We start from the raw sequence: 144179 nt of genomic DNA on the forward strand, positions 1-144179 counted from the left end.
AATATGGGAGTCTGAGTCCTCCTTGGGCCCATGGAAACCTGCTCTGAGAGTCATGGTTACAGTAGCTAAACAACTTATCCTTAATTACTGGATCTCAAAATCAGCACCTACACTAATGGAATGGAAAATTGTGCTGCTGGAGGTAATTTATGCGGAGAGACGTATGGCTATCTTTAACATCGAAAGAGGGGTACGGATTTTTTCCAAAAAATGGGAACCATACATACAATGTTTACCGGTCCAGATTCGGAATAACATATGGAAAGTCTTTGATCACACGGAATGGTTTATGCTAAGAAATATCACTTAAAATGCCCCTATTGTTGCTATTTATATGTAGCTCTCTGTGAATGCCCCCAGACAAGGTATCTCTCACCTTCTGTCAGTGATTCCCCCTCTATTTCACCTTTCTTTCTTCTTCTGTTTCTTTTATCATTTTATTCTAACTCTCCCCCTTTTTCTAATATAATTCTGCATTGATGTAGATTATATTGACGCAACGATTGACTGATATACCGAAGTTGATGTGATAATTGGTTAACTCAAAATTCAATCGCTGCTTACACTGGCTCTATAAGTTGCATAGTTTGAGTGACATTGATTGTATATTTACTTGCATTTCTATACGGTGTACTATATCGATTTTTTTATACAGTATTTGTAATTTTGTAAGTTTCTACATTATATTATATTCAAGTACTTTGTTTCTTTGTACTTTGACATAATTTCAATCTATATTTGTACTATTTTCCAAAAAAGTTTGAAAAGATTAACAGTAGTTTGTATATTGTTTGTTCCAAGAAACAGACTAGTCGTTTATCAGATAATTTTATTTTCTTTAATTCTTGGATTGTGCAATGTATAATTGTTTTATTGCTGTTCAATAAAAAGATATTTAAAAAAAAAAAAAAAAAAGGTGGTTTTCTCTCAAACGGGTCAGAACTTCTTTAACATGTTCTTGATGTTTAGCCACAGGGTGAAAAAATCAGTATGTCATCCAGATAGACAACAACCGAAACATATAACAGATCCCGGAAAATCTCATTAACGAAACTTTGAAAGACAGCAGGGGCGTTACACAATCCAAAAGGCATTACTAAATACTCAAAATGTCCATCTCTGGTATTAAAAGCGGTCTTCCATTCATCGCCAGCTCGGATACGAATGAGGTTGTAAGCCCCTCTCAGATCTAATTTAGAAAAAATTACAGAGCCCTTGACCCTATCAAACAACTCAGTAATCAGGGGAAGAGGGTATCGATTCTTTACAGTAATGTCATTAAGGCCTTGGTAATTGATACATGGTCTTAGACCACCGTCCTTCTTGCCAACGAAGAAAAACCCAGCTCCGGCAGGTGAAGTAGAGGGGTGAATGAACCCCTTTGCCAGGTTGTCCCGGATGTACTCGGTCATGGCTTGAGTCTCAGGCAAGGACAGTGGATAGGTACGACCACGAGGTGGTATCTTATCAGGTATCAATTCAATTGGACAGTCCCATTCCCTATGAGGGGGTAAGATATTTGCTTGTTGCTCAGAGAACACGTCGGCGAACATCTGATATTCCTTGTGAATGGCAGAAGAAACTAATGGAACTGTCTTTCTAACAGGTCAAATTTTTGGAAGACAGGATTTCTGACAGTCCATACCCCATGGCAGAATTTGAATAGAACTCCAATCAATCCTGGGATTATGTTGACGTAACCAGGGTAGACCAAGAACCACTTCTTGAGAGGCCTCTGATATCACCAGGAATTTTAAGGACTCAGAATGAAGTGCTCCAATTCGGACCAATACTGGTTGAGTCTCTTTGGTGACTATCCCGTTAGTTAGAGGGCGTCCATCTATAGAGGTCAGAGAGATGGCATGGTTGAGAGACAAACAAGGAATCTGAAATTTATCTATGAAACTAGACGTTATGAAATTTCTGGCTGCTCCCGAGTCAAGCAGAGCAGTAGCAAAGACAGGTTTGGGTTTAAGATCAAAGGCTAGGGTAATCGTGAAATCTTTAATTTTTGGAGACGGGTTCATAACTCCTAACTTGATGTCTCCAGGGTCAGTTAGGATTTGGCATTTCCCCGTTTACGGGGGCAGGAGATCATCAGGTGACCAGACTCTCCGCAGTACAGACAGAGGTTCTTTTGCATTCTTCTCTGACGTTCTTCTTTAGAGAGGTGTGTATGATTCACCTGCATAGGCTCCTCTTCAGTAGGAGAAGGAATGGGTCGGGTAGAAATGGAGGGGGTAAATGACCTTTGCCGGTCAGTTCTGTTTTTTTCAGCCTGACGTTCCCTGAAGCATAGGTCAACTTTGATACACAACGAAATCATGTCGTTCAGATTAGTAGGAAGCTCTCGAGTGACTAGATCATCCTTTAGTCGGTCTGACAACCCATGCCAGAAGGCCGAGGTGAGGGCTTCCTCATTCCATTTGAGCTCTGATGCTAAAATTTGAAATTGCACGGCATATTGACTGACAGGACGGACCCCTTGTCTCAGTGTCATGATGTTTGATGATGCTGATACAGTACGCCCAGGTTCATCGAAAATCCTCCTGAAGGATGACACAAAGCCTGCGCAATTATCCAGCAGCGGATCTGAGCGCTCCCAGAGTGGGGAAGCCCATTCCAAGGCCTGGCCGGATAACAGAGAGACTATATAAGCCACTTTAGTTCTTGCAGTTAGAAAGTTGTCAGGCTGCAGGGTAAAATGTATGTCACACTGATTTAGGAATCCTCGGCAGAGTTTAGGATTGCCGTCAAATTTACTTGGTAAAGGAAGATGTAAGCGGGGAGATGATCTGCCTCCTGTATTCCCAGACGCTGATGCGGATGTAGATGCTGGTACTTCAGGGGTAGAAAAGGAAGTTTGCCATCTGATGCTGCATGTTTTCCAGATTTTCTAAACGACCAGAAATGCAGCGGAACAAATCCACTCCTGACTCCTGATCCGTGGCCGGCTCCATGGGGCCAGTGCAAACTGTTATGTTCTGGGTTGTTTGTGGACCCGGGGTGGTAGCAGGAGCGATCACAGAAGCAGATTTGAAAATAAAACTAGGATTTTTAATAAGTGCTTGCGTTGACATATAATGTGGCAGTAAATAAAAGTCCAGGAATATATAAATGTGCACAAGAGTTCTGTGGTGGGAGCAAAAGGGTTAATGTCCAAGTAGAAACAATTAGAGCTGTCCAGGTGTGCAGGTAGTGAAACTGAAAATAATCAAGCCAGGTTTGCAGGTAGTGAACTGAAAATAATCAAGCCAGGTTTGCAGGTAGTGAACTGAAGCGCAGGATGTCAGCAGGCTCAGGCACTCAGGTATGGGCAAGGGTGATGGAGGAAGCGGGGTAGTCCAGTGGGAGCTAGGAGCTGACAGGCAGACTGGCAGGCAGCAAATTCACAGGAACAGGAAAGCACAGAGAACTCCCTCTAAGCTAGGCTGAGATACACGTTGCACTGGCAAAGAAGGAAGGCACTGACCCTTCCTAAATACCCCATGCCGTGCTGTTACTGGCCGGAGGGAACATGTGACTCACCAGGATTGGCCAGCCGCATCACATGGCCAGAAGGCAAGATGGTGGCGCCTATGCCAAACGGAACGGAGACGCCACCAGGCCTCACCAGCGCAGAGTGACAACAGGGCCGCACAACAACGCGCGCAGCCAAAGCCCCCCGCCAGACACCAGCTCCACCACCAGACAGCCCACGCCACAACGACCTCACAGGTAACACCCTCCTAGCGCCATGCTGAAATACCCTGGCCGTGACATGGCATTGACGATAGCTGAGACTTCAGCCATGAAAGTTGTTAAACTCTCGTGAGTAAGTCTTGCAGTACCTACTTGTAGGAATATGGAATCAAGGATTCTGCATCTTATGCCAATCATCCTTTCCCAGGTACCTCCCATATGTGAAGAATGAGGTGGGTTGAAAGTCCATGTACAACTTTGCTCACTGAGGTATCTCTCCACACCTTTAGTGTCAATGTTTGAGCGAATTTGTAGTTCTTTGGTTGTGTAAATATTTTGACAGTGATGCCAACTTTTACATTCAGTCACTCTTAGAGATGTGGCACATTTAAATGAACGGGCTATATGAGTTAGGCAGGTCATTGCTCTAAGAAGTGATTTCCAAGTAGAGATCTTTGGAATCTGTGTGGCTCAAGTTGGCAATGTGAGATCATGGTATGGATCGTAGTCACTTGTAGATGGATTTCCACATCTGTATCTACTAGCTCAAATGTGTAACCTACAAGATTGTTCCCATCTGTTTCGTACAAAAACTCTGGTCCTCTGAGCCATGAAGTGTCTTTAAGGAGACTAACTGAGATGGCTCTTGTAGCATGATCTGCAGGATTGTGAGCAGTAGACACATAGTGCCACTATTTTGGATTAGTGGATCTCCTGATCCGTAGTACGCGGTTGCTGACGTAAACATGGAATCGTCTGGTCTCATTGCAGATGTATCCTAACACTACTTTAATCGTGCGCTCTCAGAACAGCGAGGGGCTGCTAATTTGATTGACAGAATGTACCGTTTGTGGGTGGTAACAGGGGAAGGTGCTTGAAAACAGGGGAGTGGAGATCCAAACGCAGGCGTGCCAAACGGTAAAAAGGGCATTTAATAGGAGTGCATAATTAGTAAAGGAGCGTCATCGACCACGTCACTTGGTTGTCTTTTAGCCTGAACTGCTCGCAGTGATAGCGGTAAGAAAAACCTACCACAAGCACTGCGAGCAGTTCAGATGCCTTTCGATGTACCCGATTAATCTAATAAATACCGGAAATGACGTGTGTTGCGAACGGCAAAGGGGCGTCTTTACAAAATAGCGAGCGCATTTTTCGTTCGCTCGCTCAGACATAGAGGCGTCAACAAACCGCAAAGAGCGAGCGCTCAATTTAAATAGCCGGCCCCTTTTTTGGAACGACCGTCCGCAAATAGTGTCCGGATCTAAATCAGGCTTTAAATCCCTTAAGTCACTGGTATGATCTTGAGAAGGGAAGGCTTCCATCACTCTTTTTGCTGTTGGAAGCTATTTTCTGAAGCCTGAGATTAGAGCAGGCAAGCATTTCCTGAGCTCTCTTGAGGAGGCTGATTGCTGTTTCATGCGTTGGCATAGAATTTAAACAGTCATCTACATAGAAATCTTTTTCCACAAGTTGTCTAACATCAGAACCATACTCTAGCTCGCCCTCTTGAGCTGAACATCTGAGTCCGTAGATGGCAACTGCAGGGGAAGGGCTGTTACCAAAGATGTGTACCCTCATGCGGTACTCTGCAGTATCTTTAGAGGGGTCGTTGTCTCTGAACCAAAGGAATCTTAGGAAATTCCTGTCACTTTCCCTCACGAGGAAGCAATGAAACATTTGTTGAATGTCAGCTGTGAAGGCAATAAAATCCTTATGGAAATGTATGAGTACTCCAAGGAGTTTGTTGTTAAGGTCTGGTCCTGTCAGGAGAACATCATTTAAGGAGATGCCTTCGAACTTGGCACTGGAATCAAACACAACTCTGACCTGGTTTCTTTGGGTGGTATACTCCAAACATTGGTAAGTACCAGCATTCATCTGTGTCTTTAAGAATGGGAGTTATCTCAGCATGACCATTCTCAAATATTTTGTCCATGAAAGAGAAGAAGTGATCTTTCATTTCTGGTTTCCTATGAAAGTTGCATTTTATTGAAGAGAAGCATTTAAGTACTTGTTCTCTGTTGTTAGGTAGGCGCCATCTGTGTGTTTTAAAGGGTAGAGGTGCAACCCAGCTGTTGGCATCATCTTTGACTAGTCCCTTTTTCATTATTTCCAGGAATAGATTGTCCTCTATGGACATTGCCACTTGGTCATCCCTTTTTGTTCTTTGGAAGACTGTGCACCCCAAATGTTCTTGGTAGCTGTCACAGATGTGGCTGTCACTAAGAGAGTCTATGACAGTGCAGTGAGGTAGTTCCTTTATGAGGAAGTGATTGCGACATGGTTGAAATAGAGAAGGGCGCCCATTTTCTAAAGTACAGGTAAGCATGCTGTTGACAGTAACTGCACCTTTCCGAGACATACTTCTCCTATTATGACCCATCCTAGGTCTAATCTTTGAGCATAAGGAGCATTGTGTGGACCGTTAATCTGACTTCTGACTTTGTGGAATAGTAAGATATCTATCCCAATAAGTAGAATTATCTGGGCTAGTGGGTCCAGTTCTGGTATCAGATGTGCTATACGTTTCAAATGTGCATGATGGATAGCTGCGTCTGGTGCAGGGATTTCAGACCTATTATCAGGGATCTCATTGCATTCAGTGATAGTGGGTAAGGGAAGGCATGTCTTTCCATCTATGGACTCGACTTGATAGCCGATTGCTCTTCTCCCCATTGTCTCGAAACTCCCTGCACAAGTCCTTAAGGAGTATGGAGTGCTGGGTCCTTTGATATTAAAGGTCTCAAAGAATGTTGATCTAGCTAGAGACTTGTTGCTTTGATCATCTAGGATTGCATAAAGTCTGATAGCTTTTTCTGGCAGGCCGTTGGGGTAGACTCTGACTAAACAGATTTTAGAACAAGATCTGCCGCTAATAGTGTCTTTGCAGACTTCAGTACATTGTGAAGTTATCTCTGGTATGACTGCAGTAGTGTCTCTTTGCTCCACACTGAGCTCCCCGCCATGCTCTGTGTCACCATAATTGTGTTGTAAAGTCAATGGGGAAGGTCCAGGGTGTAGAGCTGTGTTGTGTTCTGTGCTGTGACATTCTATGCAGTTAGCACTAACCTTACAATCCTTGGCAAGGTGGGTTGTAGAAGAGCAACACTTGTAGCAGATACAGTTTTCTCTTAGGAATGCTTTGCGGTTCTCCATGGACTTTTCTCTGAAGGCTCTGCATTTCAGGAGAGGATGCTGTTTGTTATGCAGAGGAAACTGCTTGGCAGGATTTTTATCTCTGTTCTCTTGGCGAGTAGAATGTGTAGACCTATGGGAAGAATCTGTATAATGCACATTAGTCTTGTGAACTGCAACTGACATTTTGCAGGAGTTGGGTAGAATAGGGGAAGAGCTAGTCAGGGTATAGGCAAAACTAGGATCATTCCTGGTCTTAGCTTGTTGGTGCATGAAGTCCACAAAAACAGAGAATGGTGGAAATGGCATGTTGTGCCGCTGCTCATATTTGGAACCATGGATGAGCCATTGCTCCTGCAGATTGTAAGGTATCTTTTGCATTATAGGGTTAATGCCTCTGGCTGTGTCGAGGAAGGCAAGTCCTGGTAAGGCTCCCTCACACTTGGCTACTTGAAGCTCCATTAGTAGGTCACTTAATTCTCTCAGTCTCTGATAGCTTTTGTTAGGTAACCTAGGGAAATCATCAATTCTTTCTATTCTATTATCTCTGGTGAGCCATAGCACTCATTTAATCTAGCCCAGATCATTTTAAGGCCATTCTCAGTGTGGTTAATATTGATCACTTTTAAACTTCTAGCATGTTCAGCGGATTCATTCCAAAGCCATTTAATTAAAAAGTCTATCTCTTCGCTATGTGAAAGGCCTAACCCTCTGATTACATTTTGGAAAGAAGATTGCTAGGCTCTGAAGCTCTCAGGGCGATCATTGGACTTTGAGAGTCCTTTTGTGACCAGCTCACGGCGAGCAAGAAACTTGGCGAAGTCTAATGTGTCTTGATTGGCTCTAGGAGATGCTGTTTGTGCATTAACATGGTGGGTAAAAGGTGCGTGGTCATACCTGTTAGGATTGTATGGTTCCTGTTGGCTTGTACCATACCACTTTTGTGTACAGGTAGTTGTGTCTTTAGCTGCATACACACACAACAATTTTGTTACCAACGATTTTCTGTCAGATTATTGGTGGGTACACACTGGGTGATTAAAGTGGACGACTGAACGATAACGATATCTTTATCGTTCAGTCATCCACTTTATCGTCCATTTTTATCACAGAAACAATGAACGATAACGAAGACGCGCGTTCCCGCGAGTCGTTCATCATCATCGTTCATCAGGTTAACATGCAGCCCAACCTGACGATGTCGTCAGGCTGCTGAATGTTGGGGAATGGGGGAAGAGAGCCCGGCGCTGAAAGATATCGTTAATGATGTCGTTCAGCGGGTGTGCTCAATGTCATGAATGACATTGAGCACACGCTCTCGGGGATACACTAGACGATATCGCTCAGGGAGCATATCGTCTAGTGTGTACGCACCATATCTGTCAGATTATCTGTCAGATTTTTTAAAGTGTAATGAACGATTTTTTTGAACTACAAACGATTTTTGCATATTCCCTTAATGAAAATCGTTGAGTTGACAAGTCTGACTGAACTACAAACGTGAACGCGCATGAACAATTATCGTTCATCGTTTAACGATAATCGTTCAAAAAATAGTTGGGTGTGTATGCAGCTTTTGTTGTAGTTTGCAGATTCAGACACCTGGTATGGGGGAAAGTTGTCCCTCATGGGTTCCCTGTGTCTAGAATTCTCTTGTTTGCAAATTTGCAGTTCACTGGTGACTAGTGGGGCGCTGCATAGCGTGTTTGGCTTGTTTCACTGATGAAGTCTGAATGCATGCTTTGTACTGATTGAGGTTTGCTACTCATTTTGGATGCTTGATTGACATATTGTGTTGTGCGTTGCAATGAATTCTGCGAACCAAGCTCTGCGTCAAGCACATTGATCCTCCTTATATCAGGGAGTTCTACAGACTCTAAGAATTCTGCTTCAGCTATAGCAGCTGCTGCCTCCTTCTCTGCAGTGAGCTTCTCACTAATTGCTTCTAGGCGGTTTTTCTCCATATCTCTTTCTGCATCCAGACGTGATCTCTCCATATCTTTTTCTGCTTCTAGACGTGATTTTTCTATTTTCAAATCTCTTGTTCAGCAAAGGTGGCCCACACTTTTGCAGCTTTCACTTTTGCATGTGCCATTATGGCTGCATTGCTGACAGATAAAGATTTGGAGGAACTAGAAACTTGGGACCTTGTTTTGTATGAAGATGTCGTTTTCTGTGACATTATGAAGGAATGGAAATGCTTGACTGTGTAGAGGCTGTTGTATTGCAATGTGCAGGTAACTGAGCTGACACTGTAGCAGGTCTCTGAGTAGTCAGGGTGTTAGGCTGTTTAACTGTGCAGAGACTGTTGTCTTGCCATATGCAGGTGGCTGTACTGATAGTGTGAAATTCCTGTGTAGTCAATGGCGGTACACCTATTGCTGAGCTGCCATGGTTAGACTGTATAGAAACTCTTGTGCTGTCATTTGCAGATAGCTCTGGTTGGCAGTGTAACAGCTCTGAGAGTCAGTATGTGTCCCACTTGCTGACAGAAAATGTTGCTGACGAAGTCAGATATATGCATCACACGCTGGGAGCCCGATGTTTTACTGTTCTGCCCCACACTATGTGTCTGACAAATTTGGAGCAGACAGCATAACCAATACTCTATCTTCCAATAATCCAGTCAGATGTGGTCTGAAGAACGGAATTTATTATTCAATAGAGGAACTTGTATGAATGTACACAGATACGTGCGTATGAACGAGTGTGAGCATGGTAAAACATCGGATGCTATACCAGGGTTGAGCATATGAGATGTCTGCCTGGGACCATGTGAAAATAAGAAATGGCTGCTTACAGCTCCTTTAGCCCAGAATGCATTGCTAGACTGCTAAGGCATGTTGAGAAGGACAAAATAGATCAGATTTGAGCTGCTACTGTCCTGACCACTAGGTGGGGCTGCTAATATGAATTAATGTAACATAAACCCTATGCTGAAGGCATGACCCTGCCAATCATAATGGGTATTATACTATGCAACAAGCACCTATTAGTATCATCATATTCACCAGCTCAGCAGGAAAGTGTCTGTGGAAACTATTTTAAAATATGACAACAATCCAGGCTGCCTCCTTATTCTGGGTGCTGCACCTGCTTAGTATCTGAAAGCTTTTTATTTTTCTTCATATCTTGGGCATGCTTTCAGCACCACAAGGTTAAGACCCACATGTCTTCACTGCCAGCAATATTACAGGGGCTGTTGCAGGAAGCAATGTTAGCCATTTAATGGATTGTAACCCAGGTGCCTTATGTACAACTACAGTCCTCCAGAACGCAAAAAATGTTTGTAGTTTGGAGTGTACAACAACTTTGCATGCAGCGCAGCAGTATCAGCAGCACAGGATGGGATAGGTGTGTCTGTGTGTTCCATCTCTGTAGCAGTTCCCTGTGTGTCCTTAGGGTGGCACTGTGCAGTGGCAGCGCTCACATCTAGCAGTACTGTGTCATCATTCCCTGTGATCGCACCAGGAAGTGTCTCCCGGCAGCAGCTGCCGCAGGAAGCAGAGAGCACAGAGCAGCTGCAAGGACTGAGGCTGAGCTGCAGGGACTGAACAATTGGGAGGCCGCATCCCACAGAGGGGAGCAGAGATGGAGCACATCAGGACCACCAAGGTAATGTAGTCAGTACAGGGCTACCCTATAGCAGCATCTCTGTAGGGGCAGAGCTAAGTCATGTATGAGCTATTTCTGCATAGCAGCATTGTACATGTCTTGCTTTGTAGTTAATAAATATAACCAGTGGCGGACTAAGTAGTGTGCACACCATCCTTGGCCAGCTAAGATGGAGACTGATCTGAATTGTTACACAGGATTCTTGCAGCATACAGACTGTCATTGTGTCTATTGCACAAGAGTTGTTGTCAGTGCTATTACCTGCTATCCACTGGCAATGTCCTGTAACCAAGTGTCATTTTACAAGCCCTGCCCTGTGCATGCACACTAGCTGCAATACAGGGCTGCTCTCAGAGGTTCTCTTCATAGGAAGTAGGATATTCACATTGTGATGCTGTATTATTATGCAGGTAACCTGTGGCTCTCCAACTGTTGTGGAACTACAAGTCTCAGGGTGTCCTTGTGTTGTTACCTCTTTTGTGACATTAACCACGTATGTTGTCATCACTTTCAGAAGACACTTTATTTTAAGGCATCAGGCAACCCGCGAGCCTTCAGCTGTTGTGAAACTACAAGTCCCTGCCAGTCTTTAGAAACTTGTACAGTAGCTAAAGAGCCTCTGGTTGCCAAAGTTTGGAATAATACATTTAAAATGTAAAAAAAAATAATAATAATCACAAAATAAGGAGGGTACTCTATTAGCTGAGGTGGCGGCTTTGCTGGCTTTCCAGTTGTTTCTCTGGTAACAGCATTGCAGATTTTTGCTCGCACATCATGGAGTTGCACAGGGAAATCTGCGATGCTGGGTTACTGTAATTGGCGGCGGTTTTTTCAGAGTTACACATCACAACCACACATCACCACAACTGAATACCCCTCTGCTTAATGTCACAGGAAGTGATAAAATATTTATATGACTTTTTCATATAATTGTGATTTATCTATAGTTTCCAAGTCACAGGGGATATATTTACTAAAGTGCTGGTTTTTACAAGTGGAGATGTTGCCCATAGCAACCAACTAGATTATACTTAACATTTATCTAGCACCTTCTAGAATATAAAAGCTAAAATCTGATTGGTTGCTATGGGCAACATCTCCACTTCTAAAAACCCACAATTTAGTAAATATACCCAACAAGGTTTGTTTTGGGACAGGACAATGGCATCGCGGTTAGTGTTGCTGACTCACAGGGCTGGAGTTGTGCATTTGATTCCTGAATAAGGCCTAATCTGTGTGGAATGTTTATGTTCTTCCTGTGTTAAGGAGGAATTCAGTTGCTTTTTTGCGGCCGCAGTTCCCGGTTAAAAGTGACGAGAGCTATTCGATTGTTTTTGGGCGCCCATCACTGTTACAAATTTCTTTGCCGCATCTGGCAGTGCATGTACTCCTGCGACAGATCCCTACATTTAACCTCTTCCTTCACAGGGGATGAACAGGGAAATGTCTCCTTCCCAGGGGAGGAACCCAGATATTGTTTTCATGAACTAAGAAATATCTCACAGTGTATGGCCACAATATCTGATGGCTTTCAGATTGTTAGATAAAATCTGTCAGTCAGATTTTAAAATTGCCAAGGCACACCATCCGGCGATACGGCGTGCACAAACTATGGAAAAACATACATATTGGCCCCCACTACAGTGGCCTCCGCAGAATAAACAAAAAGCATCACATTGCTCCCCACAGAGAAAAAATTGGTCCCACTAAAATAAAAAAACCTTGGCTGGTCCTCCAAGAGAAATATCATGCACATTGATCAACAAAAATAAAACTTGTGCCTCTCATACTGCAGAGCTGTCAGCAGCGAGCGGGCAGGCAGATGGGCGGATGTCCAGGCAGGTGGGCGGTAGAGACGAGGGCTGGCGGAGCGGGCAGTCAACGTGGCGTGCGTAACCTGTGATGTCACGCCGCCTCGTCTAGGCAGGTGACGGCCCGGGCTTGTCTGAGCCTCCCAGAGGAGCTCAGCGTCCGCCTGGGCAGCAGTACGGTATAATGTGCACGAGGGCTCTGACCGTCGCCGCGGCACACTTCACAACCACCCAGTGTGTCACGGCACAGCGGTTGAAAACCGCTGCTGCATTACACTATTACAAACGACAAAAGACACTTGGATTTCCTCGTGCGCAGTAAGGGTTTCCTGGACTTTTTGCACATGCGCAGTAGCAAAAAATCACTCAACTGCTGGAACATGAGCGCTGCGTCCATCTCTGAATCAAGTCCTTAGTCACCTATGCTTATGCATGGACATCCTTAAAACCTGAACTGTTAGGATGCCTTGAGAACCGAGTTTGGAAACTCACTGCCTTAGGTGATCGCTGAGCTTTAATTGAATCTTCTGTAGAGATGCAATTACCTCATTCACTATTTCATTCCATAAATATGAACTGAATGCTTAATTACCCCAAACCCCTGTATTGTTTTCTTTTTGCTGTTCATATATGTAGAATGCTGTGCTTCCAGTGGTACTATATACATAAATATATACATACATGCATAAAATAGTCTGTATTCTGGTTATCTAAAAATAAAAGTTAATATGGCCTACTGCTGAATAAGCTGCTTTCAACCTCAGAGAGGAAGTGGTAACAAGTGATCTACATCAAAGTGTATGTTAACACAGTGACAAATTAAAGCAAATATATACTTTATAAATGTACAACACTTCCATTAGGCCAGGGCTTGACAAATCCCAGGGGCCAGGTTGCCATGGCTACCAGATTTTGCTGCCTGGCAACCAGATTTTACAGTGAGGGAGGAAGCAGATCCTCATCAGCTCCCGCGGAGATTCGTGCCTATAGTATTGCTGCATTCATTTCATGCAGAGTAGCGAGTGTGTGCGCTGAGTGTCGTCTGCGGTGACTGCTATGCCTGTGTCCGTCCCATCCTGCGCTGACTCCTCCTGTCCCTCCCATCCTGCACTGACTCCTCCTCTCAATCCCAGCCTGCGCTGACTACTCCTCTCCATCCTGGCCTGCTCTGACCCATGCTGTCTGTCTCAGTCTAAGCTGATCCTCCTGTACATCCCGGCTGTCTACTGTCTCCTATCTGGCTGCATAGAGCTCTCTGGTAATAGGGTCTCTGCATGGCCAGGGATTGCGGAGCAGCTTCAGAGGGATAGCGGTGTCACCACGAGGGGAAGGGGGTTCTGGTGTACTTTCTGGAACCACTGTTTTCTATGAAATGTGGTCCGTTATTACTGGAGGGTGGAGCAGGGGAGCTGTGCAGAGCAGTGAGGGGGCCTCCATGTTACTACTGTATATCCATTCAACTGCAACCGTTTTGTGGACTAGTATAGTGTGTATAACAGTTGCATAACACACACAGCTGTGCTCCTCAATCACTCCTGTAATTTTTTACAGGAGGACAGTGATCTGGCTCCTACACTTTCATCCTGGCTCCTAGATTTTAGAAAAAATTGTCAAGTCCTGTCCTAAGAATGTCTATGTTCACAATGTCGACATTGGAACTGTCACCACATGAAATGTCGACATGCTGAGGATGCCTAAGGTTAGGGATAGGCTGGGGTTGTGGGGGGAAAGGTAGGCTGAAGTTTTGCTGAGAAACCTTGCATCGGCCCTGACAATACACTGTCTATAGCGGTGAGGTCAATGGCTGGAGAGGCATACATTGAGATGGGTCTGAGTGCTGGGAGCCTCTCTCACCCCCTACTCATTTTAACTCTCCTCTCACTACACTAAGCTTCAGTGTCCATTGATTCTCCTACCTTCATCTCTGAGTCTTCTCGTTTCTAGTGACTGAGCTCCGATCTCTAAACACTGCAGTCCATTTTCTGGCCACATGACACATCCAAGGTGTCCATCAGTGCTCAAGGCATGTCTCCCATACTTAGAGGCATGCCTCTATTAGCTCTCTTTCTGTGCAGCTTACTGGTGTGGTCCCACCCCCAGCTCTGCAAGCATTGTCTAACTATACAGAAGCGAGGCTGAGCTGTTGCTGCCTCACCTCTCCCTGCAGTCCCAGAAAGCTAAACAAAGCTGGTCAGTGTTAACTATAAAAATTATTACAATAAACAAAAGATATTTATAAGTTATAAATATCTTCTTTGTATTATTCTAATAATTTTTATATCAAATCTCAGGAGTATGACTGCCTACCCTGAGTGCACGTCCCTGGTCTATAGGTGTGTGTGCATATATAAATCTATATAATAGATATATATACCTTAAAGCATATAGATTCTATGGGGGAAATGTATCAAACCTAAAGAGTGGAGAAATGGACATGTGGGGAAGTTACCATAGCAACCAATTGGCTTCCAACTAGAATTTAGCAAGTCAATTCTATAAAATGATAGAAGCGGATTGGTTGCTATGGGTATCTTCACTTGTCCACTTTTCCTCCTTAGCTTGTACAACAGAGTTTGTTTTCAAAATAACTGATTTTATACTGTACATCTCACTGGCTTCAGTGTTTTTACACCTTTTTGTCAGATGTTACTATGGTATACTGAAGTACAATTACAAGCATTTCATAAGTGTCAAAGGCTTTTATTGACAATTACATTAAGTTTATGCAAAGAGTCAATATTTGCAGTGTTGTCCCTTCTTTTTCAAGACCTCTGCAATTCGCCCTGGCATGCTGTCAATCAACTTCTGGGCCACATACTGACTGATGGCCGCCCATTCTTGCCTAATCAACGTGTGGAGCTTGTCAGAATCTGTGGGTTTTTGTTTGTCCACCCGCCTATTGAGGATTAACCACAAGTTCTCAATAGGATTAAGGTCTGTGGAGTTTCCTGGCCATGGACCCAAAATTTTGATGTTTTGTTCCCCGAGCCACTTAGTTATCACTTTTGCCTTATAGCAAGGTGCTGGAAAAGGCATTGTTCGTCACCAAACTGTTCTTGGATGGTTGGGATAAGTTGCTCTTGGAGGATGTTTTGGTACCATTCTTTAGTCAATTGTGAGTGAGCCCACTCCCTTGTCTGAGAAGCAACCCCACACATGAATGGTCTCGGGATGCTTTACTGTTGGCATCTGGTATCTGTGCATGTCTGCATTTGACTACTGGGGAAGATGGTGGCGGTATTCGAGGCGATTCCTTATGGACTTTTCCATTACAGACCGTTTTCAACTAGACCTTGTCTCCCAATGATCAGGATCCCATCTTTTTCTTCACCTGCGCGTGAGGTTATGTCCCAGAACTCGGATATTCCTTCACTGGTGGCTGAACTCAGCGCTCCTCTTGGAGGCCAAGAGATTCGGAATTTGGGAAGGACTCTCCTGACCACAGACGCGAGTCTGAGAGGATGAGGGGGCTGCGATTCAGGAACACCACTTCCAAGGTCGTTGGACCTCTCAGGAAGCGAGTCTGCCAATAAACATCTTGGAATTCGGGCAGTTTTTTATACTCTTCAGCTAGCACAATCTCCTGTGGTTGAGCTCAGCAGTCCGAGTTCAGTCGGACTACGCCTCGGCAGTGGCGTGCATAAATCGATAGGGCGGCACCAGAAGTCGGGAGGCAATGAAAGAAGTAAGCCGCATCCCGATCTGGGCAGAAGAGTTCGCAGTGGCGATTTCAGCAATCTTGATACCAGACGTCAACTTTTGGGAGGAAGATTATCTCAACTGACAGGTCGTACATCCAGCAGAATAGGCGCTCCATCCTCAGGTGTTTCATCAACTTGTCCTCAGGATGGGTCATCCACAAGTCGACCTCATGGCGTCCAGACAAAATCATCTCTTACCTTTTGTACTGCTTTCGGATAGGAGACCCCGAGGCAGTGGGAGTGGAAGCACTTTCAACAACGTGGAAGTTCCGATTTGTCTATCTGTTCCCACCTTTTCCCCTTCTCCCTCGGACTCTACAGCGCATCATACGGGAGAGGTGCAAGGTTCTCTTAGTGGCTCCTGATTGGCCTCGCAGAGCTTGGTATTCCAACATATGTCTTCTGTTGATCGATCCTTGGCCTCTTCCTCTGAGAGGAGATCTTTGGCACCAGGGTCTGTTAGTCTATCCAGACGTAAAGCTGCTACGTTTGACTGGGTGGCTGTTGAAAGGGCCATCTTACGTCGGAAAGGGATCCCATCTAGGGTAATCCCTACTATGCTTAGAGCTTGGAACTAAGTTACTTCATAGCACTACCATAGTATGCACTACTGCTGTTCATCCATAAAGAAGCCCCTATAAGCTTTTATTACACACATCCGTGTAAAACCGCCCATACACTGTGCGATATACATCTTACCACATATCGGGCGGTCCCCACACACGGGCGACCACCCGATATGCTGCCCCCCCCGCATAAAGCTGCATGGGATCATAGTGTTCACTCTAGCTCCGGCGGCAAGCAGGGCGCCGGAGCCAGAGAGGGCACCTTTGTGCGCGCACCTTCGCCCGAAAAGGGGGCGTGGTCATTGAAAAGGGGGCGTGTCTATAAGACATGTCACTCATGCAGCGTGCCCGGCTCTTACGGACACGCCGGACAGCCCCCAAGCGTTGCTGACGGGGAGAATAGATGCCGGGCGCATGTAGTGTGCCTCTCGACCTACCAAGTCTTCACCTGCCGGAGCCTACTTCTCACTGCAGGCTTGCCTGCAAACACCGACCACACTGTTTCCACCCCAGTGGTCTGAGACCACTCTTCTTATATTTTGTAGAATATATTTTGTGTATTAATAATAAATATGCATGTGATTTCACATTATATATGTATACATCTTATTCATGTTTATTTCCGTGTTATAGCAGTATTTTGTAGTGTACTTGTTCTCAATCTTCTCGTGTATCAGGATATTGATGGATTTCAGGTTGCTGTGGATAATGGGTACAATATCGTCATAGGTAATTCATGCCACGTCCAATCTGTTCAGTTAAGTAGGACATGAGCTGGGACCTTTATCCCAGCTAGGGCCAGGTGTAATGGGTCACCTCTGATATACTCCAATACCACAAAGTATTGTCTAGTGCCCAATGATATTGTGAGTTGAATAATCAATATGTTGGGTAGGTGTAGTAATTACAGGTGCTGGCTGTTATGATCCTTTGGGTGATGGTGTGCTGCCTTGATATGAAGAGTTGAGAACCTAGTGCAAGAGAGCGCTCCTAGAGGTGACCATGGGAAAGACCAGATCCCGGCACAGCGTTACAGGAGCGAGACCGGTCACCCGGACAGGAACATGAAGACTCCAGACTGGGCAACAAGACGGGACCCAGTCCGTGGTTATTATCTAATTTATTTTGAGAGATGGGTACCTCAAGTGGAGCAGCACACCTGGTTACAAAGAAGCACACTCAGTGCGCGGGTACCCCATTATTTATACTCCAATACCATTATGCAGTGCCCCCTGTAGTTGTGCCCATTATGCAGTGCCCCAGTAGTTGTGCCCCTTATGCTATGCCCCCTGTAGTTGTGCCCCTTATGCTATGCCCCATGTAGCGCTCTCTCGCTCTCTCTCGTCTGATTCAGAGATGAACGCCAATGCGATTGCAGCATTGGAATACAGCTGCGATATTATGTTAACGATTCCATAGAGCAGATCTGGCAGCTCTCCTAACATGCAGAGCTGCGTATGGGATCGCAACCACTAGTTTATGCACGCCCATGTAACGGCGTTCAGACGGTCAGTCACGCTGGAGTTTTTATGACCACTCCCTGCTAGCACCCCCAAAAGCTGACAGCCTGTCGCTCGCTTTGCATTGGATTCCTCTGTGCGTCCGTAATCACAGTGCGATCGCTGTGCACGCAGAGTGCGGGACTTCTACGCATTCGCAATGACGAACGATTGCTCAATCTGCCTACATAATCGCCATTGCGTTCATCTTTGAATCAGGCCCATTGTTTGGTAATACTAAGCATTAAATCCAGCGTCAAGAATCACTGAAAATCGGCGCTTATGACAAATCGCTCTTCATTAAATTTCCCCCACGAATGTAGCATTTTACCTTGGCAGAGAAAGCAATAGGGCAGCTTGTATTTAGCAATAAATGGAATTATATATGTGCACTTTAGCTAATCGCTATATATTTCTAACAATAATTTTGTATAAAAGTTGAAATGATCTGTAATTGGTCATGCAGGCCAGACCTGTTCAATAAATTCTTGGGTTTGTGTTATCTGATAACTATAGTCCAATGTAAAGCACACCATAGTGTTGGCTCAGTACTAACAAAAAGGTTAATAAAAATTAATATTTAGAAATTTCCCTCAGTTCCTATTACTAACTGATAACATCCTGGCGGATCCCTCTTTGTGAGCAAAGCTGTCAAACATAAAAAATGTGCATATTAAACTTACAATGCGCCATGTAAGAAATCGCTGAGGACCTCCCATCTCCACTACAACTATATGTAGAGTGCAAGGACATGGTCGTCCTTTTCAAAGGAAGTGCCATGTATTGTGCAATGTGTTGGTATATGGAATATGTAAGACAGCAGGGTTAGCCAGCCCCAGTAGGAGGTAGAATGCTTTTATGGATAATAGAAACATACCATATATTGACTTTCAGTCCCACTTTCTATTGAGGCGATATCAAAGTTGATGCTATTATAAATATAAAGGGGGTGATTCAGTAGTTTCTGGATAGTGTAGCTCCCATCTAAAGTGACCGGGAACTATTTAGTTTCTTTGCGTGACCAGCCCCGAGACTGTACTTGGATTTATGTTTGCACCCTCCTGAGGTGCCAGCAGAAATCCACGGAAATTAGGTCTTTGGGGCTGGACGCACCTAAACTGCAATGCATCCAGCCCTTAGCACGGGAGAAGTCGCTTGATGCAGTGAATTCCGTATATTAGGGCACGCAAATGCGGCCATCACGACCAGCATGGGGCTGGCCGCGCAGACAATTGAATAACTCCAGTGCAGTTTAAATGGCAGCGCTGAACAACTAAATCACCCTCAATGATTTATAGTAATTTGACATCATTTAAAGTCGTTACAGCTCATCTGTATGGATTCCTACCTATACCTTCTAAAATTGTCGCAATTTAGCGTAATGAGTCGCACATGAAATAAATGCTTTCAGACTTTGAGTGTGTTTCCAAAGCACAAAAAGTTATTATTCAATATAAATCAGATGGTTACACGCTGTGATCTAAATACAATTAGTGCAGATAAATCATACAGACGCAAGGTACTGTTGTTACATACGCACGCACTCTGGTCCCAGATACCGGCATCAATATAGAAACCTCCGTCAACAGCAAGGCAAGAAGACTGGCATCCAAGTTTAGAGAGCCCACATATATACTCTTACAGGGATAGGCAATACAATAGAACAGTTTGGCATGATTCCATTGGTTCTTCTTCCTGGTTCTTCTGTTACAGTATAGTTCATAGGTCAATTCGAATGGACACAAACCAGCCTCCAATAGCCCTTTGTGTCCTTTTTCCCGCTGCGTACTAAATCTAAGCTGGTTACATTACAGAGTACATTTTAATATTTAGCTCTCTGTAGTCCATAGTTTGCAGACACATGTTGCGATCTTCTCACCGATGGTACCAGAATCTGCAAAGACACTGGATCAGTACAAAACCAAACAGGGTCTGCTTACCATGTACTAAACCTTAGATATCAAATAACCTTTATTACACAACATCAATAATCACTGAATAAACCTTGAATATTTAACACTTTAATGCTAGGGAACCTTTTTTGTAAGTGTGCAGTGTGTAAGTATTGGGGTTTTGGGAAAAGATGCTAGTTAGCGCTGTGCGACTACGTGTTTTGTGGAGTACATCGTGGTACGTGTTTTGCAGGGTTGATCATTTCATATGTTTTAGTGACTGTCTGTATTTATAGGATGAGGACTTTTAACTTCTTTCTATTGCGTGGGAATCGCACAACGCTAAATAATAGCATCGCCGTATGTACTTATAATGGGCGAGATTCACTAAAATGGTGCTAGGCGGCCAGTCGCAATGTGGCGTCTCATTGCCATTCGCAAAATGGCGTCGCGCAGATTTAATTTTAAACCGATCCTGTCTCAGCCAATTATCCGGCTTCGACATCTGATACCGAAATGCGTCTCGTACACTAGGTTTAGTTATAGGGCTTAACCAAATGCCATTTTGTATGTGGAAATGTTTACCATACTCCACTATCCTATGTCTCTCTAGTAATGTTCGCTGTTCAATACAAAAAAAGTTAAAGAAAACACTTAAATCTAGCTATTTAAGTTGAAACAGGCAACATTGTATTGTTTATTTTTAACTGTAACCACCACAACTCTGAACTCCCGAGTTTACGGTTTACTCTTCGTGGGCGGTGGTGACAGGCGAACCACATAGAACTGGCTGATTGTACCATGGGCAAGTTTCATGCCCCCAAACCCCAATAGCCTCTGGTTCATCAGAGAGAGCATCTTGCTCTCATCAGTGCTAGTGAAAACAAAACTTAGCTCAGGGGTAGTTTTACTGAGTGTAAACCCAGCAGCTGGAGGGCAGCTTATTGTCCACCCCTGGTGTAGACCTAAATACAAAAAAGGCCAAATTGAGGAATACATGACTGACCTTACCAAGATATGTTTATTTAAAAGATGTGGAAATACCAGTTCAGAAAATAGTGGATAGACAATTAATAAGTCCTGTATAATGTTTCTATAATCTATACAGTAACTATAGGATGTGGGATGACTCTGGCACAAACTTCCGTTACTTGTTATCCAGCCTCAGACACACACATTGCTTGGTGCACTCGGCACAGTGTGTTAGCTTATTGCATCTGTTTGTACGTCTATATACAGTAACTTTATCTGCTGTTTGCCAGTACTTCCGCTTCACACACAGACTGTCTCTTGCTTTGCTGCAATCCATGATGAAGCTTCTCTTTGTTGTCAGAGAATGGATATAGATAGTCCTGATTAATCTGCACTGACATCGTGTCCTCTTGTAGTGTGAGGCGCATAATTCCAGAACAGTGTGATGAACCAGCTATAATGCACTGTACAATGATTGGCTTACCTTTTATCAGGGATATGTTCACATGGTCACCAGTTACCATGTCAACATTCATAATATTGACACTAGAACGGTGACATGGTTCAACATATCGAAGGTACGTTTTCGACATTCTCAATGTCGACACAGTGTCAACAGTTTCGACATGTGAAATGTCGACATTCTCAGAATGCCAACGGTTAAGGGCCGCCTGGCTGGTGAGGGTTAAGCTACAGAGGAGGGTGGGGGGTAGTAGAGCATTCGGTTAGGCATGAGAGGTTGGGGTTACAGACGGGCAACGCCAGGACCCGGAAGATGACGCTGGAGACGTCGCTGCCACCGGGACCAGGTAAGACATCACAGGACCACCAGGGATGGTTTTTTGAAAGACTATCATGACAACTTGTCGGTCACTGTTGACATGAATTTCTACCATGTTGGCAGGATGCATTACGACATAACTGGTGACCAAACATACCACACCCGTTTATCATTATGTTTAGTTATTACAAGAGTCCACCTATCCTCTTTATTTTCCGTTTCTCTCCACCCTTTTTAGAGTACCTTTTATTTATTTATATATATATATATATATATATATATATATATATCTTTTTTTTTTTAGACACTATCCCAATCTACCTTATAACTGCTGTACAGTACTGACCACTATTGCTGTAAATGTAATGATGACTCCAGCATTTCCCTGGTTGCCTTATGCTGTAGTGATGTCACAGGTTTCTAGTGAATTAGTAGGCTGTATTGTCATGTATGTTGGCTCGTTCTACAAAATTGGCGTCTCCATGGTATGTTGGTGATGGATGCAAGTACTGGTCAGGTTTATTGCTTAAGTCAGTCTGTTGTCATTGAAGTATTGAGCCATCTGTCCTTCCTAAATTGTTTAGGTTTGATTTCTGGACACTGACCTAGTAGCATTTTCCAGCTCTTTTTTTGATGAAACAATATACTCTTGGACAGCAAGGATGAATGCAACATTTAATTTAACCGCAATTGCAGCAGCTTCAGGGCCTGATTCAGACCCGCTCGCAAGTGGGTCGATGGTGGCCCAGTGCGCATGCGCACGACGGAGCCGGCTCCGTCGTGTTCATGCGCGAGACCCGGATAGCGATGGGCAAGCCGTCGCTCCGGGTCTCGTACCAAAGGGGGCGTGCTGTCGATGTTGAGAACGCCTACCGTCTGGGGCCGGCCCCACTGACATCACAAGTGCTCTGTTAGAGCCGAAAGCACTCTAGGGCTTGCGGCAACGAGACCCTACCACAAGGGTCTCGTCGCAAGCCCGATGGTCTTGACCATCGTGACCATCTTCCTGGCCGCTCGCTATAGCTGTGGGTGGTCACCCACAGCTATGCGAGCGGCCAGGAGGCCGCTCTAAAAAAGCAGAAGGCCGGCCCTGATTCAGAGCGAGCGCTCTGTTAGAGCGTCCGGCTCTGAATCAGGCCCTCAGTTTGATATTGAAGATATATGCATATTTTCTCTGTAATAATTATAAAGGGTTAATGAAAGTTGATCATCAACGGGAGTACACCCAACCATTTCTAACTATTTGGTAATTGGGCGGCAAAGTGTCACCGTCTTCGGAAGCCTAGAATGCCTGATTCAGAGATGGGCGGTAATGCGATGGCAGCTGCGATTACATACACAACGCAGCAGCGAAAATATAATAATTTTAGCAAAGATCACCTGAGCATAAAGACGCCCACTGCTGCCTTCTTACCTGTGTAAAAATCGGTGGCCATCTTGGCCTTGAGGCAGGTCTGACCTGCCGCAGCCTTGGGTGCGCCTCTGACTCGCAGAGCTGTGTATGAAATAGCAGTGGCTACTTTATGTACGCCCATGTATCGGGGTTTAAACTGATATGCACGCCTGCGGTTTTCTGACCACTCCCCATTATCACCCCACAAACACTGACAACCTGTCAGTCACTTCATGATGGGATCCACTGTGCTCCCGCAATCGCAATGCGACTGCTGCGCACGCGCAGTGTGGCTTATGGGCAATGGCAAATAATCGCTCGATCTGCGTGAAAATTGCTTTAGCGTCCATCTCTATTTCAGGCCCTTAGACCTCGCCCCGTCTCCTCAATTCGTGGAGTACTTCAGGGAGAAGCCATGCTACTGGGACACCATTACCCGGAAATTAGCAGCACAGATAAGCGTAGAAGTATGTTCTTGGATGGTCGGCATGAAATGTTTTCCAATCAAAAGATGGAGGTGTTGTCAGGAAGGAGGGTTGCAGAGCAACGTACAGTGGCTATACTCGATTATTCCAACCCGTATCCCTGCACAGCAAGGGTTAGGTCAGAGTGACACAAATCAACATAATGGGTTATCTTATACTCTATATGGGGAAACTGTATTTTCCTGGCAGAGCTTTTCACTGTAAACCTGCTTAATAGGCACAAAGGTTGCTATAGAAATATTTCTAGATTGTAAGCTCTACCTTCTGCTCACATCTGTGCCTACTTCATCAACTGTATATGTATTTGTTCTAATCTTATCTATTGTATTACTGGCTATCTGACAACGCAGATTGGTGCATAACAAATAACTGATGATGCTGATACTAGGTGGGAAAATTTAGATTCAATTTCTATTTCTTCTTCCTCCAGCTGGGCGACATCTCTTGACCATGGGGTGTAGTGAGGGATAAAGAGCTGGTACTTCATAGGTTAACTTTTTTTTAGGAGATATAGGCTTCTTCCCTCCATTCCCTTTAAGAGTAGGTAAGCACTAGGTTAGCTGGTGTATATTTTTCTTTTTTACAGTTTGGTGTGACACAGATGGACCTGTCCAGGATCTTGAGGTACTCGGAAGTCCCATGTTGGGCCAGGGGATTAGAAAAGGACTCCTTTAGGCTGGAAAGATTGTTCTCTTTGCTAAAGAAGTTGTCGTCTTTATCCGAGCCAAAGATACATAAGCGACAGCTTATGGAGCACTTGGCTGGGTTTTCCGAGTCTAAGGTTTCCTCGGAAGTGGAAGATGATCAGGATGGTTCTAATTTTGAGGGTCCAGTATCCTTCATAGATAAAGGACCAGCTGTTCAGGGAATGTATAACCTGGTCAAATCAGTTCGACAAGTTTGGACCGTAGGATATCGATAACCAAGATTTCCTCTGAGTATTAATGATAACCTAAGATCTGAGTTATTCACTTCATCTTGACAATTGTCAGAATTGATAGTTGAACCATGACTTAATCCAGATAGTAGTTTCAGATCCCAAACAGGTTTTTTTTTAACAATGTGATAGCCTACAGAGAACATTCACTAAGGGGGGACTTAATGTAGCTCATTTATCTAAGGCCATGCCTTTACCGATTCCCGGGTTTCGGCCTATTAATAGAGGGCTCAGGGCCTGATTCAGAGATTGACGCTAATGCGATCGTAGTTGCGATTCCGCACGGAACACAGCTGCGAAAATATGCTAACGGCCTGCCACAGATTTGGCTGCTCTCCCGACACGCAGAGCAATAAGTTACCAAACGACAGACAGAAATGTCTGGCCTTAGATCAAGCAATGATCCCTCTTCTGGATTAGGGAGCTGTTGTCCCAGGACCAGAAAGTCAAAGAGATGTGGGATTTTTATTCCAATCTGTTTTTAGTCCAAAAACCTGATGGGAGTTACAGACCCATTTTTAAGATACATGTATTGCATCTCAAATTAATCCGTGCAGTCTCCTGGTGTGTCTTAGTTGCATCGCATTACTTTTAAGATGCATTTTCAGGTAAAAAAGATGCTAAGCGCAAGCCGAGTCGCATGGAACCGGCATGCCGAGACGGGCTGTTTGGCGTGACTGCAGCAGTCGTGTATGAGGACACACCTGTACATGGGGAAAAAGTGAAAAGATTCACCTGTAACATCAGTGTAATAAGATGGCCACTGCTCCTGTGCTCTGTGGGAAAGATGCATAAATCTCTTTATTTATAATGAGGTCTAGTCGCCTACACATTAAAGACTCCTGTGGTTATTTATGTTGTATTGCTCAGATAATTGCTGACTTACTACCGCCGCATGGGTTATTCTCTGTTCATCTCAGTCTGCATGAAGCTCAGAAATAGGAGCCCTCATCTAGCCAGCAATAAATAATTCTAAGTATTAATGAGTGTGAGAACATCCCAAACTTTGCTTTCACTACTAGATTTGGCTGATGCAATGTATTAATAATGATTTTAAATAAACATAATTTGTTTTCTTTCCTGCTTGTTTTACATGTTTCTCTTCAAACTTAATGACACTTGTGCACCTCCTTTGTGGAAATATAATTTTGCTGTAAAGTTTTAAGTAGTAACCTAAGTTCTGCTCATATTCACTACGAACACCCCGGTTCCAGCAGCACTCACACACACTCCCCCTAACCTGCATTCACTACCAACACCCCCAGCAACTCACAATTACACTCTCCTCCCTATGCATTCACTTCCAACACTCCAGCAGCACCCAGAGATATACCAATCCACCTGCATTCACTGCCAACACCCCAGCAGCACCAAGACACACCCTCTCCCCTACATTCACTGGCAACTCTCAGCAGCACCCAGACACACAGCTCTCCCCAATTAACTACCATCACATCAGCATGCAAACAATACCTGTTGCTGATCAGGATCTTTCGTTCTTGCTATTTGCTGCTCCCACATCAACAGCAGAGTAGGCAGGACCCATGTGTGTGAGGGAAGAACCAACAAAGGAGCCAGGGGCCATGTAATCTACGCTCTCCCCTGCCCCTTTTCTGTACGTTGGTGCTGTTTCCTTTCTGGAGATTCATCCCTAGAGACTGGACTACAGGGTAGGGCCCCTGGGAGAGGTAGGACCGTGGAGTAATGGAAGAAGTCAGTGCCCCCACTTCAGGGCTAGTGCCTGGAGGTGACCGCCTTCTATTGTTTCCTGTATTTCCGCCCCTGCGCTCAACACATTGTACTGAGAAGCTAGATTCCATTCATATGCTAATTCAGAATGATCTCCGCAAATATCTGACAGACGCTTCCATTTTGTTGGGAGACTTTGAATTTCTTTGCATTTTTAACTGTGGACACACATTCGGACTGAGGGCCTGATTTAGAGCTGGACGCTCTTTCAGAGCGCTCGCTCTGAATCGGTGCCCTCCCTCTCTTTTTTTAGAGCGGCCTTCTGGCTGCTGGCATAGCTGTGGGTGACCACTCACAGCTATAGTGAGCGTCCAAAATGATGGACCATCGCGACCATCGGGCTTGCGACGAGACCCGTGTGGTAGGGTCTCGTTGCCGCAAGCCCTGGAGTGCTTTTGGCTCTATCATTTGTGATGTCAGTGGGGCCGGCCCCAGACGTTAGGCGTTCCCATGGGAACGCCTCCGTCTGGGCAGCAACGCCCCCGGCACGCCCACCAAAGGGGGCGTGCTGTCACTCAACATCGACATCACGCCCCCTTTGTAGCGAGACCCATAGCGACGGCTTGCCCGTCGCTATGCGGGTCTCGCGCATGCGCACGACGGAGCCGGCTCCCTCGTGCGCATGCGCACTTGGCCAACATTGACCCGCTTGTGAGCGGGTCTGAATCAGGCCCAGAGTCAGAGGCAGTTGTTTTGCCACAAATAGCGAATTTTACCAAACTGTGTACACTCAGAAGCTACTTTGTGCGGTTTTGCAAATCTCTGAAATGGGTGTATCTCGGAGCAACGTTCGGGCACAAGAGATCTGATTCATGAAGAGTATTGTGGGTGTGTTGCACGTCCAGTGAAGACTCCGGTTTCTGGTGGATCTCTTGCACCCAGCATGGAGTGGTGCAAGTGCAGATACTAATGATATTGTTGCAGCTCTGGACAGAAAAACACTGGGCGGAGCGACTTCCCGCTTCTACGGATTCTCGCATTAGCCCTACGGATACTCTCCGCTGCTTCCCGCAATAACAGCAACTTTTCATCTGACACAGAATCGGCCCCATTATGTTATAATGCAGGTAAAATCCGTGCAGGGTTGGGGATAAGCATGTTTTTGTTTTGTTTTTTGGATCAAATGCCTTTTTTTGTACTATTTATGCACGTCCTTGCCTGTAAATTTGGAAACATTTTGCACGTACTTCTTTTATTCGTTATAGCGGGACTTGACAAATTTTTCTAAAATCTAGGTGCCAGGATGAAAGTGTAGGAGCCAGACCACTGTCCCCCCCCCCAAAAAAAAATTACAGGAGTGAGTGAGGAGCACAGCGCTGTGTGTTATACAACTGTTATACACACTATACTATACAAAATGTTCACAGTAGAATGGATACAGTAAAATGGAGGCTCCCTCACTGCTCTGCACAGCTCCCTGCTCCACCCTCCAGCAGGGCCGTCTCTTCCATTGGGCTTTTTGGGCAGCTGCCCAAGGGCCCGCCAGCCCCCCTGCAGCTGCGGCCAGTTTGTGTTTTTTTTTTTTTTTAATCACAGTGCTCCGATCCACCAGATGCCTACCCCCCCCCGGCACTTCGATTTGCACAAACAGACCTGGAACTTGCTGAGAGAAGTTTGCCTATGTCTGTAGTCAATACCGTCAGCGGCTGTACAGCGGGGGAGTGGCTTGAACACTGCAAGTGCATGGCTGCAGAAGTCACACAGCCACACACTCCGGAGCCCTGCAGTGCCGCCCGCCTAGTCCACCTACCCTGTATAACGCCGCGTCCAATCTGAAGTTCTGCTGCTCTCAGGGCCGGACGGCCCTTGACTGCTGCTGCTCCTGGGTTGCTGCTGGATGGAACTCCGGTCCCTGCTCCCCACCTCTTCTCCGCTCCCTCTGTTCTTCTCCTCCCGATTCCCGACCTCCTCACTTGATTGATGCTGCTCCTGGCTCTCACAGGGTTGCGGGTGGGCAGAACTCCAGTCCCTGCTCTCCCCCTCCTCTCCTCTCGACTGCTGATACGTCCCTGGGAAGGACATTGGTGACAGCAGCTGCAACGGATCAACAGCACTGCAGGAAGCACGGTCAGTAATAGAGAAAGGCCAGGGCATTGTAGAGGCATGTCATGGGTGGCCAGAGGAGGCTGGCTGTGCCTTTCAGACTACATCACACTGGGCAATGGTTTACATCACACTGGGCCAGTTTCCTGTGGAGGCCTAAATTATGTGTGTGTGTGTTTCCTGTGGGGGCCTATGTGTGTGTGTTGCCTGTGGGGGCCTACTGTGTGTGTGTGTGTGTGTGTGTTTCCTGTGGGGGCCTATGTGTGTGTGTGTTGCCTGTGGGGGCCTACTGTGTGTGTGTTGCCTGTGGGGGCCTAGTGTGTGTGTGTGTGTGTGTGTTTCATGTGGGGGCCTATGTGTGTGTGTTTTTCATACCCCCACTTAAAAATTTCCACTTCGACCACTGTGTGTGTGTGTATATATAATATATACCTACCTATACAAGTGCCCAGCCTGTCCCTGAAGGAGAACAGAACACTGCTCAAAACTGATATTAGTAGAGGGACAGTTAGTCAAGATTTAGAAAAGAAAAGGGGTTGGGGGCATGGTTCTGCATAGCATATGGGGGGTGATTCAGAGACGGACGCAGTTACAGTAGCGTCTGCGACTTTTGTCACAGCTGCTACTGCGTATCTATTTTAATGCCGCGGCCAATGGGCAATCTATTGAGACACCCACCAGCAGCAACGTGAATCTGCCGATATGTGAACAATAATGCACTATCAGCGGACCAACGGCCTCGCCAACAGATTTTGCACCTGCCTATAATCAGCGCAACTGCCTCTATAGATCCAGTCACCAACACGTCCCCGTCTGTTAGCCACCCTCCCAGTTACCACTCAGAAAAGCCTACCGAAATTGCATGGATCTCCATGCAATTTCATTGATACGTATGCGCAGTGATCCCTGAATACACACACAGAGGGAAAACAAAGAATGCTTTCGCACGATACTCTTCCTGCGTCCGACCGTCACCCCCATAGTGTGCAGATACAATATAATTGGTGGGAACCCCACATTTTGGTAGATAGAACTAATTTACTTTAATAAAGGTATATATTTTTTTTATATTGAAACTGATTTTGTTGAAAGTACTACTAAATCTAAAGGTTTAATTTTATTGACCATTTCAATTTTTCCCCGTGAATGGATGGGTAGGTGCCCCAGTGCATTGCTTTGCCCAGGGCCCACACTGCTGTTAAGACAGCCCTGCCCTCCAGTAATAACGGACCTCATTTCACATAAAATCATGGTGTTAGAAGGTACAACAAAAACCCCCCCTCGTGGTCACACCATAGATCCTACTACGTAGAGCTTTATGCAGCCGGAGATAGGAGACAGTAGACAGCCGGGACGTATATGAGGATCTGCATAGACTGGGACAGACACAGGGATCAGAGCAGGCCAGGATGGAGAGGAATAGTCAGTGCAGGCCGGGATGGACAAAGGCACAGCAGTCACCGCAGGCGACACTCAGCACATGCACTCCTGTGCATGATATGGACACCGCAATACTATAGGCACGAATCTCTGCCGGAGCTGATGAGGATCTGCTTCCTCCCTCACTGCAAAATCTAGTGGCCAGGCAGCAAAATCTGGTAGCCATGGCAACCTGGCCCCTGGGATTTGTCGAGGCCTGGCGCAGAGAGACGGAATGCACGAAGGAGGGGGCCGTGCAAGTTCTGGCCGAGCACTATAAGGGTGTTCACTCCAATGCGTCCCATGCAGACTACAACAAAGTTGAAATGTCTGCCAGGGGGTGTCATCACTTCGGAGTGCCCAGTCCGTTGTGCAAAATACGCACTTGCACGGCGGTGGACGCATGTGGAGATGTAGACGACTCTGCAAGATAAACAAAATGCTTCATTTTTTGGGGGGAGCATTTTACATCTGCTTTTAATTGCAAAATGGCATTCAACCCTACCTGACCCCATAAACCGTAATGCTTTTATGTATGCATTCACAATTCAATATCTTTTATACATGCGCCTGTGCCATAATACGAAGCTATCCTGGTCAAGTCAAACACATGTGGAAACACATATAAGTCTTAACCACATCTCATTGTGTTAACCATGCATCCATTGAGATGTATTTACATTTTCTACTGTGTTGACATCGGTCAAGAAATGTAGTCGGAACAGTTCTAAATAATATGCAGCAGCGCAAATTACACGCACATAAAGCCGTGAATGTGCACCATCTAATTTTTCACAATTATTTTTATTTTACATGCGCTTCATAATTGCTTATCAAAGTACACCATTCTCTGGTAAGGGGTTAAGTAAGGATATTTCCATGATTCTTCTGGATCCAAGGCCCTATATGGTGCTGGGCCCTGTGACTGTTCTGTGCAGAGGTCGATGGGGGGGGGGTGGTGGGTCATGTACAGTATTTGTTTCTGGTATGAGACATGTAAATGTCCGTGTTTTTACAAGTCATAATACGAGGAAAGCCAGTGACGTGTGTTTTTTATTGTTTGTTCTTGAAGGTGGAGCAGGTGAAGTTATTGGATCGTTTCAGTCCTAACAACAGGTTCTCGTCAGGAACTCTGTACCTCACAGCCACCCACTTAATGTTCATAGATTCACAGAGAGAAATCTGGGTATGTAACTCTGTATAACTCTGCTCTGCTTAGGCGAAATCAATATCCTCCTCTCTTCTGCTGTAGAAAACTGAACCAGCAATAAAGCACCATTGCAGTTTTACTTCACATAGCCCATTTGCTATCCACATTGCATAGCAAAAGTGCCAGCAACATTGCGCAATCCCCATTCCCTCTCTTCAGGCAACCTTGATGCTATAAGTGCCTCCTAAAAACTGATGTGTAGCTTATCTGCACAATGTCATGACGCCCATTCTCACTCTGGGGTAGATTTATCAAACCTTGGACATGGATAAAGTACCCAACAATCAGCTCCTAACAGTCATTTTTTCAAACCGTCTGTATGACGGGAGCTGGTTGGTTTTATACTTTCTCCAAGATTAGATTCATCTCCCCGTCTGAGCATTACCAAATCCTTATATGTTCTGTAATTATTTCCCACCTTGTCTACTGCAACCTGGCAGGTTGGCAGGACCACAGAGACTGCTGCAAATATATAGGCGCTCTTCTGGCTCCTGCCAGCAGACCACACCATACTAGCGCTAGCATGCAGTAGCCAGTGCGGCTGCTATTTCATTTATAACAAACATAAGAAAAAAAATCTATTTAATAAAAAGTAATATAAGATTCACTTGCGTAGAATAAAAAAAATATATCCATCCAAAAATTAGAACATTGATACATGGGATAACCTATTCCTTGCCAATGGAATTATATATTCCTTACTATAAATTCTAAGGCTAAGTAAAGAAGAGAAAAAAGTGGAAAAGAGCGCTGAATACAGCAATAATATTTATTGACAATTTAATAGTATATGAAAATTATTAATATATAAAATCTCCAATATAGATAATTATGTACATATCTAACAATTGCCGGCCAGCAAAATTTAGATCATAATTGAATAATTCAGCACACATATATTATCCACACAAAAAATACAATTGTATAAATGTAGCACATAAAAATTAAATTATATAAAAAATCTCCCTTATGAGGAATACTGAGCAATGGTTGGATTTAAAAGTCTCTCTTGTTATAGAAAATAATATAGCTTTACCAGGATTGACACCAATAAGATTGTATCAAGTATCAACAAAAGTTGCAAAAAACTATGTAGCCCAATAAGGATTCCTTTTCATTCTAAAAACCCTTAAGGCAGAGCTGTAGAATCCTGCAATTCTAATCAGGTGTAGATTCCTTTTGATAACGCTTGTTCTTTGTTTTAATTAGTTCAACTGCTTCACCTGTAATTAGCTCAAGGCAGCTTGTTGATTTTTATATAGTGTTTATAATGCTGCTGCCCTTTAGATTGATAAAAATACCTTATTCTTTATAAAAATGTTCAGTAATCCTGTTATTAAGGTATATTCAGCTACTTAGCTGTAATTATTTCCATGAGAGATATATTCAGCTATTTCGCTGTACTTATTTCCATGAGACACTGTTCCTCACTTCTCCTGTAATTTTGCAGTATTTAACAATTATCCCCCATGGCCATATGTTTAAAGAGGGAGAAAGATTACCAGGGTGATAAGCCCATAAGTGTGAATGGTTCACCTGACGGTCTGCCCGCTGCCAGAGTCTGTGACTGTATCGCTCGTCTCTAGGGACAGCCCTGCACTCGTTCCCTCCGAGCGTGTATTCAGCAGACAGAAGTCCTCTGTTCGACGTCACCTGGTCGTCTGGCGTTGAGCCTGTAATAGCGCTCAGGGCTAAATAGCTCGTCTCCAAAGATTAGCTGTCTGTATGGCACACAGACGGTGAATGTGCATCCGTATTAGCCAGCACTGTTCAAAAAACGCGTTTCTCTGCCTCTAGCTTCAGCGGTTTCATCAGTCAGCATGTCTCCGTTTTGTGCAGGACCCTCCTTTTATTTGTCAGTCAGAATATGCACATGTGTAGCTTCCTTCATTAATCAGGACTTACTCGCATCCCCATAGGTTTTAGCATGTACTTTGAATATGTCAATACATAGCCAGATTTTTCGTAGTCTGTTATAATGAGACTGTGATCTTTAATCCAGTATACAATATGTTATTATATATATAGTACAATTCTTGAGGATTCATTAGAAAAAACTTGATACATTGCAAAAAATAGAAATAAAGTAATAAAATAAAATAAAAATATATCTAAAAATATTTTAAATAATAAATAGTGCAAATAAAAACATATTAATATGTTTTTATTTGCACTGTATTATATTATAAGTATTTATTATTTAAAATATTTGTATATATATTTTTATTTTATTGACTGATTGAGGAAGCCGCTGAAGCTAGAGGCGGAGAAACGCGTTTTTTGAGTGCAGGGCTGTCCCTAGAGATGAGCGATACAGTCACAGACTCTGGCAGCGGGCAGACCGTCAGGTGAACCATTTACACTTATGGGCTTATCACCCTGGTAATACTGGAAATAATAATGGAAATAATTACAGCGAAATAGCTGAATATATCTCTCATGGAAATAATTACAGCTAAGTAGCTGAATATACCTTATTAACAGGATTACTGAACATTTTTATAAAGAATAAGGTATTTTTATCAATCTAAAGGGCAGCAGCATTATAAACACTATATAAAAATCAACAAGCTGCCTTGAGCTAATTACAGGTGAAGCAGTTGAACTAATTAAAACAAAGAACAAGCGTTATCAAAAGGAATCTACACCTGATTAGAATTGCAGGATTCTACAGCTCTGCCTTAAGGGTTTTTAGAATGAAAAGGAATCCTTATTGGGCTACATAGTTTTTTGCAACTTTTGTTGATACTTGATACAATCTTATTGGTGTCAATCCTGGTAAAGCTATATTATTTTCTATAACAAGAGAGACTTTTAAATCCAACCATTGCTCAGTATTCCTCATAAGGGAGATTTTTTTATATAATTTTATTTTTATGTGCTACATTTATACAATTGTATTTTTTTGTGTGGATAATATATGTGTGCTGAATTATTCAATTATGATCTAAATTTTGCTGGCTGGCAATTGTTATATATGTACATAATTATCTATATTGGAGATTTTATATATTAATAATTTTCATATACTATTAAATTGTCACTAAATATTATTGCTGTATTCAGCGCTCTTTTCCTCTTTTTTCTATTCTCTGGTTTATGATAGGAGATGTTTGAGTAGATCTCCAATGTAAAGAGCTGCAGAATCAGTAATATAATCCTTTTTAAATCCATATAGGATTAGCGCCAGGTGTTTTCTACTTTCTTTCTATAAGTAAAGAAGAGTCACAGTATAATGTATGCCCTACCATAATTTATAGGGATATTATAAGTCACAAGGGAGTCAGTGGATAATATATATGCAGTACCATTCATTATATGGATATTAGAGGTCACAATTAAGTTAATAGATAATAATCGCCTTAGCATAAACTACAAGGATATTATAAATCACATGGAGTTCTGCACCATATAAAGAAATTTAGAGGTGTCATGGAATATTTGTAATTTACAGTAGGGGGTGCTTTATTTCTTAAATGGCCACTGATATAAATACTGTATATAATTTACAGAAATGTATACATATTAGCATCACTTGTGTATTCTATAATGGAAACAAAATAGCCCATATATATAAAGAAATGGATAGTTGAAAACCGTAGACATATACACCAGGCAGAGTTTTTGTCGTTCCTCACTTTAAAACGTGTTTTTGTTGATAATAGATTTTACACCATCACATTGCGGCTGTGGAGAAACTTGCCCTCACTACCACTGGCTGCCCGCTGGTGATACAATGCAAGAACTTCCGTGTGGTCCATTTTGTGGTCCCCAGGGAGAGAGATTGTCACGACATCTACAACTCTCTGCTCCAACTTTCAAAGCCAGGTGAGGAGTCTTTAATGAGTAAGTCTATACAGTGAAGCATTTGGCACAAATTTGGATACAGGAATCGGATCTCTTATACAGCAATCTAGTAACCATAAAGTTCTAAAAACATAAATAAAAGAAGCTAATTTCTGCTGCTTAGTGAGGAGGTCATACATGTAGATCTAATCACTGGCAACCATATCCAAAGGCACTGTGAGGAGCACTGCTAAACCATTTATTTGGGAGGAGAATGGCCAGACGTTTTTCAAAATATATTTGAGTACATCCTTATCTGACAAGCCTGAAGTCCCAAGCATTATAAATGAGTAATTCCATGCCTCTACTTTGAAAGCCATATATCATCAATAGTCTGAAAAATATTATCGAGTCAAATATAAAATACAAGAGTATTGTGTAAGGTAATACGCTACATTTTGAATAAAGTTGTTTTACATGCAAGGTCACAACTTCCTGCGGATGCTGTGGCCAAAGAGGGGATGAGCGCCGATAAATTCCCATGAATAAATAACCTCCTTCTCACAGTATGAACCAGCAAAGCAATTGTATCAAAGCTGGGGTGACTCCAGGACTCTACTTCACTACCAGCCAATCACAAGTGTTTTCCCACTTTGACCAAGTTTGATTGGCTGGCAGTGAATGGGTTCTCCCATCCGTCTTATAAACAATTGACTCTCCCCCCTAGAGTGGGTGTGATTTTTTATATATAATATATTATATAAACTAACGTAACCTATATTTTGGAAATGGTGTATATGTATTATTAGTTACACTGCTGTAGAGGCACCAGCCCAACCAACCTGGAAACAAACGAGGGGGAAGAAAAGGAAAGGGGGGTTATAGGAATGGGAAGAGAAAGTTGGTGTCTCTCTCTATTGCATGGAAAATCAGAGACAAACTGTCATAACCTATATGAGTAATTGGCTAGAACCAAACAAACAACACTAATATTGTGTGAGGAAGATAGAAAGGGTTGAAAGGAAGCAAGAAATCATAGGCTTTGCTAGAGTAATATACTGGTGCACGCCAATTAACAGATGGTGTCAAGTGCTTTACAAAGGGGAGCATACCAAAGTGAGAGTCGCATGACCTATGACAGTTGGCCTACCAAACACCAGGTAGATGATTTGAAAATCATACTAATATTGAGAGAGATTTTATGTAAGGTTCCCGTTCTTTATACAAGCGCTCAGCTACCTTCTCAATATCTAGGACAGTAAATTAACTGTTGATACACAGCGCGTGGAAATTGGAACTGTTCAGTATTCTTTTATAAGACAATCCCCACTGTCTCCGAGCTGCTGCAAAATTCAAGTGCACGGCAAGGGATGTAAAGTAAGGCGCAGTGCTGCATCTCTTCTATACTGCAATGGGAATACGTTCTGACCAGCTCCTTCCATCTGCCTACAGATGTCGCCAAACCTATGTATCATGGTGGAAATCTAGGTGCATGGGTACAAATTCTGGGGCACAGTGAATCCATAACTGCATTTGCTTTTCGTTAAAGACCTGCAGTGACTGTACTAACTAGGGCAAGTATGTCAGACAAACATGGTTGATTGACGCTCAGAATGAAAGTATGTGTCTGCCTAGCTGTGCGAAGGACTAGAATAATGTCCGACTGATCACATTTATATTTCTCCCTGCAAGTGAGATACGATGATCTCTACGCGTTTTCCTACAACCCTAAACAAAAGGAGGCAGAGCGAGTCCTTGGCTGGCATTGCATCGGCATGAAGGAAGAGTATCAGCGAATGGGGGTCCCTAATTCTCACTGGCAGCTCTCCGATGTGAACAGAGATTACAAGGTGTGTCCCTCATATTGGTGATGCCACCCTTCTGCAAATCAGTTCAAAATCCATAAAATTATTTGCAATTTGTGTGTTATAGAAAAGAGCTACTAGTAACATGCACATTCACAAGTATACGTTTCAGAAGCATAAGATTTTGAGTCTGGTGGAGGTTTTTTTTTTTCCTATTCCAGATAATAAGGTCATTGCAGCCTTTGTGCCAGCAGAGGATAAAAAGGTTGAATCTAGTGTCAATAATATTAACTCCAGTTATCACATGGAAACATTTTTATACATCTTTCTGGATTTTTCATCTCATTTCTTAGTGGATGAGTTCATATTTGTAAGTTAAGTAGCCCTTAAATTCACTTATAATCTCACATTGCCTTTTAAAAAGGGAAGTCATTTTCATTTGTACTTTTACATTTATTTACTTTACACAAATGACTCCTGATGATTAGAAGAACATGCATTTCCAGATACGCCTCTGGTTAAGTTGTTCTCCCCTTAATACATGTATTTGTGAGTGTGGCAGCATGCTATACATATAACCCATGTACTTTTAGTTCTGTTTATATGCTATGTAAATATTACACTTGCAATATGAATGCAGCCTGCCATAGGTTTATGGTGACTTGCAATATCTTTAATATGGTTCTGTTTTAGTTATTTAAGCCCAGATGTCTTAACTAGTGATATTCTCTTTATCACTCATTACTAATCTTTAAATGGTGCTTCAACCAATCAGCTCCTTACTTTCATTCGTTTGAAAAATGACACTTAGGAGTTGATTGGTTGGAGCACAAATTAAGATTAGTAATGAGTGATAAAATCTGGGCCATAGAGGGATATCCTTGGAGATACAGTGGATACGTTTCCCAAAGCAACCAATCGGCTGCAAACACATTCTTTAAAATGACGGTTAGAAGCTGATTGGTTGCTTTGGACAACCACTCCTCCACATTATCTTTCTCCCAACAGCTAAAAGAAGCTACCTGTGTCATCTCTATAACAATGGAGTAGCAAACCATTGAATATGTACAGCTGATACATACATGTTCCTGTATGCCTGTGCAATAAAGGCATTCTAGCCCAACAAGGATAGTCATTAAAGGAGATGCTGCAAACAAAGTGATGTACTCAGTCGGGCGTACCATGGCTGTGCAAGCACTTTGCAGGAAATAAGATATATTTTATTGTACTATATTCTGTATTTTAGGTATGTGAGACTTATCCAAGAGAGCTGTATGTACCATTTACAGCCAGCAAGCCAATCATTGTTGGAAGCTCAAAGTTCAGAAGTAAAGGAAGGTTCCCAGTGCTGTCCTATTATCACAAGGAGACACAGGTACTTAGTTATTCTACTATTATACAGGTGCATTGTATTCCGGCAGCGCAGTATAAGCCTGGAGTGTACAGCTGTAAGATCAGAGTATGTGCTGTAACCGCATCCAATAATGAGATCCCTACTTCTCCCTCACAACGTGTTGTGCCTATATATACTCCCGTGTAACTATATATACTCTTCTAATTCACGTACTCACAGAGCTTGCCGAATCCGAGCCACATCATTGTCCTGCTATTGTTAAACATTACAATACAGCACGTTGATTACTTTCTGTGCAAACCATCCAGCTGTAATTACTACAACGTCGTGTTTCCTGAACACGTCACTTGTCTGGGGCCCACGTTTTGTTGCCGCATAGTCTGAATTTGAAGTAGATTCATAGAAACATAGAATTTGATGGCAGATAAGAACCACTTGACCCATCTAGTCTGCCCCATTTTTAAACCTATTGTTACCTCAACCCTTATTGATCCTTACTTCTTCTGAAGGATATCCTAATGTCTATCCCATGCATGTTTAAATTGCTCTACTGTCTTAGCCTCTACCACCTCTGATGATAGGCTATTTCACTTGTCCACTACACTTTCTGTGAAGTAATTTTTCCTCACATTTCCCCTGAACCTACCACCCTCCAGTTTCAGAACATGTCCTCTTGTTCTAATACTTCTCTTTCTTTGAAGAATGTCTCCTTCCTTTACCTTGTTAAAACCCTTTATATATTTGAATGTTTCTATCATGTCCCCCTTTCCCTTCTCTGCTCCAAACTATACATAGTAAGATCTTTTAGTCTTTCCTGGTAGGTTTTGTGGTGTAGACCTTGCACCATTTTAGTTGCCCTTCTTTGTACAGTCTCTATTGTATTAATATCCTTCTGGAGATATGGCCTCCAGAACTGAACACAGTATTTGAGATGAGAACGTACCAATGACCTATACAGTGGTATTATCACTTCTTTCTTTCTGCTACTGATTCCTCTCCCTATGCAACCAAGCATCTAACTTGCCTTCCTCATTGCTTTGTTACACTGTTTGCTTGCCTTTAAGTCACCTGAAATAGTGACTCCTAGATCCCTTTCCTCTTCAGTAGTTTCCAGTATAGTGCCATTAATACTATATTTAGCCTTTGGATTTTTGAGACCCAAGTGCATGATCTTGCATTTTTTGGCATTAAACCGTAGTTGCCACATTCTTGACCATTCCTCTAGTCTACCTAGATCATCAATCATTTGTTATAGCCCTCCTGGTGTGTCTACCCTGTTGTATACCTTTGTGTCATCTGCAAAAAGGCATAGTTTCCCTTCAATACTATTTGCAATGTCACAAATAAAGATATTAAAAAGCACTGGTCCAAGTACAGATCCCTGAGGTACTCCACTGGTAACAGTTCCCTCTTGAGACTGCACTCCATTTACTACAACTCTGTTTCCTATCCTGCAGCCATGATCTTATCCATTCAACTATCTTTGTATCCAATCCCATGCTTTCCAGTTTATTTAACAGTCTGCGATGTGGAACAGTGTCAAAAGTCTTACTAAGATTAGATAAGCTATATCTATGGCCCCCCCTTTATCTATTTCCTTAGTCACCCAGTCAAAAAAGTCAATAAGATTTGTATGACATGATCCCCCCCCAGTAAATCCTTGCTGTTTGGGGTCCTGCAAATTGCTGGATAATCTATGACTCTTTCTTTTAAGAGTGTTTCCATCAATTTCCCTACTACTGATGTAAGGCTCACTGGTCGGTAGTTGCTTGCCTCTTCCATGCTTCCACTTTTGTGCAGTGGGACAATGTTTGCTTTTTTCCAGTCCCCTGGAATTACTCCAGTAGCTAGTGACTGGTTGAATAATTCTGTTAATGGTGTTACCAGCACCCTTTTTAAGCTCATGTAGTATCCTTGGATGTAGATCTGGCCCCATTGATTTATCTACTTTCAGTTTTGAGAGTTCTGTTAGGATCTTCTCCTCTGTAAATGTGCTTGTTCCTACCTCATGTTTCTGATCACGCCTGCAACATAACTGTGGCCCCTTTCCCTCTCTCTCAGTAGTGAATACTGAACAAAAATAATTATTAAGATGATCAGCTATTACATTGTCTCCCTCAACAAGACTCCCTCTTTCTGTCTTTAGTCTTTGTATTCCACCTTTTGTTTTTCTCCTTTCGCTTATATATTTAAAAAAAGTTTTGCCCCCTTTACTCACTGACTGTGCCATTTTCTCCTCAGCTTTTGCCTTTGCACATCTGATTACTTTCTTAGCCTCCTTCTGTTTTACAAGATACACCTCTTTGTCTTCATTACTTTGCGTCTGCTTGTATTTCCTAAAGGCCATCTTTTTTGCATTCACAATACTTGCTACCTCTTTTATAAACCACACTGGCTTCCTTTTCCTTGTGGATTTGATACAAAGGTCTGTTGCCTTTAATATAGCACTTTTTAAATTTTCCCACCTCTCCTGCACTCCTTTCAAGTTTCTCCACATCTTCCCATCCCTGCAAACTCAGCCTAAAATCTAACACCTTTGTTTTTGTATGTGCTGAGTCAGTATCTGTCTTTATTCTGAACCATACTGCTTGATGATCACTGGATCCCAGGTTTTCACCCACTTTTACATCAGATATTCTGTCTCCATTTATAAGTATTAAGTCTAATATTGCGTCTTTCCGAGTCGGCTCCCTCACCAATTACTGGAGGGAGGCTCCCTGCAATGAATTCAGGATGTCCCTACTTCTAGTGGAACTTGCCATAGACACCTCCCAGTTTATATCAGGTAGATTAATATCTCCCATGATTATAACCTCTCCTTTTAATGCCATTTTAGTGATGTCCTGCAAAAGTTTATTGTCCAGTTCCTCTTCCTGACCTGGTGGTCTGTAGATCACACTAATACGAACAATCACTTTCTCCCCTGTTTCTATACTCACCCAAAGGGACTCAGTTTTTTCTTGAATACTATGTATTAACGTAGTATTTATGCTTTCCTTGACATACTGTACACTGCTACTCCTCCTCCAATTCTTCCCATTCTGTCCTTCCTAAATAAAGTATATCCCTGTATAGCTATGTCCCAGTCATGATTTTCATTGCACCATGACTCCGCAATAGCCACAATATCCAGATCATCCCTTGTCATTATTGCAATTAGTTCGGGGATTTTATTTCCTAAGCTCCTAGCATTTGCACACATTGCTCTTATAGTTTTATTTGTTTGCTTATTTCTCCTGTTCCTAGGTATGTTCATCTCTCTGCCTATGTTGGATATATTTGGCGCACATCCACAAAGTACTGAGTGCTATCAAAATAAATATTCCAAAATATTTCCACAAATTGCTGGAAATAGAAAACAAAAAATATAACATTTAAAAGGAAAAAGTTTCAAGCTCAAATTTAGGTGTTACATTTCTTCAAAGGTGTCGCTGCTGAGGTAATTTTCCCCCATCCCTGGACTCCAACATCTTTCAGTGGTGCAGGGGTTAATCATAGTAGTCAAGAGCCAAAGGTTCTATTATTGGGCACACTTGAATTAAATAAGTGATCAATCCTTTTAAAATAAAACGTTTAATTTGCATAAATAAAATTGGAGTATATTAAAACACAATGTGATGTGTTTGTTATTCCTACTTTTAAGCTATGTGACTGTTAAAATATGGGTTAGTCTGACCTATTACATGCCTTTATCTCTACTCCAACCGTCTGGGTGTAATAAAGTATAAATAGAGACAGGTGTTGCGCTAACTTAACCATACATATATAAACGGGTGTAGTATGTAATACCGCCGGCCGCATGGTTTAAATACCGACAGCGGAAGCCCGGCAGGGATGAAGATTCCAATCGCTAATAAGGCAAGTATAACTAACCCTATTTTCCCCCCTAACCCTCCCTTAGGGGTGCCTAACCCTAACCGCCCCCCCAAGTGCCTTACCCTAACCACCCTGTCCCCGCAGCCTAAACCTAAGTGTCCCGGAGGGGTGCCTAACCTTAATCTCCCCCCGGGAGTGCCTAACCCTAACCCCCCCTTTCCCTAGCCTAAACCTAACCCTCCCAGGGGGGTGCCTAACCCTAAGTTCCCCCGGGAGCCCTGAAGCCTAAGAGGCTGTCCGCGCCCGGCTTACCTTCGTTTGGTATGCCGGGCGTCGGGCTCCCAGCGTAGGTCTAATGACAGGCGTCGGGTTTTTGACGCCTGTCATTAGTACCTTGCTGGGATTTGACAGTCGGGCAGCCGTCGGTCTGCATTTAGACCATCGGCTTCCTGACTACATCCCATATAAACATGTTAATGCTGGGTATGGCAGAATAAAAATGATCAAGACGCCAAAAACAGTTTTATAAATAAACAAAACATCAGTTACCCGATACATTTATTTACTATTAGTCACAGTATTATCACGGTATGACACATTGTTGCGGAGTGCTGTGTTTATATATTTTTATTGTGTTTTAGTTTATTTAATATAAAGCATTTATAAAACTGTTTTTGGCGTCTTGATCATTTTTGTTCCGCCATACAAAGCATTATCATGTTTATATACATATGGTTAAATTAGCGCAACACCTGTCTTTTTTTTTTTTATTGTTTGGTAACAGGCTCACTGGTGTTTTGCAGCTGTCATTGAGATATATAAATTAGCGCCCTTCTTATTTGAGTGTTTTTGACCTGTAATAAAGAATAGCAGAATGTTTGGAACCTATTTGTTTCACATTCTATATGGTCGTTCTCTTGGATTCTGAGGTTAAGAATAAATGATTACTATGTCAGTGGAATGTAAATATCTATTACAGTTACAGATGATTATTATAAACCTCTAGAGTCCAAGTCCAAAAGAGCTATATTACCATTAATACAGATTCCTGTAATACAATTGTAACTCTTCACACTGCTATATCCTTAACCACAGCCTAACAATACAGCCGGTAACATTTATCCTATCGGTGAGCTGTTCAAGATTTATTGGTTAAGTTACATTAAGCAGTGACAGACATTATGGTTATGCTTATCAAATTGGCTCAATAAATGAATATATTGTAAATAGGTTCCTAGTCACAATTATGCTGAATGACACCCAATGATCTGGAATATATAATTAGTCATGAGACGGGAATATTGTTGCTATGACTCTTTATATTATTACACCATCGTTCTCTCTGCAATTACAAGAAGTATAATTTTTACCCTCATTTTTATTCCAACATGAGATATCACAAAATATTGCTTAATATCAGAGGTGTTTGCACTTTGTGTCACTTTATTCCACATTCTTTTATTTAATGTACTATGACAAACGGTAGTTACAGCAGTGTGCATTTCCACATATTATAAGTGTTTTGTTTCTCGAAATATGTCCTTTCCCTTATTGGACACAGTATAATATCATTTGTTAAGACTGATTCTGTGTTAATTACATGTATACTGACATGTAAGATATATTGTTCGGCCGTGTGAAAGATTGCACACTATGTATGCACTATATCGTTTGTGCTGGGGTTCAAAGGAAATCTGGACAATCACATCATTTGCACAGCGCCTAGTGCAGTGGTTCCCAAACTGTGCACCGTGGCACCCTGGGGTGCCACGGGACAATTGCAGTGGTGCCTCAGATTGGTGGTCCAGCACCAAATCAAATTGTCAACGTAATGTAAATATGTGCACAAACAGAAGCACAAACCTTTCCACCACTATATAACCAAACCTAAGGATGACCGGTAAGCATAATTTACTTCACTACATTTTTTTCTGAATTTCTCGATAACTTAGGGGTGCCGTGAAAATAATGCTGATGCACTAGGGCGCCGTGATTCAAAAAAGTTTGGGAGCCACTGGCCTAGTGTGTGCCCAGCGTAAGGCTGTGGTTAAGGACAGCTGTGTGAAGAGTTACAATTGTATCAACACATTTCGTGTATTCATTATAAACAGCTCCTAGCAGCTAACTTGTATCAATGCTACTGCTGATACAGGAATCTGTATTAATGGTAATATAGCTCTTTTGAACCTGGACCCTAGAGGTTTATAATAATAATCATTTATAATTGTAATAAATATTTACTTTCCACTGAAATAGTGATAATTCATTCTTAACCTCAGAATCCAAGAGAACGACCGTATAGAATTTGAAACAAATTGATTCCAAACATTTCCTATACTTTATTACACCCAGACAGTTGGAGTAGAGATAATGGCATGTAATAGGTCAGACTAACCCGTTTTTTGTTTAACAGACACATAACTGATAACTAGAAATAATAAACACACGTCACATTATATTCTGATTCCCTCCAGTTTTATTTATGTAAAATAAGATCTATTTTAAAATGATATATTACTTATTGTATTCCGGTGTTTACCATAATAGAACCTTTTTTCTCCTGACTGCTGTGATTATGGAGCATAACCCAGTACAATACTAGATAGAGGGTAGTCACCTAAGATATTGAGCACTATCTGGGTTCCTAGTGATATGAATTAATGTAAAATGTAATCATATGCGGAGAATTAATTTCACAAAATATGTGCAGGGTCACACTGATCACTCATATCTATAGGGGTACATAGTTTGAAAGAGGAGAAAGGGGACACCCCTCTTTCACACAAGGGTGCCCCCAACTTTTGTATCTAATACGGTGGGGCAGATAGAGGGACTTACATTTCCTCCCCCCACCTTTTTCATAAATTTATTATTTTTGTTTTGTTATGCAAATCAGTGCCTCCAGCACCCTGCACATGCACCCACCGCACTCATAGGAAGTGCCAACATGTCCCCACTTATTATATGGACCAGAGGGGAAGGTATGTATGTATTCAGCTTTTATTTTTTATCATCCCCATTTGAGCTGTAAAATTGTCCCCTAGTTACTACTATTGGTCTCAATCTTCGAATCTTTGCAAACATTTGCCCTCATTGTTCCACAGTCCAACTTGTGTCCTTGTTGCCAAACAGCACGCTGCCTTTGTGTGGTCTCTCTTGTACTGCACCTGTAATATGGTAGATCATTTCCTGTCTGTCTGTCTGTCCTGTCCAGGCGGCTATTTGCCGGTGCAGTCAGCCATTATCCGGGTTTAGCGCGAGATGTCTAGAGGATGAGCACATGCTGCAGTCTGTCGGTAAAGCCAATCCCGTGTGTCACTCCATGTATGTCATGGACACTAGGCCTAAGGTAGGTACACGTCTTCCTCATTGATACAGTGACACATTACTGGGGAATTCTCCCCACATAGACATTATTATTATTTTTATTCTGATACTGGTTAAGGGATATTTAGGTAATTCTATTATATTATAATATTTTAAAAGTGAGCTGTTGTATTTATCACATGTTGCATGTTGTTCTGATGCCCTGACATATTATGTTGCTGGCTGGATTTTATGGGAAAATTTACTAAAGGAGGGGTTTCTAAGTTATTGGATTTACTAAAGACAAAACCATCGTAAAACCACCATTTTTCATAGCCCCACATTATACATCTAATCCAGATGCATCTCCTGTAAAGAACAGAAACCGCCAGAATACTGAAGCGCCAGTTTTGAAAACCGCCATAAAAATCCCCCCCAAAGGTGTCTGTGAGAAGTATGATCAGTGATTGCAAAGTACGCGCTATAGCACTTTTTTATACGATATAGGAGGTGAGGAGCTCCGTTTTTAATAAGTGACCGGGTCCCACAGGATGCGCTGTGTGCTCACCGCAATCGTTTGGTTGGGGGAGATGCTGCCGGCTCGGGGAGCGTTCTGCTACCGCTGCTTACTATCCAGGGCCGGCCCGACAGGTACTCTGACTTTACGTTGGTGCATAGAGTGGCAGCCAGCAGAGGGCGTAGCCCGCGCCTCCCTGCTGCTGTGACTCTTCCCAAGCGTCTAGTTGAGGGGGATCTTATCTCTAGTTATCCAGGAGATCTGCTCCAAGGACTAGCTTCTCCATGGCTGAAAATGGGCTCCAGAGGTTAGGCAGCTTTACCCTAGGGCAGAACTCCTTGTAGCTATTAGCTGCTTGTAAAGGAGGTCTTCCTGCGCCTCCTGAGTCCATCTGGCAGCTCGCGGATTGCAGCTGCCGGCTACATAACACTGCTGGACCTGGGGGTAATATTGCAGCCCTCCTCTAAACTAAAACTACCTGGAAGGGGATACCACAGAGCTTCGGCCCCCACAGATAGGGGCCGTAGCATCATAGCCACCAGACGGGTGCCCCAGACCCACTTGTGCCCCCTGATCCCCTCACTCCGTTCTGCTCTCCTGTGAACACCTTCTGCTCTCCTGTGTCCTCTGCCCTCCCACCTGTGCCCCCTGTTCTCTCTCCCTATGTCTGTACCCCTTCTGCTCTCCTGTGCACTATGCCCTCCCACTTGTGCCCCCTGTTCCCCTCTCTCCATTTCTGTACCCCTTCTGCTCTCCTGTGTAGTCTCCTCTCCCACACCTGTGCCCCCTGTTGCCCTCTCCCTATGTCTGTACCCCTTCTGCTCTCCTGTGTACTCTGCCCTCCCACCTCTGTGCCCCCTGTTGCCCTCTCCCTATGTCTGTACCCCTTCTGCTCTCCTGTGCACTATGCCCTCCCACCTGTGCCCCCTGTTCCCCTCTCTCCATGTCTGTACCCCTTCTGCTCTCCTGTGTACTCTGCCCTCCCACCTATGCCTCCTGTTCCCCTCTCCCTATGTCTGTACCCCTTCTGCTCTCCTGTGCACTATGCCCTCCCACTTGTGCCCCCTGTTGCCCTCTCTCCATGTCTGTACCCCTTCTGCTCTCCTGTGTAGTCTCCTCTCCCACACCTCTGCCCCCTGTTGCCCTCTCCCTATGTCTGTACCCCTTCTGCTCTCCTGTGAACTCTGCCCTCCCACCTGTGCCTCCTGTTCCCCAGTCCCTATGTCTGTACCCCTTCTGCTTTCCTGTGTACTCTGCCCTCCCACCCCTGTGCCCCCTGTTCCCCTCTACCCTGCTTTCCTGTATACTCTATCCTCCCACCGGAATGGGATTGAAATGCCGGCGGCTGCCCATGGGATGGAGATCCCGACAGAGGCAGGTAAGTACTCTAACCTCCCCTGTCCTCACCCTAACCCTCCCTTAACCCTAACCTCCCCCCTAGTGACTAACCCTAACCTCCCCCTGGGGGTGCCTAACCCTAACCCCTCCTTAACGCTCCCTAACTCTTCCGGGGGTATACCTAACCTTAACCTCACCCGGGGGGGGCCTAACCCTAACCCACCCCCCTATGTGTGGCTATCACTAACCTCCCCCCCCCCCCCAAAACCCTGCTAACTGCCCTAAACCTAAGCCCCCCCCCCCCGCGGTTAAGAGCACACACGGCCCGTACTTACCACGCGTCATCCTGGATTCCTGCGTTATGATAGGCGTCGTATTTCGACGCCTATCATGAATCCTTTGCCGGCGTTCAGCAGTCGGTATTGTGACCAGCAGCCATGCCTACGTCCCCCTCCCCACCCCTGTTCGCCTTTCCCCATGTCTGTACCCAGTCTGCTCACCTGTGTAGTATGTTGGTCAATCTATAAGAAAAATTTAATAATATAGTGCTCCCTATATACATTTTTTTAAAATATTGTTGACCCCTATTATTATTATTATTATTATTTGAATGTTGATCTCCGGTATATTAATAATAAATGGTGCCCTTTTATATAATCTTAAAAGAACCTTTGTGCCTCCTATAATTGTTTTATATTTTGTAGCTCTGATTGTCCCCAAAATGTTGCGGTCATGGTATCGGTATCCCCATTGTTACATTCACTCTTCTCCTATATTAATTAGACGTAAGCCATTGGGACTTTAAAAAATAAATAAATAAAAAACGCACAAGGACAGGACACGGACTAAAGAGCCTCATATATCAGAGCCACGATTCCCCATTCTGCCAATACTGACCGACAGGGATCAGTCATCGGATTGGGGAAATTCAACATGTCATAAATTTCCGACTCGCAGGTTCTGACTGCGTTCGGATCGGGTTGAGCGAATTGAGATTTTTCAACATTTTGAATATCCCCGATCCCCCAGCCCTGACGTTGGCAGTTCAGGGAATTGCCTCAGAGATGAATGGGTCCCTTTATCAGCATAACCTCCTGAGATGGCTAGGTGTCCTCCATTGTCACAGACAACCAGTCAGGAGCGGTCTCTTATCTTAGTCAGCTTCTAACATTTCCCTCCAAAGCACTGCGTAGTAAATTCAGTGGTTTGGATCTCAAAACTGCCAGCGATGACATGTATGTTAGTAGTGGGAATAACACCTTAGCTTAGATTTAAAAAAAAAAAAAAAAACTATACAAAAATCAGACATTAAATATCATACTAAAACAAAATATATTCGATTTCACATTTTATTCCTTCAGTGTACGCCACCCGATAAGAAGCGTCTGTGACCCATTTACATAAAGCTATTTTTGTTTTGTTAAAACTCTCATCTTTTATTTCTTTTCATGCTCCAGCTGAACGCCATGGCAAACCGAGCGGCCGGCAAGGGCTACGAGAATGCCGACAACTACTCTAACATTAAGTTTCAGTTTGTAGGAATTGAGAATATTCATGTAATGAGGTCAAGTCTGCAGAAACTCTTGGAAGGTAGGTGATGCGCCTGAGAGGTATCCAGCGCCTATTGCTGATCAGTGATGTATCCGCTCGCTAATTCACCCTTTGTGTACTGTCGTCAACAATATTATACAAATTCTCTAGCACATTAGCCTCATCAGGAACAGAAAACGCCTCTACAAAAACTGCATGTGAAACCCTTTAATTATGCAAAATGTTAATTCCAGACTAAATGAAAGAGACAGAAACTCGGATCCGTTACAGTAATTAAAATAAAAATGAATACTTTGTACTTTAAATGAGAGGTAAGTGCAGGTTACTCACTAACAGGGCAAATGCACAGAAATACCCCACCAATCAGCATTTAGCTTTACTTTATTTTCTGCTTTCTATGTTTTTATATATTACACATTTGCACTTTGAGGCTGATTCACAGTCGCCAGCGAACTTGGAAATAAATGTGGTTTCTCGCCTTTATTACGCATTGGCTGCGTCTCTATGCGGCAGCACCACCCCTGTCCATCCGCTTGTGGAAGTCGCCATCAGTTTGCATTTGCTCCGGCCCCTCCTTGCAAGAGATCTGTCCGCATACGCTTACCGCTGGGTAGCCCGCACCCGCTGGCCACTTATATCACCTGTGAACCCCCTTGTTGCCGCCCAGTGACACCCACTCAGCCGCAAATGGAGATTTGGCTGAGAAGCTTACTACCCTGCATCGTACATAGGGCCCATTTCAGAGACCGACGCAATGGCGATATTTTCGCAGATCGAGCAATAGTTTGCTGAGCGTACAAACTGCACGCTCAGTGATTGCATTACGATTACTCTCGTACATAGGACCTACTCGCAAAGTGAGTGATGGGTAGTCAGCGTATGGGGGATGGTGACGGGGTAGGTGATTGAAACACGCAGACGTGTCTGTTAGTTTGAACGCGATGTCATGGGCGTGCAGAAATTAGCCATTGCGAGCTCCTTCGCAGCTGAGAGCTGCAGTGTTTGTGGCTGGTCAGACTTGCCTTGCAGGCTGCATGACCTCCTGGTGTGTGTCGATGGTACCGATGTTTACGCTGTTGCACATTATCGGACGTATATTAGATGGCGGCAATGGGCCTCCCTATGCTCTGGTAAGCTTTGAAAGACATTAACATATTTTAGCAACTGCAATCCGTAAGAGATCGCAGTGGCGAATGCATTACCGTCCGTCTCTGAATCAGGCCCTCAGTTTTGTTTCCTCAGCTGAGGAGCACAGGAGTGTGATGAAGTAGCAAGATTGCACTTGGTGCAAAATTCCCTATATGTTGTGTTTTATCCACCAGAGGGCAGCATGTAGCTCTGGATATACAGTGCAACCTTTCTTATCTGCCGGTAACATTACACTTATTATTCTTATTAGTGATTTGTAAAGTGCCACATTGCTACACCACCCCGTTTAGTGGGGAAAATAATGTCGACAGAAACTAGAGCATATAATGTGTACAGAAGAAAAGAAAGCATGAAACACTGAGCAGGAGAACTCTGATCATAAGAGAGCTTACAGTCTAGTAGGTAAAGGAGAAATATAAGATTTGGAGTGGAGATTAGTTAAGTCCCCTGAGTATAGGAGTACCAAAATGGAGTACTCTATATTAAGCTGGCTTGGCACTGTTATAGAGCCTAGGACCTATAGGATTGTTTCAGAGATTTACATAAATGCAATATTTACTTCAATCTTCCAATGTTTCCTGCTAAGTGCAGGAGCCGCGCTGCACATGTGCAGATCAGGTCCTGCCACGTTGGTGACACTGCCACAGAAGACATAGCATGATGACAGGCTGCTGGCGTTTGGGGGGCAGAGACGAGGAGCATTGTTGAAAACGGGCATGTTGGGCCTGTTTTCTGGGCGTGCCAAACTCAGTGGCTGCATCCTTGGATGCAGCAGCAGATCAGAGAAGCCGGTAATGGGATTTTGCATATTCCATAAATACCGGCAATGCAGAGTCGCACCTTTGTCAGTCACATCTTCACTTGCGACTAAAGCGGCGTATCCAGGCTGTAGCGGTGCATTCTCACCTAGTCTGTTCTCAAACAGAGTGACGGAATTGTCCAAAGGCGTAATGAGACTGATATCAGGTGTATCTTTTGCACTGAGGATAGGGATGGAGCAAGGGTGCACTGATGATGTGTATTAAATCCAAACGTATACATAGGGGACGTCCACTCATAAAGATACACACTTAGTTCCGTGCACGCAATGCGGGAGCAATTATAGCCGACATGTAATCAACTTTTCTACTTCAGGGTCCATAGGGTATCCACAGGATACCTTGGGGTATAGGTGTGACGTCAGTCATCGGGCACCATAGAGTTAAGCTTTCAGCCTCCCAGGATGCACTAGGGTCCCCCTCCTATACCCCGCCCCCGAGCCAAGGCACCTCAGTTTCGTTTGGTGCCCGGTCGGAGTCGGGTGCACCTGTTGGAGTGGGGACTAGAAGAGCCCCTGAAGCTTTTTCTTCATGCAGCTGTGGCTGCACATCTGGATGAACAGCATGGACAGTCAGTCCTGACGTCCATGCTGTCTTCCCTACACCCCCGACGGTACCAGAACGCCGGTACCGATCCGGGGATGCTGGTGAGCATCTGGGGTCACAGCTAGCGGTGACCCCAGATGTTCCGGACCATGGCCGGATTCAAGGGGGACAGCAGGTAAGCAGCGGGGTCCCGCGGTGGGTCCCCGCTGTTACATGGTCCAGAGTCCCCAGGCAGGGGGCTCCCTGGGGACTGGCTGCAGCGTGGAGCCAGGTAAGAACCTGCGCTTCCACTACCCCCCTGGGACAGCGGACCGCTGCAGAGCGGTAGCGCTGCGGCGTCTCGGGGTTAAATGCATGCCAGGGGAGCGCGCCTTCCCTGTCTCACAGCCGGCGCCTCCCCCGCTGCACACAGCCCTCTCTGCACACTGCCGACTGGTCCTGTAGCAGCGCTCCTCCCCCAGGCCAGCCTCCTCTCTGCTCCTCGGCGGCCATCTTTCCAACGCATGGTGAACGCTGCTGGAAGCACTGGACGGATTTGGGTCAGGTCTGTGTATGCTGCGCTGTGTCCTACCAGGCCCTGTGTCTGCGTAGTTGAGTGATCAGCGCTGTTAGTGCAGGAATTGATTTTTCTTTGCATTGTATGTGACTGTGCTAGCGCTGCTGCCTGTAACTTTTCTTCTAACTGTCAGCTTTATTACTGTCCCTGTCCTTTCTGCTAAGCCCTTGCGGTGCGGTGCTGCAGGGTGGTCTCTCACCTATTTAATATATAATTGGTGAGAGGGTTCACATACTTGGTGCCATCATGTCTGAAAGTGATTTTCCTCTCCGGCTACAGTGTACTACGTGTAAAGTACCGTTAGCGGAGGGGGAGGGTAGCGCGGAGGGCCTCTGCCGGCAGTGTTTGTCTATGGCGCGGCCTATTACGGTTACAGCACCGATACAGGAGCCGCCCTGGGCTTGTTTCGCTCAGGCGCTTACAACCTTAGTGGGCCAGTTAGCTCCGCAGCCCGCGTTTACGCCGATGGGTTTGTCCCAGCAGTCAGTGGTGTCGTCACCCATGCAGGGTTTCCCACGACAATTGGTGGTACCCCACAGTCTCCCTATTTCCCCGCTCCCGGTTTCTCAGGAGCCGGCGTGGGTTAACTCCCTGACGAGTTGTGTACAGCACTTGTCGGGTGTGTTGCAAGGGGAGTCTGTGATGCGGCCACATAAACGACCGGTGGCGTCTCTGTCGGCTCCTTATGAGGATGACGAGGGGACGTCTGATGATGGGGAGATTCTGGATCCTTACGATCAGGAACCTCTCCATACTAAGGACGCTGACGCTAAGTCCAAGGTATGTATTCCTGGACTTATTAGGGCAGTCCGCACAGCCTTGATGATTGAGGACGAAGTTCCCCCAGCGGCTAAATCCAAGTATGCCTTTTTTAAAGATGTGAAGGGGCGATGCCACAGTCTTTCCTCTTTCGGGTCAATTAGTGGACCATTTAGAGGAGGCGTGGAAACAGCCTGGCAAAAGATACCAGCCGCAGAGGCGCCTGGCAGTGGCTTATCCGTTCGCGGATAATTATTTTGCAAAGTGGGAATCCCCTCCACAGGTGGATTCTCACGTGACCCGTCTTGTCCGTAGTGCCACATTGCCGATGCCATCCATGTCCTCCCTTAAGGATGCTACGGACCGCAAGGTGGAGATCTGCCTGAAGTCCGCTTATTCCCTTGCGGGGGGGGGCAGCACGGCCAGCTATGGCCATTTGCTGTGTTGCCAGAGCGATGGAGCGCTGGGCGGATTCATTAGAGGCGTCTTTTGATTACGACTGTCCGGCCGAACAGGCGGAGTTGATTGGTAATCTCCGTGATTCGGCCACTTATATCAACGAGGCGGCCTTAGACATTAGTACTCTGGTGCCTAGAATTTCTTCAGCAGCAGTGGCTGCTCGTCGCACCTTGTGGCTGCGATCCTGGAAGGCGGACGCAGATTCCAAAAAGGGTTTGGAGGCGTTGCCATTTACCGGAGAAGTTCTCTTCGGTCCGGATCTGAACAAGATTGTGGCCACGCTGGCGGCAGCCAAATCGGCTTGTCTCCCGTCGGCCGCTCTTCCTTCTGGTTCTGGACCATCGTCCTTTCGGTCTTATAGGGCCCAGGGCAGGCCCAAACCACAGTCTTTTTCTCGACAGGCTGGCCCTAAGAAATCGGCCAAGCCCCGGAAGCAGGCATGGAGTACCAGACGTCCGGCCCCTAAGCCAGATGACAAGCCTGTGGCCTGACGGTCCGGGCCTCCCTTTGGGGGATCCCAAAGTGGGAGGCCGCCTGCTGCAGTTCGCCCAGTGTTGGTCGGTCACTACGACAGACACTTGGGTTCTCGAGGTGTCTCCCACGGGTACGCCCTCTCTTTCCGGCACAGACCCCCGCTGGATTCTTCACCATGGGTCTACCATCAGACCGGAACAAGGCTACGGAGCTGCGGAAGGTATTGCACACTATGCTCCAGGCTGGAGTTATAGTGCCTATTCCATTCTCCCAGAGGGGCCAGGGTTTCTATTCAAATCTTTTTTTGGTACAGAAACCCAATGGGTCGTATCGTCCAATTCTCAACCTCAAAGCTCTCAACAAGTCTTTGCGGGTACCGAAGTTTCGGATGGAGACCCTACGGTCCATCATTCTGGCGCTGGAACCTGGGGACTACATGGTGTCATTGGACATACAGGACGCTTACCTGCATGTCCCTATTCTTTTGCGCCATCAACAGTTCCTCAGGTTTGCAATCCGCAGCGACCACTTCCAGTTTCGGGCGTTACCTTTTGGCCTGGCGACAGCACCACGTGTGTTCACCAAGGTGATGGCGGTCATGGCGGCTTCTTTGCGGCTGCAGGGAGTCCGCATGTTGCCGTACTTGGACGACCTTTTATTGGTGGCGGGATCTCCAGAGCTCCCCGTCTCGGCGGATTCTGCACCTCGGAGCCTTATTGGACTCGGAACAGCAAAGGATCTTCGTGACGGGGGAAAAGATCTCTGCTTTACAGTCGAGGGTGCGCAGTTGTCTGCACAGCCGCTGGGTGTCTCTACACTCGGCGATGAAGTTACTGGGCTCCATGGTGTCGGTGTTCGACATGCTGGAATATGCCCAGTTTCACTCCAGACCTCTGCAGCACCTGATCCTGTCCAAGTGGAACGGGCTGCCTCAGTCTCTGAAGTACCAGACGATTGTGCTCACCCCGGAGGTTCGCCTGTCCCTTGCCTGGTGGTTACAGACGACCCATCTCAGCAAGGGACGTCCGTTCTGGGTTCCAAATTGGGTCCTGTTGACAACGGACGCCAGTCTTCGGGGCTGGGGAGCAGTTTCGGGTCCACACTTGTTCCAGGGCAGGTGGACGCCGACAGAAGCGGAGCTTCCAATCAATATCTTGGAACTCCGTGCTGTCTTCAATGCTCTCCAGCAGGCACATCGGGTTCTCCAGGGTCGTCCGGTACAGGTCCAGTCGGACAACGCTACCACCGTGGCCTACATAAACAGGCAAGGAGGAACCCGAAGTCGGGCGGCTCTCGTGGAGGTCTCTCGGATCCTGGTATGGGCGGAGCGCAATCTTCCGGCCATATCAACGGTCTTCATTCCGGGAGTGCTAAATTGGGAGGCGGACTTTCTAAGTCGCCAGGACGTTCATCCGGGGGAATGGTCCCTGCACCCGGACGTTTTTCAACTGCTGGTGGACAGATGGGGTCTTCCAGAGATCGACCTCATGGCGTCCCGGCACAACAACAAGTTGCCGGTGTACGGGTCTCGCACAAGAGACGAAGAGGCGTCTCTGGTGGATGCTCTGTCCGTCCGGTGGACGTTCCGGTTCGCATACCTGTTTCCTCCGGTCTCCCTTCTTCCACGGGTGATCCGGAAATTCAAACAGGAAGGAGGGACGCTCCTGTTGATAGCTCCCGCGTGGCCCAGACGGCACTGGTTCTCAGACCTTCAGGGTCTGTCCGTGTACAATTCTCTGCGGTTGCCGCTACGACCGGACCTTCTGTCACAGGGTCCTTGTCTTCACCCGGACCTGACTCGGCTGTCTTTGACGGCGTGGCTGTTGAGACAGCCATGCTGAGGTCCAGGGGGTTTTCCAGTTCTGTAGTGTGTACCATGTTACGAGCTCGGAAACCGCCTTCCGCGAGGATATAGCATCGCGTGTGGCATACGTTCTTCCAGTGGTGTCGACCGAGAGGTTATGCACCGCGGGAGTTTCGTCTGTCTCGGATACTCTCCTTCCTACAAGCGGGACTAGATCATGGGCTTCGCCTTGCTTCTTTGAAGGTACAGGTTTCGGCCCTGTCTGTCTGGTTTCACCGTAGGATTGCTACAATCCCGGATGTGTGTACCTTTATGCAAGGTGTTCTCCGCATTCAGCCGCCCTTTGTTCCACCTGTGGCGCCTTGGGATTTGGCTGTGGTCCTGAGGGCTCTCCAGGGACCGCCGTTTGAACCACTGGGCTCAGTGGATCTTAAATGGCTAACGGCTAAGACTGTTTTCCTTCTGGCTATTGCTTCGGCCAGACGTGTTTCTGAGTTAGGGGCTCTTTCTTGTAGACCCCCTTTCTTGGTTTTTCATGGGAACAGGGCAGTGCTCCGCACTCGGCCCGAGTTTCTTCCCAAAGTTGTTTCCCAGTTTCATGTTAACGAGGAAATCGTGGTTCCGGCTTTTAACTCACCTGGTCTTTCCGTGGGTGAGGCCTCTTTGGATGTTGTGCGGGCCTTAAGGACTTATGTTGACCGCACTTCTTCGTTTAGGAAGTCGGACGCCTTGTTTGTCCTCTATGGCTTCCGTAAAAAGGGTTGGCCTGCTTCAAAGCAAACTTTGGCGGCCTGGATCCGTATGGCTATTTCTGAAGCTTATCTTCATGAAGGCCTGCCGGTTCCTCCTTCTGTGAAGGCTCATTCCACTAGGTCTGTGGGTCCTTCGTGGGCAGCTCGACGTGGTGCCTCTGCAGTCCAGATCTGCAAGGCTGCTACGTGGTCCTCTGTCCATACCTTCGTGAGGTATTACAGGTTTGACACCTTCGCCTCTCAGGATGCTTCCTTCGGGCGGCGGATTCTCCTTTCTGCACAGGAGCGTCCCCACCCTTAAAGGATACTGCTTTGGGACATCCCCAAGGTATCCTGTGGATACCCTATGGACCCTGAAGTAGAAAATATGAGATATGGTAAGAACTTACCCTTGTTATCTCTATTTCTACGAAGTCCATAGGGTTCCACAGGACTCCCGCCCTGTCGCACCTGTGCTGCAGATGGGCTTTGCTCTGGTCACCGGTTTTTTCCGTCTCCCTCTGGTGAGAATGTGATTCTTGTGTGTATCCAGATCTTTTTTTCTCTCTCTTCCTTCTCCTCCTCCGGCCTATGGCTTGGTAACTAACTGAGGTGCCTTGGCTCGGGGGCGGGGTATAGGAGGGGGACCCTAGTGCATCCTGGGAGGCTGAAAGCTTAACTCTATGGTGCCTGATGACTGACGTCACACCTATACCCCAAGGTATCCTGTGGAACCCTATGGACTTCGTAGAAATAGAGATAACAAGGGTAAGTTCTTACCATATCTCATATTTTTATCAGCCCCGTACAGGCTGTAGCGCAGGGGTGGGCAATAACCGGCCCTTCAGCTGCTGTGCGACTATACATCCCAGCATGCCCTGCCACAGTATGCAATCAGGGCATGCAAAACTGTGGCAGGGCTTGCTGGGATGTATAGTTCAACAGCAGCTGGAGGACCACTTATTGCCCACCACTGCTCTAGAGCCTCTAGGCCACCTTCTATATACTGTGGCCTAGTTAGTTCTCAGATACTGACAGCCATGTCTTTTTTTTTTTTTGACCGATTTAAAACCTACCTGTCACGTAAACCATGGAGCCACCATATTTCTGGTCTGGCCGATATTTATGAACATGCCGCCACACTTGGAATCCATGCTTGTTTACTACTTGTGTATCAAGAGCGTTGGTACTAGCGTAATTAAATTGGGGTGTTGCCCGGGCTGTCTCCAGTGTCTTATACTGTAGGTGGCAGGATCTTTTTGATCCTTTGCTTACCTTAAAGCTTGATTACTTAATTGCTTATTTACTGAAACATTTAAAAAAGAAAAGGGTAGGTGTGACCCATAACAACCAATCAGCTACTAGCTATGGTGTTCTAGAACAGGGGTAGGAAACGCGTGGCTTTCCAGCTGCTGTGGAACTACACATGCAAGCATGCCGTGCACATGGATCTGCTTCTAGGGATGTTTAAACTGTGGCAGAGCATGCTGGGATGTATAGTTCCCTAACTACTGGAGTGCTGCGCGTTAACTATACCCCTGTTAACAATCGCTACAATCTGATTGGCTGCAGTAAACAACAATTTCACTTTTGCTTTTTAGACGTTCTAGTGATTCTACCCCTTTGTATGTTGATTTAGCTGGTTACACCCACAAAACGACTGGCATCACTGTAGGTGTGCGACAGGTGCATATTAAATAGATGTTTAGAATCTTTCCCAATATCGTTGATGTTACTGTGATCGGATTGGTTGTGAGAGCTGCTGCGATTTCAGAGCAGATAACTGTTGCCAATCGCTCCCTGTTATGATAATCCTTGCACACAATATTTATTTTTTTAGGGGGATATTGTATCAAAGCTTGGAGAGCGATAAAGTACCAACCAATCAGCTTCTGTCATTTTACAGGCTGTGTTTGAAAAATGATAGGAGCTGACTGGTTGGTACTTTATCTTTTTGCAAGTACTAATAATCCCCCCCCTAAATCTTTATTATAAAAATAAATTATAAGCTGTTGGTATAATTATTAGTTGTATTATAAAGTGTCTGGATTATTAGGTATATTATAAGATGTCTGTATTATTAGTTTTATTATGTTGTAAACAATACATTTTCTTACTATTTCAGTTTGTGGGTCAAAAAACTTATCAGTAAATGACTTTTTCAGTGGATTAGAAAACTGTGGATGGCTTCGCCACATCAAAGCAGTGTTGGATGCTTCAGTCTGCTTAGCTAAGGTACTAGAAGTCCATACTCCGTACACACTGATGCACAGCTCCTATTTGTATATGTGTTATTGCCTGAAACCTCTTCTGTACATGCTGCCTCTGCTGGCGGCTCCAAATGACAGGTGTACAGCCTTTCACAGTGTGCCGCATGAACTGAAGAGGCCACATTCTCCTGCTAAGATGTAAATGTAAACATTGTACAATGTATTACAGGAAGATAAGTTATGCCGTCTGTATTGTGAATGTCACTGTACCTGCTCTCCTTATTGAAGGTGCCTACACACTAGACGATATTTTACACGATTTGCCCGATTTCGACACATTGGAATGACAAATCGTGTAGAATTTGTCCAAATCGTGTACCTGCTGGCCGCAGATCGCATCTTCAGATCTTGCGTACATGATTTTGTGCAATAGATATTGTGCACAATAGATCTCAAGTCAGATTGGACACTTTTTAGCACCATATCTTGCCTGGAGTGTCGGGGAGCTGCCGGGGAGAGTTCAAGGGAAATCGCTCACGATATTGCATCGTGAACACATCGTCTAGTGTGTAGGCACCTTAACACTCTACGCACAGTCACTTATACAGTGTGGGAAGGAATCTCACCTGTGCTTTTTGCCTCTTGAGATCCAGCCTGTCTCCTAATGTTTGTTAACCGAAATCTATTTGAATAACAGAAAATACAACTTTGGGGGAATGCAACTAGCTGCGGTAATTTACCGCGGGCTAATTGATCCCCGAGGACTATTCAGTTAGCCCCGAAGGGAACTTATGCCGGATTTTATTTGGTCAATCTTATTCCATGCGATGTTCTCGCGGGTGCGAGTCATCGCGACAATGGCCGCGCTTGACGGCAGCCCAAAGTCGCTTAAAAGTGCTCGCAGCCCCGTAGGGTTCAGAGCAAAATTAAGCGAATTCGGGCTCAGAGCGGGACGCGAAGGGTGAAGGTGCCATGCTGTTGCCAGCATTTTGACGCCGTTGCAACGCCAATTCGCAACCTTCGCAGATAGGATTGACTTAACGACCATTACCATGATAATTTTACCGGCGAGAAAAAAGGGCTCTAATTGCATAGCCCCAGGAGTTAAAGCCCGAGGCTACCAGTTTTTTTTTCTCACCTATTAAATTAACGGGGCTAATTGAATTCCCCCTATATGAGTTTTCTGACTTTTTCCAATGGCTGGTTTTGTGCAATGTAACAATTAGGCTGCTTAGAACGCTGTAATTAGGCTGCTTAGAACGCTGTTGCGTCTGCTGTTCCCAGAAAGCAACATTGCAGATGTGCAAATGTTCCTTATGCAGGAGCTACAATGTCTGTTTTTATCTGAAATGTGGGACCTCTTCTCTTTCACAGAACTGGACAGAAATTGTCCTTTTGACTTTTCAATGCCCTTTACTGTATAGCTACATTACATAAACTGTTACATTGTCAGTCCTTTAAGGACAGCTGATTGTCATTCTAGTCTGCAGGGTTATTTTATGTCGGCCTCTCTCTCTGATTCGCTGAACTGGGCAGCAGAATTAGAGATTTACTTTTTTTTTTTTTTTTTAAGGCTACAGTACCTTTGAGGTATATTAGCACAGGTATTTTTAGAATAATTGTTAATTAATCAAACTTCTCAATACAGAACCAGATCTAGCATTTGTTGCTAGATATTTGAAATCAAAGACAAATGTTTTTGATGCACTGTATTTAAATGATAATTGTAAAGCCTGCTGGTTATATGAATGTACGGCAATGGTGGCCAGACTTTTGGACTCTGATCTACTTTTAAAACTAAAAACCTTCTGTGATCTACTGAGCGTGAAAAAGGGGGTGTGGTATGTAAAAAAGGGGCGTGACCTCAGAGCAAGGGACGTGGTGTCTAACCTGTTGAAATCACATAGTATCCACAAATCAAAATACTCCACACAGCGGCAAAATTTTATTCACATTACACCACATAGTTGTGTCCCTTATTCACGATACGACACACAGTAGTGCCCTTTATACAATGCCCCCTGTAGTAGTGCCCCTTATGCAATGCCCCCAGTAGTAGTGCCCCTTATGCAATGCCCCCAGTAGTAGTGCCCCTTATTCAATGCCCCCTGTAATTGTGCCCATTATGCAGTTCCCCCTGTAGTAGTGCCTGCCAGCCCCCACGGGACACGACTAGTGCCTGCCAGCCCCCGCGGGGAATCTGTATGAAATACCTGCGGCTCAATAGCTGCCAGTTCAAATACCGACAGCGACATCCCAATAACTGAAGATCCCGATGGGTGGTAAGTATGCCAAGTTTCCAATATGTTAATTGTTGGAAATGATGTATGTGAAGGTGTTGATATTTTGAGAGTTATATAGGCACACACCAACGGATGACTCAAACTATGAACAGCCCAGTTACTTAACCAGTGGTGGTAGTTTTTGGATAGATATAGAAAGTACAGCTGTACTCACTGTTACATGCACACTGGTGATGGAGTGGCGGTTGAGCGGAGCAGGGTTTCATACAGTTCACCAGGTGGTGAGTGTATACTACTTTTGGGTAGTGGTGCAGGATCCTGGAACAGCGTGAAATGCAGATATTAACCAGGTTCTCTATAGGAGCTTAGTAGGAGGCTACTGTCTCTCACCATGTAAACTCTTACACAACAAAACACGATGGCCCCTACACATGCTCAGTAGTGACCTAGTCGGCCATTTTGGAACAAGGCATGAAGCCACCCTGGAGGTACTGGAAGCCTGGCGCTTGTGCAGTAGTGCTCTCCTTTTTAACATTAATAGCAGCAAATAGAGACACAGCAGAAATTCACAACAGTTTTCGAAAAGTGAGAAGAATACTTTTCGAAAGGCCCAAGAATGATTCACCAAATTTGCATAGTAGTCTATAGGGCCTCAGATGATAATCCATTTTTAAATTTGTTAGTCTCCAAGTAAATTGTTATCTTGTATAATGGAAGCCTTCAAAATCCGAACTTGAGCATTTTCCCAGTGTGAGTGAGAGAGGAGACAAAGCTGTGGCTTAGTGGGTCCCAAAATCCTCAACCTATGATGTAGTCCTGGGTTACTGATGTAAGCCGACACCAGACGTATGTTGACATAGTGCCTATGGATTCCTTGGTAGCGCGAATGCTGTCAGCAGCAGCACTGGCAGGTTTGGGAGAGAGCAGTCGGTCTCCAATCCCTGGGGCCTCTGTGTAGGAGATGTGAAGTTGTAGATGTGAGGTTAGTGTTAGATACTGATTGAAAAAGTCCTTAACATTTTTCACTATGACCTATATAGCTTTTAGGACCTCATTCAGAGTCTGTAGAAGCGGCCGCACGGTCGTACGCCACCGATGTTCGCTATACTGCGCATGCGTAAAGTTTGCAATGCGCGTGCGCAAACTAGCCGCTACGATCAGAAATTTCTCTCTCCTTGAGCACAGCCAGGTCGGTAGTTTGAGTGACAGATTGAGGCGTTTGTGAGTGGTAACAGGGGAAGGTGCTTGAAAACGGGGGGGTGGAGATCCGGACGCAGGCGTGCCTAATTATGTGAACGGCGTTTTATGGGAGTGCATACGGTTTATGGGAGTGCATAATTAGCAAAGTAGCGTCATGGCACATGTGACATGGGAGGTTTTTACACTGACATGATCGTAGAGCTTAAGAGAGGGTATGGTCAACCTTAAGCTCTACGACCAGTTCCGATGGTTCTCGATGGTCACGATTAATCCTTATATGGCCGGAGATGACGTGTAATGCGTACGAGAAGGGGGCGTATTTTTTTGTATTCCGGCCGCTTCCTCCCCTTGGTCGGCCAGCAGCCGATCCGAACCTAGGGACGCAACTTGCGAGGGAATCATTTGCATATCCGGCTCCTTTTCCCGTACGGCCGTGCGGCCGCTTCGACCGACTCTGAATGAGGTCCTTAGTCCCATCATTAAATGATTAGCTCCCAAATTATTACAAAGATCACCCATCAGATTGTTTATATTTTAAAATATATTAGACTCCATAAACCTCATCAGCTTTTAATAGCCCCCCCCTGTCAATGAGACCCCTATATTAAGTTAATAGCTCACACTTACAGATACGGTTTATAAATAGCCATCACATTAAATTAATAGCCCAAACATTACATAAATAGCCATCACCAGAAACCACATTTCATTAATATCCTGCTCACATTACATTAATAGTACCCACTAATCCATGCATTACTTTAACTACTTGCCTGGCACAGTCGTATCAGATACGACCATACCAGAGTGGGCTTTCCCTGACATCGTCGTATCTGATACGACCAGTGAGAAACACACAGTGGGCGGCTTGCTGGAAGTTAACTTCCAGCAGCCGCCCATCTCAGGGGGACCTGCCGGTCCCTCTACACCTGCGCCTCCTCCTCCTTTGTGTCCCGATCACTGCTGGCCACAGTGATCCGGCCCCGGCGGCACCCACCTAGAAGCAGCAGTCACGGCTAATGTAGTCGCTGCTGCTGTGACCCGATCACTGTGGCCAGCAGTGATCGGGCAGCCATTTCAGTAATAGGCAGTAGCGGCGGCTCTGGTAGCCGCCGCTGCTGCAGTGTAACCCAGGCCGCTAGCTGGACACCCACCCGCTGCGGCTCCGGATCACAGTGATCAGTGAGATCACTGTGTGAGAGAAGCAGCAGCGGCAGCTCTGGTAGCCACAGCTGCTGCTATGTACCCCGGGGGCACCCATCCCACTCCTTTCCAGCCTCCGCTCCAACTCCCCATGTGTCCCGATCACTGCTGGCCACAGTGATCGGGCAAAATATAAAAATAGTAATAAAATATGTGTGTGTGTATATGTGTATGTGTAGATAGATAGATATAGATATATATATATGTGTGTGTGTGTGTGTGTGTATATATATATATATATATATATATGTGTGTGTGTGTGTATATATATATATATATCTATGTGTGTGTGTGTGTGTATGTGTATGTGTAGATAGATAGATAGATATAGATATATATATATGTGTGTGTGTGTGTGTATATATATATATATATATCTATCTATGTTCTTGACCTAATTCAATCATAAAAGAAAACGACAATTTTGGAGCGGTTTTTCAGAAAAAGAATTTGTGAGTTAAGTGGTTAATGCCCAAACACATGACTAGTCCCTACCAGCCTCCATGTGACACATCTTTTCCCAGCCAGCCTCTACGAAACACGTCTATTCCCTGCCAGCCTCTATGTGACATGACTTGTCCCTACCAGCCCTCCGCGTGATGTAATGAGTCCCTAGCAGCCCTCATGTGATGACTTTTCGCTACCAGCCCATACATGCCATGATTAGTCCCTGCCAGCCCCCCACGTGACACAATTAGTGTGACACGACTAGTCCCTTCCAGCACTACACATGGCACAAATAGTCTCTACCAGACCCCCATGTAATATAACTAGTCTTTTCCAGCCATTCACTTCACTTGACTAGTCCCTACCAGCACCCACGTGACACTACTAGTCCTTGGCATACCTCAATGGGGCACAACTTGTGCCTGCCAGCCCCCCCATGACACTACTAGTCCCTGGCATGCCCCAATGGGACACGACTAGTACCTGCCAGCCACTTCTGGATACGACTAGTCCCTACCAGCCCCCACGTAACACGACTAGACCCTGTAAACCCCAAAGTGAGAGTGGTGATGAGCCATCAGGGAGGAGAAGTGAATCAGCGCTCTGCCCTTACTGACCAGCTGACACTACAGTGCTGAGCCAATTGGGGCAGGGGGATGAAACTCCCTGTAAGTAGGCCAGGCCATTACACTGTCAACCCTCTACCTAACGAGAACTTCAGCCTTAGGCCATAATTACCCTGTAACCCACTAGTAAGACTTTATTATTTAAGACTGGGCAGCAAATGATTTGGTAGGAACCGCAGCCTTGAAACAGGTGAAATAACTCTGCATTCTCAGTGGTGTAACAGTAGCTGAGTAATGTACGATTTGAGGACTGGAAGCTGTGGCGTGTAGGTATTACTGGTATGAGAGTACCACCTTCTGTAATGAAACGCATGTCTGACTTGAGAAATTCTCACTGATTTTAAATCGCACACAGTTAATAATTCCTTGCTGCTAGTATAATCTGCCTTTACACCCTAGCATTTTGTTTTTACATAATAGAAAAATCTGCTCCTGTGGGCTCACAGGAGAATAAGTTGCATTGTACTGATGTGGTTTCTCTGTATAATTGTGATTTGTAAGTGATGCAATATTGCAACTCTACAGTAACTGACTGTACAAGATTGATCATGCTGTGACAGAAAACAGAATGTGTGTAAATGTTAATTCCTGCCAGCTTGTGCTATGCCCGCCACCTGTAGAGATACAGCTCGCTCAGACTGTACATGTCAGGTGAGATGGGTCAGGTGCGATATACAGGGATTTGCTCAGCTGTTTAGTATGGGAGTCGAGTACGGGGGAGATCTGATGGCTGTTCACTGGTGTCAGTACTTTATCCCTGCCTGGAATCAAAATTAGGCAAAGAAACCAAGAACGTATCCTTGCCCCCATCTATAAATCAGTTTGCGTTACAACTATCCGCAGGAACTTAATCTGAGACGAGCAAAGGGTTTTTTTAAAGGTGAACAAACCTCAAAATGTGATTCTTGTATATGTTCTAAATAGAATAATTGATCTTTATATTGTTCTTGTTCTGTGTGTTTGGTTAGCATGATGCTAAGCAGTCGTGGTAACATAACATGCAATTAAATTGATGTATAAATAAATAAATTGCAATTGATGCTAGTCTACTATAGAATTGTTATGACCATTAAAGCCACTTGCAATGGCTTATCCCCCTCTACCATACTTGTTAGTGGCTCTGGTTACTTACAGACATTTCCAAAAGCCATAGAAATACAGTGTGATGCTTGCTGCAAACTTACGGTTTTCTTTATAATAAAGGTGACAGTTGGTGTTTTGGGTTGGAATATATATATATTTTCCACACTGTTTTTTGCCTTTAAAACAAAGTTGGTGCTTTAAATCCCACATACAGTATATTTAAGAAAATCTGCGCTTTTGAAAAGTCGCACTTCCTTACATAAACCGAGCGCAGTTGTTGACAGATGGTAGATTTTCTTTAATTGTAATAAAATATAACAACCTGCTTCTTAATGGTTAAACAAGATGCATTGTGGATTTCTTTCTGCTAATTAAAAAGGGATCCCATATTTCCATCAATAGGCAGTAATTATCCATTTTGTTTTGTGTCGTATCTCAGCTGCCTTTGTTCTCGAGCTGTACCTGTAGAGAGCAGTGATGCATTCTATCATATAGAACATGACCCTTGAAGTATAATAAAGAACATCTAACCATTGAATGCATCATCTGGAGAATGGAGGATTCTAGGACCCCCGTCTGTCTTGGTTTCATTGTGCTGGGAGTGTGGCTCCCCTTGGACCAAACAACAATAGGAATATGGTACATTTTGTCCCTACTTTATGAATGACACGTCTTTGTTTATTTAGGCCATACACGAGGAGAACACTAGCGTTTTAGTGCATTGTTCTGATGGCTGGGATCGGACGTCACAGGTCTGTTCCCTGGGATCCTTATTGCTTGACCCTTTTTACAGAACCATTAAAGGATTCATGGTGAGTCCAGCTGCTCTAGTATTGTCGTATGGGGGAAAAAATATAAAACTGCTGGGGTACACATTGCAAATGAGTAAAAACACTAATATAAGCAATTTTAGTGTGAATTTTGAGTGTCTAGAACACAGGTTCTCAAACTCGGTCCTCCGGACCCCAAACAGTGCATATTTTCTAGGTCTCCTCAAAGAATCACAAGTGAAATAATTATCTCCACCTGTGAACCTTTAAAATATGTCCGTGAGTAATGAGTACACCTGTGCACCTGCTGGATGACCTGGAAAACGTGACCTGTGTGGGGTACTGAGGACCGAGTTTGAGAACCACTGGTCTAGAATCATAGAATCATTCTTACTAACATGTTCTTATGTGAGAAATTGCACAGATTGTGTCCTCCCATGCTAGTGGAGGGATGCTCCCATGCTACTTTAGGGATCTGTGTCTCCTCCCCTTCTATATTTTTGGAGAGTACCACGGGGAGAATGTACAATCTCCACACATTAGGGCCGTGGTGGAAATTGAACTCACAACCTCATTGCTGTGAGGCAGTAATGCTAACCATTACACCCGCTGCGCTGCCCTGATACTACTGGCAATTCTGTATATACAGTATTGTATAGCGTTTGTAGTTGCTGTTTTTACAGGCCTATAATGTGTGCTGTGTAAAATAAAAGGTATCATTGTACCTTTGCTACTGTGTCACTCCTGTGTGATCTGTGGGACTCCTAAAGGAACCGGGATTACTGCACGAGAGCTAGAACCGCTTTCTCAAGGCAGTGATAGGTGATAGGTGAAAATAACACATACATAAACCCGGTATCCAGGTTATAGCTTCAATCTGCCATGGGGATCGGTGGTTGAGAGGAGCAGTGACTCTTTTCCCAAGTCCTGACACACACACACACTTACTTACTTTCATATAGCTTAGTAGCTTGGGTATAGAGCACACATCTGTTTATTCAGCCATAGCTAGTGTAATATGTAGACGGGGACGGCTTTATTTCTGTTTTTTACATGGCCATTAATTGCATCTCAGTCATTCATTTTCTTTTCCCTGCAGGTTCTAATTGAGAAAGACTGGATATCATTTGGCCATAAATTCTCAGACAGGTAAACATGTGCTGTATTGTGGTGACTATTACAGATTCACCAACAGCTAGGCCCAGGCTTACCCAAACTAATGACCTCATTACTTAGGACCAGACAGCATGATCGCTTACATGCTGCAAGGCTCACCTGCCTGAGAAGTCACTGCACGCAGCCATAGATGGCAGGAGGGGTGGAGACCATCATCATTCCAGTACCACAGGAGTGTAATATAGCTAGGAGCTGTATACCATGGGATTTCCACTAGCTGAACTTAAGCTTTTCCCAGCAGTCGGGCCCAGTCTACCTCAATTCTCCTGCAACTGGTAAAACATTAGCAATACTTGTAATAAGAGTTAGATGAGAACTCCACCCAAACAGAATGAACTGGAATATTCAGCAAATATATCCATGCCCTCAATGCTGCCAGGAGTCTGTTCCCGGCAGTGTCACGGACATGTAATGTGCTGCAACACTGCTAGTGAGTGGAGATTCTGGAGGCAAGGTAAGGCCAGACGCCTGTTACCTAAGTACATACACAAAAGGCTTCCTCCGACGAGCCAGGTAAGCTGCTGCTGGGGAGCTACACAGAGGCGGCACCAGGCAAGGAGACGCTTTGTGTGGTCCCCTGGGAGTGATGGGGATGGTCCTGTAGCCCCAGTACACGTCAGAACCCCCACTATATTTACTCCCATTTGCTGCCTGGCTGTGTCCATCACATGCAGGGTGACACTGTGCAGCATACTCATACCTGTGCCATGGTTGTGTACTTAGGGAGCAGCTTTCCCTGCGGACAACGTGCAGTGCAGAGATGGGTGGGGAGATTATCTATGCACCAACATGGGGATTTATTGTGAGATGAATGAGTAATTAACCTGAAATATGCACATAACCTCCCCCACTGCCACAGAGGTGCAGGGGCTAGCCTTAGTGCCTCCGTGCTGATATGGTTTCTCTGTATAATTATCATTTGTAAGTGATGTAATTATTGTATCTCTACAGTAACTGACTGTACATGATTGGTCATGTTGTGACACAATACAGAATGTGTATAAATGTTAATTGCTGTCAGCTTGTGCTATGGCCGCCACCTGTAGAGATGCAGCTCGCTCAGACTCTATTATGTCAGATGGGATATCCAGGGATTTGCTGAGCTGTTTAATATGGAAGTCAGGTACAGGGGGAGATCTGAGGGCTGTTCTCTGGTGTCACTAATGCCTGGAGTCAAAATTAGGAAACCGACAATGTGCGCAGCAGCATATCACACAACCTGTTGGCTAATTGAGTGTACGCATAATGACTGATCTTGTATAGCATGAGCTCTGCGGTCTGCAGAGCATTGCTCCGTCTTCCAGGCACAGGCTCAGGAGCTTGATCAGTCCTAACCTTCATGTGGCTGGTTATATACAGGTGTAACATTATTCTAACACAGCTGCCCACTGGAAGGTTCTGTGTCTGGCTGAATCTGATGAACTGTACTTAGGGGGAGATGTATCAAACCTTAGAGATAGGAGCTGGTTGGTTGGTACTTTAACTGTAATTTTACAGGCATACTAGAAAGATGACAGGAGCTGCTTGGTTGCTATGGGAAACGTCTTCACTTTCGCTCTATCTAAGGTTTGATACATCTACCCCTTAGTATGGGGATGCAGTCAGGAAGCCGACAGTCGAAATGCCGTTCCCCTGGCTTCCCAACTTTGCAATCCTGACAGGGGACTAATGGTAGGCTTTGAAATCCCAAAGCCTATCATTATCCCTACGCCGGGAGCCCGACGCCCAGCATACCGAACAAAGGGAAGCCGGGCGGCATGCGTGGACAGCCGCTGGGGGAGGGGTCAGGTTAGGGGCTCCTTGGGGGGGACTTAGGGTTAGGCACCCCCCCGGGAGGGTTGGGCTAGGGGAAGGGGGGTTAGGGTTAGGCGGGGGTTAGGGGGAGGGTTAGGTTAGTTAGTACACTTACCTGTCGGGATCTTCACTGCTGCCGGTCTTCCGGTGTCAGGATTTGAACCGATCATACCGATCCCTTAGTATGTTCTAGGAAGGATTATGTTGTCTGTACTATTTATTTCATTCGTAAACTAATAATTGTCAAACCTCCTAATTTCCAATATAAAAAAGCCATGTATTGATCTGACAGATTTCTTTAGACAGTTTATTTTTTGTTACTTTGGTTTTGAAGAATAGTTTTACTGTATTGTTGATTTAGAAGAACTCCCGTATTCTACCCCCACCCTTCTTTTCACAGGTAAACCCTTTGCCATGTGTCGTTACTACAGAGAGATAATACATTGTGTTTGGTCTCAGGTGCGGCCAGCTAGACAGCGATCCTAAGGAGACATCCCCGGTGTTTACGCAGTTCCTGGAGTGTGTCTGGAATCTGACAGAGCAGTTCCCCCAGGCTTTTCAGTACAACGAGGCCTTCCTGCTGCAGATACACGAGCATGTGCACTCCTGTCAGTTTGGGAACTTTTTAGGGAACTGCGAAAAACAGCGGGAAGACCTGAGGTAAATGGTGGATTTGGGGTAATGGAGATAGGTCTGGGTTATTCCATTTATCTAAATGTAAATATACCGTTCATCATTATTCACCCCACTTTCATCGATAAATACCTATAGGCACAGACATGAAAATAAAAATGTGAAGTAAACTATAATAATAATGTATGAAAAATAATGGGTCTATGTACTAAGCCTTGGGGAGAGAGAGAAAGTACCAACCGATCAGCTCCTGTCACTTCACAGGCTGTGTTTGAAAAATGATTGGAGCTGATTGGCTGGTACTTTCTCTCTCCAAGGCTTAGTTCATAGACCCCTTACATTTATTGGTTCAGCCTTAAAATGGTCTGTCTCCACTTCGTGTAGTCTATCGTTGGCACCTTGCGGAATCACCGAGACATGAAGTGCCTCCCAGTATATGAATGAGCTGGATTCTCATGCTCAATGCACAAAATGGTTGCTTTCATTATTAAGATAGAGAAGACCTGGGACAGTGATGGCCTCTTTTATTATCTTTCACCATAGCATTAATATCATAAAAATATATAATAATTCATGTGTATTAAAACCAGTAATAACCTCAAATTATATTAATCAGAATATTAACTTCTAAAGGGATGTTATAACATTTTTCTGTACATTAACCATGTTTATGACCATAGTTTAGCTAATATTGTTTACATTTCACACAAAAAAAGCCAGGAGAAGCTTGGTTGTTTGTAACCGCATATTCCAAAATATGAAAACGTGACCCATTGGTAATAGCAACAGTTTTGTTATGGAAGATTAATTATTCTATGGTAGTTTTCTAATCGGCACAATTACATCTCGATGATTGTTTCGTGGCAGCAATTAGTTTTAACTTTATAACATTATTTCTGTATGAGAGACTGGCGAGCCACTGGTTTGCTTTATTTAGACAGATTAATGCTGTGTCAATCTGGGTTTTGGTAATTGGCAGTAATTAGGTCATTGTACTAAAATGATTCATTTCTGGATGGATTAAGGAATTGTCTCAGATTAAAGTCCCCCTGGCCTGGGGAAAACATTCCTGATCTTTTACCACATTAGACATTTATGGGAAAATTAAAGCCACACCTGTTTTTTTTTTGTCCTACTCAGTGAATTTAAAGAACATTTTTATTGCACAGGATCAGGACTTAAGATCATTTATAAATCTAATTTCTGGACATAAAGGGTTAAAATGTACCTGTTGTCTACACACAGTGGAAGCAGCCATTTTGATAGCTAAACCAGGCAGCCATTTTATGAGCTGGAGACCAATATTCATGTACCCTCATCCTATCAATTCATTACCAACTAGTGAGATCACCAAGGCAAATGGAGGCAGCCATTATTGAATCTGAACAATTATTTATAAAGCTGTGCTTACATGAGAATGCCCTATTACAGCTCGGTTATGCCTGTGCAGTCACCAGTGGAGATGTGCTTGTGAAGTGAATGACTATGCATTGCTTGTATTGTCATTCCATCTGTTACAGAACATGCACAGTGTGAATTGAAACAAGATACGCTTTGCGAATAGTTGTATGTGCCAACCTGTGCATATAGTGGGATCTGGTCACAATCCCAACAGTCGGGATGTCGGCGCTTAGAATGCTGGTGCCGGCATCCCGACGGTAAGTACTGGGGTTAGGGGTTAGGTTTAGGTACTAAGGAGGAAGGGTTAGGTTTAGGATGCCGGTAGGGGCCAGGTTTAAGCACTGAGGAGGGGGAGGTTAGGTTTAGGCACCAGGAGAGGTAGAGGAAGGGTTAGGATACTGATGCTCGGTATCCTAACGCTGTCGGGATGCCGTTGTTGGGATTCTGACCACCAGTATCCTGTACCCAGCCCTGTATAGTCTGTTCGACATACATACAGTCTAATAGTTAATAGCATGCTGTTGCTAGATTCCCCAAATCAGTCATGGTCTTACTTCCCTCCAGTTGCCTATGAGATTGGGGGGTCTATTTACTAAGCAGTGTTAGGAGACAGAGTGAAAAGTGATAAGCTGCCAGCCAATCAGCTCCCAACTGTCATTTCACAGGCTGTGTTTGAAAAATGACAGTTGGGAGCTGATTGGCTGGCAGCTTATCACTTTTCACTCTGTCTCCTACACTGCTTAGTAACTACACCCCACAGTAACTAGCAGAACCCAATTTCACCAGCAGTAGTAATTTAGCAAGTAATATGTTCTGGTCTAGTAATAGTGCCCAGTAACATTCCAACAATAGCCACGATGCCCAACTATGTGGGCACTAGGTGTAACACTCAACTGTATGGGACTAGGTGCAACGCTCAGCTGTGTGGGCACTAGGTGTATCACTCCGCTGTATGGGCACTAGGTGTAACGCCCAGCTGTGTAGGCACGAGGTGTCATGCCCATCTTTGCTCTCTGTTATTTGCAGTCTTGAGGATTGTGCTGCTAACATACAATAGGTCACTGCTCCTGGCCAATTAAAAACTTGCTGCCCATGCCAAATTATATGGAGACTAATTACCACCATACAGGTACTGTGTAAATCACCCTCCCAACCTCTTTTTTGTATGCATCACCTTGGAAATCAACCTGAACTTCCTCAACAGCAGTAGAGCTGCCCGGAACTGCCTAAAATATTAGCTTCCGTCCGCTGCTGCCCGGTCACTATGTTAGAAGTGTAGTTACTGTGTATAGCTGTTTTAGGGGTGCATTTCACAGTAATTCTAAAATTTTAAAACCGATGGAAAAAATTTACTTACCATTTTATTTTTGTAACAATTATTATAGGACACTACTTTGTTGAGTACATTTACCTTGTTTGCTGCTATGATGTTTTCATGTCAAATACTGAAATTGAACCTTTTTAATATGAATTTGACTTAATCGCCTCCCTTTTAATGGGCATTTTTTATTAGGGATCTACAGAAATCACTGCATTTAGCAATGTCCCTGCAATAAAATTTAGCCTGGACAATCTCTGCAGCAGTTCTAAGGCAATCAATTAAAGCCACTGTTAGGACGACTCCTGCTACTTAGACGTTCTGATGCAGCATGGAAGGGAATGACAGATATAAGTGCCCACACCCTGCTAAATACCCAAATTGGTTATTTTGGGGGTTGCTGGGGTAGGAACCTACCAAAATACTATAATTGGGAATGAAGAGCATTTAGTAAAAAAATGATATTTAAAGTAAAAAAAACCAAAAACTTACGTTTAGTCTTATTCTCTGTTTATACAGATTAAAAGAGAAAACGTATTCACTATGGGCTCATCTTCTGAGCGAGCAGAGCAAGTATCAGAATCCTCTATTTGATCTATGCTCCCTAAAGACCCTGCCCATACTGGAACCAAACACCATCCACTTCAACTTCAAGTAAGTCCATATTCTTTCCCTATACGCCACGTTCCGTGTTGTCCTGACAGAGTTATGTTGTTGGCATCAATTCTGTCATTTGTGAGCAGGTTTTGGAGGAACATGTATCACCAGTTTGATCTGACTCTGCACCCAAGACAGTCCATTGCCAACTTACTCCTAAAAATGTCTGCTGAAAACCATGTTATGGAGGATGAACTGAAACAGTTTCAGCTGGTAAGGGGTGTTTACAGTATGTGTAATTATTATTTTACCGATACACTATTACTTTACTGTAACTGGAGCTTACTTGTCATTATTCTTCTGTGTGAAACTGCTGACCCTGAAGATGTCATTAAAGAGATGTTTCAGTGGGTACAGCCTATCAGCTCAGTTGGAACCAGGGCTCTTGCTAACATCCTTCTGAATGGATAGACTGCATTCTCAGATCCGTAATGTCCAGGTCTCCCAGGAAATTGCCTGCATTCTCAGCCCCCTTTTTTATGACGATAACCATTCTAGTTTATTCCTGCAGAAACTCAGCAATCTTAACAAAGAAGGAGAATACGCTGGCAACCACTCTGTCAGCCCCCGTACCACTGGGTCACCTAATCTCAAAGAGTCTCCCTGCTACAAGAAGGAGGAACCTCTGCAGGACCCCAATCGAACTATAGAGGGCAGCACCACAGAAGACAACCGTTATACTAACTATTCAGAGGAAATGTCCAAAGCTGAGCCTTCCATTGTCAGCCTGGAGTTTGGAGTTGCCAAAATGAGAGTTAGTTAAAAGAGGACTTTGCTGGAAGTGCCTTCTGTGTTTGCTAAAAACCCTTCTAGCACATGGCCTTCGTACTGTATATGATATGTACGTTTACATGAACCTGAGAGATTGGAAAATGTGCAGTCTGAGTTTGGCTACATTGAATGAATTTGAGCAGCGGTATCAAAGCCTTTTAGGTTACCCTGATACTTTTAAGGAAGTTAAAGACTTGATTGATGTGTTAGGCGGGATACAGAAGTTGCTTGCACTGGTATGGATATTACTTATATAGCCATTGGAGGCTTCTACTATAAATATAACGCATTAATGGCTCATTTATTGGGTCCTAGTTGAGTATATGAAGTCTTTATTTGTCTACTGGTGAGTAACACTGGAGTTTGCTTAACACGTCCCTGACGCGTATGTACAGCGGATGTTCTATTATCGCAGTTCGGTAGCTGTATTGTAACAGCCGTTTACTGCCCTAGACAGGTACATGATCTGGCTGTAGATTGTTGTAACATATCAGTAACATACAGTTTACATATATCTTGTTAATATATATCACAAACTCCTGTATCTTTGTAATGCAAGACCAACCAAACTGCTACATGGTATGGGGTAACGCTGCTTGAGGTGGCGTATAGTAAGCCAGGGAGTCCAGGGGGTACGGATCCCGGACTTCATTTGAAAACGTTTTAAAGGGAATCACTTGCACTACAAAACTTGAAACTCATAGGATGGAGCGGGAATGTTGCAGGACGTTATATCTGAATGCATCGCTATTTCATTTCTTTTTTTAATATTCATTAACAGTATGGAAAACTGTAGTGGAGATTTGAGTATGTCGCTTGTTTAACCGAAGATGCTGCTATGTTTAGGTCACTTTGTTCATTCCCAGTTGACAAAGAAGTGTAAGTCGATATGTATGACTGAATTGGAGGAGTGTGTATCACCATACTGTTAGTTTGCCAGTACGGTTATATTTTATTAGGTTGCATATCATCATTCAATGTGGAGGAATGTATACAGTCATTCCCCCTTCATAAAAAAAAAAAAAATCCTGTAGAAATGCCTGATTTTCTGTATGGATTTCACTCAGCCCGGCACGTTACACTGGCTATGTATAATTTACATATTCCCACATTCATTCAAAGGTAAAATAGCGGTTCCAAATTTTAGCTGACGTTTAAGTGACAAATATCCGTGCTGACAAAATGTATGTGTTGTTTTTGCCCACTGAAGATAAATCCATTATTCAAATGTTTCATCTTTTTTTTTTTATTAATATATATATTTTTTTTGTATACTTTTTTTTTTTATTTTTTTATATGAGAATAAAAGTACACTTGTACAGACTGTAATGTAATGACAATGTATCGGAGGCTTTCCTTCACTGTCAAAGAAAAGAAAAAAAAGATGAAATGATTGATCTTACACCAGAGGTAAATAATGCAGCATGCGCTGGCTGGATAACATTAAGCAATATTCGCAACCACAGGGAAGAAAAAAATGAGCTGATGTACTATGATAGTTGAAAGGGCTGCCTGCAACATAGCAAGGTGAATGTACATGCCGATCGGCAGTCAGTCTAACAGTGATTTGACAGTGAAGCTAAGACCTAATTTTATTGCATTTTGTCCCTGTTTACATTCAGCGGAGGCAGCCATATTGTTCGGTGACCCGGTATTGATGAGCCCTACCAATACGCTGGGAACCGGTGCTCCTGTTTTTCACAATTTCAATTCCTAAATTCATTAATGAAAATATCCTTGTTTTGGTACATTGTACATATAGCACATAATACTGTTCATTTAGTTTCTATCCAAATATATTCTGCTGATGTTAGTATGTCTTCATTTCATGTCTGTCAGCTGTTGAGTTGGCTTAAAGACCATTCCTAGCACAGTCCTACGACAATATAGAATCTGTTGACTTAAAATAAATAATTTGCCATCTGCATTCTCTCTGCAGTTGCTTTGTAGCTCTGCTTCTGCAGTGTGGTGATAACTGATCTTGTCTAACACAATGTACTTGTACACAACACAGGCAGTGATGCGTCACCATTTTATTTTCCTAAAATAAAAGATCAAGGTAGTCTAAGCCCATGATAGGTTAAGCGTTTTGTAATGGTCTGAGCTATTTCCCTCTGTGCATTTATTTACAGGACGCGTAGAGTGGCACGTCGCTGTACTGCTTCCTAATAGTCGTGGGCATTTTCTCTCGGTTGATTTACCAGAAAAATGTAGAATTAAATTAAATCACTACCAGTCATGTACTGCTATAACCAGTACTGTTTACAAGAGCCCAAGTCGAGTTTCACCATTCCCAGGAACAGCCCCCCCCAATGCACTACAAATGGTGAGGGCTTCAGGAGATTAAGGGATGTGTGAGCCTTAGGGCCACACCAACTCTTCAGACCCTGGGGGGGATCGAGCCCATAAAGGCCTCTCAATATGGAGGTTAAATAACTAAATTGATAGTGCCATGTGTACGGGACCCAGACATTGCTGTATCCATTAAAAAAGTCTAATCAGCATCAAAGGCAGACCAAAGGAGCAAGGGCAATAAACAACGTAGATAAAGTGCCTTACTGATAACGATGTGGGTCCCTCTACTCTATACGATTATCTGGAATTCCAGGGGCCCCTAATTATATTGGGCTTTTATTGAACTACGTTGGTAATCCTGATACTTAGTGGAGTCATTTTTGTAGAGTCAACTAAATCTACCCCAGGGCATAACACAGACCAATGTTTAGGCCTCTTTATTAAAGTTGATGTTAGCTGGCCTTTTATTATGTGGTGAGCCATTGCTGGGGTACTAGATATTTTTGATAATCCCGATGTGCCAAATGTAAGACAATAACATGAATGTTTTGAAATTGTAACTAACATTGGTTTTTCCAATGTCCTACCGTAATCTAATTACTTTGCCAACCTTGCCCCATCAATAAAGGACTTGACCCATCACCCCGACCATTAAAGAATAACCAAGATGAGCCAAGGATGCCGTTATTAAGGCTGTCTAACATATGGCTGGTGAATGTAAAGTCAGTGTAGGTGTTGCATTCCTCGTAGGTGTGTACTGTGCCTTGTGTATTACCTTCTGCATAATGATTGTAACGTAGGGCTAGTGGGCAGCCTTCACCAGGTCAAGGGCACATGCCATGGTGCAATGCGAGAGGAATAGTTCTGCATATTGAAGGCCAGGCATTACTATTGTAGGTACATCGCTCCTCAGTTCTTTGTTTTCTTTTTGGGGGTTCATTTGTACAAATTTTACTGTGTATGATCTCAAAAAAATGACATTTTGTGACTAATTTCATCATTTAGTTCATTAAAAAAAATATCCTGTTTACTGTGGAGTACGAATTTGTCTTAATTTGGAAATGTAATGTTAAAGCTGTGAACATGTAACCCCCTGTCACTGTGCAGGCGGTATGATGTCCCGGGGTAGGTAGTGCAACTCCTCTCTACCACTTCCTCTGCACTGACTAGCTTGCAGGTATAGGCAATAAGCGAGCAAGGGAAAGATCAATGTATCAAACCTTTAAGAGGCAACAGCCTCCCTCCTTAGCCCACCACACACCCTGTTGTGTGCTGGGCTGCTGACGGTTCAGGGAGGCTGCTTCCGCTATGAAGTCTCCTCTCTTTCCCTGCATGATATGCGGCCACACTGCTATACAGCCGCCAGCGATAGTGGATAGGTGAAAAGTGCTACAGGTCCTCCACCAGCCAGGGGCGGAATCCCCATATACCCCTATATACCTGTATCAGCAGGAATCTCTGTCTAATACAATGCCAAGCAACCTGATAGACTTCAGGGGCCACGTGGACCGCTCTCTAACCCTCAGCAGGGCCACACATTGCCCTTAATCTCAGTTTTATATGTAAAAACAATACATTTAACCAAAAGTGACATGTACAGTATCTGTAATGGATCAGCAGGTATTTTAAACACTCATAACAAGCTACACCAAGCAAATATGGCATTAAAGGAGCTGGGGGCCGCCTGTTGTCCATCACTGGTCTAGATCTGCACTGTGTGGGTTGCAGTGACTCGGGCTCACATTGCGGAGAAGACCCTTTTTCTTTTTTGAGGGGTTTATTTTAATATCTTTTTCCCCAGGTGACATTGGCTGAAAGTTTCCCTTATTCTACTCATTTTGCTAGTGAACAGTTTTCTTCATTTAAAAAGAGAGCTATAGGCTAACAGTTATTACCAGAAGTTTCTAAAATAAAATATGCCTTGTGGTCAGCAAAGCGTTACACGTCCTGTCCTTTGGAAACGAGGGTAGAAGTCACAGTAATCATTTCATTTGATTAATTTTCTGATTTCTTTTCGCCCAGACAAGGCTCATAAAGGAGGAGCGAGAAGTGACACGTGTCCGAGAGATAATCGCTTTTCATGTCTGACTGAGCCGTCACTCATATGACACTTTAATTGCAGAGGAGTGTCCCTTTTATTTGTCTGACGTAGTGACATAAGCTCATATATGCTGTGCAGAACACTAATGCTTTGTCTACTCTTATACATATTGTACTAACCGCTCTGCCGCACTGATCGCGGTACACTTATGAACACTGTTCCCCATATACCTGTGTAGAAGAGCTAGTGTTGCCCATATTATTAATATTATTATAATTTATTTATATGGCGCCATAAGTGTTCCGCAGCGCCTTACAAAGTACATAGACGCCACTAAGGGTCCAAAGTGCTGTAGAAAGTGCATACAACAAAAGAGGACGTAAGTTACAGAACACAACAACCAGTCAGACTATTGTTGTGATTTTTTAAATTGTACCAAAATAATGATAGATGGAATGTGCTGCTTGCGGAAAACTATCCATGAATGTCCTCCAATATGTGTAACAGAATTATTGCAATTGTCGAGGACACATTGTTCTCAAATAATATTGAAGTTTACCTATTTCTATATGCATCCGTTTGTAGTGCAACTTTTCGTTTTTCACACAGCGTTATATATAAAGTGATTACATACAAACCGTAGAAAGAAAGAACATCTATATAATAAGCCTGAAAGCGAGTCTGTCCAAGACATGGAGAGACCGCTCCGCCGGTCACGAGCCAATCAGAGCTCGCAAACCAGCAGCCAATCAGGAGCCACCACTGCTGATAGACTGCCGGTCCGTGGGCTCTGATTGCCTCGTGACCGGCGGAGCTGTCTCTCCATGTCTGCCTGCCGGTGCACCGTCAGCTGTAATCGGCTGGCAGGCCGACTCCAAACTAACACCCGGGCCACCCCCCGGCGGCCAGACTTGACTGGCCAACTTTGTGTGCATGACTGGGTGCAGGGGGAGCGGCGGGCCACAGAGGCAGCTCAGGCGCCATAGCTGCTGTTCCCCTTGCTAGTTACGCCACTGTTTGCATGCGTGTTAGCAAACAGTGGGGTCCTTTTCAGGATCAATTGAATGGAGTTATAGGCAAGGACAATGTAAACAAGATAAAGGCTGCAGATGTACTTCAGGGTCCAGTCTTCAACCCGGGCAACGCTGGGTATCCCAGCTAGTAAGAAAGCTCATTCAATGTTGGCTAAGCCAGCCCGTGATGATACACTTTACGGTATTAAGAGCACTTATTCCCCGTTGTTCAAAAATACAGCTCCCCCACAGATACTCTCTAACTTCCAGCAAGTTACATCCTGCACCCTCAGTTATCCTATCTACATGGCTTTACATGATCTGTACGAAGGAGATAGGGGGATTTTGTTTTACTTAATTACTGTGGCAGGCTATAAGAAGAATGTATTTAGAATTTTTTTTTATCCTTGGTTTGTTTCTTCAGCCTGCTATTAATCCAGTCATATATGGCACATGATGTAGTGAACAGAGCAGCTTTGGAATGCCCCTCTGAGCTCTGTCTGCTCAGTGTAAAATCCTCATCAACTGCTTTCACGTGACACGCCGAGAGCTGTGAGCCTGCATCTGTGTAACTGGCAGCCATACTTTGCAATCTCCAGAGAGATTTTGTAATGGAGATAATGATTTGTTGAAGTACAGCTAAGAAAAATTTTCAAATGCAAGCTAAAATGGTACTTTTAATTTGCTATTTAAAGACAAAGCCTATGTGGGTTTGCTGCTTTAATAGAAATAATCACAGCATTCAAATCAGTAAAATGGTTATAGCAAAAATTCCGAATGCACGGGAACCACCATCCAATGCATCAATCAATGGTCATTCTAAATATTCAGATATGGCAGTATGGATCCCAGCTACTGCGTCCAGATGGCATTGCTGCTGAAGAGCTCATGTTTAATGGTGCGTACACACTGTACGATCAGTCAGCGATAATGATATCGCTGACTGATCTCCCTGTACCTTCCTGGTGTGCTGGATGATCGATATCGATCATCCAGCACACCACTAACCCACCAATGACGGGCCAGCGATCAACGATCGTGGGTCCCTATGTAACCTGGTTGATATTGACCAGGTTGGGCTGCATGCACGGCCGATGGACGATATTGTTATCGTCCATACGTGCCCGCACATCGCTGGTTGTTTGAGAGTTGGAAGGCACCAAAAAATTAACGTTCTCGTTCATATCGTGCATTTTTATCGTACCATGTGTACGCACCATAAGACTTCATTAGTAGAGCATGTCATAAGGCAAAGGTTCCCGAACTGTGCTTGTGTACAGGTGCCTTAATTACTACCTCAGTCAATTCGATTTAACCATCTGGACTCAAGCGTGGCTATCCTTAAAACCTGGACTGTAATGGCGGAGTTTGGGAACCTCTGGCTTGAGGTGAGACCGTTGATTTAAACTGATGAATTACGTCAGCAGCTCGGTGGGAGCCATTTCATGTGATTGTCAGCTACTGGTGCCTCTGTTATCACTGGGGTGGGTATTGTTTGCCTGTGGAGGTGAGTGGAGAGTCACCACATGTGGTGTGTACATGATTACAGACTAAGCAGTGAGCACAGCTGTTTGCTTTTCTGTCACAAAGAAAAGAGAGACAGAACTATTAGACCTTCAGCTAAGCAATACAGATAAAGGTTTTGTGCTAGCAGACAACACTCAATTACAAAGATACAAAGGACCTGATTGGCAGCTGCATCTGCGTTTTTTCGTCCGGGTGTAGATACGCATGTCTGTGGTCTACAGGATTGACATGTAAGTCAGCTGGTTCCCACTTGCAGCTTAATGGGTGTAACTGGGCATATTGGAGCATACACACATAGGATAAGTTTACTGTGGGCACGGTGACAGAATTGCAAACTATTCAGAGCTGAGCATATGCAGATATCCGGCATTTGCATAACCCCTATAATCAGACAGATGATAGCAGCGTTACCGCTAGGGCGTCGCGCCCTCCCTAATTTGAAAGGGCAGAATGCGTACTGCCCCTTTTGGCGGCGCCCTGTTAAAAACAGCCTGCCGGGTGCCGGCATCTATTCACAGAAAAGGGAAACCTTGAGGGCATCCCGGCATGTCCGTAAGCGCCGGGCACGCCCCCAAGAGTGATAACAAGATCTTAAAGACATGCCCCCTGTTCTTGTGGCAACGCCCCATTTTTGGGCATGCAGGAGTGCCCCTTTCTCTGGGTCCGGCACCAGACCTAGAGTGAACACTATATAAATGAAATCCAAGGCGCTTCCCAAGGAGCGTTCTAAGCACCTGTCAGGTCCAAGAGACCCTGCAGCAGATCCGGAAAACCTCCTGTGCAGGTTTAAAGGTACAAATAATAATAAACTAATGATCCATGCTGGGTATATAGAAATTGTATGATATCTAACATATATTATAGAGCCATATTATGAGGTCACACATATTTAATATCCAAAATTGCTAAACAGTAAAATACACAGTGTTATCTGTAATCTAAAACTTATAGAATAAATATAATATGAAAGGGAGGAATGGTAGAAGAAAACCATAAATGATACATGTATATGAATAGTAAAATAAAAAACTTAGGCCTTCTAATGTAAGAAACTTGTAGCAAATTGAAAGTTAAAAAAGAAAAAGAAATCAATCCACGATGTTGCAATAGGTAGCAGTCAATTCTAATTGAAAAACCTTTCTGTTTAAAAGTATCAATGTGATCCCCACAATGAAGTATTCACTGTAGAAATATAGCAGTCAGCACATAAAGTCATAGAGTGTAGCCCGGGTAATCCTGAAAACATGCAGTGTATGCCAAAAAAATGGATTATGCAAGCAGTACTTAACTGAATTGTTGTTTAATAGGGAAATTCCCAACAGTCAGTACTAAGGACTTGGATATCCAATATGAGTATGTCAGCATGCATATACTGTATATAGTCCCTCTTAGGGTATAAACCGCTTTTGAAAAAGTCACGTGGGTTGTGACGAAACGCGTTAAGGATGCCACATCAATTACTAGAGTGAACACTAGATAGAGCTTATGCAAATGTGCACTGATAGTGATGACTGCTGCTCTCAGAAGCGGATGCATAGCAGCGTTGTAGCCACATTGATGCGGCCAAATATTGTGAATGCTCTGATTAGCTACAGGCTGGTCTACCACCGTGAATGCTCTGATTAGCTACAGGCTGGTCTACCACCGTGAATGCTCTGATTAGCTACAGGCTGGTCTAGCACTGGGAATGCTCTGATTAGCTACAGGCTGGTCTAGCACTGTGAATGCTCTGTTTGGGTACAGGTTGGTATAGTACTGTGAATGCTCTGATTGGCTACATGTTGGTATAGTATTGTGAATGCTCTGATTGGCTACAGATTGGTCAAGCACTGTGAATGCTCTGATTGGCTACAAATTGGTATAGCACTGTGAATGCTCTGATTCGCTACAGGCTGCTCTAGTACTGTGAATGCTCTGATTGGCTACAGGTTGGCATAGTGCTGTGAATGCTCTGATTGACTACAGATTGGTATAGCACTGTGAATGCTCTGATTGGCTACAGGTTGGCATAGTACTGTGAATGCTCTGATTGGCTACAGATTGGTATAGCACTGTGAATGCTCTGATTGGCTACAGGTTTATATACAGCTGTGAATGCTCTCATTTTCTGGCCATATGAATGATACAATGATTCCATCGTTTCCAACCTAGGTCTGAAGCTGGACAGCTATATCCCTTTATAAATATTCAGTATGAATATGAGAGATTTGCGCAAGGGGTGGGGTTCTGCTCAGCAATGACTGACACATTTGTCTACTTTTTTGAAATGGAACATTCTTGTATAATAATTGTATAATGCAGCTATTGACTTATTTGACTCTCTTTTAGTTTCCCTCTTGTTCTGCATGTTTATGTAAATGTGCTCTTACAGGAGACACAATGAGCTTTTCATTTTCTGATGAATACCCTCTATCATTTCAGAAATAGCATCTAAAGGGTGTTATTACTTTATTATTATTATTGTTATTATTATTATGATGCAAAAAAATGTTACAGCTTATTTTGTTTCATAGTATAACAAACATCAATTGTAGCTTTATTTTAGGTAAGTAGCTAAACTGAGGTCATCATAATACTCGTATATGGTGTGGAAATCACTAAACGGATTATAGTCTAAAAAAACAAACAAACAAACAAAAAACTAGTTACAAATTTGTAACTGGCAGGAAAGTCTTTCATGAAGTACCAACACCTGGGCTTATTTATAGGACTGTACTTGTGGGTGAAGTATATTTTATTTGTTGTTTATCTTCAACAGCTTATAACTTAGTAAAACAATAACAGAAATTCTTATTTTCTTCTTCAGGGTCCATAGGGATCCACAGGGATGCCATGGGCTAATGTGGTTGGAGATATCCAGGCACTAAACAGTTAAAGCTTTCAGCGCCCAGGATGCCTCTGGTCCTCCATATATACCCCAGCTACAGGCCTTCAGGTGTTCATTTGGTGTGGCAGGATTCAGACGCACCTTTGTAACGGGACTGCTCAAGCAGTCCTAAGCTTTTATTTTATGTTCTATGTTTTTGGGTTGGCAGAAATGAGCTTATGAATTAAGATGCATATACTGCGAATCATTCTACCTCCGCCGGGCAGCAACACCAGTAGTAGAGCTGGTGATTCCGGTGGGTCTCGGCTGAGCGTGCTAGCAGCGATGCTGGGACACGGACTGCAACCAGACGCACGGATATGTCGGGTAAGGCAATTCTTTGCTTACGGGGAATCGCGCGCAGAAGTCCTAGTTTCCGGCGTAGGAGATGCATCGGAAGTCGCTGCAGTCAGGACCCGGAGCATCCTCACTAGACCACCGGGGCCTTATCGCCTGACGCCGGGGATCAGCAGCAGACGCCTCTGCTACCATGAGGACAGCGTACCCGGTCAGTTGACGCAGCTTAGATGTGGTAGGCACTCTCCTAGCAGCTCCTCCCCCGACCCAGACGCGGTCCCACCAAAGGTTTTCACGCATCTTAGTCGCTCCTACCCACCTCGTGTATATGAGACGCTCACAGTCTACTATCGGTGCGCTACTGTAGCTGTTGGGTCTCAGGAGGTTTTGGGTCAGTCACCCTGTGTACCTCTCCCATAGGTCAGGTATATATATATATAGTGCTCTATATCCTACCAAGCATTGTGTTTTGAGTAGTTGATTCAGAGCCCATTGCAACTAAATTGCATATGTATTGTATGTGACTGTTTACTAGCTGTTGTGTTTATACTTATGCCTTTTATTTCTGACTGTCAGTTACAACTATCACTGTTTTTCTCCTTATCCCTCTGTTGCAGGTGTGCGGGGGTTTTCTTATACTTCACATTTAATTGTTATTTGTGAAGGTTGTCACATTACATTGCATTGTTACCTTTAAAACTGATATGTCAAAAAGTAAAGGCACTCTGGAGGAGGGGGCCCCTGTGCTGATTTCATGTAAAGCCTGTTTAGCGGGCTTGTCTTCTCAGGACTCTATAAAGGATGGTTTGTGTGCTGTCTATTATAAAGAGCCACCTCACCAGTCCAGTATACCAGTCCCTGTACAAGAGCCATCTTGGGTGTCTTCCTTGTCTCAGGTTATGAAGCAGTTTGTGGATCGTATGGCTACTCCCATAATGCCTCCTTGTATGAGCTACCCATGGCATGCTATGTTTGCCCGTCCTATACATGCTTCCTGGGTGGATGTTTATGCCCACTCAAGTCAGAGTATGGCTCAGTCAGCTGTTGCAAGTTACTAAGGTGCCTAAACACAAGTTATCTTTTTATCAGTCTGCTCAGCATATGGATTCAGACGCATCATCAGACAAATCAGATTATGCGCAGGGTTCTTCTCCAGGGTCTAGCTCAGGGAAAGAGGACCATCCGTCCACAGTGGTTGTTCCTTCCTTGGTGAGGGCGGTTAAATCACTCCTAGATATTCAGGATGATGAACCAGCTCCGTGTAAGAAGGCTCCAGTATTTAAACACCAGAAGGTGGTAGAAACAGAGTTTCCTAAATCTGAGCAGCTCACTGAGCTTATGGAAGAGGCATGATGTAACCCGGAGAAACGGTTTTATGTGCATAAAAGATTAACATCGTTGTATCCTTTCCTAGCTTATGAATGTGCTAAGTGGGAGGTACCTCCTACTGTGAATGCTCACGTGACACACTTAGTCAGAAATGCTACATTGCCTATTCCATCAGCATCTTCTCTTAAGGATTCTACAGATAAGAAAATTGAAACATGTCTTAAGGCAATATTTTCATCATCGGGAGCTGCTACTCGTCCAGCTATGGCTGGAGTCTGGGTAGCAAAAGCTGTTGAGGAATGGATGGGGGCATTGGAAGACTCTCTACCAGATGCTACCAGAGAACAGATGAAGTATATCTCCCACATATGGGAAGCAGCCTCCTATTTGGGAGGAGCTTCAGTAGATGCTGGAGTTTTAGCTTCTAAAGCATCAGCAGCGTCAATTTTAACGGTTTGCTGTACTACAGCAACATTACCAATTACAGGCGCTGCCCTTTGGCCTATCAACAGCACCTCGGGTATTTACCAAGATAATGGCAGTCATGACGGCCTATCTTGGGCATCAGGTAGTCGGAATACTACCATATCTGGACGATCTTCTGATATTGGCACAAACTCCAGTTGTTTTACAACACCATCTTCAGTTGACCATAGCCTGCCTACAGAAGCACGGCTGGATCATCAATTGGAAGAAATCCTCTCTATCTCCAACACAGCATCTGGGAGCACTTCTGGACTCTCAGCACAAAGGGTCTTTCTACCAGACGACAAGATTGCGGCCCTATCATTGAGAGTATGCAAACTGCTACTCAAGCAAATGGTATCCGTCCTATCAGCGATGCAGGTCCTGGGATCAATGGTATCCACCTTCGAAATGGTGGGATATGCTTAGTTTCATTCCAGGCCTCTGCAAATATTGATTCTCTCCAGGTGGAACGGACAGTATCATCTAATAAAGTCCCAGAGGATCCTTCTCACTCCAGAGGTTCGTCTCTCCTTCCTGTGGTGGCTAAGAAAGGATCATCTGGACAAAGGGCTCCCTTTCTGGATTCCAAATTGGGTGCTTCTCAACACAGATGCCAGTCTTCGTGAATGGAGGGCAGTGACGGGCATTCACTCCTTTCAGGGAAGATGGACAAATTGGGAAAATGATCTGCCAATAAACATTCTGGAACTGCGAGCAGTATACAAAGCACTGATTATGGCACAGGATCTGCTCTAGGACAGGCTGGACCAGATCCAGTTCGTGACTACAGTGGCCTATCTCAATCATCAGGGAGGCACACGAAGTCATGCAGCAAAGAAAGAAGTGACAAAGGTTCTGATTTGGGCAGAACGTCATCTTCTGGCAATCTCTGTAATATTCATACCGGCAGGGCCAGCTCTTGGGGTGTCCGACCAGTGCGGTCGAACAAGGATGCCACCCAGTGGAGGGTGCACCCCTCCCAACATCCCAATTTCAGTGGGACAGCACTGTCCCGCTGTTCCACCCATGGGCCGAAGTGTCCCATGGGTGGTGTGGTCGGGAGGTTGGGCACCCCCACCACCGCGACAGTTCTGGACCCCAGAGTAGCTGAATGGATACTGCGCGCATGCGCGCGTCATTCATTCAGTTGCGGGAGAGGGCTGGGGAAAGCCCAGCTAGTGACGAAGTGCTGAGCTTGCCCCCAGCCTGATGTTACACGGGAGGTGTGCCATGCACCCCTAAATAATGTCACTTAGGGGGAATGGCCTATGGTAATTAGGCCATGCCCCCATTTTAGAGCTTTTTATACAAAACCGGCACAGGGCGCGGCTACCCCTCGAGCCGGCCCTGCATACCGGGAGTCGTCAATTGGGAAGCAGCCTTCCTAAGTTGTCAGGACATACACGCCAGAGAGTGGTCTCTCCACCCGGGAGTATTTCAGCTCTTGCTGAACAAATGGCATCACGTCACAACCACAAAGTCTGCAGGTATGGGTCCAGGTCCAGAGACCCATCAGCAGCATTTGTGGACACACTGGCAGTAAGATGGGACTTCAAGCTTATGTATGTTTTTCCTCCAATTTCCCTCCTCCCAAGAGTCCTCAGGAAATTCAAGCAGGAAGGAGGAACAATAATACTAGTGGCTCCAGCTTGGCCCAGACGTCATTGGTTCACCGATATACAGAATCTATCCATAGACAGTCCATATCCTCTTCCTCTATGGCAGGACCTGTTAACATAAGATTCCTGCCGGCATTCGGATTTACCTCGTCTGGTTTTGACGGCATGGCTCTTGAATCTTCCATCTTAAGAGCCAAAGGTTTCTCCAGCTCTGTGATTCAAACGATGCTTAGAACATGAAAGCCTGCCACTGCCCGCATCTATTACATAGTTTGGCAGTCTTTTGGTCAATGGTGTTCCCGCAGAAAGTATGACCCTAATGTCTTTAGAGTTTCCCAGGTACTGGCTTTTCTCCAGGCTGGTTTAGATCTTGGTCTCCGTCTAACCACTTTGAGAGTGCAGGTTTCTGCATTGTCGGTCTGGTTCCAGAGACAGATTGCTTCATTACAGCTGTTAGAATTTTTTATTATGGAGTTCTGCGAGTTCAGCCTCCTTTTGTCCCACCGGTAGCACCGTGGGATCTGTCTTTGTGTTGTTAAGGGGCTTCAAGCTCCCCCATTTGAACCTTGGACTCTGTGTCTGTTGTGACACAGTCAGATTAGGGGTCCCTCTCCTGGGTAGAGGTCTCCTTCCTTACACACACACAGCAGCAGGGAAGCAGCACACCAGTCTGGATGCAAGTACAAGCTGGTCGGCGCCAGTCTTTATTGTACAGTGTCAGAAATAACATAAAGAAAACATAAACATAAATCCTAGCCCTGTCGGGGCACTAACTTCACAGGTGGTTCCCTCACTACCAGAACCTGGCAGGGCCTAATGCCCTCACCAGCAACAAAGGCACAGCACAACACTCACAGTTAGGGAGTTTGCTCAGAGACACTTGAAAACCTGTCTGCTCTCCCAGGTGAGACACTCAGCCCTAAACACACTAGGCTTATATTGGCCACTCTCAGGTGGAAACCCTAACAAGCCTGTTACCAGGCTGCGAGAACCAAAACCTGGAGTGGCCGTGGGTAGAGCCCTCCCTCTCCTCTCACCCACAACCCCCAGGTCCCAAACCGGCTTTTCAAAAAGCCGAGATTCAAGCCTGCTACACTGCAGACTTTCTCCTGGGGGTTTAGAACACATAAGACAGGAATCTGGGACAAATGTACCTGCCACAGACCACTTTACCAGTGATCCTATCACATATCCCCCCCCCCTTTGTTTCGACCTGTGGGGCGGAACAACTGAAGCCCCCAAACAATGAACGCGCGACAACGCGTCTGCATTGGCCAGCTGGCTTCCTGGCCTGTGTTCTACTGCAAATTTAAAAGTTTGTAACGCCAAGAACCATCTCGTAATTCTCGCATTACTGTCCTTATTTTCGGACATCCACTTCAAAGGGGCATGGTTAGTGATCAATTTGAACTTTCTTCCAACCAAGTAGTACCTGAGAGCCTCTAACGCCCACTTTATGGCCAACGCCTCCTTCTCCACTGTGGCATAGTTTCTGTCATGTACATTCAACTTTCTGCTAAGATAGAAAATAGGGTGTTCCTCACCCTCCTTGTTCTGGGACAGGACCGCTCCTATACCTACTTCTGATGCATCGGTTTGTACTATGAATTCCCTTTCAAAATTAGGAGTCATCAGGAGTGGTTGGGAACACAACGCTACTTTCAACTTCTGAAAAGCTTTCTCTGCCTCAGGACTCCATTCTACCATGACTTTTTGTTTGCCTTTGGTCAGGTCAGTCAGTGGGACTGCCATGGTGGCAAAGTTGGGTATAAACCTCCTGTAGTACCCCGTAATTCCCAAGAAGGCTCTCACCTGCTTCTTATTCAGAGGCCGTGGCCAGTTTTGTATGGCATCAACTTTATTAAGCTGAGGCTTTATCAGGCCTCTGCCAATGGTGTATCCCAGATATTTTACTTCCTCCATGCCTAGACAACACTTTTTTGGGTTGGCTGTCAAACCTGCCTTATAGATGGAGTCCAACACTGCTTGTACCCTGGGTAAGTGAGACTGCCAATCAGGACTATGAATGACCACGTCATCCAGATAAGCAGCCGCATACCGTCTATGGGACCTTAGAATCCTGTCCATCATTCTTTGGAAGGTAGCAGGTGCCCCATGTAGCCCGAAGGGCAACATCTTGTACTGAAACAAGCCCTCTGGCGCTGAAAAAGCTGTCTTTTGTTTGGCACCCTCGGTTAACGGTACTTGCAAATACCCTTTGGTTAGGTCAAGAGTGGTTAAATACCTTGCCGTCCCTATAGTCTCTCAACCAGTTCATCCACTCTTGGCATCGGGTAGGCATTGAATTTTGAAACACTGTTCAACTTTCGGAAGTCATTGCAGAAACGCACACTCCCGTCGGGCTTTGGAATCAACACAATGGGACTTGACCATTCACTATGTGATTCTTCAATAACCCCTAACTCTAGCATATTTTTAATTTCTTTCGACACCGATTCTCTTTGTGCTTCTGGTAACCTATAGGGCTTAGATTAACTTTAACCCCTGGGTCAGTGATTAAGTCATGTTTAATGACCGAGGTTTTCCCAGGTACGTCAGAGAACAGCACCCTATTTCTGATCAGAAACTCCTTGACCTCTTGTTGTTGAATTGCCGACAGGGTTTTTGCCACTGTCACTTCGGGAACTAAGGGCCCTGGATTTACTGGAGGGGCTCGGACGGCCGACAGTACCGTTCTATCTTTCCAGGGCTTTAACAGATTTATATGGTATATCTGTTCCGGCTTTCTTTTCCCCGGCTGGTAAACTTTGTAATTGACCTGTCCCACTCTTTCTAAGATTTCAAAGGGCCCTTGCCATTTAGACAAAAGTTTATTTTCCACAGTGGGAACCAACACTAACACTCTGTCCCCAGGAGCAAAGCTGCGTAACCGGGCATTGCGGTTGTATACCCTCTGCTGTGCCTGTTGAGCCTGTTCCAGGTGCTCTCTCACTATCGGCACTACCGCAGCAATTCTCTCCTGCATTTGAGAAACATACTCAATCACCGTTTTGTAAGGACTAGACTGCCCCTCCCATGTCTCTTTGGCAATGTCTAGTAACCCCCTTGGGTGTCTCCCATACAACAAGTCGAAGGGTGAAAACCCGGTGGAGGACTGGGGAACCTCTCTTATGGCCAACAATAAATACGGCAATAAGTAATCTTAATCCCTACCATCCTTGTCGACCACTTTCCTAAGCATGTGTTTTAACGTCTTATTAAACCTTTTGACCAGCCCATCGGTTTGGGGGTGATAAACCGAAGTTCTTAACTGTTCAATTTTGAACAGGCGGCATAACTCTTTCATGACTTTTGACATAAACGGTGTACCCTGGTCAGTTAGTATCTCCTTGGGTATACCCAGCCTGCTAAAGACATGAACTAGCTCTCTGGCAATGGTCTTGGTTGACGTATTGCGCAACGGGATCGCTTCCGGGTGCCTGGTAGCGTAATCCATTATGACCAGAATATACTGGTGTCCCCTGGCAGACTTCATCAAGGGTCCAACCAAATCCATCGCTATTCTTTCAAACGGCACCTCTATAATAGGCAATGGAACTAGTGGACCCTTAAAATGTGGCCTGGGAGCATGATACTGACACTCAAGGCAGGATGTGCAAAAGTCAGACACCTCTTTATGAATCCCGGGCCATAAAAACCTCTGCATTATTCGCTCAGTGGTTTTCTCTACCCCTAGATGGCCTGCCGTTATATGACCATGGGCCAGATCCAACACTGTTCTTCTGTAGGCTTTGGGAACTATTAGTTGTTCCACAATATCTTCCCCCTTCTTAGTCACCTGATATAACAAATCCTGACACATTGCCATGTGGGGATAGGACAAAGGACTATCAGGGTCTACGGGTTTACCATCAACTACTTTTACATTCTCCCTGGCTTTTACCAAAGTAGGGTCATTCAACTGCTCCACAGCAAAGACCTCACTTCTGACCTCTAAATCAGGCAGACGATCACCTGGCCCAACAACACTTCCCACCTCAATGGGAGGCACATCAGTTGGCAGGCCACCGTCACGCTCCGCATTCTCTAGTTCGCCAACCATAGTAGAAAAAGGGAATAACTCTGACTCAGAAGAAACTCCCTCCTCCACTACATCGACAACCTTCTCAAATGGATCGGGGTTGTTCACCTCTGGAACAAAATGGCTTTCCCACAACTTCCAGAAGTGAGCAAAGTCTCTCCCCAATATTGCATCGTACACCAGACCATGCACCAAACCCACAGAAACTATAGCAGAGCCACATGGTGTCTCGATGTTCACCTCGGCCGTAACATAATATCGAGTATCCCCATGTATGCAGGTCACACCAACAGTTTTCCCCTTACGCCTCAAGGGGTTCACCAGCTCAGCTTTTATAAGTGTCACCAAGCTACCAGAGTCTAGCAGTGCCTCTACTCAGTTGCCATCTACAGTGAGTACACACATGTGCTTATCAGTCTCAGCCTGCCGGTCAGCCGTACAGGCTGTCTGTGCAAAGAAAGACCCCCTGCGGTAGACATGAGCAGTATCACATTGCATAGGTTCAGTTGTAAGTGAACAATTAGTGGCAATATGGCCGAAGCCACCACATCGGAAACACTGAGTCATATTAATGTCTAGTCGTTTATGGGGCAAGAACCTTCCTGGCCTGGCAGGCCTGTCTCCAGGTTCTACACCCTCAGTCTTAGGTACATTCCACTGCCCAGCACCCTTCTCCCCTGGAACAGTCTTACCAGTGTCTGTGGGAGTTCACCGGTGCGCCATAGGGGCTTGGTGGGGCATACTCATCAGCTCCTCAGCCGCCACGTACCTCTCCACCAGCTCGACCAACTGGTAATGATCGCAGGTACCGGTCCTTCATGACCCTTTCCACGATCTGTGGTCCCGTCAGCGTCTTGGGCTGTAGCCATTTTGAGGACAGATGGACGAGGTCATGCATCTGCGAACGTGGAGGCTTGTCCATATGGAACTCCCAGCGGTGGACCCGTTGGGCACGAACAAAGGTGGTGACTCCCAAGCGAGTTAGGATCTCCTGTTTTAGTTTTTTATAGTCCTTGGCATCAGCCAGGCATAAGCCGAATAGGCCTTTTGTGGCTCCCCAGACAAAAAAGGTGCCACCAGACTTGCCCACTGCTCCTGGGGCCAACTCTCCCTTTCGGCCGTTCTTTCAAATGCGGCGAGATAGGCCTCCACATCATTGCCCGAAGTCATCTTTTGGAGGAAGTGACTGGCTCGTACGGAGTGAGTGGGGGTGGGAGGACCAGTAGTAACCTCTCTGGGCCGGGCGACCAGGTGCTGTACCACCTCTCTTATGGCCTGGCTGTTTTCCGCTAAGGCCTGGCGGGTTTCCTCAATGGCGACCTGTTGAAGTCTGTTAGTCTCCTGCTGAGCTACTGTAGCTTGGAGCAAGGCCTTAATAATGTCCTCCATTTTGTCCTGGGGTGTAGGTTGGAAGCTGAACCTTGCCTCTCTGAGCATTGGCTGACGCCTCCTCTATTGGACTCCAAGGACACAGTGTTATTTCCACACTCACAAATTGGGTGTCTGTCCCTTTAATTTTTAAATGGAAAGTTTTCCTCTTGCTGCAACTTCAGTGTGTGTGGTTGCCCGCATTCTCCACCATATTGTGACACAGTCAGATTAGGGGTCCCTCTCCTGGGTAGAGGTCTCCTTCCTTACACACACACACAGCAGCAGGGAAGCAGCACACCAGTCTGGATGCGAGTACAAGCTGGTCGGCGCCAGTCTTTATTGTACAGTGTCAGAAATAACATAAAGAAAACATAAACATAAATCCTAGCCCTGTCGGGGCACTAACTTCACAGGTGGTTCCCTCACTACCAGAACCTGGCAGGGCCTAATGCCCTCACCAGCAACAAAGGCACAGCACAACACTCACAGTTAGGTTTTCAAGTGTCTCTGAGCAAACTCCCTGTCTGCTCTCCCAGGTGAGACACTCAGCCCTAAACACACTAGGCTTATATTGGCCACTCTCAGGTGGAAACCCTAACAAGCCTGTTACCAGGCTGCGAGAACCAAAACCTGGAGTGGCCGTGGGTGGAGCCCTCCCTTTCCTCTCACCCACAACCCCCAGGTCCCAAACCGGCTTTTCAAAAAGCTGAGACTCAAGCCTGCTACACTGCAGACTTTCACCTGGGGGTTTAGAACACACAAGACAGGAATCTGGGACAAATGTACCTGCCACAGACCACTTTACCAGTGATCCTATCACACTGTATATATGACGATATGCACACCCAGGGGGAGGAGAGGCAGGGGCACAGGGCGCACTGGTGCCCTGTTTGTGGGGTTGGCGGGAACACATTGCTATATAGGGTACATCACTGCAGTTACAAGCAAAGCGAATTCATAATATATAATATATTCAGCCCATAAACTATTGAACAAGGCTTCAAGGCAAATAACACTGTCATAAAAACTACCTGTCATACTTCTATGTATTGTTTATTGAGAAGGAAAACACCAAGGTTGTTGTTCAACGAAACAATTTTTGTCAAGTACGATTTATGTGCTTCAGTACAAATGCAGTGTATTGAAGGGGTGGGTGCGAAGGGCAGATTTGTACATTAAGAGGAATATATTGCCTCCCACATACCCACAATATCTCACCCTGAAAGAATCCACATGCCCACTGTAGGCCTTCAAATCCTTTGTGACAATACTGTGTCGCTAGTACATTGGCAGATTACATCCTGCTCCCTCTGCGTTAGTTTCAATTTAAAATGTAAAATATGTGACACCAGAAAATTTAATATTAAACGTGCTCTGTAACATGAGCTACAGCCGAGTCCTGCATTCAGTGTGGCATATTACTGTAATTTGGCTCCAGATCACTCATTATATACACGGGGAAAGTAATCTGAGAGACAGCTGTCCTTGTGTATCACAGTCACCTCCGGCCACAGGCAGGAATCACCAGACCTGATCACCAGTGCATGAAATGTACAATCTGGCCATAGTAAGACCTGAGCGTTTCATGATATCACAGTACTCGCCAACTAAACATTAATGACAAATAAAGAGGCCAAGAATGTTTCAAAACATAAGTAATACAATAATATATCTAAAAACCCAGATACACAAATATGTTGTGTACATTTACCTGACTATGGGCCTGATTCAGAGATGCTGATGTTTACGCAGTTGAGCAATTATTGACCGACTGCGCATGCGTCATGGCCGGACTGCACAACGCGCCAAAATACCTTTAGTGATGACCAGTGGCATGAGTAGGGTATTTGGAGCCCAGGGCAAGTTAAAAAATGGAGCCCCCCCCAAGTAGGTACACATGCCGAAAAAAAGTGGGCGTCATCACATTCCACAAGGGGCATGGCCACTGGAAAATGGGGGCATACCAACATGACACACCGTCGTTTCTCGTCACTCTGGGAACATTCCTTTCCATTCCATATGCACCTTAATGCCACTCTTGCAGTGCCCCTCTTGCAGTGCCCACTGTAGTAGTGCCCCTTATGCAATGTCCCCAGTAGCAGTGCCCCCTGTAGTAGTGCCCCTATACAGTGCCCCCAGTAATGCACCCTTATACAGTGCTCCTTCTGCAGTGCCCCTAGTAGTGCCACTAATACAGTACCCCCAGTAGAGCCCCTTATACAGTGCTTCCAGTAATGCCCCTTATACAGTGCCCCCAGTAGTGGTCCCCCCTATGCAGTGCTCCCGGTAGTACCCCTTACACAGTGCCCTCAGTAGTAGTCCCCCCTATGCAGTGCCCCCAGTAGTGGTACCCCCTATTCAGTGCCCCTTATACAGTGCCCCAGTAGTAGTCTCCCCTATGCAGTGCCCCCAGTAGTAGTCCCCCTTATGCGGTGCTCCCAGTAGTGCCCCATATAGAGTGGTCCCCCCTATGCTGTGCCCCTTATACAGTGCCCCAGTAGTAGTCCCCCCTATGCAATACCCCCAGTAGTGCCCCTTATATAGTGCCCCCAGTCCCCCTATGCAGTGCCTCCAGTAGTCCCCCTTATATAGTGCCCCCTGTAGTAACCCCTATGCAGTGCCCCAAGTAGTAGTCCCCCTTATGCAGTGCTCCCAGTAATGCCCTTTATAAAGTGCACCCAGTAGTGGTCCCCCCTATGCAGTGCCTTTATACAGAGCCTCAGTATTAGTCCCCCCTATGCAGTGCCCCTAGTAGTGGTCCCCCGTTATGCAGTGCCCCTTATATAATGTCACCAGTAGTAGTGCCCCCCCCCAGCAGTGCAAGATACACACAAAAAAAAACAACTTACCTGAATCCCCGCTCCTGCGCCTGCTGCCATCTGTTCCTCCCCCGTCCTGGGCCGGCCCGCTCTGCACTATGCAAGAGACGTCATGTAGTACGAGTGTACTAGCCGGCGGCGGTGTTTGTTACTGTGTACTGCGGACCGCGGCCGGCGGCGCACCCCCCGTGCCTGCTTGACTCCCTAGAAGCGCCACTGGCGATGACGCACGTAGTGAGGATTGTTTTTGCAAAGTGATTGACATTCAGGGACCATTTGGGCCGGTTAGTTAATAGGGAGTGGCAGCAAAAATGCAGGCGTGTCGCGACCGTTTTCGAGGAGTGTCTCAGCCTACAACTGCGATCCCACACGCAGATAAAGTGGTTTTGACTTGTCAATTCAGGCGGCCATTCTGTGCGACCACAGAGCTGCTCAGATGGCAGATTAATGAATGATCTGTGATGGCGGCTGTGTATGTGTACGCAGGTGTTTGTAGTTGCGATGACCCGTATAAACGTCTCCAATAATATACCGACATTAACATTAATATTTTCGCACAGTGGCTGCCCTGGAGAGGGGGACCCCTTTATTGAAGGGGTCCCCAACTCCCCAGGGATCCCTGGCCTGGGCCGACTAGCGGTCATGGCTGATGCTGCGGCTGGGTGGGCCCGGTGAAAGGGCTCCCCTGGCTGTGACATCAGCCCCTCACTAGAAAGGGTCCAGTGCTGGTTTTAATTATAGGGGCACCCCTATGCTAATCTTTACCCCCTATAATTAAAACCAGGACTGGCCCTACAGCCTGGTGCTGGAACTTTATTTACGGTGGAACCTACTCATTTTGTTCCCCGTAATTGCAGGTACCAGGACAGGCTGGCAAGTCCAGGGTTTGTTAAGCTTTAGGGGGGGGGCCCTATGTAATTTTTTTTTTTTTATATTATTTAACCCATTTTTTACAAGTCTTAACACACAAGCAGCTTACACATATCTCACTGATATGTGCAGCTGCTTGCTCGGATGAGTTTAGAAGAGAGAAAACACTGCAATCTCGGGTTAGTAATCTCCTCTAAACTCGCAATTTGAAGGAAAAAATTTGATCTGCTTCACCATCGAAAAACTCACTTTCACCTAAACTCATATCTTAGTAAATTTGCGAGTTGTTAAAGGGAAAACTCACCTGAGTTTTGGTGAAGCAAATTAGTTTAAAAACTAAAAAACTTGACCAAACTCGATTCTTAGTAAATTTACCTCCTGGAGTATGATTTCTCTACTGGAGAGGCCACAAGTTAATGATATATTTTAAGCCCCAAAGCAGAAGTTGTTGCTACTTGATGATGAAAACACACTGATACATCATTGTGCCTTATAACCAATGCAGGGAAATGGCACTGATGATCCCATTTGAATGTATATATACCTTACTTATTTTTTTCCAAGTATATAACAGCTCATACTTACCGACATTTAAATGGAGTTTCCCAGGAGAAGGCTCCTTCACTAGGTGCAGGTGAGCAGTGATGTGGGCGGGGCCAGTCATTTGTGTCATTAGGCCCTGCCCCTCGCATGAAAAATGCTGAAAAGCACAGACATTTAGATAGGGGGAGGAGGCAAATGTACGCATGTCATTAGCCCCGCCCCCTCCTGCCGGACCGTGGATTCACGGTAAGATTCTCCCCATTCTGCCTACTTCATTAGGAAGTGGGCGGAATGTGGGAGAAGGGCCTACTCTTCCGGGGGTGTGCCCAAAAAATCGTGAGCCTCCTGCAGGTTCCGGGAGAGTAGGCAAGTATGTAACAGCTACATAATGGGGGTAATGTGCAATCAGGGAGATTGCTAGACTCTTCAAGGAGTCAGAGGGATTGCTTTTATTCTGCTATTTAGGGGTCTATTTACTAAGCAGTGTTAGGAGACAGAGTGAAAAGTGATAAGAAAGTGATAAGGTGCCAGCCAATCAGCTCACAACTGTCATCTCACAGGCTGTGTTTGAAAAATGACAGTTGGGAGCTGATTGGCTGGCACCTTATCACTTTCTTATCGCTTTTCACTCTGTCTCTTAACACTGCTTAGTAAATAGACCCCTCAGGGAGAGTTGGCAAGTATGATCTTACCATAAGAGGTGTGGTGGCCACATTGTATTTGTTTTTCCCCAGTAACCTACATCTTCCTCCTCCTCCTCCTCTCCTGTATGTAGCTGGCCCAAACTATATGCAGTACAGGAGATGTAGAGCTGCACATGATCGGAATCAATACAGACAGACGACCTTAGCTGACTGATTACATTCTTGTTGATGAGGGATGCACCGACAGTAACAGTGATTGGTTCATTCCTTCAGATACATGTGTACTACACTTTTTTTTTAAAACAAGCTATTTTTTTTTAGCTTAATGACCCTTTAGCCACCATCAGCATACCCGTGTTTCCCCGATAATAAGACACTGTCTTATTTTTTGGGGGGCCAAAAAAACACTGTAGGGCTTATTTTCGCGGTAGGGCTTATTTTATTTAACATTGACAGCCTCTGCCTCTCCCTCCCCGCCCCGGTGTTGAATGCAGCCTGTCCCTCTCCCTGTTGAATGCAGCCATTTCCCCACTTACCGTTACAATAAGAAGAATCTCGGAGGTGGCTCCTTCCTCCATGATCCGCGGCTCCTCCGTTGACCACCTTCAGAGTCGCGCCTTCCTCCACGATCCGCAGGCTCCTCCGATGTCCACCCTCAGAGGCGCGCCGTGACGTCATGACGTCACACGCGCTGACTCCAAAACAAGCTTTATTGAAAGCTTGTTTTGCAGTCTGACTACGGTACTGTAAGCTGGTGGAGGAACGGCCCGTGCAGGCCGGGCAGCCTCCATTTAGTACCGTATTTCATGCGGGGGGCGGAGCTGGGGCCATATTAGTATAGTTCAGGGACCAGGAAAAATTTTGATTTTATTAGGTCTTACTTTCGGGGTAGGGCTTATTTTGGGCCATTCATCAAAAGTAAGGATAGGTCTAATTATCGGGGAAACACTGTATAACACTTCCAAACTGACTAATAAAGCTAACCCTGAATAGGCCCAGGGCCAAGCGCTAAACAGAAAATATGCCGTGCTCTGACGTTAGTAAATTAATGACAGTAGTGAAAATGAATGAGCTACATCTGTACAAATGTCACCTAAGGCCTTTATCATATTACTGTGTGCTTATGTAACGTGCAGGGGTGCTTAGAGAGGAAGCAGATTGGGTACAAATGACATGAGCCTCCATAGGGGCCCATGAGTGCAGGGATGGAGTTACAAAGCCCCTCCCCTGCGGACCATGATCGCCGTAGGTATGTACACCAAGATGGGGAGTCGCCGTGCCCTCTCCAATGGCCCTGGTGAAATGTAAACAATTGCATCCCAACAGAAGCTGACGTGTCAGACACTCCCGTGTAAACATAGATGCATAATGTCACCAAACAGCATTTGCGCTGCAGATTTTTACTTTTGCGCTTAAATGAGCCTGAAATTGTTGTGTCCAAAGTTCTAACTTGCTGACATGGGGATTCAAAACACTGAGCTGCTCCTCTAATATTTCATTTATATTTAAAATTAGTTTTTTCTCACTTACGGACTTACATACTTGCTTAATGCACTTATCCCTTGATAATGAATAAGAACACTTAATGGGTTTATTGTATGTCATGCAAAGCAGTCTTTATGCCCAGACTAATATTTAGGAAATGACATGTAAATAGGACATGATGATTGATCTCTTACTTCATATAGAGCCAGCTGAATGTCACAGACTTAGATGTTATAAATTGATAGTTGTGGATTGGTGCCTATCTATTTTTTTTTGCCCTTCAGGCACTTTCAAGTTAGCTTTATTCTACTCACTATGGCTTTTTAATATATCATGCTGATTGATGGTCACCGTCTACACCGCTTGTACTACAACAGGGTCTTGGAACAGCTTGTATTTGGTGGAATGTTGACAACGTGCATCTTTCTCCAGCTTTCATGGAAGTTGTCATAGGCTTCTTCATGGATTATTTTATCATTTTAAACATAGACTAGTAACAGGCTTCAAGGGTCCAGATGTGGGTTCTATTTACTAAGCAGTGTTAGGAGAGAGTGAAAAGTTATAAGGTGCCAGTCAATCAGCTCCTAACTGCCATCTGACAGGCTGTGTTTGAAAAATGACAGTTAAGAGCTGATTGGCTGGTACCTTATCACTTTTCACTCTGTCTCCTAACACTGCTTAGTACATAGACCCCTAAGACAGCCTGATATACAGTATGTCAGGATAGATTAGTACAGGGGTAAGCAATGTCTGGCACTCCAGCTGATGTGAAACTACACATCCCAGAATCTCCTGCCACAGTTTTACTGTTAGGGAATACTGAAACTGTGGCAAGGCATGCTGGGATGTGTAGTTCCACAGCAGCTGTACTGCCATAGGTTGTCTACCCCTGAATTAGTATATACAGATCTTGGTCCTGATTCAGAGGTGGACGCAGTTGCAGTTGCGTCTTTATGCTAATGCCGAGACCGACTCTGTTCATACTGAAGCGTCCACTCGCATCGGCGCTAATCCGTCATCTTTAGATGGACCATCGGTCGAACCATTAAAGCTTGCACCAGCCCTATGAAAGGTGCGATTTCTCCATGTGAACATCGCATCCAGTGGCAGCGCTATTGTATCTTTAGACGTAGTCACTGTCAGTGAAACACCTGCGTCTGGCTAGCCACTCCCCTGTTAGCTCCCAGGAATGTCTCTTGCATCCAAATTCATTCTGCGCCTCGGTGCGGTAACCAGTGAGGCACATGCACCTTGCGACTCGACCGCATGTGCAGTACTTCTAACATCAGCCAACTGCGTGCATATATTGCCTTCACATGCAGTTAGTTTGCATCTATAAATCAGTCCCCTTGTGTATTGTTCCCAGAATCACTATTTTCCATAAACTTTAAAATATCACAGAAAACTCTATCTAGGTTAGAAAATACCAGGAAAAGACTGTAGCAGGGAAGGTCATCGACAATGGTTTGCCACCGATGGTCATTGGCTTAAGCCATTGATGGCAGAGATCCAATAGTTCTCTGCCATGGATAGCAGACAGGGAACCAATGTCTTTTTTCTCCCTGGTACTTGGGGTACAGAGTATAGCTCCACCTCTAATGTGGCCCAAATAGCCCCACCCCGTTACCCTGATTGGTCTGCCTATGTATCATGCCTCCACGATAGGGTGGGTTGAAAAAAAAAAGTTTCCACATCAAAGGTTAAGAAAAATTTGTGGGACCATTCCAGATGATTATTGCTGATTTAGGTTTTTCAAAAATGGAATAATATCTTAGTCGGCCAACCGGCGTCTAAAGATTTCGTATTTATGCCCTATAGGCATGCCCACAGAACAGCACCGCAAAGCGTTCTGGCAGCGCAGAGGGCAACAGATACCCTACTACTGCATTTTAGATGATACATCTATGTTGAGCACACTTACTATATATACAGTGAACAGGGCGTGTATTATGAGTCAAAACTATTGTATTCTGCTACTTAGCAACAAACAGTACAAAAAAGTGCTGCCAGAGCACTTTGCGGTGCTGTTCTGCGGGCATGCCTATAGGGCGTAAATACGAAATCTTTAGGCGCCGGTTGGCCGACTAAGATATTATCCGATTTTGAAAAACTAAACAGCAATCATCTTCTCGGGTGGTCCCACAAATGTTTTTCGACCATCGCAATTGATGCGGAAAAATTTTCCTTTTTGACCTACATTTCAAACCACCCTACTGCACGGTGATGGTCATCGATGATGCAAGCTATCAATGGTTTACCACAAATTGGTTTCCCGACATTGATGTAAAACATTGAGGGCACCATCAATGGTGGACCCTTCGCTGGCCATTCCAAGACTGTAGAAAATGTAAATAGCTTTATTTACAACTCTAATATCTAAACATTATTATTTTTAGTATTATAACTATGTTACGATACTGTTCTTGGAAAAAGATCTACAGGTTGTCTATGTTGCATACACATTATTGAATAGTAATGGATAAATTCACCAATGTAGTAGTGACTGATTACTGAATAGCCATTAAGTAACTGCAGTGATGTATCAGTGTCCAAACCTCACATGTGATTGTGCACAAAAGCATAGACTGTAGTCTCCTTTATACAACTACAGCTATTATCATCCCATGGCCTCAGGAGCTGAAAGATTGACGAAGAGCAGATATTCAGTAGCTACTTAATACATTCTCTGCATTGAGATATTTTATGCATTATTTAGTTACGATAAGTACAGGAGTAAGGATGCTTACAGCTCACATATTCTCACTGGGAATGGGATTGAAATGCCAGCGGGTTCAAATACCGACAGTGCTAGCCCGACGCGGAGGAAATCCTGACAGCGGAGGTAAGTAATCTAACCCTCCCTTCTCCTCCCTAACCCTAACCCTCCTTTAGGGGTGCCTAACCATAACCTCCCCCCCCTAGTGCCTAACCGTAACCTCCTCCCGTTAGTGCCTAAACCTAACCCCCCTCCCCGCACCCTAAGCCTAACCCCCCCGGGGAGGCCCCTAACCTCTCCCCCTAGTGCCTAAACCTAACCCCCCCCCTCCCCGCACCCTAAACCTAACCATCCCGGGGGGGTTCCTGACCTCTCCCCCTAGTGCATAAACCTAACCCCCCTTTCCCTAGCATAACCTTAACCCTCCCCGTGGGAGTGCCTAACCCTAAGTCCCCCTGGGGGGTCCCTAAACCTACCCCCCATCCCCGGCTACATCGCTACTTACCTACGGCGCTGGACGATCTGTCTGGCATCCTGTTGGGGTCCCGGCGTCGTGATTAACGTAGGCATCGGTATTTTGATGCCTAATTAGCTGATTTTTGGCAGGGGGGAGCAAAATTTATAGTTACACCACTGGTACAGGGGGATTCCAGGCAACTAGAAACCCCCCCGTAAATGCCAAAAATCAGCTAATTACAGCAGTAAAGGACTACATCCCCCAGAGTGCACTGCAGGAGACAGATCAGAGATTGACGAAGACTGGAGGATTCCGGACACTCTGTACTGCAGTCACAGTGCAGCAATGTGCTGAGTGCTCTGACCGGGGGGCACTGCGCCCCCACCTTAATCTGGCCCTGCCAGCATCCCCAAGCCATTGCCACGCCAGTGCCCTGTACCCTTGAACACAATAGCAGGGGTACATAAAACGATTTACTAGGGCTGCTTGTGGCCACAACATCCAGCATAAGTAATGGAACAGAGTTGCCATCATGCCCAGTGCCAGCAGCTTCTCCTACCAAGTCTGCTGTATATGGATCTGAGCGCTCAATCCATGGTTGCCGACTTTCTGGCTGCCCCTTCCAGTATAGAGCAGCCAGATCGGCAGGGCAGAGGGGCGAGACCAGAACAAGGGGGCATGACCGGAAAGTTGTGAGTCATTTGTGGGCGGGGCCACACGATGGCGTCATTTTGACCCCGCCCCTGCTGCACAATGCCGATATTACAGGCATTGTGAAGAAGGGGGCGGGGCCAAAATGACGCGATTCAGCATGAATCATGTCACTGCCCCCCATCGGCTGCGAGTGTTTCATAGGTAATTGCTGGGAGGCTTAACCTGCCTTTCTGGGGGTCGGGAGCGGCACCTGATTTTCGGAAGGTTCCTGGGCGAATCGGGAGGGTAGGCAAGTATGGCTCAATCTTCCGGGGTGGTTTAAGAGAGGAGGGGGTCTCCTTGGTCCATTTTCCCTATGCTATAACTTTACCAGTAAGTGACATGTTTAAAGTTATAACATCTGCATGGGTAAAATGCTGTATGGCGCATTGAACCTGGGTCAGGATACCAGAGCCGTAACTAGACATTTTGATGCCTCCATTTTTCAAATAAGGACATAATGCACCCAAAAAAGGGCCATGGCCTCATGGGGAAGGGCCAGGGAAGAGATAGGAAAGGCCAGGAGATCCTGGGGATGAAATAAGAGGAAGCTACAAGTGAGAATGATAATAAACAGAAAATTGACAGGCCCAAACAGCGCCCCCTGCCCTGCGGTGCCCTGTGCCATGGGCACTAGAGTTGAATTTAGTGCTATGCCAGAGTCTACTGCATATGTGCAGGTCGCTGGGGAAATGGTGCAGCAACCATTTTCCTGGCGATTTCCCTACTGCACATGCGCAAAATACCAGGAAAATAGCCGCCACGCCATTTTGCTGGTGATTTGCACAGCACTGCTATCCCCAACGCCCACCCTGCACCCATTATAGATACTGCACAGACGTGAAACTAATGCATGTAGGCTAAGCACAATCTATTCTGTGTACTATATTCAAAAGTTATTTCTTTGTTACTGAGATAGCTATAACAACTGCTTTATGTATGGCAACATATTTTGTTCCAAAGAGATTGCTTTGTCCCTGCAACAGTGTAATACTGTACTTTCAGCCCTGAGCTGACCCTGCTTGTTTCTATCTCTGTGTGGATGTGTAACCTTGTATTTATCAGAACCTCTGCATAGATGTATTATGGTAAGAACAATGACAAGAAGTATTGATGTAGTTCTCCCTAACTTAATGAGAAATGTTATCATAGTAATAGGGTAAAGGAGGTAAAGTAACCCAATGACATACAGTGAGATGCATCAAGTCTTCAAAAGAGATAGAGGGGAGCAGTTACCCAAAGCAACCAATCAGCTTCTTACTGTCATTTATCTAGCACAGTCAATAAAATGACAGTTAGAAGCTGATTGGATGCTTTGGGAAACTTCTGCACTCTATCTCTCTGAAAGGATTGATACATCTCACCCATAGGAATTTGCAATAGTTTATGTCAGTGATGGTCAACAGACAGCCCACCAAGCCTTCACCAGCAGCCTGCAGTTCCTTCACCCCTTTAGCACCATATCTGACTTATTTACTGTTTTATGCCCCACCAAGCTTCACCCACTGCTAAGGGTAATGCTCAGTGAGTCATGACGTAGAGAATAATATTTATCGAAGGTTGAAGAGAGATACGGTGGAGAACGATAAAAGTACCAACCATTCAGCTCCTAACTGTCATTCTACTTTATCTCCATCCACTTTATCTTTTTCCAAGCTTTGATAAATCTCCCACTAGAGGGACTGTTCATTACGTTAATTATTGGGGTCCGGATGGACCCCGATAATTAACATTCTAACTGGCAGCGAGCGCCGGAGTAATTATCCTGTGTGGAGACAGCTGATCCGAAAATCCGCTGTCTCCCCAAATGTTTTCACTGCTCCTTTCGTAGCCGCTGCTGTGCAGAAATATGGTAATGCCGATAAAGCAAGTGCGTATAAACATGCAGCATCTGTCACGATATGCGATCAGGAAGCCGGCGCTTCCCAACTGTGAAATCCCGGCATGGACTAATGATAGGCATCGATGCCTATCATTATCCACACGTCGAAATCCCGACGCCTGGCATACCGAACGAAGGCAAGCCGGGCGTCGGGAGCGGACAGCCGCACGGGGGGGAGTTAGGTTTAGGGGCTCCCGGTAGGGTTAGGCCCCCCTCTCCCCAGGAGGGTTAGGCTAGGGGAAGGGGAGGTTAGGGCTAGGCAACCCCGGGGGGAGGTTAGGATTAGGCACTCCTCAGGAGGGTTAGGTTTAGGATGCGGTGAGGGGGGAGGGTTAGGTTTAGGCACCCCTGGGGGGAGGTTATGGTTAGGCACTAGGGGGTGAGGTTATGGTTAGGCACATGTAAGGGAGGGTTAGGGGGGAGAGGGTTAGGGATAGTTGAAATACTTACCCTGTCGGGATCTTCAGTCTTCTGCCTTCCGACATCTGTATTACATCTGCTGGGCATATGTCATACCGATTCCATCTGTCACAGATCCTTCCAAAATCAACCAACTGACCAACCCTATGGTCACGCAGAATGGCCGAGGGAACCGAGATGCTGGCGCCATATTTCCTGCATATGGAATCACAGATGTAGGTAGATACACGCCTGCATTTTTGCCGCCAGTCCCCGTAATCGCCCCAAACGGTCCCTGAATGTCAATCACTTTACAATTAAATCCTCACTGTGAGCGCCATCACAAAGGTACATTGGCGCATGCGCAGTGTGACCGTGACACTTGCGAAGTTGACCGATAATCACTCAACAGCGTAAATATGAGTATTGGGTCCACATCTGAATCAGGTCCATAGTTACTGTCACTGAAGTGTGAGGTCTGAGTGGTATGTGGAGGCATTTTGTCGGAAGTGGGTTCTGAGGGGCACGAGAATCGCGCCCCTGTCTGCGCCTTTGGCCACAGCCGCCTCTGTATCTTTATGCTAATGCTGCTACAGAGCCCTTCCCTGGTGTGCATCCATGACCCCGACACACCTTCCCTGGTGTGCATCCGTGCCCCCGACACACCTTCCCTGGTGTGCATCCGTGCCCCCGACACACCTTCCCTGGTGTGCATCCGTGCCCCCGACACACCTTCCCTGGTGTGCATCTGTGCCCCCGACACACCTTCCCTGGTGTGCATCCGTGACCCGACACACCTTCCCTGGTGTGCATCCATGCACCCGACACACCTTCCCTGGTGTGCATCCGTGCCCCAGACACACTTTCCCTGGTGTGCATCCGTACCCCCGACACACCTTCCCTGGTGTGCATCCATGCCCCCGACACACCTTCCCTGGCGTGCATCCGTGCCCCCGACACACCTTCCCTGGTGTGAATCCGTGCCCCCGACACACCTTCCCTGGTGTGCATCCGTGCCCCCGACACACCTTCCCTGGTGTGCATCCGTGCCCCCGACACACCTTCCCTGGTGTGCATCTGTGCCCCCGACACACCTTCCCTGGTGTGCATCCGTGCCCCCGAATGTGCAGGAGTGAGACACCTACTGTGAGCATCTTCTGGCACTGAAATACCACTTGCTGCATCTTTAGACACAACCATCGGCTGCACCTTCAAACCTTGCCTCCTATGCAAAATTAATCTGCATCTCTGTCACCATCACTATCAGCAACACCTCCCATAAACACTCCCATAAACATCTCAAGTGTCTGATTATCCCCCCTTCCCCCTGATAACTTCCAGTCACCGACCAGGAACACTCCTTACATTTCTACTACCAGTCATCTCAATCTGCACTGTGACCCTGTGTGCTGGCAGTCATGCACGGCGCCACTCAGACGCAAGCACACATGGAAACCATCGCTCCACTGTGACCAGCAACACAACTGCATCTGACTGAAACAGGCCCAGGAGCATAGCTACCGTGGGTGTGGTTGCTATGGGGTTCGCGGCACGTACAGGGACCACTTCCCCCTGCACCCACTTTTGGTGGAGTGAGTACTGGATGAGAGGGGGGACGGGGCTGATGAGTCTGACAGCAGCCGACCCGGCAGTGCTGATGATCCCTCTTGCACACTTCAGCCTGTTACTAATAACCAGTTTGCTGCAGGGCATCATCAGCGCTGCAGGATCCTGTCAGACTCATCAGCCCCGTCCCTCCTTTAATACCCCTCCCCTCAGCAGCATCAGTAAGGAGAGACACTGCTATGGGCGCTCCATAGAAAACATATACCCACCTGTTTGTATGCTTTGACTTGTATGTTAGCATAGGCCTGATTGTTCCCTGATTGCACCCTTTGTGTGCACAGTTAAAAAAATACCTGCTTGTATATAGATGTAGGCATTTTAAGCTCATTCTATATATAATGAGATGATGGTGTTTACAGGTGTGCAAGAATTTTCCCAATAAGGAATCGCCTGTGAAGCAATAGCCAAATCTAATTACGTATAAAGGTAATAGAACTCACTAATAGAAAATCACAGACTGGCAAAACAAATTAGTGAAATTAATTAAAAGATGCAAAAAAAAATGTTTTTTTCTTTTAATGAAATCCTTCAAGCTGAGCCGGCAGCTAACTGATTCACTAATTAGGTTCATGATAGAGCAATATTCTCAGCATCATCCTAAGGACTGTATCTTTCTGCCGATCTCAGCACACGCCGCTTACTATAGATTTTAGATAATTGTTCGTGAGGTTTTATTTTACTTGTATAATAAAAGTCAGAGTGTAAGGAGGAAGCGAGAAAGGAAAGGTCTTAGAGCGGTCGTGCCAAGTGGACATTTGTGGTCTGCTGGACGATTGCTTGGCAGTGTCCTGTGGAGCATGAACTCGAAGCTGTCACAGTCATACATTATAGGTAAGCTTACCATATCATCCCTTTAAACTGTGACACTAATGGACTACACAGGTTCTGTGGCTCATTAAATCCAGGTGAAATCCAGGCTTGAAGACTCCCAGCCACAGAACCTGTGTAATTCATGAGTGACCCGGTTTAAAGGGATAGTACTTTGTAAGGCGCTGCGGAACCCTTGTGGCGCCATATAAATAAAGGATAATAATAATAATAATAATAATAATAATAATAATAATAGTATGGTAACATAGACAAATGCAGGGGGGGGGGTTCCAGTTGTCTGGAATCCCCCCTCCCTAGCCCACATCATGATGCCCACAATTGAAATTGCATATTATACAAAAGTTGCATGTTTTTAAGATGCCCTCAGTGTCACAAATTAAATTATCTCGACCTGTTGATCTTTTAAAATGTGTTAGTCAGTAATGAATATAGCTGTGTACCAACTAGGAGATCTTAAAACATGCACTGTTAAGGGTGCACTGACATAGACCATCTATAGGGTCAATTATTAATACTGTATAATAATACACTATCCAGTACATAAAGAGACCAATCTGTATAAATATGTCCAGGGCAGTGCAAGGTTCTTTTTCTGCCTCTCAAGAGTCCCGAACTTGCTGAAATGATCTGCAATGGAGCCCACATCTGCAATAAAAACATTTAGCTCAGACAGTATGACCCTACTTCCTCATAGAATGGCAAACTGTGATTGACACTACTGTATACTGTACTTCGTATGCCGTATATTATAGCTGGTTAAGTGTTGATTATGCCCTCTTCATGGGATGGCCACAGAAGCATTAGGAAAGCCCTCTCTAGGTTTAGGCACTAGGGAGAGGGTTAGGGTTAGGCACCAGGGGGAGAGTTAGGGTTAGGGTTAGGCACCAGGGGGAGAGTTAGGGTTAGGGTTAGGCACCAGGGGGAGAGTTAGGGTTAGGCAGTAGGGTGAGGGTTATGGTAAGGGTAAGGGTTGGGATCAGAGTTAAATTACAAATAAAAATGTTGACGATTTTTTTGCATTGACCATTTGAACCTGTCAACCTTTTGCACTGTCTACCTTTTGTCAATCGACCTTTTGTACATGTCGAAATGTTGTCCCTGTTGACCTATTGCAGGTCGATCATTTCGACATATTGACGGCAACTTTTTTTATTGTCGATCTTTTATATCACACCCAGAAAAGGTGCCTGTCCCCCATGGATTTTCATCAAAAGATGGCGAAGACGAAAGCAATCAAATTTGAAAATGAAAATCCTTTACCCTGCTTAATACATTACAAAAAGTGTGTGATGTTTGGTGATATTTTACAGTTTGAAAATTTCCGTGGCAGATTTTTTTATGTGCTAACACACTGAGAAACATAAATTGGCATGAAAACCATGTGAAAAGTGCCATTTTCACTAAAGTTGCCTTGATACATCTGTACCTAAGGGGGTTTCCTATAAATTAGAATAATTGGAGTATAATAATAACAGTTGATGGCATATGTCAAACAATCCAGACACCAGAAGGCACCTATAACGCATTATCCTTACATTTAGCAGGACACTTGATTTGATCAAACAATATGAGTGTTCTGCGGTGACCCGTCACTTGAGGTCGACCAATCTGACCATCGAACCTTTAGAATGTGCTCATCCTGTGCGTGATACTGTATAATTGTATTGAAGCACATAAATGAATGCGTGTTTGGTCAGTATTAAAGTGGTAATCAGCTTTCCAAGCCAGTGACAGATTAATGGCTCACTTCCTTTAATTACAGCTGTGAAGAGGCATACCTTGGTTAATGCATTATAGTGAGTGAAGGCTTTGTGGTGGATATTTATGTGTTTAGTGCCATGGCCTGAGGCATGTTACAGGTATGATGTCATATGTAATTATGGATAATATAAAATGCTCATTCCTTGAGTACACAAAATGTATATTTTTAAAAAATGTCAGCTTCTCTGAAAGACTCAAATGGTTCTTACAATATTGTTGCCCAGGTTGGTGAGTTTTATATTTTACAAATATTTTTATGTATTTTTTTTATTTTAATGGTTTTTTTTGCTACAAAATTAAAATTAAGGTAAGGACAGGGCTACAAACAAAGGAGGAAACATTCAGTTTGATTAAAATACACTAAAACAGTAAAGCAGTGGTTCCCAAACTCAGGGCCTGATTCAGTAAGGGTCGATACAATGGGCCGATTGTTGCGTTCTGCACATGTGTATGCATTGTAGAGCACGCGCGTGAACACTCCACTGCGCTCAGGACTGTGGGCCTGATTCAGAGCCGGACGCTCTGACCAGAGCGCTCGCTCTGAATCAGGGCCGGCCTACCTAAAATTGGAGCGGCCTCCTGGCCGCTCGCATAGCTGTGGGTGACCACCCACAGCTGATGCGAGCGGCCAAAAAGATGGTCGCGATGGTCAAGACCATCGCGACCATCGGGCTTGCGATGAGACCCTTGTGGTAGGATCTCGTCTGCCGCAAGCCCGGAGTGCTTTTGGCTCTATCAGAGCCAAAAACACTCCCACTGACATCACTAGTGATGTCAATGGGGCCGGACCCAGACGGTAGGCGTTCCCATGGGAATGCCTTCCTCTGGGCAGCCACGCCCACCAAAGGGGGCGTGCTGTCAATCACCATCGACAGCACGCCCCCTTTGGTGCGAGACCCTGAGCAACGGCTTCCCCATCGCTCGCCGGGTCTCGCGCATGCGCACGACGGAGGCGCCTCCGTCATGCGCATGCGCATTTGGGTAACATCGACCCGCTTGCGAGCGTACAGCGCTCGCGAGCGGGTCTGAATGAGACCCTGTGATCGCAGAGAAGACACAGAGGGCCTGATTCAGACCCGCTCGTTTGGGGCCGGCCCCACTGACATCACAAGTGATGTCAGTGGGAGAGATTTCGGCTCTGTGACAGCCGAAATCTCTCTGGGGCTTGCGGCAACGAGACCCTACCACAAGGGTCTCGTCGCAAGCCCGATGGTCGCGATGGTCTTGACCATCGCGACCATCTTCCTGGCCGCTCACTATAGCTGTGGGTGGTCACCCACAACTATGCGAGCGGCCAGTAGGCTGCTCTAAAACAAGAAGGCCGGCCCTGATTCAGAGCGTCCGGCTCTGAATCAGGGCCAGAGACCCATGGCAGAGTGATTGACAGGAAGTGCCGTTTGTGGGTGGTGACAGGAGGGGTGGTCGAGCAAATGCAGGCATGCCAGTGCATTTCAACGGCATTGCAGAGGCGTACATAAATTAACCACTGCGATGGCCTACGCAGCGAGAGGCCTCAAAGCATGCGCTGAAGTTAGCAGTTCCTGAGTGAGGTCTGACCTGCCTAAACTGTGCGTATGGGTCCAATGTTACTGATTGTTTTGCCATATTGTATACGAATATGAGTAAGGTGGAGTGGGCGTCCTTATGTTAGGTTGCGATTGCAATGCGAATGCAATTATTTGCATATCACCGCTATTAGCAACTGTGTTGTGTGCTTATTAGCAGACTAGCGATCCTTGGCCCTCATTCAGAGCCGCACGTTAACAACAGTACGCTCGTTGCGTTCCGATGTTGACTAACCGCGCATGCGTCGGTGTTACACCGCGCATGTGCGTACGGCAGATTGCGAGCTTTTTTTCTCTCGTTCCTAAAATAGCGTACAGGAAGTGACATGTCAAATGTGATTGACAGAACAGGGCGTTTTTGGGTGTTGACGGGGGTGGAGATGAAAAAACGCAGGCGTGGCGAGGCGTTTTTGGGGCGTACATACATTAGCAGATGCGAACGTCAAATGTGTTCGGACCGTCTCATACGTCACTGGAACATCCGCTTTCCCTTCAAAATGCTCGCACAGCTTAGGGTCAGGATTACTCGACCACATTGGCGATGGCCTTCTCCTCCGTCCCGGGACTCCACGATGGTGCAGCGATTAATCGTGGCTGGTCAGTAAAGTAATTAGTGTTGGATTGAAATCCGGCTTGGTATGTGTTTGGAAAGCAGTTTATTGGGATAGCACAAAAGCGTACGCAGGTGGAAATCAGAGCTGCTAATGTCATGATTACATAATCAATTAGCGTACATTTTTGGGCTTTTATTTTGGCCACAATTTGGTGGTTATGGCCTATTGTAACAATAATGTCATCATCTTTTAATTAGCTCCCCTTTTTTTTTGTTTACTGTGGAATTTGCATCGCTATGTGTTTTTTTAAACGTTCCTTAAAGAGGCCTTTTTTTTAAAAAAAGAGGGTCAGTTTTTGCGTTTAAGGCCAGGATTAAATGTAACCCATTTGTACAATAATGTCACAATACAATGTCAGTGTTTTGTTTTTAATTTATTGTTTACACACAAACAAATTGGCATAATATTGTATTGCCTTTTTTTGTGGCCAAGATATTTGATAAAAAAAAAAAAAAAACATAACTACTAACATAAGCGTAAATACAAAATTTAAAAACATTTCACAAGAAAGGAGAGGGAAGTTTTGACCAGAAAGGAATATGAGCCAAGCACAGAAGGAAAGTGGGAAAAGTCGCCATTGCTGTCACCGTTTTCTCGCCCGTTTGGCTGGGTGAGGGTGGGCGCCAGACCGGGTCCGGGATGCCATCGGGCTGGCCTGTCCAGAGGCAGATGTTGTGGCCTCTGGACTAGGCACAGGGCTAGGCACATTTGGAGGATTGCCTGATGTTGTGCCAGAGGTAGAGGATCTGGATGTTCCGGCAGGAAGGGAGGTCGGCTCCACCATGTGCTGGCGAACGAGCTGCTCCAGGGCATCGGCGATGCGGATGTTGGCCCTGGTATTTTCCGCCAGGGCCTGAGCAATGGTCACGTTGGCCGCAGCATTTTGCTCCAGGGCCTCAGCCACCCGTATCAGACTGGCGTCCATCCTCTGCAGAATCTCCGTATGGCAATCCGATTTAAAATTGAGTTCTGTGAGGAGGCCCACTGCCTGCGAGGGGGCACGCCCTGGACTGGCTTCTGCAGGGTCCTCAGCCGGATGTACTGGTTCCTCCCCTGCAGAGTCAGCAGAAATTCTGCGGCCAAGGCTCCCCTCTGGAGCAGACTCATCCGCCTCTGTCTCTGTTAGGAAATTGGAGAAAAGACTCACATTAGAATCTACATATTGGCACAATAGCATTTCTGAGTTGGTGACATCACAAGACTTACCTTGGCCAACATGAGGAGCCGCAAAGTCTGGCATGTCCGTATCCATGTTGGACACGCCAAACACCTCCACAGCCTGCACACACCCCTGTGCCATCTCTTCTAAGTCTGTCAACTCCAATGACACAGGGGTGGGACCCCCACCTGTCCCCCTTGCATGCCTAGCCCTGTCGGCAAGTTTTTGTTTTAGACGATATTTGAAGTCTGCCCATCTGTGGAATGAATTTGGAACCATTATCCTTTTTTTTACAATGGGGTTTGTTTATAGGATGGGAAAGTGTTTACTTACCGCCGTTTGACATCCCGGGCTAGACGGACATAATCACCCACCCTATTGACAGCAATGGCGACCTCCTCCCACATTCTCCACTTCTGGCTTTGGCTCATATTCCTGGCTGCCTGGGGCAGGATGTCAACGCACTTCTGGATCAAAACCTCCATCTCCTTGCTTGTGAAATGTGGCTGCCTTTTTTTTTTTGCAGCTTTGGCGGGTTGACTGGGGCCAGCAGTCTCTTCCATGTCATCCTCCTCACCTATTTGGGTAAATATGCAGATTTAGCCACTTCACAACTTGCACAATATTATGTTTTAAAATACTCATTGACACAAAATGCATGAAGGCCTTACCGCCGCAATTTTGACCATTGTTTCCCTGGTTTGAAGCCATGTCTCTGCTTCCAGCATGAAATCATCCAGAAATTCTATGTGATTTCGTGACGTATTTATACATGCGTCGTTAGTTTGCGGCCGCATCATTGATTGTGCGTCCCTATGATTCATCCTTAATTTGTGCGGGAAAATAAACACTATTTATGGCTTGGTGTGTGTGGATTCGAGGTGGGGTTGTTGGAGTGTTGTTGGTTAAGTGGTTTGGATTTGGTTGGTTGGTTGCGTTTGGAGGATTTTGGAGAGTTGTTTTTTTGTTTGTTTTTGCTACATTTCTTTGGTTTTTCCGTTCGCATTTTTTTCATTTTATCAACATCCTTTCCTGATTTGGTAAGTTTTGTGCATTCAAATTTGTGGCCAATTGGTGTATTCTTCTGTTTTGTGGTTAGTTAATTTGTTTAACACTCATTTCATCTTTTTTAGTTTTTTTTTGTTTTCGGACCCAAAGAAGTTTTTTGACGACATCTTATATATTCGAGTTGGGTAAGTCCATTTTTTGTCTTGCATTTGCGAATGAATTACTGCATTTTTGACTGTTGGTGTAGCGCCTTGCATTTGCGAATGAATTACTGCATTTTTGACTGTTGGTGTAGTGACTTGCATTTGCGAATAATTTACCGCATTTTTGACTGTTGGTGTAGTGACTTGCATTTGCGAATAATTTACCGCATTTTTGACTGTTGGTGTAGTGACTTGCATTTGCGAATAATTTACCGCATTTTTGACTGTTGGTGTAGTGACTTGCATTTGCGAATAATTTACCGCATTTTTGACTGTTGGTGTAGTGACTTGCATTTGCGAATAATTTACCGCATTTTTGACGGCTTATTCATCATATAATCCAGTTTTGCTTTTCCCTTTTCCATTTTTTGGGTCCATTTGAACCCTATTTGACGTACGGTGTGCAATGTAGTTTTCATCGATGGCCAAATGTGTTTTTCCGCTATTTTCTGTGTTGGCTTGCAACAATTTTTAAACAAAAAAAACACCCTCTAAATTTTTGAAGTCTCATTGTTGCCTTTTTTACAGTTTATACGTATCATGACAATACCCCGGCATGTAAGCAGCTATGGATGGTATCAGAAAGCTAAGTTGTTTTTTCTTACTTTTGGGGTGGGTCAAAAGCCTTACATTGTAAACTTTGAATTTCAGGTAGATCTGGGGCGAATTGTTCTGGCCCTGCTCCCGGAAGACGACCAACCTCAAACTCGTCCCAGGCGTAGGCATCGTAGGCATGCAAGGCCCCAGATATTTCGAACACGTGTCACCCTTTTTGGAATGCCCGATGATGAGGTTTTAAGACGCTACCGTCTACCTCCCAAAATCATCATAGACACTCTCTCATTAATAGAAAGTGATCTTGAGCGGCAAATTGACAGTCCAACAGCAATACCACCACTGACGCAATTTATGGCGGTGTTACATTTCTGTGCCTCAGGATCGTTTCAAACAACGGTGGGAATAGTGGCGGGCATCTCCCAATCCTCCTTTTCCCGGATCCTGAGGGCAGTGATGGAGGCACTTTTCAAGCACCTCCATCATTTTATTAAAATGCCTTTGGATATGGGTGCCCTTAGTGTGGCCAAGGCCAATTTTTACCAAATAGCTGGCTTCCCACACATCATAGGGGTTGTGGATGGTACTCACATACCACTTCAGCCTCCAGCACGGCTGGAGGCAATATTTAGAAACAGGAAACACTATCACTCCCTGAATGTAATGGTGGTATGTGATGCCTCCCTCCAGATCCTGTCCCTGAATGCTAAATTACCAGGAAGTGCACATGACTCCTTCGTCATCCGGCAATCAGGGATATGGCAGAAATTAACCAACCTACAAGCTGGTGATGCGTGGCTTCTGGGTAAGTGGAGACCTTTAGTACATAACAATGTTAAGCTTGATACACAGTGTTCCTGATGTGGTCTATTTTTGTTCACAGGAGACAGTGGATACCCTTGCATGTCCTGGCTGCTCACTCCTTATTTGGCTCCCACACCAGGGCCACAAAGTGCGTATAATTCCGCACTTACAGCCACCAGGCAAGTGGTGGAGCGCTGTATCGGCCTTTTAAAAGGCCGATTCAGATGCCTCCACCGCTCTGGTGGCGAGCTCATGTATGTGCCGGATATGGTGTCGAAAATTGTGGTCCTGTGTGGGATATTTCACAACATTGCCATAAGGAGTGGTGTCCCAATGCAGCCAGAGGATGCCTTACCTGAGGATGGCCCCCCCGAGGTTGGTCGAAGGTCAGTATGTGGGGGGGCCATACGCGATGATGTGGTGGCCAGATTTTTTAGGTAAGTTTGTTCAAAACTCCAGTGTTTATACCTAATGTGTTTGTTTGTTTTGGCAAACATCTAATTTTTTAATAATTTTCTCACCATCTTCTGTTTGTTCACATAATCTTTGGCACTCCAACGCTCACTACTTCCTGCTACCCTTACCAAACCTGGATCTGGTCCTTTTGGGCATATATTCTGGAACCCATATAGCAACGCCATGTTTGTGGAATCATGTTGGCATGGTCCTTCGTCAACCAGTTCTTGATTTTGTGTTTTTATTTATTTTTTTCTTGGTATGTGTTGTATTTGAATTTATCACTGTGTATTTTTTTTGGGAGTGACCACTTTGTTTTCTCTGTTATGTGGTGAATAAATGTTTGAAGAGTGAAATGGTCTTCCTTTTTTGGGACGTTAACAGCAAGTGTAACCCGGTTAACACAAGTTACATTTGACTAAGGGGTAAACCAGTACTGACGCCAGTTGAGCAAAACTGAAATATGTTTTCAGCTTTCCAATCCACACCAAAAGGAAGCCTGGCCCAACCTTGGGATTTGTAAGATTGGCCTAAGCAGCTTGCGCACCAAGTAGGAACCTGGAAAATGTAGAAATCTGAAATTGACACTACACCCAAAAAGGGAAATTACATTGTTACTGTTATGTGTTTCTGGTGTCTGTTTGACATACAAAGACAAAACACAATCTAACTTTTAAAAAAGGGAAATCCTTGCAGGAACTTATGTCAGGCTAAACTATCTTGGTTTTGGTTTTTAAAAATGAGCCACAACGTATATTTGTCTTTAAAAATTTATTTGGCAAATACAACAAAAAAAAAACAACTAATGCCGAAGGAGGCCAGACAGCCGGTCGAGGGCCACCAGAAGGCCGATTACATGGTGGCGCATCTGCCCCACAACATCCGCCACCTCTTGCCGACGCCTCTGTTCCTCTGTGGGTGAGAAAAGTGTGTGGGTTAATACAACAATAGGGACTCCACAGAAAAACATAAAAAAAAAAACAAATCACTCCTAAACCCAAAAACATAAATAAAAAGGGTGGGCTGGCAAAAATACAAGGCCTAGGTACAAATTCCCACAGGTATGATATGTGTATGCTTAAATCACCAGGAAGAGGTAAAGGCAAACCTTCACAATCAACAAAAGTCAAGCCACAAAAACACGAAGAAAGGCACGACACATGATTACATACAAACAGTTTGTGCTTTTAAAAAAAATAATAAAAAACATACCGGGAAACAAATCGGGAGCTCCGGCAAAACCTCCATGATCCTCCTCGGAGGATCCGTCATTCCCCAAAGAATGGGGCGGAGTTATGCTGGACTCCGGGGAGGGGGTAATTGGAAGAGGGGTGGGTGGAGGAGAGGGGGAAGTGGGATGGAGGGGAAGGAGGCCCGACATTTCCGGGAGAGGGTCTGGGAAGGATGGGGAGGAGTGGGGAATAGGCGAAAGATTTGGGGTGGAGTGTTGGCTGGGGGTTGGGGAGAGTGGGCGGGAACGCCGACGTTGACGGCGGAGTCTTGGCTGTCCCCCTAAAATATGTCAAATAAATTGCGTTTAGTTTATGGACAAATCCGGGCAAACAAACAAAAAAAAAAAAAGAAAAAAGAAATCAAACCAAAAAAAATAGCAGTAGAATTAAAAATTCATAAAAAGAGGGAAAACATGCAGACGCAGATATGAGTACAAATAATAAATAGAACAGACAGGAAAACATGCACACGCAGATATGAGTACAAATAATAAATAGAACAGACAGGAAAACATGCAGACGCAGATATGAGTACAAATAATAAATAGAACAGACAGGAAAACATGCAGACGCAGATATGAGTACAAATAATAAATAGAACTGACAGGAAAACATGCACACGCAGATATGAGTACAAATAATAAATAGAACAGACAGGAAAACATGCAGACGCAGATATGAGTACAAATAATAAATAGAACTGACAGGAAAACATACACACGCAGATATGAGTACAAATAATAAATAGAACAGACAGGAAAACATGCAGACGCAGATATGAGTACAAATAATAAATAGAACAGACAGGAAAACATGCAGACGCAGATATGAGTACAAATAATAAATAGAACAGACAGGAAAACATGCACACGCAGATATGAGTACAAATAATAAATAGAACAGACAGGAAAACATGCACACGCAGATATGAGTACAAATAATAAATAGAACAGACAGGAAAACATGCAGACGCAGATATGAGTACAAATAATAAATAGAACAGACAGGAAAACATGCACACGCAGATATGAGTACAAATAATAAATAGAACAGACAGGAAAACATGCACATGCAGATATGAGTACAAATAATAAATAGAACTGACAGGAAAACATGCACACGCAGATATGAGTACAAATAATAAATAGAACAGACAGGAAAACATGCACACGCAGATATGAGTACAAATAATAAATAGAACAGACAGGAAAACATGCAGACGCAGATATGAGTACAAATAATAAATAGAACAGACAGGAAAACATGCACACGCAGTTTGCCCCACAAACACAAACATTAAAACCACAATACATAACACTTACTTGCCAGGATCTGCATGCGAAAGCATGCCAGCAAGCGGGGCGTTCGCCGTTGCAGGTCGGACCACCTGCGCTCCAGCTGCCCGATGTTGCGGCGTGATCCGAAGGACCGCAGGCGGGACCGTACCTCCGCATACGCGGAGCGCTTCTGCCGGTTGGTCATGGGTTCTGGCTGGCTGGTGATCCGGCGATCCATGACCTCCGTAAGCACCAGCAGCTCACGCCTGGTGAATGCGGAGGCTCTCATGATGGCAATGGTGTTTTTCTTAAAAATCATTTTTGATAAAGTGTGTAAAAATTTTCTGATTGGCTAATGTATTTTGGAAATTAACAGGAGCAATTTTATTGGTTAGTGTATGAGTCATGTGTTCGACAGGGCCAGAAATCTCTGGAGAGTTAGGATAGGCTTGATGCAGTGACATGCGTAAGCAAATTTAAATAAAGAAATGAACCCAGGGAAATATGCGGGGATACACAGCAATAGTACAATTGTTTAATTGTGGTTCACATGTTTTTTAAACAATAAAAGCGAATGTTTCATCCGTACGTATTCTGCGGGTAAACACAAACACAGACAAGAGTAAAGTTTCTTGCATTGTGTTGAAAAAAAACAAACAATTAAGCTAATTGATACATTGATTGGCATGATACGATTGATGGAGGTAGGCAGAATAAAGGAGCAGGTAATCGACATCTGACAAGGCCACTTCCTGTTTATACTTGTGCGTGCGTTCCTTTCAAGCCATTTCGGGGATGTACGCTCGCTATTTCGTACGCTCGTTAGTTAGAGGAGGGGTCGTCAGAGTTTAGGGAGGAATTTTAGATGCGAACGAAAATACGAGCGAGCCATTGAATTTAAATATTTTTGTACGTACGCCTAACGTACGTGCGCCCGCTTGCGTGCGGCTCTGAATGAGGGCCCTTGTCCTTAAGGCACCCGAACAGTGCAGGTTTTCAGGATAGCCATATTTTGATTATACCATATATGCACAAGCATGATTACCCTTAAATTCTGAACTGTTAGGGTGCCTTGAGGACCGAGTTTGGAAACCCCTGCAGCATAGGCATCTTTATAATGGGTGCAAGGTGTGCGGTGCACACGGGCCCCTGGGTCCAGGGGAGCCCACACCACACACCCTGCACCCATAGGTAATTATACTTACCTCACCGCCAGTTCCGCAGCACCGGCGGTGCAGAGCAGCAAACACTCACTGGGAAAATGGCGGTGGCCATTTTCCCAGTGATCTGCGCATGCGCAGACAAGATGTCCCCGGGAAAGTAAGCGTGGGCGCCATTTTCCCGGAGACCTGCGCATGCTGTAGATTCTGGCATGAAGCCAGAATCTACAGCGCTCAGTGCCGCTGAGCCGCCAACAGAAAGGAGTGGGCCCAAATGGAGGCTGCACACGGGCCCCCTCCTCTCTTAAAATGCCCCTGCTCTGCAGTAAAGTGCACCCATTATCCCCAACAGCATGAGCTGTTTGTGATCATTTTGTGATCTGTGTGTAAGGTATATTTATTGGCTGAATTTATTAATTTATTCCTCATGCGCGTACTTTCTGTTGAGATCAGGTGAATAAGAAGCCTTTTCAGATCAAACTATTAGCGCTGAAATCTTTTACAATTTATCCCTGGAGGCAAATCCTATCCAGTAACACGATGGTGGTAGAAAGAGTGCGCTTCTGAACTGCCTCCCTCCAGCATCCTGTTAATTACACTGAGCCAGTGATCACTAGGACCCACCGGAGCTCAGTCAGAAGGGGTCTGAACTCTAACATGCGATACTGGATATGCGCAGCATCTCCCAGTGTCCTTGAGGATAGGATGGACTCTGCACAGCCAGAGACATTTCAGTGCCTATGTTGCAAGTACCCTATACCACCACTGATATATAGTAGCATACCAGGGCTACCATCCATCGGTGCATTCACCCGGCTAACACCCGGCGCGCTACAACACCCAGCATTACCCTAAGTTCTTGGCTGTATTCCACACTGGTTCTGCATACCACGTGTGGACTAACCGCCACCAGCACCATCAGTACCTTGGCCAATACATGTGCACCTGGGCATGGCCGCAACGGGGGGGGGCGCCAGATTTGAGGGGCCGTCGTTGGCAGGGGTGGGCTGGTCCGGAAGCATGGTGCCATCCGCCCCCGGTCTGGCAAAATGTTGCTAATAGAGGCCACAGGCGCAGTGTGCAGGTGCAATAATAGCGACTGGGAGACTTGCAGACTGTGCTCCAGGCCTCTCTGAGGCACACACCGCAGCGTTCTGAAAGAGGCGGCATTTAGAGGGGAGGAGCCATCTCAGTCACAGTAGTCCTCCTCTCTAGAAACGACTGTCCTCGTGGATTATTAGGACAGCCCCTTTTAGCCAATACCAATGAGCTGAGCTGCTCTCCACAGGTGACCCCTGTCCTATACACATCTTTAGGCTATCGTCTGTTTATTTCTAAATCCCTGAGCGCCGCTTTGAACTGCATAACTATTACCGCATGGCTTACATGACAACAAGAGGGCAACGGGGTAAGTACTAATTGAAGTGATGTAGTGAGTGCTGGACTACGCATTGTGTGTATGTGTATATATATATATATTTAGATAGAAAGATATAGATGCAATACGTAAATATGTATAGGTACCAGTAATTTGGGGTTTAGTGCTATCAGCGCACATTATGTGTGCTGATACAGTTTATCCTCCATTTACTAAAATGGAGATGTGTTTGAAATGACGGGAGTGCTTTGCACCCCCGTCATTATCAGCGCTCCTATCTTCAAGATAGTACGCCGATAATGCGATACATTCTGGGGTTTGGATAAAGGTGGGCAACATCATCTTTAGATGGTGTTGCCCAATTAAAGCATATGGGCTTCTATTGGTGATGCCCCCCAGGCAGGTATCCAATCAATTCCTCCCCAACTGCCCCTGCAGTGCGCACGTCCTTCACAAGCGCAGAAGGTCACCAGAGGGACTTTTGGGTCATAGACCGTTTTTCTTCATGCATACCGACGTAATTAACGTCGGCAAGCATGCAATGAGTGGTGGGATGCATCACATGCAAATTGCGATACATAATGCATTCCACCTCCCCAAGGCCTAGTACATAGATCCCATAGTGACTTGTGATATACTTGCGTGTTTTGTTCATCACTGCAACGTGAATGTGCTATTAGTATGCAAATCACCTCCGTGCCATTAAAATAGTTTTTTTGTCACAAAAAGCCATGGCAAGTTAAGAAAAATCACTGTGCCCACAAGTTATTTTAAATCTATTTTGCCAGTAGATAGAAATCGTTAAACACAGTGCGTAATGCATTTTCAGTGACGTCTGTATCATTCTGCTGCACTGCAAACATCGGTGACACATGTTGTGATTGTGCCCAGAACATAAACAGTCAGTAACCCCATCCATCTGCAGAAAAGGGACATCATTCTTCTTAGGGAATGAAGGAGGAAAAACTGGATCTGTTTAACAATATCATTTATCCACTATGATATATATTAGGGATATATTTATTATTTGTATGTGTGCTTCAGATAAAATGGCAGATGCACACGAAACAGCTTCTGCACTGTAAACAGAAAGCATCACCTCACAAGGATATACCTGCCAGAAAACATGCACTGTAGACAAATGGGCAAGTTACATAAACCTTTCAGAGAAGGGGGGGAGCCTGTATTTGGTTGCAGTTTGCAGATTGATTTAGAATGGATGACAGTGAGCTGGCACTGGCCCATTACTGACGAAAGCTGCTTATCCCCCCCCCTGGTTGCCTTGGAGATGAACAGGAGCAGCCGAGAAGCTGCCAGTGAGAAAATCAGCATCAGGCATCTGCGGGGGTCTGCAGGAGGAAGGAGGCAGGATCAGGGAGACGGCAAACATGGACTTGCATTGTGATTGTGCAGATTCCCCAGCAGCTGAGCAGCCACCAGGAAAGATTAACAAGACCGCTTTTAAATTATTTGGGAAGAGGAAATCTGGCAGCCCTATGCCAACGATATTTGGTGTGAAAAACAAGGGAGATGGGAAGAACGCAGGCAAAATGGGCATGGTACGGAGCAAGACACTGGATGGGCTAACTGATGTTGTGCTGGAGAGTAGCAAGCGAGAGGATCAGTGTGCATCTGAGGCTGCTGCTGACACGCCAAGCGTTGATGCAAACATCCAGCCTGTCACTGGGAAGACAGATGTTTCACCCAACAGCTCGGTGGGTAAATCGCACAGTTTCTTTTCTTTGCTGAAAAAGAATGGGAAATTAGAGAACGTGAAAGGGGAGAATACAGAGCAGAGGGCTGGCGGCAGACAAAAGAAAGGACTGAAGGGACTGTTTAGCAGCATGCGATGGAACAGGAAAGATAAATACAGCAAGGACGACAGGGAAGGGGCCACAGAAGACCAGCCAGGCCTTATTTTGTCCGGCTCATTGACAGCTAGCTTGGAATGCATTAAGGAGGAAATACAGAAGCCTTTGTGTGAACCAGAGGTACCTCCAGAGAGTCTCACAGTTGTTGATTTGCCCTGCGAGGAGCAGCCTGTGGAAGAAAACACCTCGCTGGAGGACAATCCATTGGGAGCCACTGAGGAATCTCCCTGCTCCTCGCACCACACCGACAAACCCCAAGATGGGAATGCTGCAGGTAGCCCGCACATTGACATCATTTGCCAGTTTCCCGAAGCAGACGTGGAGATTCCACAGGAAAAGGAGGATGAGAAAGTAACAGGTGAACTTACAATAAACAATATTTGCTTTGTTGAACCTGAGTGTGATAGTGGGCAAGAAATTGCAGTCCCCGACCCTTCTACTGTTGATCCACCCTCTGAACAATCTTTTGATCGTATTTGTTTGATGTTGGCTGATGTTACATCACTGAAAAGCTTTGACTCTCTTACAGGATGTGGTGATATTATTGCCGACCCCGACGAGGAAGGAGGAAGCAGCAGTACCGGTGCAAGGATTATCCATGGGAATGGCAAGAAAGCTCCTTACAAAAAGACCCCAAACATGATCGCCTATCAGGGAGGCGGAGAGGAGATGGCAAGTCCAGATCAAGTCGATGACAAGGACATCCAAGAGTTTTTGGGGATCATACCGCAACCAGAGGAGACAAGCAAAGAGGTGGGCAAAGTGAGTATTATCAGGCAAGCCTCGAGGGAGGAGAAACGTCTGGAGGACACATGTGATGGGAATATAGCAAAGACACCTAAACTGAAACAGGATGCAGCCAATGGCAACGAGAAAGGGGATTTTAAAAGTCGGGGAAAAGAGCAACGAGACTCTATTCGGAATAGCGATGAGGGCTATTGGGACTCACCCACCCCGGGGCTAGAGGAAGAACCTCCAAAGAGTACTGGGAAGAAGGATCTTTCCAGAGACAGTTACAGTGGAGATGCGCTCTATGACCTATATACAGAGAATGACGATAACACAACCAGAGCGCATGCGGAGGAGAAAAGACTGTGCCAAGCACACACCAAGCCACTCTCTCCAGTCACCGTCACATGTCCAGTGAAGACAAATTTTACAAAGGACTCAAAAATACCCATCAGTATTAAACACCTGCCAGTTCATGCTCCCAGCCAATCGGCAGAGACTGGAAATAATAGCACCTCCTCAGGTCTACAGCACCAGCCCGTAAAAAGTGAGCTTCCCAGAACAAAAATCCCAGTTTCCAAAGTACTTGTAAGACGGGTCAGTAATAAAGCTATAACCGGAACGTCAGGTAAAATGCATGAGGCAGCCAAAAAGTAACTGGAGCAATCGTGAATAACCCAGGCCAGCTTGCAGTTTAAGGACAATAAAATGTAAGAACATCGTCACGCAATCCAGGGCAAATTTCATCCACTTTGCAAGAAATTTAATTTTTTTGCACTTTTAATTTTTTAATTTGCGGCATACTACTGTGCAACCATTTTGGATGTTTTTAACTCCGAAAAAAACCCCAAAAGGGTTTGTAATGCTTATTATTGGGCGCATGTCAAGATAAAAACAATAAAGGAACTCTGGGAGACTAGGCATTAATATAAGTCAGTGATATATGTCTATATTAATATTGCTAAATAGTCATGAATTTCAAAAGTAGTTTCTTTAGAGTAAAGGCATGTATGCACAGGGAGAGGTAGGCCTTTGGTGGCAGTGGGCATTTTCCCCCAGGCTGATATGGGTTTTCATAATGTAGACTCAACAGCCAATCAAAGGCCAGTAAGGTAAAGATCAATTTTTGTAGAAGCTCCATAGAGACTTGAATGTTGAGTATCATAAAAGTAGTGTTGGAAAAGCCATTTGTTTTGCCCTTGAGCAGTAACTAATCTGAAATACTAAATAAAAATATTACTGTACCAAGATACAATTTGTACATTATAATGTAAAATAATATACAGGGAGTTCGGAAAGTCCCTCCGCAGCAACTGTGAGCTAAGTGTGTGACAGCCCAAAATTCAAAAAGGGGAGCCACACCAACTGCCAGTGAGTCCCAACCGGCGATGTTTGGCAGCGTTTGAGGTGGCAGTGGGTGTGGCTCCCCTATTTGAATTTTGGACTGCGCTGCAGATCCATGTCTGGAGCCGCCACTGTCTGTCACAAACTAAGCACACAATCACTGCAGATGGACTTTCCAAACTCACTGTATCACTGAACTTTGCAATTCGCTTAACTAGTAAGAAGAAAAGCGTGCACATCTTGATACAATGCTCTCTTTGCTAAAAAAACCCCTACTCCTAGATTAGGATGAATCCATAGGCGTAACTACCGTAGGTGCAAGGGGTGTGGCTGCCATGGGGCCCAGACCGTCCCGAGGCCCGGCCCTCCACCTGCCCCTACGGTGCCAGGCCTTGGTCCGCGGCCCCACACTCTCCCCCTTCACACTGCCCTGCACCCGCCTCACTCCCCTCTCCTTGTCTTACCTGTAGCCTGCTCCGTGGCCCCCTTCCGTAGTTGCGTCCTCCCGGTCGGCTCTGCCTCCGGCTCTCCTCATTGACTGATACTGGGAGGAGGCATGGTCGCCTCCTCCCAGCATCAGTCAGTGAGGAGAGAGAGATGGAGCCGACCGGGAGAGTGTGCCTGTCCTGCACATTGCGACCACGGAGAAGGGGGAGTCGAGAAGAGAGGAGTGAGGATGGTGCAGGGGGGACATGGACCGAGGGGCAACCGCAGACCTAGGGGAGCCTGTGAAAATTTTGCTATGGGGCCTCCCTAGGTCTAGTTACGCCCCTGGATGAATCTGTGGGAGTGTAACACCCTGATGAAAGGATGGAAGGGGTGTTGTGCTGCTCTGCAGCACTAGGTGGTGTTCTCCCAGGCAATCTGCTAGGACCAGAGGTGTGCACTGATTGTGGCACCTGTTTGGTTGGCCTTGTCCAATCAGGAGCCACGTTCGGCAAACACCTTCCATTCTTTGTTTTTACTATTACTCTGGGGTGTTACTTGGCAAATAATCATCTAAGGAGGACAACCCCTTTATGTGTTTGTTACGGAGGTATCCTTTGAATAACTTAGGAGTCTATTTACTAAGCCTTGGATGGAGATAAAGTGAACAACAGGGATAAAGTACTAGCCAATCAACTCCTAACTGCCATGTCACAGGCTATGTTTGAAAATGTCAGAAGCTGGTTGGCTTGTACTTTAATGCTGTTAAAGAGATAAAGTACCAACCAATCAGCTCCTAGCTGTCATTTTTCAAACACAGCCTGTAAAGTGACAGTTAGGAGCTGATTGGTTGGTACTTTATCTCTCTCCACTTTATCTCTCTCCAAGGCTTAGTGAACAGATCCCTGTATTTCTGCCCATAATGTTTACAATGCGTGCTTCCATTGAGATGAATGCACATCAGATGCAGTGAAATTGCAGTCCAATGTAACTTAAATTCATGTTTAAAAATAAACAGACACTAATCTCATTGCAATGATTTTTATTGCCACCTGAGTTTATTAACTTGTTTTCGAAATGCAAAATGTTAACCCCAGTGTATACATAATCTAGTAGCTCTTGTTTCTCTCCATATAAAACAATGGGAGATTTGCTTTTCAAAGACCCTAATTTGCATCAGACAGATGAACACTGAAACCGGATGGCTCTGTATGGCACAGTCAGCTATTTAACCTGTTTTGCTTCATCTAAGACTTCAGACCAGGCCCTATGTCGGAATAATTGTACAATATAGCCTTCGCCATCTGTAGATAAACAGCACTAATAATTCTAAAGAGTTAATGGGTGCTCGAGAGAGCGACACAGGCCAGCACTGTACACAATATAAAACAGAGGTATTGTTTTTTACTCACCGTCTCAAATATAGAGCAGCATTTGTACATGTACAGCACTCGTATGGACCAAACTGTTTCTTTTCATGTGTACTATCTAAATATGTGTATACTGTATCTAATGAGCGTCAGTACATTCCGGTGTAAATATGCACAAATGTGATTTTCATTGATAGGCATCTCAGAGCATTAATGAGATAGGGTTTCCGAATATGTGGGCCTGAAAAAGAAACACAATTTAATATATGTTGCTATTTTTTTATATTTCTGTGTTGATATGGCAAGTAGAGAACTAATGACTCATATGAGGACTGGATTATGACAGACGGCTGTGATGGATAGGGGTTAATGCAAAATAATAACCTCCTATGTAAAGATGCATAAATAGTTGGTAGGTGTTTCATTAAAGATGACTTTTTATTGAAACAAAATGTTCCTGTGTAATCTCTGACTAAACATTTGTGTGACTGCATAAACAATAGCACGCCATAAGGGATGCTGGGGGTTAATACACTGGAGAGAGAGATATGCCCACAATGCATTGCATCCTGTTTCATCTTAGCCCCCTAATAACAAAGGAGTTGAGATTTACAAACCTGACCTCTGGAGGCAAATAAGGGAATTACAGGCATAACAGGTGATAAACAGAGATTCCATTATATACTGTAGTATTGCATTAGTCTATCCTACGTGGTCCAGGATGGTGATCTCAGCTGCTCCCTGCTCAATATCAACCCTTTGTGTGCCAGGGGCAAGGTCAACAAAGGGTTATAATATTGTGATCAAAGCACTATTGATTAAAATTTAAAACACACACAGTACATTAGCTCATAACTAGCATTTTCTAAATTATTCACATACATTAGAAATAAAAACACACTTTCTTTTTAGATTTAAGTTACTATGTCACAACTTAATGCATGTAATGTAAAAAATGCAGATTTGTCACACCATCCCCCGTTACACTATATTAAATCTATGGTTTTCTAGATAAACAGACGGTGTCACATATATATATATATATATATATATATATACATAAGGATTTATGGTGAGGTTTCTCATATGATTTGCAGCACACGGAAAATAAACAACAACATTTTATGCAGATTTGGATTCTTACATCCATAGAGATAAATAAAACCCTAATCAGTATTTTATAGCATGTCACTGTATTGTATGTACACACGATCAGATTCCACAGTGCAGAGAGTCTCCCCATCAGTCACAGCCCAGTATTACTGCATGGTAAGCAAACATCCCCCTCCCCATACATTTATACAGTGACACGTCTGCTTCATGTTATGGGTCTGTCAGGTGTTACTAGTAGTAACAGATATGTACAGGCTGCCAGGAGGAATATGCATGCTTCAGGTTATACTATAATGCATGTGCCAGTGTATACGGTTAATAGGTAAATGCCAAGGTATACAGTTACTATGTACAGTATGTGCCAAGTATGTTACTATGTACAGTATGTGCCAAGGTATATGGTAAATATGCATGTGCTAGCGAATACAGTTACTATGTAGGTGGGAGATGTACTAAACCTTGAAAAGTGATAAAGTGGAGAGTGATAAAGTACCAACCAATCAGCTCCTAACTGTCACTTTACAGGCTGTGTTTGAACAACGGAGGTTGGGACCTGATTGGGTGGTACTTTATCACTCTCTACTTTATCACTTTCAAGGCTTAGTACATCTCCCTGAGTATACAATTAATAAGTATGTTTCAGGGTCTATGGGTAATATTAACTGCAGGGTATGCAGTCAACATGTATGTGCCGGTCTGCCAGAGTATACAGTTAATAAGTATGTGCCATGGTATATGGTTTATATTCATGTGCCAGGGTATATGGGTAATATGTACAGTATGTGCCAGGGTATATGGGTAATATGTACAGTATGTGCCAGGGTATATGGGTAATATGTGTGTACCAGGGTATATGGGTAATTTGTATGTGCCAGGGTATATGGGTAAAATGTATGTGCCAGGGTATATGGGTAATATGTATGTACCAGGGTATACGGGTAATTTGTATGTGCCATGGTAGACAGGTAATATGTATGTGCCAGGGTGTATGGGTAATATGTATGTGCCAGGGTATACAGGTGTTATGTATGTGCCAGGGTATACAGGTAATTTGTATGTGCCAGGGTATAAGGGTAATATGTACGTGCCAGGGTATATGGGTAATTTGTATGTGCCAGGGTATACGGGTAATTTTATATGTGCCGATGTATACGGGTAATATGTATGTGTCAGGTTATACAGGTAATATGTATGTACCAGAGTATACAGGTAATATGTATGTGTCAGGTTATACAGGTAATATGTATGTACCAGAGTATACAGGTAATATGTATGTGCCGATGTATACGGGTAAAATGTATGTGTCAGGGTATATGGGTAATATGTATGTGCCTATGTATGTGTCAGGGTATATGGGTAATATGTATGTGCCGATGTATATGGGTAATATGTATGTGTCAGGGTATACGGGTAATATGTATGTGCCGATGTATACGGGTAATATGTATGTACCAGAGTATACAGGTAATATGTATGTGTCAGGTTATACAGGTAATATGTATGTACCAGAGTATACAGGGAATATGTATGTACCAGAGTATACAGGTAATATGTATGTGCCGATGTATACGGGTAATATGTATGTGTCAGGGTATATGGGTAATATGTATGTGCCGATGTATACGGGTAATATGTATGTGTCAGGGTATATGGGTAATATGTATGTGCCGATGTATATGGGTAATATGTATGTGTCAGGGTATACGGGTAATATGTATGTGCCGATGTATACGGGTAATATGTATGTGCCAGGGTATATGGGTAATATGTATGTGTGAGGGTATATGGGTAATATGTATGTGCCAGGATATACGGGTAATATGTATGTGCCAGGGTATACGGGTAATATGTATGTGCCAGGGTAAACAGTTGATTTCATTGTTCCCTTGGATCAAGCATTTAGTGATTGAAAGCATTGGCTCTGTTGTTTTAATCCTCTGTCTGTCAATGGATTAACATTGTTATCCGTATATTAACAGACTTGTCAGCGCTGAATGAAAGATCAGACTGTAGACATGTTAAATGATGAAACACACAAACCCTCTGCCTGTGGATTATACAGTTCTGGATATAATGATATGAGGGTCACATAATGCTTCAGCGTATAATAGTGTGGAGCTGGCATAATGGTGGAGGCGCCTCCTGGCACACCATCTTTCTCTACTGAGAGCCCACAGCATTAATACCATAGACTACATGTATAAGTCATGCAAATAAAACCCACATTCATTCTCAAATCCCAAAGTGTAACAATATATAAAAATTAAGCTGCATAAATGATGTTTTATACAATTTTATCTTTGTGTATATTGTATTATTTACAACAGATTTGCGACATATTTTTTGGCGCTTCTTGCATTGCTTTGTTTAATTTGTAGAACACGCAGGTACGCAAACAACAGGATGACATCTGTTGTGTAACTATAAGTAACATCATAGCCTGCAACAAAAGTCCAATATATCATCTAGTGTACAGTATACCCAGCTTTACTGCCACCAAATCCACCTCTCCCAGATGGTACAACCTTTATTCAAGTTGATATAATGTACATTGTGCTACTTGTGTGCAACATAAAACATACAGAATCTGGTAGCTGAACATCAGAGTTCCATTCCCCCCTTACCTTGTATTGTTTTATATTTAGCTTTGTTTTTAGTTATAAAATATGGCTTTATAATCTTCCTTATGTTCTTTTAATCTTCCTCCAATTTCATCCTATGCTCTCTTATTCTAGGAATCCCATTGTGCTTAAGTACTATACGCTGCATTCTGTAATCTATTAATGCCCTTGATATATTAAACTGTCCTTTTCTCCTCTATACTATACTATAAAATCTGAGGAGGGGGAGGGGTGCGTGTGATCAGCTGACTCCATCTTTAGTCATAACGTGTCTCATTTTCCCGTGTAACCCACTCCTTGAAATGCCCCATGACCTAATTACTGTGACATAAAAGAGTTTATGCTGAAAGGCTAGCGGAACCCTTGAAGAAACCCTCAAAACATGGCATGTTAGGGACATGTGTGAAGAGTCTGGATTTATACAGAATTACTCCCTACTGATCTATTCTGAACATATATTTTCTGGGGCTAACAATATACATTTACCCCTTATTGTTTCTCATTCGCAGTAGTTGGGAACTATGGCAATTCATTATTTCATTCATACCCTGTTCCAGCTGCCGTCGTTAATTTCTGTGCTTTGCTTATTGCACTTTGGGAATTTTGCTAATGAGACTTACACCATTTAGTACAACATTTACACTTGTCAACATATTTGCCCCCAGGAGTTTAAAAAAACTAATGCAACTTCTGTATAATATTAATAGTATCTTAGAAAATGCAAATTTTAAATATTTGACTTTCCATATTTCATCTATGCATGTATTTACTCGTACATCAGAAATGTTACTTTGCTATCCTGCTCAAGTTAAAAATTAAATAAATCCACGTTACGGTGTAATTAAGCGCCCTTTCACGCCATCTGAAAAAAATGTCTATTTGACCTAAATTTGTGTGTCATAAGTACACATCAAGAATATGTGTATTGGTTGAAGCCCTTATTTAAAGCTATAGTGTATTTTAAAATCTGGAATGGCAAGTGCTGAAATTCTATATCTACAAGCAGGGTTGTCTTAAGAGAGGAGGGGACCCGTGTGCATTCCCTCTCCGGGCCGGCAGCTGAGTGACGTGGCTGGCCGGCCACCGCAGCATCAGAAGACTCTGGGCACTAGAGCATGCACAGAGTCTACTGCGCATGCAAAGATTGCCGGGGAAACGGCGTGGCCGCGATTTACCTGGTGATTTCCAATGCCAGTGGCGACCATATTCCGGCGTTTTGAGCAGTGCTGAGACACCCGGCGCGGGACCTCAGAGTGGTAAGTTTTATATAATATGGGTGCAGGGTGTGTGGTGCGGGCCCCCCTGGATCCGTATGCTCCGCACACCCTGCACCCATTATAGATACACCCCTGTCTACAAGTAAGTGAAGTAAAAAAACTTGCGTTTTATATTATATTGCACTGTCAGGTGCTAATTTACCCTAATGTGGGAACATTTACCCATTATACCAATTGGGATATAAGATATGGGGGCCTATTCATCAACACTAAAATAACATTTTTAAGGACATTTTCCTTAAATAACGTTATTTTGGTATTCATGAACAGACTTAGCATAGGAGATATCACAGATATCTCCTTGCCAAGTTCCCCTGCGTTCATTTCCCCTGCGTTAATTTTTTTGGAAATTGTGGTATTCATCAAATTCCGAAAATTATGAATTTTCGGAATTTGATGCAGTTACTATTCGCCACGCATCTGTAGGCAGTACTGCGCATGCGCTGGTTTTACAGATGTAACAGCGCATGCGCAGCAGTGTTTCCAGATGCGATAAGGTAGAGTAGAGAGGGAAAAGTATCTATTTCCCGAAAAGCTGTCATCGCAAAAATGACAGCTTTTCGGAATAGATCCTTATGGAGAGGTGGAATGATGAATTCCACCTATAAACAGCTAGAACTCCATGAGAGTTCTAAAGCTAATTATCTCTAGAGAATTTTTAGGTTTAATGAATAGGCCCCACAGTCCTAAAGTGGAAATATGAATGGTGGAGAAAGTAAAAATATTCACTATGATGAACACGTCTTAGTTTGAACTTTTATGTTTTATATTTTGGAGTCTTTTTATTGCTTTAAATAGATCAACGTGACAATGGGCCTGATTCGGACGCAGTATCGATAGTTTCACAGTTGAGCAAAGTTTTGCTACTGCGCATGCACAAATAATCTCAAATACCCCGACTGTGCACGTGCGAACCAATGTGAGCAATGACATTTGCAGTTGCGTATGGAATCGCTAACACTTGAGTAGGGGCTTGCGATCCCTGTGCATATCAGGGTGGAGGCTGGAAGGCGACCTAAAGTGGTCGCAAAAAGAGGCCGTTTCATGGGCGTGTTATCGGCGTGTGACGGGCGTGCGTGGGAACGCAGCTGTGTTCTCAATTGCAAATCCAATGCTACATAGGCCATGAGTACCTAGAGAAGACCCTAGGCTTCCGCATATGTCAATGGTGCAACCGATGTTGTGTAGATGTTGGAGTGTATATAATCTCCACTGCAAATGCATAGACCATGGAGCCTGCAAGTGGGCATTTCACCGCTCGTACTCTCCATCGCACTGTCCCGCAAAAAAAAAGAAGGCTGAGATTAGTATCTGCATATTCCCGCAACCGCTACTGCGAGAGTGGCTGCGATCACGGCTGCGTTACCAACCTTCTTTAAATCAGGTCCAAAATTACTTCTGCATTTCTGCGGATAGCTTTGAAATTTCTCAAATGGACAGTTTGCTGGTGAAGAAGGAATCCCATTGAAACGTATAGGTACGATATCTACCACCTCAAAGCATGTGTACACACCAAGTCAATTTAGGGTTGGGAAGAGGCTGCAGTAACTGTGCCTAATCACAAACTGCCCGTGAATCAAAGATCTTTACTCCTGAAAGCTCCTTTACAGATCTCATCCAGCAACATAAAATCTAGTTTCTGCATGTGGGAAGACCAAGAGTTTCTGCAGCAAGCCCACAAGGAACGTAATGGCCTGCCTAGTCACTCCCATTACGCAGGTTCTAGTTCTGACCTTCCCACTGTCCCCCCTACAGCCATGTGCCACACCATATAGTACCCTAACTAGTAATAGAGCCTTTGTATTTTTTTTTATACTCTGTACTGTACTAGACCATCTCACGGGGGAGATCCATTGTGATATTCAAGTATTAGGATCTTACATGAACAAAGGTGTACGAATAATGGGGGATGGGGGGACGAGGCGGGGGGGGGGTGGTCAATGGGAAGGCTCCCCCACAAACATTTGAAAGGTGGCGGCCACAAACTGTCAGGGGCTAGGGGGGTCATTCAGACCCGCTCGCGAGCAAATTTCGCTCGCTAGCAGGTCGATGTTTTGAGACTGCGCATGCGCACGACGGAGGGAGAAATACGTCGCTCGGGGTCTCGCACCAAAGGGGGCGTGCTGTCGATGGTGACTGACAGCACGGCCCTTTTGGTGGGCGTGCCGGGGGCACGGCGGCCAGACAGAGGCGTTCCCATGGGAACGCCTACCGTCTGAGTCCGGCCCCACTGACATCAGTAATGATGTCAGTGGGAGTGACTTTGGCTCTGATAGAGCCAAAATCACTCCTGGGCTTGCGGCAGCGAGACCCTACCGCAGGGTCTCGTCGCAAGCCCGATGGTCTTTGACCATCGCGACCATCATCACGGACGCTCGCTATAGCTGTGGGTGGTCACCCACAGCTATACGAGCGTCCAGGAGGACGCTCCATTTAAATGGAGGAGGGCTCTGATTCAGAGTGAGTGTTCAGCTCTGAATCAGGGCCTAAGCTTTATAGCAATATAGCAGTAGGCTGCTCAGCCTCTGCATGACTGCACAGAGAAGGAGGCGTAATGTGCGGCCATTAAGTTAAAAGACCGCACATTACACCTCCTCCTCCGTGCAGCTCAGGGGCTGAGCAGCCTATTACGCAGCTGCAACTCCAGTCCCTGTGATCCATTCAACAGATAAGTTGGTGCGAGGGTGCCACCGCTAAAGTTAATTATATATTGCCCCCCCCCACAACTAATATCACTCCGATGCCCCTGTATATGAATTACTAAAGCTGCTGTATGAAATTTGAGCCAGCTGTCCGGCAATGAGTGAATTAAATGGAACCCTTAGGAGACTTGAGAGAGCGTTTAATGCAGATCTGTTTGCGGAGCGTGTCTTGCATTTTTTTGCACTTTGCATGTTTTACTACCAAGGGTATCACTCAGACCCACTCGCAAGCACTGAGCACTCGCAAGCGGGTCGATGTTGAGGCCCTGCGCACGCGCAGCGGCCGCACTGCTAGTGCACAAGCCTCGGAGCGAGAGAGAAATTCTCTCGCTCCGGGGCTCACTACAAAAGAGGCGGCTGTCGATGGTGATCGACAGCTCGCACCGTTTTGTAGGCAGGGTGGGGTGGTGGCTGGCCGAACGGAGGCGTTCCCGAAGGTACGCCTGCCGTTTGGGGGCTGCCCCACTGACATCACTCGTGCATCCTTAGGACACTGCGGGTGGCTGCACAGGATCTGTGGTGCTATTCCAGGCATCCTGCTAGCCTGTTGCAGGTATTGTGGGGCAGCAATTGTGTTGACCCCAAGGCTCTGCACCCTGGATAACAGCACCATGCACACACCTCTAGTCATGGCCCTGTATAAGCAAGAATGCTTTCTTTGGTGTGTCACAGTCAGTATTTAGTCTCGGTTCTTGTCCATTAATAGTTTCATCCTTTGCACTTAGTGTGGTTACATCCTTGATGATTTTCTGCAAATGCCTGTTCCATTCACAGAGTTATAAGACTATTTTGTTGTTGAGAATATTCCGAAAAAAAACACAGGAGAACAAGAAGAGACTGTGGGGTTTATTCACGAAGTGTCGGGTTGTAAAACCCGAAACTTCTATTCGTGATTATGCCCGATATTTAAAAGGGCGGTGCTTTTACTAGCCATATCTTGCTAGCCATATCTAGCTAGTAAAAGCACTGCCCTTTTAAAGATCGGTCAGAAACACAAACAGAAGTGTCAGGTTTTACAACCCCTTGGTACCCTGGTACCCAGCACTACAGAATGCTGCATCCAGCAACTATCTTCACCTTTTTTAGCTTTTCAAATGAAAACACTGAAAATAAAAAATACAACTGTATAAAGAACCACAGGTTGAGTCTCCCATATCCAAAATGCTTGGGACCAGGGGTATTTTGGATAACGGAATATTCCGTAGTTTGGAATAATTGCATACCATAATGAAATATCTTGGGAATGGGAGCCCAATATACACGCAGAATGCATTTATATGTTATATACACCTTATACACACAGCCTGCAGGTCATTTTATACAATATTTTCAGTAATTTTGTGGCTCTAGCACAGTTTGTGTACAGAAATTAAATTAATTATGTTTCATATACACCTTATACACACAGCCTGCAGGTCATTTTATACAATATTTTTAATAATTTGTGCCTTAGACAAAGTTTGTGTACATTAAACCATCAAAAATCAAAGGTTTCATTATCTCAGTCATTCCAACATTATTCCGTATTTCGGAATAGTCCGTATTTCGGAATATTTGTATATGGGAGACTCAACCTGTAATGCTATGCAGTCTGTGTAGCACCCACCCATCATGTGAATCAAGAATGGCTTCTAATTTAGGAATGGATGTATTAAGGCAACAATGGGCTCAGCAAGGAGACACATTTTCTTATCCTCAGAATAGCATACCTAAGTATATTCCAGGCCCATAAAGCTGGACCAAATTGGCCACACACCACACTCATACCTAATCAGACCACAACCATAGTTGCAGGAGACATGCCCACAATCAGTAAGCACCTCACCTTTGGCATCCTGAGAATAGTGACTGTCCAGTGAGATTCCAGACTATTGGAACTGCTGCTGTCACGCTGTGTGCTGAGCAGGGGAGAGGGGCTGCTGCAGTCCCTCTCTCCCTGCGTGTTGTGCCTGGGGGGAGAGATCACACTTGCTTGAGTTGGCCATGCCCCTCCCAGTACTGGCACCCATCGGAGCTGTCTGCGGCCTTGGCTATGGGTGCCAGGGCTCATTGGACCTCTTTGTCCAACAGATCGGAGGACGGTGGGGAAGGGGGGCCCGCAAATTCTGATGGAGATGGTAAAAAGTCTGACTTAACAACATATTCCAATAATGTCAACCATTCCTGAAACACACCGAAGAGCTACCCTCAGTGCCTAAGGCGCGCACCAAAAAATGGGCGTGATCAAATGCCACAAGGGGCGTGGCCATTGAAAAAATGGGGGGTGTCAACATGACACACCACCATTTCTCGTAATTGGAAACATTCCTTTCCATTTCATATGCAACTTAATGCCCGTAGTAGTAGTGCCCCTTATGCAATGCCCCCAGTAGTAATGCCCCTTATAAAGTTCACCTAGTAGTGACCCCTACATATAAAACACACAGGCAGGCACAAGAAAAAACACAAAACTATACTTACCAGAAACCCTGCTCCTGCGCCCGCCGCCATCCGCTCCCCCGTCCCACTTGGGATTATGGAAGAGACGTCATGACGTCTCTCCTTTCACCCACTACAGGAGCCAGAAGGTGGAGCTCATGGGTGGGTGCGGCTGTGGGTGCAGCAGGCAATATGAATCTGTCTGACTCTTATTGGCTGTAGCGTTTTAGTGTGTAGTGCCGTGCACCACACTGCGCTGGACTGCGGCTGGCAGCGCCCATGGCACGGGCTCCTCTCGATACTTCCAGGTTAAGCCACTGGCAGGGACTGAAGTGAATGACTAAATGCTCTTATAAGCCCTGCAGAATTGGTGTGCACAATATAAATATTTGTTAATAATTGAATGAATAAATAGATAAATAATAATGACACAGACCCACTGCCCCTCTTAAGCTGGGTATGGTGTGCAGTGTACATACCGTAGGATATGTCGGTCCGTACCCAGCTTTAGATTGTCAGTGCTTAAAATATTATATTCACCTTTTAGGCAACACTACAAGACCACTCCACCCACCTCACTTACAAATGCAACAACCTTTACTTATGGTAAGTGGTGATGTTGCACAGAGGACTAGCCATTCAGGTAACAGAAATTGCCTGGTCAGCTACATGTCTTATTCTAACAATCCACAACAAAACCAAGCATGTCTCCAACTTTGCATCTTATATCTGATTAAATATTTTTATGTAACCATGTGGCAGCGCAATAGATTTTGTTTACATTCATACTGTCGACATGGAAATGTCAACATGGTCGCAATAGCGACATGATGCATGTTGATATACTTGGCCTGTCAACATTGGCCACATCAACATTCATAATGTAAACACTGATGAAATGTCGATATAATTAGAATGTCAGCAAAACATCCCTGGTGGTCTAGTAGTTACTTATCTGATACACCAGGTCTGGCGGCTCCAGCGGTGTGTCTTCCAGGTCTAGCAGTGACTCCTCCTAGTGCCTAACTCTAACATTTCCTCCCGTAGCCTAAACCTCCCCCTAGTGCCTAACCCTAACCCTCCCCTCCTGTAGCCTAACCCTCCCATCCCACAACCTAACCCTATCCTTCCCCTAGTGTCTAACCCTAACCTCCCCTCCCATAGTCTAACCCTAACCCTCCACCTAGTGCCTAACCCTAACCCTCCACCTAGTGCCTAACCCTAACCTCCCCTCCCATAGTCTAACCCTAACCCTCCACCTAGTGCCTAACCCTAACCTCCCTTCCCATAGTCTAACCCTAACCCTCCCCTACCACAGCCTAACCCTCCACCTAGTACCTAAACCTAACCTCCCTTCCCATATTCTAAACCTAACCTCCCCTCCCATTGCCTAACCCTGCATCTAGTGCCTAACCCTAACCTTCCCTCCCACAGCCTAAACCTAACCCTCCCCTCCCCTCCCACAGCCTAACCCTAACCATTCCATCCCACAGCCTAGCCCACCCCTCCCATCCCACAGCCTAACCCTCCCCTCCCCCAGCCTAACCCTCCCCTCTCACAGCCTAACCCTCCCATCCCACAGCCTAACCCTAACCCTCCCACAGCCTAACCCTAACCTTCCCATCCCACAGCCTAACCCTAACCCTCCCAAAGCCTAACCCTCCCATCACACAGCCTAACCCCAACCTTCCCCTAGAGTCTAACCCTAACCTCCCCTCCCATTGCCTAACCCTCCATCTAGTGCCTAACCCTCCCCTCCCACAACCTAACCCTAACCCTTCCTTCCCACAACCTAACGTTCCCCTCCTACAGCCTAACCCTCCCCACCCACAGCTTAACCCTAACCCTCCCCTCTCACAGCCTAACCATAACCCTCCCCTCTCACAGCCTAACTCTAACCTTCCCATCCCACAGCCTAACCCTCCCATCCCACAGCCTAACTCTCCTATGCCACAGCCTAACCCTAAACCTCCCACAGCCTAACCCTAACCTTCTCATCCCACAGCCTAACCCTAACCTTCCCATCCCACAGCCTAACCCTAACCCTCCCACAGCCTAACCCTCCCACAGCCTAACCCTCCCACAGCCTAGCTCTTCCATGCCACGGCCTAACCCTAACCCTCCCACAGTCTAACCCTAACCCTCCAACAGCCTAACTACCCTCCCCTCCCACAGCCTAACCCTCCCATGCCACAGCCTAACCCTAACTCTCCAACAGCCTAACCTTAACCCTCCCACAGCCTAACCCTAACCCTCCCACAGCCTAACTACCCTCCTCTCCCACAGCCTAACTCTCCGCCGCTGGTCCGCACAGAATGTTGACATTTCACATGTCAACATTGTGAACATGTCAACATTCTGCGGGTGCCAACATGTTCAATGTCGACATTTCAACATGTCAACATCCGTGTCGACATTCCTACATGACTACATCCCGATCATTCATACTTTTACTCAGACCTATAATTAGTTTTGTTTTCATAAGGTTTGAGCACTCCATTGCAGAACACATTCAAAATGGGTATATAATAATGATTGTTTACATCTTTAAAAAATGACCAGACAATATAGTCCTGTAAAACCCTGTAGTTATATAATAGAACAAAAGATAATGACAACATTTTTGGTTTTCGGATGTAGGAGAAGCAACATTCTGTTCTAAGAAGACATAAAATAAATATTACATGTAAACGTAACAAACATTGATCCTAGTCACATAACATATTTTGAGAGCATAAATAACAACAAAAATGGAAAAGGTCCCTTTAATTAACTATGTACTTCTAGCATCTCATAAATACTTCATCCAGCCAGGAGCCCAGGGGACAGTCTGCTTTTCAATCTAGGCGAAACTGTTCCCCGTTTGAGTAAGTGCAGCCATTGGAATTAATCCACTTTTATGCTCTTTGTTATCCCCTAAGCCACAACCAACTAGTGCAAGATTTATTAAGAATAAAATCCCTGTGCTGTTTCCAGGTCCTCTTTTGCTGCATGTAACCTAGTTGCTGCATCCTTACTAATAACAGCAATCAACTTGCTGTTATAATCAGATTAGCAAACCCACCACACTGTTATTATTACCAGTGAACGGATAGGCTGTAGTCACCGGGATACAAACTGTGCGCAGCCATCTGGTGCTTCTTAAATTGAACTTGGTTTTAGTATTACTTAATCCATCCATACTAGAGTTTTCCATCCCCTATATTAATGACATCAGATGCTCCCCTCCAGTGGCGGATTTAGGTGTTAGGTTGCCCTTAGGCACAACATTATTGCCTCCCCCCCCTCCTGCATCAGAGCAGCTGTTGATCCTTTTTTATGTAGCAGTACTAGTGGGTAGATAGGTGGGGGGGGGGGGTCCGTGGGCTGCAATTTGTGTGCACGCAGAGGTTGGCGCTATCTGCTGGTCAGAACCGTAACTAGACCTTTTGGTGCCCTGGGCCAGAAAGAGTAAACCCCCCCCCCCTGTTTTTCAAGTAGGGACATAAGGCGTGTGCCTTAAAAGGGGTGTGGCCTCATGGGGAAGGGGCATGACAAATCTAATTTCTCCCGTACAATAATGAAGGGGTACCGATCCCATTGTACCACTGTTATCCAGGTGTCACTGCCAAATACAGTGTGAATCCAATGGCTGCAGTGATGATACACAGTAATTATTATGCAGTATAACTCGCTAGCTTTACATGTAGGAGAGCGCTGGTGTAGCTGCAGCAGGAGAACAGCGGTGCACAAGCCTGGAGCCGGCAGTGTAGATCACCGACTGAAGGTATAGAAAGGTATTTGCAGCGGCGGGGAGATCTGTGTATGGCACACTCACCGGCAAAGGTACTCGAGGTGTGCTGGTAATACCTGGGTTGGGAATCATGGCTGTGTACAGGGCTGCCATCAATATTGTGGGGCAGATAGCTCCATGTCCAAGGTGTCTGACGGCCATGTGATAGGTTTGAGTCCCGGGTATGACAGTATTTTGAAATGTGTGTCTTAAATAAAAGAGGATGTGACTGAAGGTGCTTGGGGAGGTGACCAGATGGAAGGGGAGGTGGCCAGATGGAGGGGGAGGTGGCCAGGAAGGAGATAGGGGCGGCCAGGAGATGCCGGGGGTAAAAGAAAAGGAAGCTCCAAGTGAGAATGATTTTAAACAGAGAACTGACAGGCCCGAGCAGCACCCACTGCCCTGCGGTGCCCTATGCCATGGTACATGTTGCACCACCCTAGTTATAGTCCTGCTTCTGGTCCTGGAGGCTTCAGCTTCGAGACCAGTTTTCCCTGGCCGTCATGACGGGGGCGGAGCCAGAGCCTGCTGTGTTTATTCAGAGCCACCTGTCACACCTACTGGGCCACTAGGCAAAAACACTCATGATGGCCGGGGACAACTGGTCCCGAAGCTGAAGCCTCCAGACCCAGCAGGTAGCACCAACCTCTCTGCATACAAATTTCCACCTGTAACCCCCCCTCTCCCCATCTTCAATCAACAATTTTGGGGACAATTGGTCATAGGCAAACGCAGGGGGGGTTTCCGTCTGCCTGGAAAGCCTCCTCCCCAGCCCACACCATGACCACAATAGAAATAGTAATATAATAGATTGTTACTAGTGCTGCATGTTCTTCTCAGTATCACAAATGAAATAATTAGCACTACCTGTGGATCTTTTAACATCTATCAGCCAGTAATAAATAACCTGTGCACCAACTAGAAGATTTGGAAAACATGCACTGTTAGGGATGCACTGCTATATAGCCCAATATGTATATATATGTCCAGGACAGTGCTAGGTTCTTCTGCTGCTCCTCCAGGCTCCCGAACTTGCTCCAATAGTCTGGAATGGTGCCCACATCTAAAATAAATACATTCAGCTCAGGCAGGATGGCCTAGTGACGCATCTAATAGCTTACTGTGATCACTTGTCCTGTATATGCTGGAATTATTACACACAATACACTTTGTATGATGCTTATTAAAGCTGTGAAGTACTAATTCTGCCCTCTTCATTGACTGGTCACACTCACTCTAAAATTAAGCATTTGGAAACCCCCCTCTGGAAATCCTACATTTGCCACTGGTGGTTATTATTATTAGCCACATTGGCCTGGGACTAAAAATTATGAAAAGTCTATTGTGACAAGCGGTGGGGGTGTGGCCAGAGTTGTATGGATGTGGTCAGCGTTATGTGCGTGTGTCTTGTTCACATTAAATGCTACAACATGCTCCCAGTTCTCATTATATACCACACTGTGCTCCCAGTTCTCATTATATACCACACTGTGGGCCTGATTCAGAACTGCTCGCGAGCGCTGAGCGCTCGCAAGCGGGTCGATGTTGACCAAGTGCGCATGCGCACGACGGAGGCGGCTCCATCGTGCGCATGTGCGAGACCCGAATAACGGCGGCCAAGCCGTCGTTATGGGTCTCGCACCAAAGGGGGCGTGCTGTCGATGGTGAATGACAGCACGCCCCCTTTGGTGGGTGTGCCAGGGGCGTAGCTGCCCAGACGGAGGCGTTCCCTTGGGAACGCCTACCGTCTGGGGCCGGCCCCACTGACATCACTAGTGATGTCAGTGGGAGTGCTTTTAGCTCTGATAGAGCCAAAAGCACTCCAGGGCTTGAGACAGCGAGACCCTACCGCAAGGGTCTCGTCGCAAGCCCGATGGTCGCAATGGTCTTGACCATTGCGACCATCATTTTGGCCGCACGCTATAGCTGTGGGAGGTCACCCACAGCTATGCGAGCGGCCAGGAGGCCGTGCCAAAAAGGAGGAGGGACGGCCCTGATTCAGAGCAAGCGCTCTGTCATAAAGTCCGGGTCTGAATCAGGGCCTGTGCTCCCAGTTCTCATTATATGCCACACTGCGCTCCCAGTTCTCATTATATGTCACACTGTGCTCCCATTTCTCATTATGTGCCACACTGCGCTCCCAGTTCTCATTATATGTCACATTGTGCTCCCATTTCGCATTATATGCAACACTGTGCTCCCAGTTCTCATTATATGTCACACTGTGCTCCCATTTCTCATTATATGAAACACTGTGCTCCCAGTTCTCATTATATGCCATACTGCACCCCCAAATCTCATTACATGTCACACTGTGCTCCCAGTTCTCATTATATACCACACTGTGCTTCCAGTTCTCATTATATGCCACACTGTGCTCTCAGTTATATGCCACACTGTGCTCCCAGTTCTCATTATATGCCACATTGTGCCCACCATTCTCATAATATGTCACATTATGCTCCCAGTTCTCATTATATGCCACACTGTGCTTCCAGTTCTCATTATATACAACACTGTGCTCCCAAATCTCATTACGTGCCACACTGCTCCCAGTTCTCATTATATGTCACACTGTGCTTCCAGTTCTCGTTATATGCCACACTGTGCTCCCAGTTATATGCCACACTGTGCTCCCAGTGCTCATTATATGCCACACTGTGCCCCCAGTTCTCATTATACGTCACACTGTGCTTCCAGCTCTCATTAAATGTCACACTGCTTCCAGTTCTCATTATATACGACACTGTGCTCCCAGTTCTCATTATATGCCACAATGCGCTCCCAGTTCTCATTATATGCCACACTATGCTCCCAGTTCTCATTATACGTCACACTGTGCTTCCAGTTCTCATTATATACAACACCGTGCTCCCAGTTCTCATTATATGTCACACTGCGCTCCCAGTTCTCATTATATACCACACTGTGCTTCCAGTTCTCGTTAAATGCCACACTGTGATCCCAGTTATATGCCGCACTGTGCTCCCAGTTCTCATTATATACAACACTGTGCTCCCAGTTCTCATTATATACAACACTGTGCTCCCAGTTCTCATTATATGCCACATTGCGCTCCCAAATCTCATTACGTGCCACACTGCTCCCAGTTCTCATTATATGCCACACTGTGCTTCCAGTTCTCGTTATATGCCACACTGTGCTCCCAGTTATATGCCACACTGCTCCCAGTTCTCATTATATGCCACACTGCGCCCTCAGTTCTCATTGTATGCCACACTATGCTCCCAGTTCTCATTATACGTCACACTGTGCTTCCAGTTCTCATTAGGGGTGAGCGGGTTCGGTTCTACTCGGTTCCGTTCGGATTTAAAAACCGAATCTTATTGGCTATCAGCTATCACAAGTTTTGGATAGCCAATAAGATTCGGTTTTTAAAACCGAACGGAACCGAGTAGAACTAAACTCGCTCACCCCAAGTTCTCATTATATACAACACTGTGCTCCCAGTTCTCATTATATGCCACACTGCACCCCCAGTTCTCATTATATGCCACACTGTGCTCCAAGTTCTCATTATATGTCACATTGTGCTCCCATTTCTCATTATATGCAACACTGTGCTCACAGTTCTCATTATATGCCATACTGCACCCCCAAATCTCATTATATGCCACACTGTGCTCCCAGTTCTCATTATATACCACACTGTGCTTCCAGTTCTCATTATATGCCACACTGTGCTCCCAGTTATATGCCACACTGTGCTCCCAGTTCTCATTATATGCCACACTGTGCCCCAGTTCTCATTATATGCCACACTGTGCTCCCAGTTCTCATTATATGCCACACTGTGCTCCCAGTTTTCACTATATACCACACTGTGCTCCCAGTTCTCATTACATGCCACACTGTGCTCCCAGTTCTCATTATATACAACACTGTGCTCCCAGTTCTCATTATATACAACACTGTGCTCCCAGTTCTCATTATATACAACACTGTGCTCCCAGTTCTCATTATATGCCACATTGCGTTCCCAAATCTCATTACGTGCCACACTGCTCCCAGTTCTCATTATATGTCACACTGTGCTTCCAGTTCTCATTATATGCCACACTGTGCTCCCAATTATATGCCACACTGCTCCCAGTTCTCATTATATGCCACACTGTGCCCTCAGTTCTCATATGTCACACTGTGCTCCCAGTTCTCATTATATGCCACACTGTGCTTCCAGTTCTCATTATATACAACACTGTGCTCCCAGTTCTCATTATATGCCACACTGCGCCCCCAGTTCTCGTTATATGCCACACTGTGCTCCCAGTCATATGCCACACTGTGCTCCCAGTTCTCATTATATGCCACACTGTGCCC

At 45.1% G+C, this 144179-nt stretch overlaps 2 protein-coding genes across 2 annotated transcripts; both read left to right on the forward strand.

Annotated features, from left to right (window-relative positions):
• The first annotated feature begins 10285 nt into the window (after positions 1–10285).
• Positions 10286–76515, forward strand: MTMR6 (myotubularin related protein 6). Its single transcript, XM_088460289.1, has 14 exons — positions 10286–10431; positions 30752–30865; positions 34555–34717; positions 36368–36525; positions 37727–37855; positions 44865–44999; positions 48269–48401; positions 57784–57893; positions 65357–65482; positions 66540–66589; positions 68870–69070; positions 72282–72416; positions 72506–72632; positions 72931–76515. The coding sequence occupies exons 1-14, from the start codon at positions 10408–10410 to the stop codon at positions 73180–73182; spliced, it is 1857 nt and encodes a 618-aa protein (XP_088316415.1). The 5' UTR covers positions 10286–10407; the 3' UTR covers positions 73183–76515.
• Positions 76516–121565: 45050 nt separating this feature from the next.
• Positions 121566–125377, forward strand: AMER2 (APC membrane recruitment protein 2). Its single transcript, XM_088460166.1, has 2 exons — positions 121566–122424; positions 122596–125377. Exons 1-2 carry the CDS (start codon positions 121584–121586, stop codon positions 123450–123452), a joined length of 1698 nt encoding a protein of 565 aa, XP_088316292.1. The 5' UTR covers positions 121566–121583; the 3' UTR covers positions 123453–125377.
• The last annotated feature ends 18802 nt before the right edge of the window (positions 125378–144179 follow it).

Source organism: Taudactylus pleione, unplaced genomic scaffold (assembly GCF_031769625.1).
Source record: "Taudactylus pleione unplaced genomic scaffold, aTauple2 ptg000043l, whole genome shotgun sequence".
In the NCBI taxonomy this organism is placed as follows: domain Eukaryota; kingdom Metazoa; phylum Chordata; class Amphibia; order Anura; family Myobatrachidae; genus Taudactylus; species Taudactylus pleione.

Coding starts and splice junctions, on each gene's coding strand:
- MTMR6 (XM_088460289.1), top strand. CDS start 10,408: ATGGAGCACATCAGGACCACCAAG. Junction 10,432..30,751: donor AGCACATCAGGACCACCAAG/GTAATGTAGTCA, acceptor TTGTTCTTGAAG/GTGGAGCAGGTGAAGTTATT. Junction 66,590..68,869: donor GGCCATAAATTCTCAGACAG/GTAAACATGTGC, acceptor GTTTGGTCTCAG/GTGCGGCCAGCTAGACAGCG.
- AMER2 (XM_088460166.1), top strand. CDS start 121,584: ATGGACTTGCATTGTGATTGTGCAGATTCCCCAGCAGCTGAGCAGCCA. Junction 122,425..122,595: donor GGAGGATGAGAAAGTAACAG/GTGAACTTACAA, acceptor ACTCTCTTACAG/GATGTGGTGATATTATTGCC.